General features: G+C 42.4%; 5 protein-coding genes across 6 annotated transcripts; 4 read left to right on the top strand and 1 right to left on the bottom strand.

Annotated features, from left to right (window-relative positions):
- Window positions 1–48,677: 48,677 nt before the first annotated feature.
- On the top strand, window positions 48,678–54,777 carry LOC135882741 (leukocyte cell-derived chemotaxin-2-like). Its single transcript, XM_065409754.1, has 4 exons — window positions 48,678–48,726; window positions 52,344–52,449; window positions 53,831–53,982; window positions 54,611–54,777. The coding sequence occupies exons 1-4, from the start codon at window positions 48,678–48,680 to the stop codon at window positions 54,775–54,777; spliced, it is 474 nt and encodes a 157-aa protein (XP_065265826.1).
- A 12,370-nt stretch (window positions 54,778–67,147) lies between these two features.
- On the top strand, window positions 67,148–72,336 carry LOC135882740 (leukocyte cell-derived chemotaxin-2-like). Its single transcript, XM_065409753.1, has 4 exons — window positions 67,148–67,193; window positions 70,043–70,139; window positions 71,375–71,523; window positions 72,170–72,336. Exons 1-4 carry the CDS (start codon window positions 67,148–67,150, stop codon window positions 72,334–72,336), a joined length of 459 nt encoding a protein of 152 aa, XP_065265825.1.
- A 2,709-nt stretch (window positions 72,337–75,045) lies between these two features.
- LOC135882802 (leukocyte cell-derived chemotaxin-2-like) lies at window positions 75,046–78,906 on the top strand. The gene is made up of 4 exons (XM_065409827.1): window positions 75,046–75,091; window positions 77,319–77,415; window positions 77,954–78,099; window positions 78,740–78,906. Exons 1-4 carry the CDS (start codon window positions 75,046–75,048, stop codon window positions 78,904–78,906), a joined length of 456 nt encoding a protein of 151 aa, XP_065265899.1.
- A 9,009-nt stretch (window positions 78,907–87,915) lies between these two features.
- Window positions 87,916–91,518, top strand: LOC135882971 (myeloid protein 1-like). The gene is made up of 4 exons (XM_065409993.1): window positions 87,916–87,961; window positions 89,329–89,425; window positions 90,623–90,774; window positions 91,352–91,518. The coding sequence occupies exons 1-4, from the start codon at window positions 87,916–87,918 to the stop codon at window positions 91,516–91,518; spliced, it is 462 nt and encodes a 153-aa protein (XP_065266065.1).
- A 5,963-nt stretch (window positions 91,519–97,481) lies between these two features.
- On the bottom strand, window positions 97,482–122,020 carry LOC135882201 (F-box/LRR-repeat protein 21-like). 2 transcript variants are annotated; one of them, XM_065409016.1, is made up of 6 exons: window positions 121,879–122,020; window positions 115,745–115,844; window positions 111,302–111,760; window positions 108,582–108,704; window positions 103,036–103,207; window positions 97,482–100,011 (listed from the first exon to the last, which is right to left on the bottom strand). In XM_065409016.1, the coding sequence occupies exons 3-6, from the start codon at window positions 111,671–111,673 to the stop codon at window positions 99,368–99,370; spliced, it is 1,311 nt and encodes a 436-aa protein (XP_065265088.1). In that variant the 5' UTR covers window positions 111,674–111,760; window positions 115,745–115,844; window positions 121,879–122,020; the 3' UTR covers window positions 97,482–99,367. The 2 variants fall into 2 exon arrangements, with proteins under 2 accessions (XP_065265088.1, XP_065265089.1); XM_065409017.1 differs by having other exon boundaries at window positions 115,745–115,840.
- Between the last annotated feature and the right edge of the window lie 22,159 nt (window positions 122,021–144,179).

Genomic DNA, 144,179 nt, shown 5'->3' with positions numbered 1-144,179 from the left:
TCTAAACCCAAATAAATCCGTTTTACCCTGCATAAAGTTTATGCAGGGCAAACTCATAAATTGTTCGCCCTCTATAACACTGATAGAGAGATATGCACAGTTGTTTGCTCCCCCAGGTATTAATACATACTCTGGGTAAATTACTAAATAAAAAGTGATTTTATTAAATACAGACAGTAGGATTTAAGTGGTTCAAAGTAGTAACAGACAGAATAAAGTAAGTCACCAAGCAAAATAAAATAAAATGCGCAAATCTATGTCTAATCAAACTAAATACAGATAATTTCCTCACCAGTTCCAGAGCACTCCCTTTTACAGGCTAATCTCCTTTTAGCCTGGGTCCAGCAATCACTCACACCCCCTGTAGTTTCAGTCTCCTTCAAGTATCCTGGGAGGGGTGGAGAGGCTCCTTCTTTAGCCAGCTGAAGACAAAATGGAGGGGTCTCCCACGGGTTTAAATAGACTCTCTCTTGTGGGTGGAGACCCCCCCTCCTCCCTCCTATGCAAAGTCCAGCTCCAAGATGGAGTTCTGGAGTCACGTGGGCAAGTCACATGTCCCTGCATGACTCAGTCTTTACAGGCCGAAGCCATTGTCCACATGGTATCTTGCATGTCTCCAGGAAGACTTCTTATGTGGATTGGAGCATTCCAAGATGCATTGTTCCCCAAGTGTTTCCTGATCAGGTACTTAACCTGGCGAATTCCTTCCTAAAGAAGCTGACCAAATGCCTCACAGAGCTTACTTAGAAACCAAGCCAGCATACAGCCCATATTCTTAACCTCAAGTAGAAAATGATATATATATGTACAAATAGGATGAATAGATATAGTAGACCATAACTTTTACGGAGATATGTTACATGGCACAGGCAGCACAAAACATATTCCAGTTATGTCATACATACATTTATAAGCACCCCCTCCCCATGAAGCCTTATGGGGTACACTGTCACAACCACATCCCAGGTGGAAGTCAAACACAGACAGCTTATTGAGACCAAATAAGGGGGGCCTAGATAATCTCCACCCAAGAATATTAAAGGAACTGGCACATGGAATTGCAAGCCCAATAGCCAGGATTTTTTATGAATCTGTAAACTTGGGGATCGTACCGTGACTGGATAATTGCCAATACAGTACCAATTTTTAAGAAACGGAAAAAAGTGATCTGGAAAAATACAGGCCTGTTAGTTTGATCTCAATTGTATGCAAGGTTTTAGAACAATTTTTTTTAAAAGAGCATAGAGTTAAGGACATTGAATTAAATGTTTAATGTTCCCAGTTTACTTATTAGACAAAGATACAATATTAAAACAAGTATTGATACCAAAAAAGGTTGCAATTGGATGGGCCGGTAATTCTGGTATAGTTTATTGCTGAGCTTGAGATTACAATGTCGTCATGTTCAGATAAGCACTGGTAATGAGACACATGGCAACTGTGGCTGATATACACATTTTTATTTTGTTGTAGGTGTAAAACATCTTTTCCTTTCCCATGGATTACATTTTTTGTGCAGCGTCTCTGGGGAGGAGGAAAGAAACTTGTTTTTGTTTGCTCAGTTGATTTTATATGAAATTTTGTACATTTTCATTTCATGTAACTTTGCGTTTATAAGTTACCAGTAAGATCTGTTCTGTTACAGTTCTCAATATGAACATGAGATGTTATACCAGGATATACTCTTTGCATTGGCAGCATTACTCCAATTTCATTGCCCTTTGGGATCTGGCCTCCGTATTTAACAGGCTTCATATAAAGCATTTTTACGCAGAAACCTTGATGGGAGGAACAAATAAACAAAAAACAAAAAAAAAGAGAGAGATTGAGAGAGAGATTAGGAAGGATAAAGGAAGCATCAAAGTTTGGTTATCTGATCTCCTTGGATGTTTCTACTCTGGCCAGAGTCAAAATATTTTCCACTCTTGAACTATCATTGGTGTTAAGAGTGCTTTCAGCACAGGTGCAGTCCAGCCTACAGTATTCATGAAATTGATGTTTTCAGGGCTGTTTTCCTTGGAGGGAACGCAGGGGAGAAGAATTTTCTCTTAAAGAATTGAACTATAGTATATTTCAAGATCCATGTTCTAATACTTTGTTTTTCCTCTTTGTTTTCTTCACTTTAAGTCATTATTTTAGGCCATTGTCTAAGTGGGTGGAGAGGATTGTGTTGCTGGTCCTGTTTATGGAGAATTTGGCCTGTCATGTTTTGAAGAGTGAATAAGTTGGGCTTGGATTCAAATACAGGAACAGACAGTTCTGACGGAAATACAGGCTTTGACCTATTCTGTACAGTTATGCTTTGTTTACCATCCAAATGTGTTTAGGTTGTGCTGCTTCCGCAACTCTCCAATTGGTCAAGAAGTAGGTACAATTATTTCATGAGAAATATTTAACATTTATCAAAGATCAATACGATGGTAGCTCAGTTTATCAAAGATCAATACTATGGTAGCTCAGTTACCTGATCCATGGAGTTGGAGTCCATTATTAATGGCATTACTGATTTTATAGGGGATAACTTGTCTCTCAATAGTACCACTAAAAGGAGCATACATTGTCGATCCATCGTTGCATACAACATCCACCCCTAGATGTCATCTTGTGGTGCCATCTCTGAAAATGTATACATGTGTAAGTAATGAGACATTGCTGATTTACATTTTCTATAGCCATAATGTCTGATATCATATACCATGTAGATTATTTAAAACAACACAGGGGCTATGGCTCAGATGCGCTATTTCAGATTTTGGTGGCGGGGGGGGGGGGGGGGAGGAAGAGGGCACCTTTAACCGTAATTCCAAGGACTACTTAGGCACCTGAACATTTCAGGGTTTTTTTGCAGATAATAAATTAGAAATTAGCTGATAGGGCACTGTATCTAATTCCTATATAAAAAAAGAGGATTTAATAAATATTAGACCCACTCAGCTCTAATACTAACATGCTCTCACATCTTGTGCCAAGTCAATTAAAGCAATTTTTTGTAGTTCATCAAGCATGGAATAGATCATTTAACTTTGGCAACATCCTACTAGGGCAACACCCCATGAGTTTATACTGCACCTGCCTGGGGCTCTCAAGGTGTTACCTCACTACAAATAATAGACTAGAAACTACCCTTAACCAGGAACGAAACTGACACTTTCAAGTCACTTTCACAGTACTGCTAATCCCAAATGTTCAAAAATCATGATTCAGGCTCACCAAAAATCATGAGATTGGTTTTAAAATCATGAGATTATGTAAAAATAACAGATTTGGGGTTCTTTTTATTAGCCTTCTGCTTTTTGAGCCTTTAGGGTGCACTGGAGTCACATTTTGAAGCTTTCACCACAGCCATGAGACTTCATTTTTCTTTAAGAATGAAGACTGAAATAATCACATATCCACTTGACTCCAGGAGCTGGGGCTTTAAGGAAAACAATTATCATGAGACTCATGACAAAAATCATGAGAGTTGGCAACACTGCTTTTACTTCTGTTTAAAGGCTAGTTACTTTCCAGAAGGCTCTTTAACACAACACTACAGTGATTGAGTTGCAGTTCTCTCAGAAGAATATTTAAAACCAAACACCAAGAAAATTCTATATTTTAAAGTTGAGAAAAAAACCAGACTTTTGAGGTATATCAGGGCCACTTCTGGCAGGAAAGGAAAATAAGGGAAGCTCTTCCTCTTGAAAGAAAGTTGGAAGGTCAAATCTTCTAGTTCGTAATCAAGTAAAACTTCTATTGCCCTCAGCACCTCCACTCATAGATATAAACGTCTCAGTGAACATGTGATAACATGTGTGGTCAATAACTATACACTTCATACTCAAATATCTGAGCCATCTTATCCAAAGTTACACATCTTGCATGGATTCCTCCTGACGGTCGAAATGACAGACTGGATTTCTACACAGAGTGCTTCCGCAGACGTGCACAGGCTGAAATTGTGAACAAACTGCATCACTTGCCCCATAACCTCAGCTGTACAGAATGCAACACCATCCACAGCCTCAGAAACAACTCTGACATTCTAATCAAAAGGGCTGACAAAGGAGGTGGGGTAGTCATCATGAACAGGTTGGATTATGAACAGGAGGCTGCCAGACAACTCTCCAACACCACATTCTACAGGCCACTATCCTCCGATCCCCCTGAGGAGAACCAAAAGAAACTACACCATCTGCTCAAGAAACTCTCTGCTACAACACGGGAACAAATCTACACAGACACACCCCTAGAGCCCCGACCAGGGGTATTCTACCTGCTACGCAAGATCCATAAACCTGGAAATCCTGGACGCCCCATCATCTCAGGCATTGGCACTCTTACAGCAGGATTATCCGGCTATTTGGACTCTCTCCTCAGACCCTACACTACCAGCACTCCTAGCTATCTTCGAGACACCACCGATTTCCTGAGGAAACTACAATGCACTGAAAACACCATCCTGGCCACCATGGATGTAGAAGCTCTTTACACCAATATTCCACACGAGGATGGACTACAAGCTTACAGGAACAGTATCCCTGATGTAGCCACAGCACACCTGGTGGCTGAGCTTTGTGACTTTGTTCTCACCCACAACCATTTCAGATTTGGGGACAACCTATTCCTTCAAGTCAGCGGCACTGCTATGGGTACCCGCATGGCCTCACAGTATGCCAACATTTTTATGGCTGACTTAGAACAATGCTTCCTCAGCTCTTGTCCCCTAGCGCTCCTCCTCTACTTATGCTACATTGATGACATCTTCATCATATGGACCCACGGGAAGGAGGCCCTTGAAGAATTCCACCTGGATTTCAACAATTTCCACCCCACCATCAACCTCAGCCTGGATCAGTCCACTCAAGAGATCCACTTACTGGACACTACAGTGCAAATAAGTGATGGTCACAAACACTAGTCTATACTGGAAACCTACTGACCGCTATACTTACCTACATGCCTCCAGCTTCCATCCAGGACACATCACACGATCCATTGTCTACAGCCAAGCCTTAAGATACAACCGCATTTGCTCCAATCCCTCAGACAGAAACAAACACCTACAAGATCTCTATCAAGCATTCTTAAAATTACAATATCCACCCGGGGAAGTGAGGAAACAGAATGACAGAGTGAAATGGGTACCCAGAAATCACCTACTACAGGACAGGCCCAACGAGGAAAATAACAGAACACCACTGGCCATCACATACAGCCCCCAGCTAAAACCTCTCCAGTGCATCATCAACGATCTACAACCTATCCTGGAAAACGATCCACCACTCTCACAAGCCTTGGGAGACAGGCCAATCCTCGCTTACAGACAGCCCCCCAACCTGAAGCAAATGCTCACCAGCAACTGCTAACACTAACCCAGGAACCAATCCCTGTAACAAACCTTGTTGCCTTCTCTATCCCCATGTCTACTCTAGCGACACCATCATAGGACCCAACCACACCAGCCACACCATCAGAGGCTCATTCATTGCACATCTACTAATGTGATATATGCCATCATGTGCCTGCAATGCCCCTCTGCTATGTACGTTGGCCAAACCGGACAGTCTCTACGTAAAAAGATAAATGGACACAAATCAGACATCAGGAATAGTAACATACAAAAGCCAGTAGGAGAACACTTCAAGCTCCCTGGACATTCAATAACAGATTTAAAAGTAGCCATACTTCAACAAAAAAACTTCAAAAGCAGACTTCAAAGAGAAACTGCTGAGCTATAATTCATTTGCAAACTTAACAACATCAATTTGGGCTTGAATAGGGACTGGGAGTGGCTGGCTCACTACAAAAGCAATTTTCCCTCACTTGGTATTGACACCCCCTCATCAATTATGGAGAGTGGACTACATCCACCCTAACTAAATTGGCCTTCAACATTAGTTCTCCACTTGTTAGGTAACTCCCTTCTCTTCACGTGCCAATAAATATTTATGCCTCTATCTGTTATTTTCACTCCATGCATCTGAAGAAGGGTTTTTTTTTACCCACGAAAGCTTATGCCCAAATAAATCTGTTAGTCTTTAAGGTGCCACCGACTCCTCGACATCTTACATACATTGGCTCAGGGACTGGATTTTCTGACATATTCTGAACAGTGCTGAGCACACAGCTGGTGCCCAGTGAATAATGCAAATCATGACAATAATCATCGACTTTCTGGACTCTGTGGATGCAGTTTCTGTTCTTTGTTCTGGAATTGGCCTGAATACAGCTGAAACCCTAAGAATTTGAGGCATAAACACATCTGACACTTTCTCATTCCTTCCTTTTCTCCAACTCAGAACAAAAAATGACTGAACAAAATGGTTTTCAGTTAAAATGTAAAATTGCACAGCAGCCATTGCTCTACAACCCAGCATCAGGCAGAACCTGCCACCCCTTGGGAGTTAAGTGAGCTCCTCTCATCTGACTCTCATTCTCCATTCTTCCTAACCTCTGCGCTGCTTTTCATACTGTCAACCATGACATCCTTCCTGGAACCCTTTGCTGGAGTCTCAGAGAACTGGCCGCCTTGGTTTTGCTCCCATCTATCAGAGTCCTCTTTTTTTGAAGTATGCAACAGAAAGAGAGGCTGGTCTGCTGGATAGGGAGCTAGCCCTGAGAGACCTGGGTTCTACTCCCACCATGGACTTCCTGTCTGGCCCCGGGCCAGTGCTTTAAGGACAGAATTTCAAGGGTTTTTAGGCACCCAAAGATGCAGCTAGATATCTAGTGGGGTTTACAAAGCACCAAACCCTCTAAGTGCATTTGAAAATCTCACTAGGTGTCTAAATATCTTTGAAAATCTGGCCTTTAGTCTGTGTGTGCCTCAGTGCCCCATCTGTACAATGGGGATAACAGCATTGCTCTACCTCCCCGAGGGGCTGGGAGAAGAAATAGGTTAGAAATTATGAGGCACAGTCTCAGATACTAGGGTGATGAGGCCACATAAGTACCACAGGTAGAGTGGGAACTTCTCTATACACTGCTAGCCCTTCCCTGGGATTGACCCTCTCTTTTCACCTACACCCCCCAATCTCCCCCTTTTCTAAATGTAACCTAGGCTCAGTGCTTTGCTGTATTTTTGTGAATCCCCTTTGTTCTCTCAAAAACAACCCCTCCTCCCTCTCCCCCTTCTCCTCTCCCTCCATCTCCATAGAGGGGTTCCTCTTTTACTGGCTAAACTTCCAGATCCTTAATTTAATCACCAGCCCTTTCTTATCTTAATTACCCTGCCTCTATCTGTAAACAAAATACTGGCTCCCTGCCCCAGGCCTCTCCTCTGCAGAATTTACATGTCACACTAATGCTGTCCTGTAATTAAGAGCTCCACCTGGGAGCATGCACACCTCCCAATATTTGAGAGTTCAATCCAGCTTCAGTAATTGAAAAACTCTCAAAAGTTAATCAGATCTGATATATATATATATATGTTTCAATTTCCACGAAAAATATTTTAAAAATCAAAATGTTCGCTTTTAAATTTTTTAAGAAGTGGAATATAACCCATGTCTAGGGGATTTTGTTTTTAAACGGAAACCCAGAAAAAATGTATAAACAATATGCAATTTTTTTCACAGGGACATGGCAGGAAAAATCATTTGTCATTAAAAAAAAATTGATGGAAATGTTTTGACCAGCTCTACTATTAATATTCCCAGTTAGCCTCATGTTGCTAGCAGACTGCTTATGTATGAGGCAAAAAAGAAGACTTGACCTTCCACTGGTGTAAATCAGTGTAACTCCAGTTCACTTCATTGCAGCTATGCTGATTTACATCAGAATGGTGTTTTTCTACTTGCCCAAAAAATTTGGTCCTTGACAAAAAATAAATGATTATACTTGGTTTAAAGTAATGCCACGAGAATTTTAAAATTAAGGTGGCTTTAAATTAGTCTTAACAGATCTGAAAACTAGAGTACATACAACCACGCATGTTATATGATTTCTAGAGGAATTTACCTTTTAATGTGTCTTTGTAACACAATATTGAACAACGAACCCGGGAGAATCCAGAGCCATAGAAGGTTTTTTTGTAGCACTCAACCACTTTTTCTCAGGATTATGTTGCCAATTAAAGAAAATTCATCCTCTAACTAGATAAAACATATATTTCAAGCTCTACAATGCTTTGCTGTCTAGATCCTAGATCCTGTTTGCACTGGATGAAGATTTATATGCTAAATATAGTACTCTGGGGAATGTGTCTGTTACAGTATTAGTGCTTCCAAGTGACACTCCACCATCTTCTGAATTATGCATTCTTGGTTTCCCATCTCAAAACAGAGAGCTGATGAAGGGCTGAACAACAGCCAGTGTGATGGAAACAATGCTATTTATGTTAATATCCGCTTATGAATATATGTCTTTTCTTGATTTAAAAAAAAAAAAAGATATTTTCTTCTTAGATGTCTGTCAAATTCCCACCAGTCTTTAGTAACTTTACCTTTATCAACATACACAAGCAAGTGAAGCAGGCAATAGGTTCACTCAGTACAACCAAGTACAACCAAGTAATTTACTTCTCTTTTCAGCCTGGACAAGAATCATAAAATCATAGAAGATTAGGGTTGGAAGAGACCTCAGGAAGTCATCTAGTCCAACCCCCTCCAACACCAACTAAATCATCCCAGCCAGGGCTTTGTCAAGCGAGACCTTAAAAACATTTAAGGATGGAGATTACACCACTCTCCTAGTGAAATAGTTTTTTTCTAATATCCAACCTTGACCTCCCCCACTGCAATTTGAGACCATTGCTCCTTGTTCTGTCATCTGCCACCACTGAGAACAGCCTAGCTCCATCCTCTTTGGAACCCCCCATTCAGGTAGTTGAAGGCTGCTATCAAATCCCCCCCTCACTTTTCTCTTCTGCAGACTAAATAAGCCCAGTTCCCATCATCCAGATCATTAAGGAAGATGTTGAACAAAACTGGCCCCAGGACCAACCTGTGGGGCACTCCGCTTGATACCGGCGGCCAACTAGACATTGAACCATTGATCACTACCCGTTGAGCCCAACGATCTAGCCAGCTTTCTATCCACCTTATAGTCCATTCATCCAAGCCATACTTCTTTAACTTGCTGGCAAGAATACTGTGGGAGACTGTATCAAAAGCTTTGCTAAAGTCAAGGTATATTACATCCACCGCTTTCCCCATATCCACAAAGCCAGTTATCTCATCATAGAAGGCAATCAGGTTGGTCAGACATAACTTGCCCTTGGTGAATCCATGTTGACTGTTCCTGATCATCTTGCTCTCCTCCAAGTGCTTCAAAATGGATTCCTTGAGGACCTGCTCCATGATTTTTCTGGGGACTGGGGTGAGGCTGACTGGTTTGTAGTTCCCCGAATTCTCCTTCTTCCCTTTTTTAAAGATGGGCATTATAATTACTTTTTTCCAATCATCTGGGACCTCCCCTGATTGCCACGAGTTTTCAAAGATAATGGCCAATGGCTCTGCAATCACATCAGCCCTCATCCTCGGATGCATTGCATCTGGTCCCATAGACTTGTGCATGTCCAGCTTTTCTAAATAGTCCTTAACCTGTTCTTTCACCACTGAGGGCAGGGCCGGCTCCAGGCACCAGCTTGCCAAGCAGGTGCTTGGGGCGGCCACTCTGGAGAGGGGCGGCACGTCCAGCTATTCGGCGGCAATTCGGCGGACGGTCCCTCACTCCTGCTCGGAGCAAAGGACCTCCCGCCGAATTGCCGCCGCAGATTGCGATCACGATCGCGGCTTTTTTTTTTGCTTTTTTTTGCCGCTTGGGGCGGCAAAAACCCTGGAGCTGGCCCTGACTGAGGGTTGCTCACCTCCTCCCCATACTGTGCTGCCCAGTGCAGCAGTCTGGGAGCTGACCTTGTCCGAGAAGACCAAGGCAAAAAAAGCAATGAGTACTTCAGCTTTTTCCACATCACCTGTCACTAGGTTGCCTCCCCCATTCAGTAAGGGTCCCACACTTTCCATGACCTTCTTCCTGTTGCTAACATACCTGTAGAAACCCTTCTTGTTACCCTTCGCATCCCTAGCTAGCTGAAACTCCAATTGTGCTTTGGCCTTTCTGATTACACCCCTGCATGCTCAAGCAATATTTTTATACTCCTTCCTAGTCATCTGTCCATGTTTCCACTGCTTGTAAGCTTCCTTTTTGTGTTTAAGCTCACCGAAGATTTCATTGTTAAGCCAAGCTGGTCGCCTGCCATATTTGCTATTCTTTCTGCACATGGGGATGGTTTCTTCCTCGCCCTCAACAAGGCTTCTTTAAAATACAGTCAGCTCTCCTGGACTCCTTTCCCCCTCATATTAGCCTCCCAGGGGATCCGGCCCATCAGTTCCCTGAGGGAGTCAAAGTCTATTTTTCTGAAGTCAAGGGTCCGTAACCTGATCTGGAGTGCACTGAAGTCCAAGAACAGGCTTCAGGGGCTTTAGATGAGGGCTGTATAGAAGTAGGGGCTTGGAGCTGCTCGCTTCTTTCCTAGCAATAATGGAACACTTGCAAACTGCAAATCCCCAGTTATTCATTATTTATATTACAGTAGCACCTAGGAGTCCCAGTCATGGGCCAGGGCCCCATTGTGCTGTGGGCTGTACAAACAACAGACAGAGATTCCCTGCTCCAAAGATTTTACAATCTAAGTCAAGTATGGGAACTTTCAAAGTTCTGCAAGACAAACTTGTTGGTTGGATCAATTATTCCTATATCAGATAATATCAAAATCTTCTCTTCTAAAGTAAGTATTCTACTTAAAAGTAAAAGGAGAAGGGGCATGAAAGGAAGAGGGCTGAGAGCACATCCACCATGTGTAAAAGTCCCATAATAAAATTATATGTAATATATTTTTTCATTTGTTTTTAAACTAAGCAGCCTGGGAAATAACCTAAAAACATACACCTGGCAGAGAAAGAGCCAAAAATATAAACTTAACTCTCAGTCCCCAGCTATCAACAATAGGTCATATTCCCTCTCTTCCCCCAAAATAACTAAAGTTTGCTTTATTCATGCTTCAGCATTCTCCATTTGAATTTCCTTTAATTTGGTTTAATCACATTATTTGAGGGTTTTCTGTTTTTACATTCAGCCATGGTCCAGACTGTACCCTGTGGCTTTTCCTGATGTTAATTCTGAAGGTGTATCATAGCTAGGATGTATAATAAAATAGACTTACGCAACTGAGTAGGAGGTGTCCCATTTTCTGGTGAGACAAGGAAGAACATTTTCTGGAACACTCTAATAAGGTTCTATTTGCCCACAACTTTTCCAAAATAAGGTTGATTACTCAGTGGTCACCTTGTGAAGTACAGAATTGTCCAACTAGCTGATTTCCTTCCCAAAAGTGAGGTGTGTATGTCTCTGCGGGCCTGCCCAAGTAGCTTTACAGATTGCTTGGGACTCTCTTCCCACCTTCCATCCAATTATCTTTCTGAAATCAGGAATTTAGCTACAGACTAGTGAGGAGTGCAGAGAAAAATATCTGCAATTTGTCCTTGAATTCTCCCCTTTTTTATTTTTAAACCCCTTGTTCAGTTGTTAAAAACATCCCGCACAAGTTAATTGCATTGCATTCTCCTAACCCACATAATTACTTTTGCCATAGGGTTTGGCATTTCCACACTGTTTATTATCTGCCCCTCTGGGACATCCCCGAGAGAGGGCTCTGTTCCGGTTGGTATTTGGTTTTAAAATTAAGTTCTCAACCAAGGTAACTGACTCCTCTTAAATTTCCCTGATAATGTCTGATTGGCTGGGAACTTAGACACAACCTCTTTTGGAATGCATAAATAGAAAGCAAAGTATTTTGGATCCTTCACCTGAAACCACAACTCTGGTGATGCAGGCGAAGATGCTCACAGTCAAAGCAATCATTGTTGCTACCTTGATTTCATCTGGTAAGTCAAAATTATTTTCTAATGTTGCTGATTTTAAACTGACATTTTTTGCTGGAAAAACACTCTTAAGGAAGTAGGGGCAGGTCTGGGCTTAACTGCCACTTGTGCTTTCGATAATCAAAATCTTAATTTTGTATAAATACTTTAACAGCAAAATCCATAAAAGTTACTGATAAAGATTACAGTAAAATAAAGTATTAATCTATGTCTATTGCATAAGAGAGATTATAGAGAGGTAACAGTATATTAACTCCATCAGCAATTTGGGGTTTCTCCCAAAAGCCTCTAAATGGTTTTAAATAATGACAAAGATCAAAAGGTTTAGACCATTTAGACTGTTTCTCTGTCTGCGATGCTGTAATAAAAGAACCAGAACCATGGAAGAGGAAACGTTCTCGGTTTTTAAGTGAATTGCTGTCATTCAATGTAAGTCTGTTGGATGTTATTACATTTATGCATTTTTCAGATACTACTGTATAAAGGGCCTTTCCTCCAAGTGATCAAGTCCTATAGAAGGAAACAGGTTTGAGTGAAATACACACTTTTTACCCCAACATTTACTCTATAGTCATTGTGAACGCCTTTAGGGAACCACTAGTAGCTCCGACATATTTCTCACATCCCTTCTTCACTAGTGATTCAGTGCGTGTATCCACTTCTGTATAGCCGTTGGATATACAGTAATTGCTTATGCAGGATACCACCACAACACCCATTTAACCATAAATTCCTTTGATAAATCTAAAGGCCAAATTGTTTTTGTGCAATTGCTCCAAATATGTCTAAAAGCTTAAGCAATAAGCAGTTACATCCGTAAAATAATACACATTCATAAGCATTTGATCAGCATACTCATGAGAGGATCAGTCTTGGGATAACCCCTTGCATCCTGGCTTGCTTCAGCGTGATTGGATAGGATCTGATAAATACCCTTAGCAAGTCTGATTCTTTTGTACTGTGCATCAAACAAGTGATGTCATATTGACTCTCACTATCCTAGCTAATAACCAGGTGTTGGCCTGTTTGGAGTCTTTACTGGTTCATTACATTTATTGTTAGAACCATCTGGGATAATTGAGGCCTTTTCCAAGGACTTTTCCAGCTATGTTACCTTTTAGGTCCAATTTTTCCAATTAAGTCACATTCCAAGCCCAGTATTTCCAACCAGGCACACCATTTTTCCAAGCCTTCCCTCGACTGCTAACTGAAAGGCATATATTTTCTTTAACCAAGCAAATTTAATCACTTATATACCTATATAATCCCACAACAGTTATATCTACAGTATCTCGCTATACAATCACTGTATCAGGAAATAAAAAATGCTCTCGGGAGTTCAACTGGAATTTTCAAATAAGTGTGGAGGATTTAAAAATACTACTGCAGTGTGAAACCATAGAACTATATTCTCCTGTCTGTAGATAAAGGCATGTTATTCTTTTCCACACATGAACTATATGATTACTAGGTGAACTCATCTTGGACATGGCATAAGTAAATAATGTCTGAAAAAAATTGGAGAAAGGTGTTTTGGGTCGGGGAGCTGGATGAAAAGGCTGCTCTAGCTGTTTCCTGCTATTCGACTTGTTCTGTGTTCAGAGATACAGGACTTTCTACATTTGTAAAGAAACAAAACTGCATCAGAGAAAATAAGAGAGCCTATCAATTTCTACTTCCAGCTGGGACATCCCAAGGGCCACAAAACTGATTGGCCACTTGCGTCAAAATGGGTAACATTGATGCTAGGAGTGGGATCCATCTTCCAAGGAGAGAGATTGTGAATTGGTATTCTTGTTGAACCAAGATGGAACAAATAATGGAGGCACCAACAGAATTGTATTGACCTTCTTTATGTAAGCGGGGAACTTTCCTGGCTTCTGCACTACCCCGGTGAAGTGGGCTAGCGAAAGGATCCGAGTCCTCGCTCCCACTTCCTTTACCCAGAGGCCTCCCTGCCCTTGAGGACTCCCCTTCCACTCTCCTGTCTGGCAGAGTCCTCGTAAACCCCGACAAGGCTGGGCCCAGGATTCCTGGGGGGCTTGACCCCCAACCCTGCTGTGGTCACCTAGGACAGGGGCTAGGGTGTCCCCACTCCGGGGTACTCTCTCTGCACTGGGCACCTCCCTGACCCACTGATCATTTCATACAATTTAAAGCAAATACAAGTTGTTTAATTAACAATTACTTTTAAAAAAGAATAAGGAAAAATGGGAAAGGTTAAAGGAAAACCCATCACCCTGCTCTGTGGCAGGGAACATCACAAGCAGTGTCTCTGGAACGTCAGGGCAGTTCACAGTCTGTTCCTTGTAGGTCCCAGGCCTCCTTCTCAGGCCCTGGCTGTGCTGCAGAGACGCTGCGGGTCGGACACTTGCTCTGGCGGTGGCCACACGCTCTCAGGCTCTAGGTGGCAGGACCCTTCTTCCCAGCGTCGCCCCCGCCCTGTCAGGGTTACGATCCCCCTCCAAGTCTGGCCTGCAGAGCCTCTTGGCTGAGGCGTCTCCCTGCGCTGGGCCCACTGCCAGGGTCCCCCTCACTCTCCCCAGCTGCTCACCGCACCCAGCTCCGGACTGCTCCAGCCCCTGCTCCAGCCCCAGCTCCACTCTGCCTCAGCGCTGCTGCTGCTACTGCTCTGCCTCCAGCTCCCTGGGCTGCTTCTCTGGCCCCTCTGGCTCTGGTTGCTACAGCTCTGCCCCCAGGACAGGTCTGCTCTGCAGGCTGCTTCTGTAACTCTGCTCCCAGCTCTGACCTGCTTCCTGGCTGCTTGTCTGGCCCCTCTGGCTCTGGTTGCTGCAGCTCTCCTCCCAGGGCAGGTCTGCTCTGCAGGCTGCTTCTGTGACTCTGCTCCCAGCTCTGACCTGCTTCCTGGCTGCTTGTCGGGCCCCTCTGGCTCTGGTTGCTGCAGCTCTCCTCTCAAGGCAGCTCTGCTCTCTCTGGGCTGTGCTCTGGCTTTGGGGCTGCAGCTCTGCTTCCAGCAACTTAGCTCAGGCCCCTGCTCTCTCCTTAGCTCGGCCCCACTCTGTCTGACCCAGGCAATTCCAGTTCACACGGAGGACGGGACCCCCTGGCCTCCTGATTCTCTGATTAGCCTGCCCGCCCTGTCAATCAGGCTGATCTGGAGCATTGGCCTCTCCCCATTCTTCCTGGGGACTGTCAGTCTCAGGCTCCTGATTTGCCATGGACCCTTCCCCTTTCAGTGCTGGGAGCTAGCCAACCAAAACACCCCCACTGAATGTTAGTAAGGGGGCAACAGTCCCCTTACATTTAGCACAGGCGCCGGCTTCTAATTTTCCCCCTAGTCCCTCCCCCACTCCACCCCCCCCTTCCCTCCCCACCCTGCCTCTCCCCGCTCCCACTCCATCCCTGCCCCACTTCTTCCCCACCTCTTTCCGCCCCCTCCCCCAAGCGTGCCCCGTTCCCGCTCCCTCCTCTCCTTCCCAGTGCCTCCTGAACGCCACGGAACAGCTGATCTGCTTGGTTGCAGGTGGGTGCTAAGCACCTGCTAATTTTTTTCTGTGGGTGGTCCAGGGCTGGAGCACCCATGGAGTTGGTGCCTATGTTCTTTGGTGTGGTCAGTAGGTGCCTTTCCCAACCTTCACAAACACTATATATAGAATCCAAACTGAGCTCCTTCCTGAGGTCTGACTTTCTTTTAAAAAAAAAAAAAAGAAAGAAAATAGTAAGGATCAGCTCAAACCTTCTCTGATTCCTGCCTCAGGACTGCTTTCCCTAGACAGAGCTACACCCACATCTCTTCTGTCTGGGTGAGATAACAAGTCATTGCCCTCAGGGAGTCAGCAGAACCCACTTAACCCTTTCCCAGCAAGATAATAGGATGTTTTTTTTCAGGCCAATGACAGCCTTTTATAAGAATCTTCAAGGATTAAGCCATATTGCAAGTAATGTGGTCACAGAGTTACTTAGCGACAAACTCCAGCCTTGGATATGCCCAGCAGTTACTTCAGTGGGAGCTGCACATGATTCTAAAGGCAGAATTTTTTCCTAATACAGCAAAGAGACTCCATAATGATATTTATTTCTACACATTCACCCACTTCTTCATTTCACCCATTCTGTTCTTTTGTCTGAACACCATTCCCATGATGCACAAATAGTATACAGTGGCAGCTACCCTGAAGCAGCCTGCTAAGAAGTCTGGACAGTCTGACCATGGTTCAGCAACTAAGAAGGCAATTCAGCTAGACTGGCATACATGACTGTTGGCATCTCCCTGGTCATTGACAAAAGCCTTTGCAAGACTCGTAACCTAAGTATTTCCATTTGTATGGCCTGAGCGATCAGGTTATCAACAGAAATCCTCTCCAAGTCGATGGCAGGGAATATGCTAGCAACAAAGGTTATAATGATTGATTATGGATATTCTTGAAAGAGAGAGAATCAATTAAGCTCCTTGTTCTTGTGTTCAGGGCAATAAATAATCTGGACTCTCTCTAACTCATAGACTCATAGACTTTAAGGTCAGAAGGGACCATTATGATCATCTAGTCTGACCTCCCGCATGATGCAGGCCACAAAAGCTGACCCACCCACTCCTGGAATAATTCTCTCCCTTGACTCAGCTGTTGAAGTCCCTAAATCATGATTTAAAGACTTCAAGTCACAGAGAATCCTCCAGCAAGCGACCCCTGCCCCATGCTGCGGAGGAAGGCGAAAAACCTCCAGGGCCTTTGCCAATCTACCCTGGAGGAAAATTCCTTCCCGACCCCAAATATGGCGATATTGGTATGCACATAGTTTTGGTACTGGTATAACTATGCCAGTTAGGAGTATGTGTTTTTTACACTGAAATAGTCACAACCTCTAGTGTGAATGCAGTTATATCAGTATAAAGGTGCCCTAAACAAGTATAGCTTATTCCCCTTCCTCTACAGGAATGCCTATAAGCACCTTTATAGTCCAATAGAATTACATCCGTACTAGAGGGATTATACTAATTTAATTACACTGATTACATTTTGTGAGTTGGTACGCCCTGACACTTTGCTTTTTTGTCTTTCCACATGCCACGCACCCCCTTCAAACAAACCCAAACACTTTCTTAACAGAGACCAATGTTCCCTTCACCCTGTAGCTAGTTTAATCTACTGAATACGAGTATATAGAAACACCTTCTCCACACGTTCTGTACAAACAACATGGAAGTACGAAGCGTGGGCTCCATTGCACAGCTTTTCAGTGCTTCCTTTCCCGCCACTTGGTTTGTTTGTATGTTGTCTGTTAAATGGCAAGCTCACAGGGATAGGGACCCTGCCTTCTTACCTAACTGTAAAGTACTTAGCCTGCAGCTAATGCAACACAAATAGTAGGCTAGATGCTTCACCCTTTGCACTGCTCTGGAGGCACAAAGGACACCGAAATCTGGTTTAATCAGCCAGTTAGGAAAACCCCTTGGATAGGAATAGCTGGGGGGCACAGCCAGCTCCATGCCACCCCTTCCTGCCCACCACTCCTCCAAGCATAAAAGAGATACTGGAGGGTTGAAACAGCCTCTGTTGAGAGAAGGGGGCACAAAAAGTCAGTTTCACACTCCCCACCTCCTCAGCTACGCCAAGCAGAGCTCAGTCCCACAAAGTGTGATCCTAATGAACTAAAGAACCCCCAAAGGGAGCAGTTGAAATCAATATTTGCATCAGAATAGGGCCGGGCCTTCTGATTATACTCCCCGGAGAAATGGAGGTTACAATAAAGTCAAATACTTTGCAGTTCCAGAGTAGATAATGTTTTCACTATTATAGCTTCCTATGACTTGTGACCAAACGTATTGGCTGGTAAACTGAACAACTAACGCAGCCTGCTGGTTCCTAATGAAAACTACAATAGAAGTATTTGGTGAGGCAATTATGCAAGGTTTTTGGACACTGCTTATTTAGTCCTCTATTAGTATTACAGTTCATCTCTGCTCACCTCTGTCCTAACATTATTGGAAGTCTTGCAAGCTGCAAATCCCCAGCTCTGAGGGTCCGCTGCCTTGAGAGTTAGGGCTAGGAAAGCTGGTAAAGCAGAAAAAATATTTACGTGTGATCTCATGCAGCCGTCAGGCAGCTTCTGAACTTGCAGCTACAGAGGAATATACTTTTGTTTTCTGACTCTCTCCGTGAGCTAAGCTGATATCTGAATAGATCGCCTGATGGAAAGCCAACATCCATAACCTCCTATGACCTCATATGTGGCTCTTCTACTTCAGAGTGAAATAATGCCTTCAAATCCTTGACTGTCATCAATTAATTTGAATTGAAGGTGTAGGGTTGTCAAGGCTGTATCCCCACTTTGAACTTTAGGGTACAAATGTAGGGGCCTGCATGAGGACTTCTAAGCTTAACTACCAGCTTAGTTCTGGTCCGCTGCCACCATTCCCTACCCTGGGAAGCTTTTAGAAACTTTTCACCAATTCCCTGGTGAATACAGATCCAAACTCCTTGGATCTTAAACAAGGAGAAATTGACCCTTCCCCCCTCCTTCCTTTCACCAACTCCTGGTGAATACAGATCCAAACCCCCTTGGATCTTAAAACAAGGAGAAATTGACCCTTCCCCCCTCCTTCCTTTCACCAACTCCTGGTGAAAACAGATCCAAACCCCCTTGGATCTTAAAACAAGGAGAAATCAATCAGGTTCTTAAAAAGAAGGCTTTTAATTAAAGAAAAAGGTAAAAATCATCTCTGTAAAATCAGTATGGAAAATAACTTTACAGGGTAATCAAACTTAAAGAGCTCAAAGGACCCCCCTCTGTCTTAGGTTCAAAGTATAGCAAACAAAGATAAACACTCTAGTAAAAGGTACATTTACAAGTTGAGAAAACAAAGTAAATCTAAGACGCCTTGCCTGGCTTTTACTTACAATTTTGAAAATAAGAGAGACTTGTTTAGAAAGATGGGGAGAACCTGGATTGATGTCTGGTCCCTCTCAGTCCCAAGAGCGAACAACCCCTTAAAACAAAGAGCACACACAAAAGCCTTCCCCCCCCCCAAGATTTGAAAGTATCTTGTCCCCTTATTGGCCCTTTGGGTCAGGTGTCAGCCAGGTTACCCGAGCTTCTTAACCCTTTACAGGTAAAAGGATTTTGGAGTCTCTGGCCAGGAGGGATTTTAGTACTGTACACAGGAGAGCTGTTACCCTTCCCTTTATAGTTATGACAAGGGTAGTCTCTGATCCTTAGCCTCAGTTGCTAGACACTATTTGTATTGCAGTAGCAGCTGGGTTCCCTAGTCATTGAGCAGGACCCCACTGTGCCAGGTGCTGTACAAACATAAGCTAGAGAGAGTCCCTGCTCCAAACAGTTTATGATCTAATTGAAGCACGGGAATCCTTTTAGAGATCTGTAAGGAAAACTTTTTTTGTAGGATCATTTACTCTTTTGACAAAAAATATCAAAATCTTGTCTTCTGAACAGCGTATTCTACTGAAAAGAAAAAAACCCCCACCATTCTGCTTACATTAAAGCAAAGATGTGCAGAGCCATTAATTTGTGGGGCGCACACAAGCAACATGTATTGAAAGTGACACATTATAACACAGATCACTAATGAAATTCTAGCATCCTCCTCTAAACTCCATTAGTTGCACAGCAAGCATTTTGTATATAACATTTCTGTCCTGTTTAAGACTAGAAAATTTGCTTCACTTTTGTATATTCCATTTCTTTTCAAGTTGCTGCAGGACCATGGGGACAGATATGTGCTGGGAATCCTAGGAACAAAGTAAGGGGCTGTGACACATTTGGCTGTGGATATTATGGAGCTCCAAGGTAGTATATTGAGAGCACTTTTTCTGTGTGTGGAACGGGTGTTTTGTTTGTTCATTATTGTTGCTAAAATAATGAAATGTTCACTAAGAACAAAAACTTCTGAATTTAGCCATCATTTATAGCACTCATGGCTTCTGAAGTCTGTCAGAAGGACACCACTGCTCAGCAATTCGCTGTACATTAACCATGGCAATGTCCTTCCAATGTGCATTAATCTCTCATATGATAGAATTACACTGAGAATGGGGGGAAGGTGGGGTACTGAGAATGGGAGAGCTCTGATTAAGAACGGAGAGAGATTTGCAATTATTACAACTGGACTGGGAACCTCAAACTCTTCTATCGCCATTGCAGAAAATATACAACTAAGCTAACAATGGTAGCCGTAGCCCCTGTGTTGCTTTAAAAATCTACATCAGAGGTTCTCAAACTGTGGTCTGTGGACCACCAGTGGTCCGCAAGCTGCATTCAGATGGTCCGCGGATAGTTCCGGCTAAGGTGCGCCCCTGGGTTCCCGCTAAGGTGCACCGCACACAAGAGAATGAAGGGCCACCCTCCTAATTAGTGGCGCCGCGCAGGCGTGGTTCCACTAATTAGGTGCCTGAACCCTGGAGAAGACACATATGTAAGGTGAGGTGGTGGCCTTGCGGGGGAATAGGGGGTAGGTGGGAGGGAGCAATGGGGTGAGAAGTGTTGGTGGGGGGAATTTGGGACATGCAGGGCTGTGGCGGCCAGAGAAAGAGGCGACTTTCTCCAGCTCCAGGGCTGTGGCTGCCAGGGAGAGATGACCCTGCTTCCCAGCCTCAGCTCTGTGGCTGCTGCAGTGGGGGAGAGAGGAAGAGACACCCCCCCTCCTTCCCAACCCCAGCTCAGGGGCTGCCGCGGCAGGGGAGAGAGGGCACATCCATCGCATTAGAAAGGTAAGACTACTGATATTAAAATATGAGTTGTGTGCTTTTATTTGTAGAACCAAAAAAACGTTAATTATTATAAAGGGTTTTTTAAAAATATAGCGCTTTTATCCAAAGCGCTTTACAATAGTTAGCTCACGGTACAAACAACATTTGGAAAGATCATTAAGGGGTCCGCCGAGACCCTCAGCAATTTTCACATGGTCCGCGGGGGGAAAAAAATTGAGAACCGCTGATCTACATGGTGTATCTAGTATCAGGCTTTAAGGCTAATGAATATGTAAATCAGCATTGTCTCATTACTTGCACATTTACACATTTTCAGACTTGGAGGAAGAAAGCACCGGGGAGTGGACGTAATATGCAGAGACGGATCAACAGTGTATGCACCTTTTAGTGGCACAATTGGGGGACGAGTTAACCCCTATACAAAGAATAATGCCATTAATAATGGCCTCCTCCTCCGTGGATCAGGTAACTGAAGCTATCACATATAAATCTTTGATCAACTTTAAATATTAGTCATTAAATACATTCACCTTCCATACTTAACCAACTGGAGAACTATGGAAGAAGCACAACCTAAACAAATTTAAGCAAAACAACTGTATTGAGTAGGCCAAGGCTTGTGTTTCACTTAGAAGAGTCTGGTCCTGTATTTAAATCCAAGTACAATTCATTCACTCTTAAAAACATAACGGCCAAGTTCTCCATCAACAGGACCAGCAAACTACTCCTTTTCCCCCTATAGCTCTGCACCCACTTAGAAAATGGGAGAACAACGAGGATCTAAAGTGAGGAAAACAAAGAGGAAAAAGGGTGCAGGGGAAGGGGGAGCATGAAAACACGAAGCTTGAAATATACTGTAGTTTGGGTCCATATGAAAAAAAGTCTTCACCTTTTTCCTCCCTCCACAAATTGCCCCGATAATCCCAATTTCATGAATGCTGTTGGCCGGACTGCACTAGTGCTGCCAGCACTGCTAGCACCAATGGCAGTATGAGACTGGAAGACAATCTTCAAATTTCCATAGTTCAACCAGCCAAGGAGATCAGATGATGATCAACTTTGATGTTTCTTTTCTCCCCCCTAATTTTTTTTTTCTCCTCTACCCTCAAGGTTTCTGCATACATATGTTCTATATCAGGCCAGTTAGATACAGTGGTCGGATCAACAAGGGACAAAAAATTGGAGTAATGCTGCCAATGCAAAGAGTATATCGTGGTATAACATCCCATGTTCACGTCCAGAACTGTAACCTCTCAAATCCCACTCGCAATTTATAAACGGAAATGTACATTCAATGGAAATGTACAAAATCCCAAATAAAATCATCTGAGCAAACAAAAGCAAATTTCTTCTCCTCCTCCACAGACTGTATGTAGTCCATGGGAAAGGAAAAGACATTTTACACATGCAGCAAAATAAAAATGCATACGTCAGCCACAGTAGCTAGCCACGTGTCTCACTATCAGTTTAGCATGCTGGTGCTTATTTGCCAATGACATTGTAATCTCAGGCTCAGCAATAAACTATGCCAAACCAACCTTTCCATCCTCTAGCTTTTTTAATATCGATATTCGTTTTAATATTGTATCTTTGTCTAATACGTAAACTAGGATCTCTTCATTACATGCAGGGACTCATGATGTGAACTCTTTAAGAAGAGAAGTGCTCTCTCTTTTTGCATTTCTAAATGAGTCCAAGTAATAAGAGAAGCAGGACAACCTCTTTATTCAGTTCAAAGGCAGAGAGAGTAGTAGAGTCTAAGGGCAGGTCTACACTAACCCCCCAATTCGAACTAAGGTACGCAACTTCAGCTACGTGAATAACGTAGCTGAAGTTCGAAGTACCTTAGTTCGAACTTACCTCCGTCCAGACGCAGCAGGCAGGCTCCCCCGTCGACTTTGCGTACTCCTCTCGCCGAGCAGGAGTACCGGAGTCGACGGCGAGCACTTCCGGGTTCGACTTATCGTGTCCAGACAAGACGCGATAAGTCGAACCCAGAAGTTCGATTGCTTGCCGCCGAACTACCGGGTAAGTATAGTCCTACCCTAAGAGAATTGCTTATGGGAAGAGAGGGGTAATATTTCTATTATATTTTCATTGTAACTGAAGTTTATAGAATAGCCCATAAAAATCTCTAACACTCCATATGTGGCAGAGAGAATTCATATCCTGTGTGTTCTAGCGTATTTCCCCTGTGCTTTAAAAGGATGCATTTTACTTCATCTGCACCTAATTGGATCTGAATGTTACACTAGGGGGGAAAAACTGACAGACTCTTGAGAACGTTGTCCCACAAGAAAGCAGATCCTATAGCGGCCCACACCATGACCAAGTATGCAGTGGTTGTAAGCAGGCACAGGGCTGGTATCTCTCCCTCCAAAGAAGCGAGTACTGAAGGACGGGTTGGTAGTGGGGAGCAGGGAGCTGCCAAGGTATTTCTCAGACTATGTCAAACCTCAACATTCATCAGTCCAACAATGGCCTGCTTTTAAAGGAACAGCCGAACTATTGGTAGTGCCAGAAGTGCACTAACTTGTGTTTCAAGGTTTACCTTTGGTTTCTAACATTTAAAACTCCACATTAACAGTTTAGGGAAATTTTCCTAGGCCCATTTTTATTAATAATAAGCTTTACAAGTTGAAATGTTTCTTTTGGGCCAGAGATCACCTTGCAAATTATACACAAAGAAAACAAACTAGTTTTGGAGATTTCAGTGTATAAAGGAGCAAGGATGTGAGAAGGGAGAGGTACTTATATGCTTTTCATTAGAAAAAAACCCTTTTCAAAGAACAGCTACTAAATCCAAAATATTTAAAACATTGTACAAAAGCAAGTATATTTAAGAGCCTTTTCTCCAAACCAGCCCCAAAACTGTAATGACTGACGATACTTGCGGGGAGGAGGAAAAGATACAAGAGATCTGGAGTTCAGTTCAAATAAGCATCCAATAGCTCTAATGCTTGTCCAGATTCTCAGAACTTGTGGGCATCTATCATATCCCTTGCCTTCCTACAACATCCATTATTCATAGATTCATAGATTCTAGGACTGGAAGGGACCTCGAGAGGTCATCGAGTCCAGTCCCCTGCCCTCATGGCAGGACCAAATATTGTCTAGACCAGGGGTCGGCAACGTTCGGCACGCGGCTCGCCAGGGTAAGCACCCTGGTGGGCCGGGCCAGTTTATTTACCTGCTGACGTGGCAGGTTCGGCCGATCGCGGCCCCCACTCGCCGCGGTTCGTCGTCCCGGGCCAGAAGAGGAAGGGGAATAAGTTATACTTGTTTAGGGCACCTTTATACTGGTATAACTGCATCCACACTAGAGGTTGTACTGGTGTAACTATTTCAGTAAAAAAAAAAAAAAAATCATACTCCTAACTGACATAGTTATACTGGTACAAAAATTGTGTGCATTCCAGGTGTTAGAGGCCAGTTTATTTATTGCCTTTAACTGCAAGAACAAGGAGCTGAAATTTGATCCACGCTTACTCTCATTCTCTCTTTCTGAAGATAATATCCATAATCAGTCATAACTTTTGTTGCTATCATACTCCCGGACATTGACTTGTAGAGGATTTCTATTGATTGCTCAGGCCATCCAAATGAAAATATTTAGGCTCTGAGTCTTGCAAGGGCCTTTGTCAATGACCAGGGAGATGCCAGCAGTCAGGTATGCCAATCTAGCTGCATTGCCTTCTTACCTGCTGAACTATGGTCAGGCTGTCCACACCTCTTAGCAGGCTTCTTCAGGGTAGCTGCCACTGTATACTATTTGTGCATCATGTGGATGGTGTTGTCCTGTTTTTTTTATTGCAAATTCTGATGGAGATTTGAGTGCGTGGGGTTAACCCTAATTAACTTCAAAACATTGACCTAGAAATCAGGTATGCAAATTTTGAGGGTGTCTCACTAGCTTAACTAGCAGTTAGGGTTGTACTGAAAATTGGCCTCAAGCACAGGAGGTGTGCCCCAACATTTTGAAAGGGTTACATACAAGAAGAACTTGATCTTCTCTAGTAAGCCTCTAGGGAAGGAGGTGTGGAGCTCCAGGTTGCACAAATCTTGTTATGAAACATGTATGGGAATGTGCTGATTAAAGCTGTGAGAACTTTTTTTTTTTTTTTTTGGTTTCCTGGCCATTAAATTTTTTTTTTGAACTTTTTAATTTTTTTATTTTCAAATAAAATTGAAGTAAATTTCCAAAGAAAATAATTTTGACTCACAAATTTAGTTCTGAAAATGTCAAATTGGAACTTGTTTTGGTAAAAAAAAAAAAAAAAAAAAACAACTCTGTGAATTCAGCATATGTTCCTGAAATGTTTCAGTCAACCCAAGTCTGCATTGGGGGGGAGGAGGGGGGGGGAGTTGTGTCCACAAAGTTTGTTTTTTCCCAGGTCTAGTACTCATTTGTAGTTCAGATAAAAGAACGAAATGGGTGAAATGAAGAGGTGAGGAAATGTGTAGAATAAGAACTAATAATATGAAGAAATAAATATCATTATGGAGTCTCTTTCCTGTATAAGGAATAAATTCTGCCTTTAGATACATGTGCGGCACCCACTGAAGTAACTGCTGGGCATATCCAAGGCTGGAGTTTGGTCAGTAAGTAACTATGTCGTCACAGTACTTGCAACATGGCTTAGTCCTTGGAGATCCTTGTAAAAGGCTATCAATGGCCTGAAACATATCATCCCATTACCCTGCTGGGAAAGGGTTAAGTGGGTCTGCTGACTCCCTTAGGGCAATGACTTGTTATCCCACCAAGAGAGAAGAGATGTGGGCGTAGCTCTGTCTAGGGAAAGCAGTCCTGAGGGAGGAATCGGAGAAAGACGGTTTGAGCTGATCCTTATTGTTCTCTTTTTTTGAGAAAGGCAGACTCCAGCAAGGAGCTGAGTTTGGAATCTATATATAGTGTTTGTGCAGGTTGGGAAAGGCACCTACTGACTACACCAAAGAAGGTCAATACAATTCTGCTGGTGCCTCCGTTATTCGTTCCGTCTTGGTTCAATAAGAATACCAGTTCACAACCTCTCTCCTTAGAAGCTAGATCCTGCTCCTAGCATCAATGTTATCCCTTTTGACCCAAGTGACTAGTCCAAGTTTCGGGGCTTGGGGGATGTTCCAGTTGGAAGTAGAAATTGATAGGATCTGGTATTTTCTCTGATGCGGTTTTGTTTCTTTACAAATAATGTATAAAGTCCTGTGTCTCTGAACACAGAAGGAATTGAATAGCAGGAAAGAGCAGGAGCACCCTTTTCAGCCAGCTCCCTGACCCAAGAAACCTTTCTCCATTTTTTTACGAGGGTCAGCCACTGCACTTTCAGATACTCCTTTACATAAGAACATTAGAATAGTCGTACTGGGTCAGACCAAAGGTCCATCTAGCCCAGTATCCTGTCTTCCAACAGTGGCCAATGCCAGGTGCCCCAGAGGGAATGAACAAAACAGGCAATCATCAAGTGATCCATCCCCTGTCACTCAGTCCCAGCTGCTGGCAAACAGAGGCTAGGGACACCATCCCTGCCCATCCTTGCTAATAGCCATTGATGGACCTATCCTCCATGAATGTACCTAGTTCTTTTTTGAACCCTGTTATAGTCTTGGCCTTCACAACATCCGCTGGCAAGGAGTTCCATTGTTTGTTTTAAACCTGCTGCCTATTAATTTCATTTGGTGACCCCTAGTTCTTTAGGCACACGCTCTCTCTTTCATATTCCCAGTTTTGCCCCATACTGCACACCAGTCCAAAACAGTACTCAGGCAAAAGCTCCCTAGCGGTTTCTCACAGTCCTTTTGTCCTAGGTGGCAGTTTTATGTTTAACAAGGTTCCATCCAGCTCATAACAATACTTTATTCAGATATACTCCATTTATTTTTATGGACTCTTCGTGGAATAATATAATTTTTCAATGTGAGTATAGGTAGCAGAATCTGTCCCTTCGCAATTTAATATAGAAACAAACCTATAGAAATATTCTTGTGCTGAATGGAATGATGCTTTTTCAGCCATGTTATTACTATTTGCAGAAGAGGAAAAAAGTTACAATATTTGATACTCACAACAAATTAATCATATATGCCATGTCCATGATGAGTACACCTAGAAATCATATAACTGATGTATGGAAAAGAATAACATGCCTTTATCTACCCCCAGGAGAGTATAGTTCTCTGGAATCCAATTGAACTCCCAAGAGCATTTATTATTTCCTGCTAAAGTGATTATATAGAGAGATACTGTAGGCATAGGTACTATCTCACCAGAAAATGGGACACCTCCTGCTCAGTTACATAAGTCTATCTTATGATACATCCAGCTATGATACACCATCAGAGTTAACATCAGGAAAAGCCACAGGGTACAGTCTGGAGCATGGCTGAATGTAAAAATAAGAAATCTTATAATAATGTGGTTAAACCACATTACAGGAAATTCAAGAAATGGAGAATGCTGAAGCATGAATAAGGCAAACTGTAGTTATTTTGGGAAGGGAGGGAATGTGACCTATTGGTGATAGCCGGGGACTGAGAGCTAAGTTTGTATTCTTGGCTCTTCCTCTGCCAGGTGTATGCCTTTAGGGAGTCATTATTTCCCAGGCTGCTTAGCTGTAAAAAAATGAAAAATTAGGTTACATATAATTTTATGGGACTTTCAGACATGGAGGATGTGCTCTCAGCCCTCTTTCTTTCACTGTGACGGGTTGGACAACAGAAACCCCCTTGGGAGCTGCCACCCAATGTACCAAGACTACCCCTGCTTCTGTTTTCCCTGCCAGCTCAGGGCTCCAGCACCCTGTCTTGCTGAATTAGACACTCCAGTCCACTTCAGCACAGACCCAGGGTCTGAATCACTTGTCCCAAAGCTGCAAGTTTACCTGAAAACAGCTCACAGGAGTGTGCTTGTCTTTAGCACTCAGATGCCCAACTCCCAATGGGGTCTAAACCCAGATAAATCCATTTTACCCTGCATAAAGCTTATGCAGGGCAAACTCATAAATTGTTCGCCCTCTATAACACTGATAGAGAGATATGCACAGCTGTTTGCTCCCCCAGGTATTAATGCATACTCTGAGTAAATTACTAAATAAAAAGTGATTTTATTAAATACAGACAGTAGGATTTAAGTGGTTCAAAGTAGTAACAGACAGAACAAAGTAAGTCACCAAGCAAAGTAAAATAAAATGCGCAAATCTATGTCTAATCAAACTAAATACAGATGATTTCCTCACCAGTTCCAGAGCACTCCCTTTTACAGGCTAATCTCCTTTTAGCCTGGGTCCAGCAATCACTCACACCCCCTGTAGTTACTGTCTTTTGTTTTAGTCTCCTTCAAGTATCCTCGGGGGGGTGGAGAGGTTCCTTCTTTAGCCAGCTGAAGACCAGATGGAGGGGTCTCCCCCAGGTTTAAATAGACTCTCTCTTGTGGGAGGAGACCCCCCTCCTCCCTCCTATGCAAAGACCAGCTCCAAGATGGAGTTCTGGAGTCACCTGGGCAAGTCACATGTCCCTGCATGACTCAGTCTTTACAGGCTGAAGCCATTGTCCACATGGTATCTTGCATGTCTCCAGGAAGACTTCTTATGTGGATTGGAGCATTCCAAGATGCATTGTTCCCCAAGTGTTTCCTGATCAGGTACTTAACCTGGCGAATTCCTTCCTGAAGAAGCTGACCAAATGCCTCCCAAAGCTTACTTAGAAACCAAGCAAGCATACAGCCCATATTCTTAACCTCAAGTAGAAAATGATATATATGTACAAATAGGATGAATAGATATAGTAGACCATAACCTTTACGGAGATATGTTACCTGGCACAGGCAGCACAAAACATATTCCAGTTATGTCATACATACATTTATAAGCACCCCCTCCCCATAAAGCCTTATGGGGTACACTGTCACAACATATAATTTTATGGGACTTTCAGACATGGAGGATGTGCTCTCAGCCCTCTTTCTTTCATGCCCCCTCTTCTTTTACTTTTAAGTAGAATACATACTTTAGAAGAGACGATTTTGATATTATCTGATATAGGAATAATTGATCCAACCAACAAGTTTGTCTTCCAGAACTCTAAAAGAATTCCCATGCTTGATTCAGACCATTTTTCAAGTTTGTCCAGATCATATTGAATTTTAATCCTATCCTCAGTGGCGTAGCCAGGTGGAGGGAACAGGGGGAGCATAAAAAAAAAGGCACCACCCGCTGCAGCGCTTTTACTGACGGGGCGGCGCTTTTACTCACCTGGTGGCACTCTGGGTCTTCGGCGACACCTTGGTGGCGGGACCTTCACTCGCTCCACGGGTCTTCGGTGGCATTTCCTTCAGTGCTGCTGAAGACACCCGGAGCGAGTGAGGGCCTGCCGTCGAAGTGCTGCCGAAGACCCGGAGCGCCGCCAGGTAATAATAATTAAAAAGGCACTAAGATGCTCAGTGGGGGAGTGGCCGCTGCCCTGCTCCCCCCCAGCTAGGCTACTGCCTATCCTCCAAAGCACTCACCACACCCCCCAGCTTGGTATCATCCACAAACTTTATAAGTGTACTCTTTGTGCCATTATCTAAATCACTGATGAAGATGCCGAACAAAACTGGACCCAGAACTGATTCCTGTGGGACCCCACTTGATATGCCCTTCCAGCATGACTGTGAACCACTGAGAACTACTCTCCGGGAACAGTTTTCCAGCCAGTTATGCACCCACCTTATAGTAGCTCCATCTAGGTTGTATTTCCTTAGTTTATTTATGAGAAGGTCATGTGAGACAGGATCAAAAGCCTTACTAAAGTCAAGATATAACACATCTACTCTTTCCCTCCTGTCCATAAGGCTTGTTACCCTGTCAAATAAAGTTATTAGGCTGTTTTGAAAGGATTTGTTACTTATTTGTTACTTATCACCATATTATCTTCTAGGTGGCTACAAATGGATTGCTTAATTGTTTGCTCCATTATCTTTCTGGGTACTGAATGGGGATAGTGAAACTGCAAAGAAGGCTTGAGTGCTTTGTGATCAATGAATGACAAGTATAAAAGCAAGCCTTAGGGAACTTTCTCTAACTTTCCCCTAGGCTAGTCAATGCAAGAGGTGGTTGTTGCTTCTCTGCAGCAGAACAAATGAAAGAAACACATGTCAGTTTCTCTGAAGCAGCTTGTTGTTTGAGAAGGAAATAAGAGAATAGGGCCGGGCCTTCTGATTATACTCCCCGGAGAAATGGAGTTACAATCAGGGGTGAAAGTAACTGAGGACACTTACCGGTACGGGGTGGGGCCTCGGGCGGAAAGGGTGGGGCTGGGGGGTCAGTATCCCCCAGCCAGCCCTTCCAGGCCGCCTGTCCCGCACTGCCCGGGGCTCCCGTGTTGATTTAAAAGGTCTGGGGCTCTGCAGCGGCGTCCGGAGACCTGGGCCCTTTTAAATCGCTGGCCCCAGGGTAGCTGCTCCCTTTGCCCCCCCTCCCGCCCATCGGCAGCCGGGGTGGGGGGAGGAAGGGGCAGGGGTTAAAGCGCTGCAGGGTCCTTTGCCACGGCAGCGCTTTAACGTTGCTACCCCTTCCTCCCGCTCATCGGCGGTCCTGCTGGTACAGACCCTACAAACAGGGCTGCCGACAGGGGAGGCAAAAGGGGCAGAGACACTAAAGCGCTTTAATGTGGGCTGGGTGTGGGCCGGTGCGGGTTCTTACCGGTATGGAGTACTGGCCCATACCGGCTCACTTTCACCCCTGGTTATAATAAAGTCAAATACTTTGCAGTTCCAAAATATATTATAGCTTCCTATGACTTATCACCAAATGTATTGGCTGGTAAACTGAACAACTAACGCAGCCTGCTGGTTCCTAATGAAAACTACAATAGAAGTAATTAGTGGTGCAATTATGCAAGTTTTTTGGACACCGTTTATTTAGTCCTCTATTGGTATTACAGTTCATCTCTGCTCACCTCTGTCCTAGCATTATTGGAAGTCTTGCAAGCTGCAAATCCCCAGCTCTGTGGGTCCGCTGCCTTGAGAGTCAGGGCTAGGAAAGCTGGAAAAGCAGAAAAAATATTTACATGTGATCTCATGCAGCCGTCAGGCAGCTTCTCAACTTGCAGCTACAGAGGAATATACTTTTGTTTTCTGACTCTCTCCGTGAGCTAAGCTGATATCTGAATAGATCGCCTGATGGAAACCAACATCCATAACCTCCTATGACCTCATATGTGGCTCTTCTACTTCAGAGTGAAATAATGCCTTCAAATCCTTGACTGTCATCAATTAATTTGAATTGAAGGTGTAGGGTAGTCTCTGATCCTTAGCCTCAGTTGCTAGACACTATTTGTATTGCAGTAGCAGCTGGGTTCCCTAGTCATTGAGCAGGACCCCACTGTGCCAGGTGCTGTACAAACATAAGCTAGAGAGAGTCCCTGCTCCAAACAGTTTCTGATCTAATTGAAGCACAGGAATCCTTTTAGAGATCTGTAAGGGAAACTTTTTTGTAGGATCATTTACTCTTATGACAAAAAATATCGAAATCTTGTCTTCTGAACAGTGTATTCTACTGAAAGGGAAAAAAAACCCCACCATTCTGTTTACATTAAAGCAAAGAGGTGCAGAGCTATTAGTTTGTGGGGCGCACACAAGCAACATGTATTGGAAAGTGACACATTATAACACAGATTACTAATGAAATTCTAGCATCCTCCTATAAACTCCATTAGTTGCACAGCAAACATTTTCTATAACATTTCTGTCCTCTTTAAGACTAGAAAATTTGTTTCAGTTTCCTATATTCCATTTGTTTTTCAGTTGCTGCAGGACCATGGGGACAGATATGTGCAGGGAATCCTAGGAACCAAATATGGGGCTGTGACATATATGGCTGTGGATATTATGGAGCTCTAAGGTAGTATACAAAGGGCACTATTTGTGTGTGGAACAGGTGTTTTGTTTGTTCATTGTTATTGTTAAAATAATGAAATGTTCACTAAGAAGAAAAAAATCTGAGTTTAGCCATCATTTATAGCACTCAGGGCTTCTGAAATGTGTTAGAAGGACACCACTGCTAAGCAATTCGCTAAACAAAGAACCGTGGCAATGTCCTTCCAATGTGCACTAATCTCTCATATAATAGAATCACACTGAGAATGGGAGAGTCGTCTCCTTGACCCATTCAGACCTTGGCTCCTTATTGTTGAGGCTGCCAAGGAGGGGCCTTAAGTATCTTAGTGGCACTTCCAAGGATTTTTGTGAAGGGGGCAGGACATTTGCCGACTAGGAACTGGACTCAGACCACCAAATGATTGTATATGCAGTTCTTTGTTGCTCTAGACATGGACAGGACAGAACTAGTTAAGAAATAACATTTAAATAGTCTCACTTCCACACACTTGAGTGACCCCAGTCCCCAGCTCCTAGGTCATATGCTCAGCTGGTGTACGTCAGCCTAGCTGCAATGAAGTCACTGGAGTTATGTTGCTTTACACCAATGGTCCAGTGTTCTTTTGAGCCTTGTAAGTGAATTGACAGCCTGCAGCACCAGGAAACTAGTGAGAGATTTTAAGAGTAGAGCTGGTCAAAACATTTCTATCAATTTTAGTTATTCATTTGCAATTAAAAAAAAAAAAGGCTTTTTCCTCCCAGGTCGTCTTGTGGAAATTTCTCTTTTGTTCAAGGAATTTCTTTGGGTTTTCACTGAAAAAATCGAAAATCTCACATTCTTTTTTATTTTTCATTTCTGACAAAGGAAAACATTTCCACTTCTGAGGTGGTGGTTGTGCGTGGGCAATATTTTCTTTTTCTTTGTTTGAAATCCTGGTATATGCGAAGAAAATTTAAAAAGGTTTAAAAGTAAAGATTTTTTTTTTCCAAATAATTTTCTTGACAAATTAAATGGAATTTTTGACCAGCTCTGATTAAGAATTGAGAGGGAATATGCCATTATTACAACTAGAATGAAACCTCAAACCCTTCTACCTCCACTGTAGAAATACAAATCTGAAACCCAACTAAGCTAACAATAGTAGCCATAGCCTCTGTGTTGCTTTAAATAATCTACATGGTGTATCTAATATCAGGCTTTAAGACTAATGAATATGTAAATCAGCATTGTCTCATTACTTGCACGTTTACACATTTTCAGACCTAAAAGAAACCACCTGGGGGTGGACGTAATATGCAGAGACAGATCAACAGTGTATGCACCTTTTAGTGGCATGATTGATGGACGAGCTAACCCCCATGTGAAGAATAATGCTGTTGGGGTCCACTAGGCATAGCTACCAGGTAACTCGGGAGAGCGGAAGACCAAAGTGTCGATGAAACTCTCTTGCTCTGGGTCTATCTGAACCCCCAAACTCCATCTTGTGAACTCTCACCTACTTCTGTGTTTACTGCTTTACCTGCTCTGTAGCAGGCCAAAGCAGAAATGTATTGGTCAGCGTTTCTAGCAGATGGCTGCAGTTTCACTCACACTAGCAGAAATAATATAGATAAGGAGGAGGGAACCGAGGGGTAGTTAGTTTGCAGATGTCTAATTCAAGGTCGCAGAGACTGGGAAAGTTTTCTCACAAACTTATTGTAACAGTTGTCTGGAAGGGAGGGGTGAGGGGAACAGCCAGACAAAGAGATGTATGCAAACAGTTTGGGGTATAAAAGGTAAAAGTTATTTGTATTTGTCGCACTGGATTTGAGACATGCTGGTCTCCTAGTGCCATTTCAGAGCTCTGAAATAAACTTGGCTTGCTTTCTCCCCTCGGTGTCTTTATTGGTGCCAAGCACACCGGGCGACGGACCTTTGATGTCCCCTCGAGCCCCTCGAGCGGCCAACAGTTTTGGCGTCCCTGGGTGGGCTCGAGGCTGAAATTCAGCCTTGCCCGGATCCCTCCTGGTGGCCGACGGATTACGACGACGACCGACGCCCAGAGCTCACCGGTGACTTCATCGGGGGCCTCGGCAGAGACGTGGTTTGCTCGACCCCGGAGGGCACAACGGTGCAACGCACACAGACAGTGGAGAAGCAGCTGCGGGCGACGGTGAGGAACCGGTCCCGTGGATAGGGCGACGGTGCAGAACCGGACCCTTGGATAAGGTAGGAACAGTCCAGTGGGGACTTTATCTGTCTTGACCTGGGGACGCCCAGAGGTCTACCTGTTGTGACTTGGGGACGCCCAGAGTCTCCCTCAGTATGGGGCAGGGACAGAGTACAGCCGGCAGGGTACAGTGTACACCCTTAGAATGCATTCTGGTGAACTGGAAGGTGTTTGGATCTGATCAGTTGATTAAAAGTAAATTGAAAAGGTTCTGTACAGTTGATTGGCCTCAGTACCAGCTGGAGTGCCAAGAAAGGTGGCCACCGGAAGGATCACTTAATTACAACACGATCCTTCAGTTGCTTTTGTTTTGTCAGAGAACAGGTAAATGGAATGAACATCTCTATGCGTATACGTTTATGGTGTTAAGAAATAGGACTGATATTTTGCTCAAGTGCCATTTGACTCCGACAGGCTCGGTAGTATTGGCTGCTAAACCCCAGAACCCTCCCACTGTTGTAATGCCAGAATCGGTGTCCCCTTCGGCTCCTCCACCCCCACAGGCTTTAGAGAGTACCACCCCCCCCCCCCCCCGTGGGATTGTATCCGTTGATTACTGAGAGTGTGGTAGCCCGTCCAGGAACACAAGAACGGCCAGCACAGATAGTATCTGTATACTCGCATGTACCTTTTAACCCTGTACATTTGGCTGCTTTTAAGGCAGAGGCCGGAGAATTCTCAACGAATCCAAGCAAGTTCATTTCTATTTTTGAAGGTTGTCTAGCTAGCCATAAGCCTGACTGGGATGATTGTAATATACTTATGAGAACCCTGTTGTCTGAAGTGGAGCGGAATCAGGTTATAGCCAAGGCTAAGAAGGAAGACAGAGAAGGCATTTAAGGTTTAAAAGGGAAAGCTATTGGACTCCAGAGGTTGTACAGAGTGGAATCCTCAGAAGTGAGTGTGCTCATCCTGGTTTGTTGCTTCAAAGCTCTGTACAGCAGTTATGTTACTGGAAAGGTGTATAATGGCAATGTGTATGTGTTAATGGTTGGAGGAAAGGTGTATAAGTGAAGAGTGGAAGGTTCCTTTGGAAGTTAGAAGAAGCTGAGAAAGGGAGAAGAGGAAAAAGCACAGAATGAGTTAACTGAGAGGAAAATACAGCTAGCAGGCTTATCCAAGGACAGTGTACACAGCTAAGACTTGGCTGACAACCAAGAGAAAGGGGGGCCTGAATGTGCCCAAGCAACTGAGATCAGCAAAATACTGCAAGGCATAATGAGGACAACAGAAGGGTTAAAAAGCAGCTTTGTTGGACTGTATTGGCTCAAGGATTTAAAAATTCCCCCACTCTGTTTGGCCAGAGACTTGGAGGAGTGGGATAATTCAGACAGAGCCCTCCTGCTGCAATATGTAGATGACTTGTTAATTGCTGCTGTGGGTCTAATCCCTTGTTTCAGAGCTACTGTGAGTCTCCTAAACTTTATTGGATTGCGAGGATACAGGGTATCTCAAAACAAAGCCCAAATTGCTCTTACAGAGGTTCAATATCTGGGATTTCACATCAGGCAGGGAGAGAGACAGCTCTCAAACGAAAGAAAGGAGGCTATCTGCCAAGTTCCCATCCCCAGCAACCGTAAACGGCTTAGAGCATTTCTGGGCATGGCAGGCTTTTGCAGAATATGGATTCCAGAGTTTGGACTGTGGGCTAAACCTCTGTATGAATGTGTTAAGGGAGCGGATCAAGACCCCTTTCACTGGTCCCCAGAAGCGGACAGGGCATTTAAGATCTTGAAAAGGAAGCTAATGGAAGCTCCAGCCCTCGGCTTGCCCGATATATCTAAGCCGTTCCAACTGTATGTGCATGAACGAAAAGGGGTAGCTTTGGGAATGCTTACCCAGCTATTAGGTGCCTGGAAGCATCCTGTAGCATACTTTTCTAAACAACTGGATCAAGTTTCAAAGGGATGGCCAGCCTGTTTGAGGGCGGTCGCAGCTACTGCTCTAGTGCTTGGGGAAGCTGAGAAACTGACACTGGGAGGAAGCGTGCAAGTGTATGTTCCCCATATGGTCCGAGCCTTGCTGGACACTAAGGGTGGTCTTTGGCTCACACAGGCTCGGGTTGCTCGGTACCAGGCGAAGCTGTTAGAGAATCCTGAAGTCACCCTACAGATCTGTCCCTCCCTTAATCCAGCTACACTGCTACCAGACACAGAAAAGCAGGAACATGACTGTTTAGAAATCATAGATGTTCAGTATTCTAGCCGCCCAGATCTAAAAGATCAGCCACTCCCAAATGCTGACTTGGAATGGTATACAGATGAAAGTAGTACTGTTGTGGATGGGCAAAGGAGGGCTGGTTATGCTATTGTGTCTCTTCATGATACCGTGGAAGCTGAGAGTTTACCGGCAGGAACGTCTGCCCAGCTTGCTGAACTAGTGGCCCTGACCCGTGCCCTCGAGCTGGCAAAAGACAAACGGGTTAATATCTTTACTGATTCAAAGTATGCTTTTGGGGTATTGCATGCTCACGCTGGTTTGTGGAAGCAAAGGGGAATGCTAACAGCTCAAGGTTCTCCGGTCAAGCATGGGTCTCAAATTCTCCGGCTTTTAGAAGCAGTACAACTCCCCTCAGCAGTAGCAGTGGTGCATTGCAAAGCCCATCAAAGGGAAGATCAAGATGTAACCAGGGGCAATGCCAGAGCAGACAGGGAAGCTAAGCGAGCTGCTACCCTGAAATCACCAACTGAGGAAAATGCCCAAATGCATGCCCTCATCCCATCAGTGGGTGAACTTGCAGCCCCTCAGTACTCCCAAGAGGACAGAAACCTGGCTGACAGTCTCAGTCTCCAGGAAAAAGAGGGATGGTTTTATTCCACAGAGGGAAAAATCCTCCTGCCCAAGGGCTTGATTCGACCGGTGTTGCAGAAACTGCATCAAACCACACACGCAGGCAGAGAGGCTCTTACCCAGCTCATGAATAAATATTTTCTAACCGCTGGACTTAAACCCCTAGCATCACAGGTACAAGCTGAATGTTTAATCTGCCAAAAGAATAACCCACGACCAGGAGTAGCAGTGCCACCAGCCACCCTGGAACCTACCCCAGGCCCAGGATTGGTGTGGCAAATAGACTTTACTGAGTTTCCCAGGACTCAAGGGTACAGGTACCTTCTTGTCTTAGTGGATCGATTCAGCGGATGGCCTGAAGCCTTCCCATGTCGCAACAACACTGCCAAAACAGTGGCTCTTAAGTTTGTCAAGGAAATCATTCCTCGCTTCGGCCTCCCCCAGTGGATGGAATCTGATAATGGAACACACTTCACATCTCAAATTGTTCAAAAGATATCAAGTGCTCTGCAAATCCCCTGGAAACTCCACACACCCTGGCGACCACAAGCCAGTGGAGTAGTGGAACGCACAAATCAGACGCTCAAGAGACACCTCTCAAAGGTCTGTCAGGAGGCCTCTCTTAAGTGGCCTGATGCCTTGCCCCTTGTGTTACTTCGCATTCGTGCTCTCCCTAAGGGTAGGATAGGGCTTAGTCCCTTCGAGATTATGTTTGGAAGGGCATGGCCTATGAATGGTACCCCAGTTCTGGCAGGGGAATGGGAAGTGGGGTGTGGTTTCTTGTCTCAGTACATGTGCCCTCTGTCTGCTGTTCTTTCTTTTCTTCACAGGTACACCAAAGATTCACAGCCTCTTTTGCTGGATACTCCGGTCCACTCCCTGCAGCCTGGTGACTCCGTTCTCGTGCGGACCTGGAAGGACGAGCCTCTCCAAGAGAAGTGGAAGGGACCTCACACCGTCCTGCTTGTCACCTATACAGCGGCAAAGATCGAAGGACACAAGAACTGGATTCATCACTCCCGACTGAAAGCAGTACCCGCTCCTAAACAGTGGACTGTCCAGCCTGCGGAGAAGACTGCTAACGACGATTTGGGACTTAAGCTGCTATTCAAAAAACAGTAAGGGTCGCTGGGAATGCGTTGTGATCTTTCTGAACAGTCACAGCATTCTCCGCGAAAACCCTGAGCATTGGTTTTATTTTCTCACAGAAGGCTGACCTGGCCTATGTATTTGGTCTTGTTATTTTTTGACTTGTTTAGTGTCAATAATTCTTCTTGTCTTTTGGGTATTTGGGTTTGTGGTACTAGTGCCTACAAATGGCTTCCTAATGGTTGGCATGGTAGCTGTTACAAAGGCTATCTTGCTCCTCCCCTCTGCATTCTACCCAAGGCTCCCTCAGGTCGTCCCAGGTACTATCGGTCCTTGAGAGCTACCTTAGAACCCATCAGTGAAGGAGACAGGTTTGGGATGATAGCCCTCCCTTCCTATGGGGTGGGACGACTAGCCCAACTTTACAGAAGACTGTCTAAATTTCTCACCCAGTTTGCCAATGATACCCTAGCCATAGAGAAAAGCATAAGTTCTGAGCTGTACCAGCTTCGACTGCTGGCTTTGCAGAACCGACAGGCCCTAGATTATGTGTTAGCCTCACGAGGCGGGGTCTGTGCCCTTATTGGAGAAGAGTGTTGTACCTATGTCCCAGAGTTTTCACAGGACATTAACAAGCACATCTTGTCAGCAGAACGGGCCTTTAACCAGTGGAAGGCCCAGGAAGGGGAACCCACTATTTTGGATTCCCTTTGGGGTTGGATACCTGGTTTAGGGGAACTAGGGGATATAGGGGGAAGCATTGTTCGCATTTTGCTCACAGGTGTGGTGATATGTTTTGTTCTTGTTCTTTTGCTCATTTGCTGTAAAGTGCTCATATGTAAGATTTGTACCTCCCCCTCCCCAGAGGTTCCTATATACCCTCTTATTGATAATCCTGATTGTATGGAGCTTAATCGCATTTTGTCTTTAGAGTATGAGAAAACTCTGACAAAGGTTTGCTGAGTGTTCTCAAAGGAGGGATTGTTGGGGTCCACTAGGCATAGCTACCAGGTAACTCGGGAGAGCGGAAGACCAAAGTGTCGATGAAACTCTCTTGCTCTGGGTCTATCTGAACCCCCAAACTCCATCTTGTGAACTCTCACCTACTTCTGTGTTTACTGCTTTACCTGCTCTGTAGCAGGCCAAAGCAGAAATGTATTGGTCAGCGTTTCTAGCAGATGGCTGCAGTTTCACTCACACTAGCAGAAATAATATAGATAAGGAGGAGGGAACCGAGGGGTAGTTAGTTTGCAGATGTCTAATTCAAGGTCGCAGAGACTGGGAAAGTTTTCTCACAAACTTATTGTAACAGTTGTCTGGAAGGGAGGGGTGAGGGGAACAGCCAGACAAAGAGATGTATGCAAACAGTTTGGGGTATAAAAGGTAAAAGTTATTTGTATTTGTCGCACTGGATTTGAGACATGCTGGTCTCCTAGTGCCATTTCAGAGCTCTGAAATAAACTTGGCTTGCTTTCTCCCCTCGGTGTCTTCATTGGTGCCAAGCACACCGGGCGACGGACCTTTGATGTCCCCTCGAGCCCCTCGAGCGGCCAACAATGCTATTAATAATGTCAAGTATCAGGGGGTAGCCGTGTTAGTCTGTACCTACAAAAACAACAAGGAGTCTGGTGGCACCTTAAAGACTAACGGATTTATTTGGGCATAAGCTTTCGTGGGTAAAAACCTGCATCTGAAGAAGTGAGGTTTTTACCCACGAAAGCTTATGCCCAAATAAATCCGTTAGTCTTTAAGGTGCCACCAGACTCCTTGTTGCTATTAATAATGGCATCCAACTTCGTGGATCAGATAACTGAGCACCAATATATAAATCTTTGATCAACTTTAAATATTAGTCATTGAATAAGTTCACCTTCCATTCTTAACCAACTGGAGAGCTATGGAAAAAGCACAACCTAAATGAAGTTGAGCAAAACACAACTGTATAGAGTAGGCCAAGGTCCATGTTTCACTCAGAAGGGTCTGGTCCTGTATTCAAATCCAAGTACAACTCATTCACTCTTAAATACATAACAGGCCAAATTCTCCATCAACAGGACCAGCAAACCACTCCATGTCCCCTACAGCTCTGCACCCACATAGAGAATGGGAGAAAAATAAGGGTCTAAAGTGAAGAAAAAAAGAGCAAGGGGGGGGGGGGAGTATTTCAAGAGGGAGCTTGAAATATACTGTAGTTCAGGTCTTTAAGAAAACATTTCTTCACCTCTTCTTCCCCCCCTCCATCCCCCATGAAAAACCTCAGAAATGCCAATTTCATGAATGAGTCCTGTTGGCTGGACTGCACTAGTGCTGGCAGCAGTGCTAGCACCAATGGTAGTACACGACTGGAAGACAATCTGAAAATTGCCATAGTACAACCAGCCAAGGAGATCAGATGATGATCAAAATTTGATGTTTCCTTTATCCCTCCTGTGACCGGGGTCCTAGTGGGGAGCCAGCTGTGGTCACTCAATTAGGGTGAACTGCAAATAATGGGGCAGACAAACCCCAAAAAGCTGGTGAATATTCTAATACTTAGATTTACCAAGCCAGCATAAAACAGCTTCTTTATTACCTTACTGGTTACTCAGAAGTCCAAACAACACAGTTCCCTTAAAGTGATCCAGCCTCAGGCCTCCATCCAGGTACCTACGACAAATATGATGAAAATTTCTGTAAATCCTATTTCATCATATAAAAGAAAAGGTTCTACCAATCCCAAAGGATCGGACACATCGGACACCAAGTTATTGAATATTCCAGATCTTACCCAAATACACGCTACAGCCAATTCTTATTAACTAAACTAACATTTATTAAAAAACAAAAGAGAGAGTATGGTTAAAAGTTTAATATACATAGAGACATGGGTTCAATTCATTGAGATGCAGATTCATAGCAGAGATGGTGAGCTTTATAGTTGCAAAGAGTTCTTTCAGAAATAGTTCATAGGTTATAGTCCAATGTCCAAATCTCATATTCAAGGCGTACCAGCATAACTGGGCCCTCAGTCTTGTGACTGAAACTTCCCCTGATGAAGCCTAAGCAGATCTGAGAAGACAGAACTAGGACCCAAGGATCTTTTATACAATTTCATGTCCTCTTTGACAAGTTGGGAGTTCAAAAGGTAATTAGCATGACTTTGATCCATCACGGGTACTTAGCTATACGAATTAATATAAGGCCATTTGCTTGTTCCTCCACCATTCACAGTACATTTCAAAGAGAGATGAATACCGAGATATCCCGTGTTTACAATTCATTTAAATGCTGGGATGTTCTTTTGACCTCTGAATTATCAGAGTACAGCATATACAGGGACTGTTGATTACATTGTCGACCCTACTCAGACATATGTAAATACACAAAAACACAAACATTCCCTCTCCACAGGTCTTTTGAGGGTTATTTATTTTGCAGGACGTTTAACCCTTTCTAACCATGCATCACACCCCCTAAATCTTTTTTTCCCCTCCCCTCTCCCCAAGGTTTCTGCGTAAAAATATTCTACATCGAGCCGGTTACATACAGAGGTCAGGTCGGAATGGGACAAAAAATTGGAGTAATGCTGCCAGTGCAAAGCGTATTTCCCAGTATAATATCTCATGTTCAGGTCCAGAACTGTGACCGCTCAGATCCCACTCAATTTATAAGTGGAAATGAATATTCAATGGAAATGTACAAAATCCCAAATAAAATCATCTGAGCAAATAAGAGCAAGTTTCTTCCCCGACACCACAGACAGGCTAGATTAGAAAATATAATCTATGGGAAAGGTAAAGACATTTTACACATACAGCAACATAGAAACGTATATGTCAGCCACAGTTGTCTCACTATCAACTTAGCATGCCAACTTGAGATACTGTCATCTCAAGCTCATCAATAAACTATGCCAGAAGTACAACCTGTCCCACTGCAACCTTTTTGGGTATCAATACTTGTTTTAATATTGTATCTTTGTCTAATACATAAGCTAGGAACTTTTCATTACATTTATGGATTTTTGGTGTGTACTTTTAAAGAAGAAAGTGCTCTCTCTTTTTGCATTTCCAAATCAGTTCAGGTAATAACGGAGGCAGGATAAACCTTCATTCAGTTGAAAGGCAGAGAGAGTAGTAGAGAAAAGTTTATCCATAATGAGAACAGAAAGGTAATATTTCTTTTATCTTCTTTCTGTAACTGAAGTTTATAGAATCGCCCATAAAATCAATTACATCCCATACCAGACAGACAGGATTTATATGCTGTTCTAGTGGTTCTCCCTTTTGCTTTAAAAGGATGCATTTTCCTTCAACTATATCGAATTCGATCTGAATGGTACCCAGGGGGGAAAACACTGACAGACTTTTGAGAACATTCTCTTGTAAGCAGGCAGATGCTAAAGCAACCCCCACTATGACCAAGTATGCAGTGGTTGTACGCAGGCACAGGACTGGTATCTCTCCCTCCAAAGAAGTGAGTACTGACGGACTGGTGAGGTAGGGGAGGGGAGGAAGCAGCTGTCAAGGTGTTTCTCATATGATGTCACACCTCCATATTCATCAGTCCCCTAATGGCCTGCTATTAAAGGAACAGCAGAACTATTGCTGATGCCATAACATACCAACTTGTGTTTCAAAGTTTGCTTTTGCTTTCTAACATTTAAAACTTCACATTAACAGTTTAGTGAAATTTTCCTAGGCCCATGCCCTCCTACAACATCCTTTAGAACAGGCTCCGTCTGGTAGTTTCAATACCCTGCACAGTACAATCTTCAGGACTGGGCCAACTAGCACATGGGAGTTTCTCTCACCAGTGACAGCATGATGTTTTGGGAGCAGTTTGTACATATGCTCAATAAAACAGGAACAGGAGCCAAGGCAGCTGCAGGGGGAGTAAAATGGGATCCAGCTAGAACCATCCCTCCCGCAAGGATCCCTTGAACCCAGAACGAACTGTGCAGGAAAGACACCTACCCTCCCACCCCACACACACACATAGGGGACATTAGGACCCAAGCGGTGCCTCCCCTCCCCACCACCACCTTGTCTTCTTGGAGAACTGCAAAGAGCAGCCAGCCAGAGACGCCAGCCACAGACTCCAGCTGTTACCAACAAGAACAGCCAAAGCAGGGACCTTTGGACATTTCAGGCAAAACTGCTGCAATTTCTCTACCTTTCTCTGCCCTGTAACTGTTAGCTCCAGCCCTCCACTGACCCACAGGGTATGTCGACACAGTAGTCAGGAAGTGTGATTATAGCACATGGAGACATGCCCAAGCTCTGATCTAGCATGGTAGCTGCCTGGGCTAGACCCTGCTGCCCAGGACATTGGGTAAAAATTCCACTGGCTGCTGAACACGCTGCTTTCCCTTCAGTGCTGTTGTTACTCAGGCTACCTTTGATCTAATAAGAGCAAGGCTAAGTCAGGTATGTCTACACATGCTGCAATTACACCTCCCAGTTGCAGTACACACACATCCACAGTCTCCTCACCTTACCTTCACTCCACATCTGGTCATCCCACCTCTCCTCTCCTGCCCTCTCCCACCCAGCCCCCTTCCTTTCCCTTTAGCTGAGCCCTTCTTATGTAACCTCCCCAAACACACACACACAAATCATGGAACTAAGGTGACATTTGCCATCATCCCATTGCTCACGCTGTGTGGTATTCCCTTTGCCCTAGCCTGTCTGTCTCTTCTCTACTTAGACAATATTCTCTCATGGTCTCTTTGTCAGTCTGTTGTCTCATCTTATACTTGGATTGGAAGTTCTTTGAGGTAGGGACTGTGACAGTGTACCCCATAAGGCTTTATGGGGGTGTGTGCTTATAAATGTATGTATGACATAACTGGAATATGTTTTGTGCTGCCTGTGCCATGTAACATATCTCCATAAAGGTTATGGTCTACTATATCTATTCATCCTATTTGTACACATATATCATTTTCTACTTGAGGTTAAGAATATGGACTGTATACTTGCTTGGTTTCTAAGTAAGCTTTGTGAGGCATTTGGTCAGTTTCTTTAGGAAGGAATTTGCAAGGTTAAGTACCTAATCAGGAAGCACTTGGGGAACAATCATCAGAGGGGTAGCCGTGTTAGTCTGAATCTGTAAAAAGCAACAGAGGGTCCTGTGGCACTTTCTGGTCTTAAAGGTGCCACAGGACCCTCTGTTGCTTTTTGGGGAACAATGCATCTTGGAATGCTCCAATCCACATAAGAAGTCTTCCTGGAGACATACAAGATACCATGTGGGCAATGGCTTCGGCCTGTAAAGCCTGAGGCTTTGTCTTCACTACCCGCCGATCCGGCGGGTAGCAATCGGTTTATCGGGGATCGACTTACCGCGTCTACTGAAGACGCGGTAAAATCGATCCCTGATCGCTCTGCCGTCGACTCCGGAAATCCACCTCGGCAGGAGGCGGCAGCGGAGTCGGCGGCAGCGCGGCAGCGGTCGACTTTCCCGCGTCCTCACCGCTAGGTAAGCCGACCTAAAATACGCAACTTCAGCTACGGTATTCACGTAGCTGAAGTTGCGTATCTTAGGTCGGACCCCCGCTGCAGTGTAGACCTAGCCTGAGTCATGCAGGGACATGTGACTTGCCCAGGTGACTCCAGAACTCCATCTTGGAGCTGGACTTTGCATAGGAGTGAGGAGGGGGATCTCCACCCACAAGAGAAAGTCTATTTAAACCCGTGGGAGACCCCTCCATTTTGTCTTCAGCTGGCTAAAGAAGGAGCCTCTCCACCCCCCAGAATACTGGAAGGAAACTGGAACAAAGGACAGTAACTACAGGGGGTGTGAGGGATTGCTGGACCCAGGCTAAAAGGAGATTAGCCTGTAAAAGGGAGCATTCTGGAACTGGTGAGGATCTTATCTGTATTCAGTGTTTGATTAGACATAGATTTGCGCATTTTATTTTATTTTGCTTGGTGACTTACTTTGTTCTGTCTGTTATTACTTGGAACCACTTAAATCCTATTTTCTGTATTTAATAAAATCACTTTTTTCCTTATTAATTAACTCAGAGTATGTATTAATACCTGGGGGAGCAAACAACTGTGCATATCTCTCTATCAATGTTATAGAGGGCGAACAATTTATGAGCTTTATAAAGGGTAAAACGGATGTATTTGGGTTTAGACCCCATTGGGAGTTGGGCATCGGAGTGCTAAAGAGAAGCACACTTCTGTGAGCTGTTTTCAGGTAAACCTGCAGCCTTGGGGCAAGTAATTCAGACCCTGAGCCAGACTGGTTTCCAGCTGTGCATTTGTCAGTGCTAAGTGAGGCCTCAGGGCCTTGTCATGAGCTGGCACCTGGTCTAGCAGGGTCACATGGGCTCCTTCTCCAAACCACTAGCAGATGGCTGCCACCATGGAACAACGTAGAATAGCTTGAGCCCTGCTCTTCAAACAACCACATATAGGTGATCCCTATGCTCCAAGCACTGCATTGGGAAAGAGGAAACGTAATTAATTACTTGATATAACCATGCAGCCACCACCAGTTTCTCCACACCATTTACATGCCATGCCCCTGCACCATTGGAAAGGATGAGCAGCTGGCTGGCCAGAATAATGGCATTTTCCATCTAAAAGTTGCAGAACATCCACAGAATTTTTAAGTGCAGGTTTATACAAACCCAACCAGCATTAACTTTGCCTGCTATAATTTCTGTGACCCCATTGAAAGGGTTATAATGAACACACACATCAAGGGAAGGCAGCAGTGGTTATAGGAGCAACAAGTAAAAGAGACATATTGGCTGTGCATGAAAGACCTAGGACATTTCACTGCATTTGCCTCATCTCTTCCACTCGCGTGGATCCTCAAGGCCTAGGCAACATATTTTTAGTACCCTTCCCCACCCCCCCGCCCCCAACCTTCTCTGCAGCTCTCTTGGTCCCAGCTTTTGCAGCTGGAGGAAGATGTGGTGTAACTGTACCTCCTCAAGAGCTGTGCTAATTTTGAGGCTGTTGTTCCATTTCCGTTTGTTTTTATGTTGCAAGGGGCTAATTATTCCATTTCACAACTGGACACATCCACGCTGATATTTTTTCTTAACATCAGAGTTGCGTAATCTGAAAATTCTGCCTTCTATAGTTCTAAGCTCTGATTTGCTAGGCAAACAGACTCAGCCTTTCTACAACATATAAATAGGAAAGAGACATTGTATGTTATAACTTTAATTTAGGCAGAGAACTCCGGTGAAACGTCTGCAAAATGATCCCACTCAAATTGATTGTTTTTGTTGCCTTGGTTTCCATTGGTAAGTTAAGATTACTATTTCATTCATTTCCTTGAGTCTTTTTTTCAAACAGACTTTTTAGCAGATGGTGGAATATCAGCTTAATATTCTTGCAGCAAAATCCATCCTTTATAGATTAGCTAATTGACAAAATATAAAATTATTCATGTGCATCTATTTTAGCAGCAATTTGTAGTGACTACTATGACACACTACATGGTTTAAAGCAGGGGTAGTCAATAGGCGGACCGCCAGCCAAATCTGGACCACCAGACGCTTTTGAACAGACCGCAAAGTCTTATAGACTCATAGACTTTAAGGTCAGAAGGGACCAATATGGTCATCTAGTCTGACCTCCCGCATGATGCAGGCCACAAAAGCTGACCCACCCACAACAGAATCCTCCAGCCTGCGACCCCTGCCCTATGCTGCGGAGGAAGGCGAAAAACCTCCAGGGCCTCTGCCAATCTACCCTGGAGGAAAATTCCTTCCCGACCCCAAATATGGCGATCAGCAGAACCCCGAGCATACAGGCAAGATTCTACAGCCGGACCCTCATTTTACCCGCGTTGGCACGTTAATGCTTAATTGACTAAAATCACGCTATCCCATCAAACCATTCCCTCCATAAACTTATCAAGCCTAATCTTGAAGCCAGAGAGGTCTTTCGCCCCCACCGTTTCCCTCGGAAGGCTGTTCCAAAATTTCACCCCTCTGACGGTTAGAAACCTTCGTCTAATTTCAAGCCTAAACTTCCCCACGGCCAGTTTATATCCATTCGTTCTCGTGTCCACATTAGTACTGAGCTGAAATAATTCCTCTCCCTCCTTGGTATTAATCCCTTTGATATATTTAAAGAGAGCAATCATATCCCCCCTCAGCCTTCTTTTGGTTAGGCTAAACAAACCGAGCTCCTCGAGTCTCCTTTCATACGACAGGTTTTCCATTCCTCGGATCATCCTAGTGGCCCTTCTCTGTACCCGTTCCAGTTTGAGTTCATCCTTTTTAAACATAGGAGACCAGAACTGCACACAGTACTCCAAATGAGGTCTCACCAGCGCCTTGTATAACGGAAGCAGCACCTCCCTGTCCCTACTAGAAATACCTCGCCTAACGCATCCCAAGATCGCATTAGCTTTTTTCACAGCCACGTCACATTGCCGACTCATAGTCATCCTGCTATCAACCAGGACTCCGAGGTCCTTCTCCTCCTCCGTCACTTCCAACCTATGCGGCCCTAACTTATAACTAAAATTCTTGTTAGTCATCCCTAAATGCATCACCTTACACTTCTCACTATTAAATCTCATCCTATTATTGTTACTCCAATTTACAAGGTCATCCAAGTCTCCCTGCAGAATATCCCGATCCTTCTCCGAATTGGCAATACCTCCCAACTTTGTGTCATCCGCAAACTTTATCAGCCCACTCCTACATTCGGTTCCGAGGTCAGTAATGAATAGATTAAATAAAATCGGACCCAAAACCGAACCTTGAGGAACCCCACTGGTGACCTCCCTCCAACCCGACAGTTCACCTTTCAGTACTACCCGCTGCAGTCTCCCCTTTAACCAGTTCTTTATCCACCTCTGGATTTTCATATCGATCCCCATCTTTTCTAATTTAACCAATAATTCCTCGTGCGGCACAGTATCAAACGCTTTACTAAAATCGAGGTAAATTAGATCCACCGCATTTCCTTTATCTAGAAGGTCTGTTACTTTCTCAAAGAAGGAGATCAGGTTGGTTTGGCACGATCTGCCTTTCGTAAACCCATGTTGTAATTTGTCCCAATTGCCATTCACCTCAAGGTCCTTAACCACTTTCTCCTTCAAAATTTTTTCCAAGACCTTGCATACTACAGAAGTTAAACTAACAGGCCTGTAGTTACCCGGGTCACTTTTTTTCCCCTTCTTGAAAATAGGAACCACATTAGCTATTTTCCAGTCCAACGGTACCACCCCCGAGTTTACAGATTCATTAAAAATTATCGCTAAGGGTCTTGCAATTTCTTGCGCCAGCTCCTTCAATATTCTAGGATGAAGATCATCCGGTCCGCCCGATTTAGTCCCATTTAGCTGGTCAAGTTTGGCTTCCACCTCTGATACTGTAATGTCAATCGCCCCTCCTTTATTCCCCTCTGTCCTGCTCCCTCTATTCCTAAGCCCTTCATTAGCCTTATTAAAGACCGACGCAAAATATTCATTTAGATATTGTGCCATGCCTAGATTATCCTTAATCTCCACTCCATCTACATGCTTCAGCGGTCCCACTTCCTCTTTCTTTGTTTTCTTCCTATTTATGTGGCTATAAAACCTCTTACTATTGGATTTAATTCCCCTCGCGAGGTCCAACTCTACACGGCTTTTGGCCTTCCTCACCGCATCCCTACATGCTCTGACCTCAATAAGGTAGGTTTCCTTGCCGATCTCTCCCCTCTTCCATTCTTTGTACGCTTTCTGTTTTTTCTTAATCGCCCCTTTGAGACGCCCGCTCATCCAGCTAGGTCTAATTCTCCTGCCTACTAACCGTTTCCCCTTTCTCGGGATACAGGCCTCGGACAGCTCGTGTAACTTCAGCTTGAAATAATCCCAGGCCTCATCTACCTTTAGCTGTCTAAGTATGTTAGCCCAATCCACTTCCCTAAGTAGTTGCCTTAATTTATTAAAGTTGGCCTTTTTGAAATCGTAAACCTTAGTCAGAGTTTTATTTGTGTTAATCCTTCCATTTAGTTTAAACCGAATTAGCTCATGGTCACTCGAGCCAAGGTTGTCCCCTACAACCATTTCCTCAACGAGGTCCTCACTGCTCACCAGCACCAAATCTAAAATGGCATCCCCCCTCGTCGGTTCAGCTACTACTTGATGAAGGAATTCATCTGCTAGCACGTCTAGGAACATCTGAGCCCTATTATTGTTACTAGCATTTGTTCCCCAATCTATGTCTGGGAAGTTAAAGTCCCCCATGATTACACAGCTCTTATTAGTTTTTACTTCCTTAAAGACATTAAATAGTTCTCTGTCTGCATCCAGGCTAGATCCTGGCGGTCTATAGCACACCCCAAGCAGTATCTCAGGGGAGGCTCTAGTAGTTCTTTTGCGCAGTGTAATTATTGCCCATACAGACTCCGTCTTATCCATTCCATCACTTATTATTTCTTTACATTTTAGCTCATTATTGACATACAATGCCACACCCCCACCTTTACCTTTTTTCCGGTCATTCCTAAACAGCACATACCCTTCCATACCTGTACTCCAGTCATGACTACCGTTCCACCACGTTTCGGTTATTCCTACGATATCAGGTTTCATTTCTTGGACCAGGAGCTCCAATTCCTCCATTTTGTTACCTAGGCTTCTCGCATTGGTGTATAAACATCTTACCGTATGCTGTCTATCCTTTCTCCCATTATTTATGCAATTTGGTACGGACCCCGTACTGTCCATCCGCCCCCTCCTTCTTATGTCCAATTCCCTACCCCTACCTATATCTGTGCTTATCTCTTCGCCCTCTTTTTCAGTGTTGGAATCTGGCGTGGAGATTAACTGGACATCTCCCAACTGTCTCCCCCAAGTTCCTAGTTTAAAGCCCTTTTGATGAGATGAGCCAGCCTCCCTCCCAGAAGTCTATTTCCTTCCCTACTCAGGTGAAGTCCATCCCGTGAGAACAGCTGTCTGTCCCCGAAAGCCTCCCAGTGGCCATACATCCCAAAGCCCTCCTTATAGCACCACTCCCTTAGCCAGCTATTTATCCTCACAATTCTGTCTGCCCTTTGCTGTCCTTCTCTAGGAACAGGCAGAATCCCACTGAAGATAATCTGAGCCTCTACTTCCTTAAGCGTCTTCCCCAGCCTGGCATAATCTCCCTTGATTCTCTCTAGCGAGAACCTAGCCATGTCATTCGTTCCTACGTGAAGGACGATCAAGGGGTTCTTACCTGCTCCTTTTAGGATCCTTTTCAACCGCAGGTCCACATCCCGTATCTTAGCGCCCGGCAGACAGCACACCCTTCTGTTTTCTGGGTCCGCCCTGGTCACAGGCCTGTCTAACCTCCTCAGTAAGGAGTCCCCAATCACATAAACCTGCCTTTGCCTGGGGGCAGCGCAATCTACTAATCTATCCCCTGTTCCCTGCGGCCGTAACTCCTGTCTGTCTCTATTTTCCCTTATAGTCCCCCTATTGCCATCCTGTATCCTCCTGGGGCCGAGTATTGATGCTGTCTCCATCAACTCCTCCCCTCTCTCTATTGGATTAGCTGCCCTTCTTTTCTTCCTCTGCCTCCCACCATCAGTTACCACCTGCGGCGTCCCCTCCTCGTTAGCCAAACACCCAAACCTGTTCCTGAGTTCTATTTCCCCCTCACTAACCCTCCTTTTCCTAGGCCTGCTTCTCACGGTCACATGCTTCCACTGCTCTTGTTCTCCCCCCGACATTCCCCCCTCACAGACCATAGCCCCCGCTTCCATCTGCACCCCCGAGCATTCCCCTTCAGCCACCCCTTGCCTTTGCTCCATTAGCTGCTCGAACCCCCTTCTAAACTCTACCAGGGTCTCTACCTGCATCTCCAACCCTCGGACCTTTTCCTCTAACAGGGCAATTAGGCGGCATTTCATACAGACATACCTCTGATCAGGTGCCCCAGCTAGGGCTATATACATACCGCAGCTGCTACATGCTTTCATCTGCATTGTGTCCCCTGCTGCTTGGCTCATGGCTGCTATGGTCTCTGCCTGCAGCCTCTGGGGACACAGAGCACACCGACCGCAGCCCCCTCCTGGCTCCCCTTCCACCTCCCCCTGTAAACTCCCACTTAAACTCCCCTGTTAGCAGCCCTGTTGGCCGGCTCCTGGGGGCCGCTGCTCGCTGCTTATTTACTATCATCATTGTTATTTTTGTATTATTTTCTCTGGAGTCTAGACTTTGATTATAGCTTGACCAAGAAATTTGGACTTTGACAAAAAAATAAATGATTATCCCTGGCTTAAAGTAACAACACAAGAATTTCAAAATTAAGGTGGTTTTAAATTAGTCTTAATAGGTCTGAAAACTAGAGTATATGCAAGCACTCAAGTTATTAGCTCTACATTATTTCTAGAGGAATTTATCTTTTACTTTGTCTTTGGAACACAATATTAGAGAAAGTCATATTGAGCAACTAACCTTCAAAGTCTGAAGAGATGTGACCCAATTCTGATCTCATTTACACTGGTGTAATTTCATTGATTTTTTTAAACAGAATGAGATCAGAATAGTCCCAGAGTCTCTGGTCTTGTCTGCACTAGGCTTTTTCTTCTTAAGACTTCCTAGAGTTAATTCCATTGGGGCAGCTAAATGAGTGGCAAAGTGATAAACTAGCCCAGTGTGAATTTAGATGACAGGGTGGTTAAAATGCCAAGTGACACTCTACCATCTTCTGAATTACGGATTCTGGGTTTTCCATCTCGAAATAGAGAGCTGAGTAAGGGCTGACCAACAGCCAAGATGATGGAAACAATGTTATTTATGTTAATATCTGCTTATGAATATGTATCTTTTCTAGATAAAAAAGAAGATCTTTTCTTTTTAGATGTCTGCCAAATTCCCAATAGTCTTCGGTAACTTTATCATTATCAACATACACAAGCAAGTGAAGGAGGAAATAGGTTCATTTTAACTCAGTACACCCAAGTAATTTACTTCTCTTTTCAGCCTTGCCAAGAACCTGATCTGGAGTGCACTGAAGTCCAAGAACAGGCTTCAGGAGGCTTTAGCTGAGGGCTATATAGAAGTTGGGGCTTGGAGCTACTTGCTTCTTTCCTAGCAATAATGGAACACTTGCAAACTGCAAATCCCCAGCTCTGCAGATTAACTGTTATGAGAGGCAGGGTTAGGCAAGCTGGAAAGACCAAAAGATTATTTATATGTGGTGTCCTGCTGCCTGGAGGCAGCTCCTCAACTTGCAGCTATAAAGGAGAATTCTTTCATTTTTTGACTCAGTGTGCTAAGCTTTCCTGTGAATAGGTCAGCCTGATGGAGAGCCAACATCCATAGCCTCCTATGACCCCACATGTGTACTCTTCTACTTCAGAGTTAAATAATGCCCTCAAATGCTTTATTACCATCATTAAATTTCCCCAATCAAGGAGGAGGATAGAATCTGACCCTTAGCCTCAGTTGTTATTCATTATTTATATTACAGTAGCACCTAGGAGTCCCAGTCATGGGCCAGGACCCCATTGTGCTGTGGGCTGTACAAACAACAGACAGAGATTCCCTGCTCCAAAGATTTTACAATCTAAGTCAAGGCTGAGAATTCTTTTCGGGTTCTGTAAAAAAATATATATATATTTGTTGGTTAGATCAGTTATTCCTATATCAAATCTCAAAATCTTCTCTTCTAAAGTATGTATTCTACTTAAAAGTAAAAAACACCACTCTGCTTACATTCAAGTAAAGAATGACAGAGCCACTAGTTTCTGGGACTCACACAAGCAATCTGTATTGGAAAGTGTCACTGTACAAAGCTGATTACTAATTAATTCCAATGTCCTCCAATTTTATTCCATTAGTTGCATAGCAAATACTTAGTATGCAACTTTCTATCGTAGAAAAATAGAAAATATGCTTAAATTTTCTATATTTTTTTAAGTTGCTGCAGGACCATGGGGACAAATATGTGCTGGGAATCCTTCAAACGAAATAAGGGGCTGTGATAACAAAGGATGTGGAAACTACGGCGCTCGAAGGAAATCAAAGTAGTATATTTATTAACACTTTTTTTTGGCAATGCATTTTTTCTTTGTTCGTTGTTGTTGCTAAAATAATGAAACGTGCACGTAGAACAAAAAAAATCTGAGTTTAGCAGCCATCATTTAAAGCACTTAAGGCTTGTGAAGTGTGTCAGAATGACACCACTGCAGACCAACTGATGAAAAAAGAATGTGGCAATGTCCTTCTACTGTGCAGTAACCCTTATGTGATACACTCACACTGAGCATAGGAGATAGCGGACTCCATGACCCATTCAGTCCTTGACCTTCATATTGTTGGGGCTTTCAAGAAGGGTCCTTACATACATTAGTGCTACTTCTAAGTATTTTTGTGATGAGAACAGGACATTTGCCCACTAGGAATTGGACTCAGATCACCAGATGATTTACACGCAGCTCTAGACATGGGCAAGACAGAACTAGTTAAGAAATAACATTGAAATGGTCTCACTTCCAAGCGCTTGAGTGATCTGAGTCTCCAGCTCATAGATCATATGCGGGGGCGGCTCTAGGTATTTTGCCACCCCAAGCACGGCAGTGAGGCAGGCTTCGGCGGCATGCCTGCGGGAGGTCCGCTGGTAACTCGGATTCAGCGTACCCACTGCCGAATTGCCGCCGAAGCCACGGGACCGGCGGACCTCCCGCAGGCATGCTGCCAAAGGCAGCATGACTGCCGCCCTCATGGCGACCGGCAGGCCGCGCCCCGCGGCTTGCCGCCCCAGGCACGCGCTTGCTGCGCTGGTGCTTGGAGCCACCCCTGGCCATATGCTCAGCAGGTATAAGTCAGGAACTCCTATGAAGTCAACTGGAGTTCCGCTGATTTATACCAGTGTAAGGTGAAGTGTTCTTTTTAGCCTCATAAGTGATCAGTCCGCTAGCAACACGAGGTTAACAAGGGATATTAACAGTAGAGCTGGTCAAAATTTTTTTTTTTTTTAAATGACAAAAGATTTTTCCTCCCATGTCCCTATGAGAAAATTTGCACATTGTTTATACATTTTTTCTGGGTTTTCATTTAAAAACAAAATCCCCTAGGCATGGGTTGTATTCCCCCTTTTAAAAAATTTAAAAGCAAACATTTTGATTTTTAAAATATTTTGCATGGAAATTGAAACCTATGCATTTTTTTTTAACCAGAACTGATTAACTTTTGAGAGTTTTTCAGTTATTGAAGCTGCATTGAAGCCTCAAATATTTCTTCTAGCATTACAAAGCTACAAAATTAAAATACAACTAAGTTAATAATAAGTAGCCATAGCCCCTGTGTTGCTTTAAATAATCTACATGGTATATGATATCAGACATTATGGCTATACAATATGTAAATCAGCAATGTCTCATTACTTACACATGTATGCCTTTTCAGAGATGGCACCATAAGACGACATCTAGGGGTAGATGTTGTATGCAATGATGGATCAACAGTGTATGCTCCTTTTAGTGGTACTATTGAGAGACAAGTTATCCCCTATAAAATCAATAATGCCATTAATAATGGACTCCAACTCCATGGATCAGGTAACTCAGCTACCATAGTATTGATCTTTAATAAACGTTAAATATGTCTCATGAAATAATTTTACCTAATTCTTGACCAATTGGAGAGTTGTGGAAGAAGCACAACCTAAACACATTTGGGTGGTAAACAAAGCATAACTGTACAGAATAGGTCAAAGCCTGTATTTCAGTCAGAACTGTCTGTTCCTGTATTTGAATCCAAGCACAACTTATTCACTCTTCAAAACATGACAGGCCAAATTCTCCATAAACAGGACCAGCAACACAATCCTCTCCACCCACTTAGACAATGGGACAAAATGATGACCTAAAGTGAAGAAAACAAAGAGGAAAAACAAAGTATTAGAACATGGATCTTGAAATATACTATAGTTCAATTCTTTAAGAGAAAATTCTCCACCACTTTCCCTCAAAGGACAACAGCCCTGAAAACCTCAATTTCATGAATACTGTAGACTGGACTGCACTTGTGCTGAAAGCACTTTTAGCACTAATGAATAGTACAAGAGTGGAAGATATTTTGACTCTGGCCAGAGTAGAAACAGCCAAGGAGATCAGATGACCAAACATTGATATTTCCTTTACCCATCCTTAATCTTTCTCTTTTTTTTTTGTTCCTCCCATCAAGGTTTCTGTGTAAAAATGCTCTATATCAAGCCTGTTAAATACCGAGGCCAGATCACAAAGGGCAACAAAATTGGAGTAATGCTGCCAATGCAAAAAGTATATCCTGATATAACATCTCATGTTCATATTGAGAACTGTAACAAAGCAGATCCTACTGGTAACTTATAAATGCAAAGATACATGAAATGAAAACGTACAAAATTTCAAACAAAATCAAGTTTCTTTCCTCCTTCCTAGAGACGCTGCCTAAAAAAATGTAATCCATGGGAAAGGAAAAGATGTATTACGCATACAGCAAAATAAAAATGTGTATGTCAGCCACAGTAGCCATGTGTCTCGCTACCAGTTTAACAAGCTAGTGCTTATCTGAACATGATGACATTGTAATCTCAAGCTCAGCAATAAACTATACCAGAATTACCGGCCCGTCCAATTGCAACCTTTTTTGGTATCAATACTTGTTTTAATATCGTATCTTTGTCTAATATGTAAACTGGGAACTCTTCATTAGATGCATGGACTCTTGATGTGAAATATTAGAGAAGAAAAGTTCTCTCTCTCTATTTCTAAATGAGTCCAGGTAATAAAACAGGCAGAACAACCTCTTTATTCAGTTGACAGGCAGAGAGAGTAGTGGATGTGTTTTACTCCATCGTCACCTAAGTGGATCTGAATTGTAGCCCGGGGGAAAAAACACTGACAGACTTTTGAGAACACTCTCTTTCAAGAAGGCAGATCCCATAATGGCCCTTTTCTATTACTCCAGTTTTCAACGTCCTCCAGATCTTCTTGTATGATATTCTGGTCGTCCTCCATATTGGCAATACCTCCCAATTTTGTGTCACCTGCAAATTTTATTAGCACACTCCCACTTTTTGTGCCAAAGTTATGAATTGGTCCCAAGACCAATCCCTTAGGAACTTCACGAGTTACCTCCTTCCAGCCTGACAGTTCACCTTTCAGTATGACCCATTGTAGTCTCCCCTTCAACCAGTACCTTATCCACCTTTCAATTCTCATATTAATCTCCATCTTCTCCAATTTCACTAAAATTTCCCATGTGGAACTGTATAAAATGCCTTACTAAAACCCAGGTAGATTAGATCTACTGCATTTCTTTCCTCTAAAAAATCAGTTACCTTTTCAAAGAAAGATCAGGTTGTTCTGGCATGATCTAGCTTTTGTAAAACCATGTTGTATTTTATCCCATTACTTTTTACTTCAATGAATTTAGCTACGCTCTTTTTCAAAAATTGTTCTAAAACCTTGCATACAATTGAGGTCAAACTAACAGGCCTGTAGTTTTCCTGCTCACTTTTTTCCATTTCTTAAAAATAGGTACTATATTGGCAACTATCCAGTCACAGGGTACGACCCCCGAGTTTACGGATTCATTAAAAATCCCTGCTACGGGGCTTGCAATTTCACGTGCCAGTTTCTTTAATATTCTTAGGTGGAGATTATCTAGGCCCCCCTTATTTGGTTTTATTAAGCTGTCTGAGTTTCACTTCCACCAGGGATGTGGTAATTTTACTTCCATATCCTCATTTGTCCCTGCCATTACCCCATAGCTCCTCATTATGCTTATTAAAAGCTGAGGCGAAGTATTCATTTAGCTGTTGGACCATGCCTAGATTATCTTTAATCTCCAGCCCATCCTCAATGCTTAATAGTCCCACTTCTTCTTTCCTTGTTTTCTTTTTGTTTCTATGGTTATAGAACAGTGGTCCCCAAACTTCACTTGTCGCCCCCCCAGCCCCTGTCCAAACCCTCCCCTCCCCCGGGGCACAGACAGGGGTAAGCAGGCCGGGGCTGGGGCTGGAGCCGTGGCCAGGCCAGGAACCAGGAGCCGAGGCCAGGGCCACAGCTGGGGGTGGGGCTGGGGCTGAGACCGAGGCCAGGGGCAGGGCCTGGGACATGGTCAGGGCTGGGAGCAGAGCCATGGCCGGGGCAGGGCTGGCAGCTGGGACCATGACAGCAGCTGGGAGGTGGTGCCACCGCTGGGGGCAGGGCCGCAGCAGAGCTGGGTGGTGCTCCCTCCCCGCCCTCCCTGGGGGCTGCCCAAGGCCCCACTGCACCCCCTCAAATGTCCCTCTGCGCACCCATAGAGGGTCATGCCTCACAGTTTGGGGACCACTGGTATAGAACCTTTTACTATTGATTTCAATTTCCTTTACAAGGTCCATCATTGCCTGGCCTTCGAAGCTTTCTCCTAATAACCTGTTTCAGATGCTTGCTCATCCAGTTTGGCCAGCAACCCTTCCCTATGATTTTTTCCCCCTTGCTTGGGATGCAGGCTTCAGATAGCTTCTGACTTAAAATAATTCCAAGCCTCCTCCACATTCAGATCCTTGAGTTCTTCAGTCCAGTCCACTTCCCTAACTAATTCTCTTAATTTTTTAAAGTTTGCCCTTTTAAATAAAGGACCCTAGTTGCAGACTTATTTAGTTTAAAATGTATTAGCTCATGATCACTTGAACCAAGGCTTTCCTTTACAACCAGTTTTCTATGAGGTCCTTGCTACTTACCAATACTAAATCTAAAAGAGCATCACCTCTTGCTGGTTTGGTAACTATTCAGTGAAGAAATCTGTCAGCTATCACATCCAGGAGTAGCTGGGCCATACCATTATTAGTAGCACTTGTCCTCCAACCTGTATCTGGGAAATTAAAGTTTCCCATAATCACACAATTTCCAGTAGTATTTATTTAATTAAAAATATTAAAGCAGTTTCTTTCCATATTCAAATCAGATTCTGGGGATCTGCAGCAAACCCTACGCACTATCCCAGTGGAACCTCTGTTAGTTTTCTTCCCCAAAGTGATTTTGAACCAAACAGATTCTGTTTTATCCATTCCATCACTTCTAATTTCTTTACAGTCTACCTCATCATTAATATACAATGCTACTCTATCACCTTTACCTTTATTTCGGTCTTTCCTGAACAACTAGTAGTAGTGTTGACCATTCAATACCTGTACACCACTCATGACTACTATTCCACCATGTTTCTCTAATCCCTATAATATCTGGTTTCACTTCCTGCACCAGTAGTTTTAGTTCCTCCATGCTGTTACCCAGAATCCTTGCATTGGTATACAGACAACTCCTCAGTTGTTTCTGCTTGACTTCACCCGATTAGGTACAGTTATTCCATTGCCAATATCGCCTACCTGACTGTCACTGGCATTAGCATTATCTTTCCTTTGGACATCCATTCTCCTCCCCTCTGTTGTTCCTTTCTCCATTGCTGTATCCTCTCTTACTTGATACCCTCTCCCCCACACACACACTCAATGTTAGAATCAGGCATGGAGATTTTTGAGCATCTCCCAACCATCTCTCCTGAATTCTTAGTTTAGAGCTTTTTTAATTAGTTGTGCCGACCTCCATTCCAGAAGTCTATTTCCCTCCCAATCAGGTGGAGTCCATCTCAGGGCTTGGCTACACTTGCGAGTTAGAGCACATTAAAGCAGCCCCGGGCGCCCTAACTCACTACCCGTCCACACTGGCAAGGCACGTAGAGTGCTCTGACTCCACGGCCAGAGCGCTCCTGGTACTCCACCTCGGCGAGTGGAATAACGTTTGCTGCGCCTTGGCTACAACGCCCGGGCATCAGTGTGAACGAGGTGTTGCATTACTGTGCTCTGATTGGCCTCCAAAAACATCCCATAATCCCCTTAAGTCAAGTGGCCACTCTTGTCATTGTTTTTGAATCGCTGCAGGAATGCCCTTTCAAAGCTCCGTTTCTGACAGCCGGCATTCTTATCAGCTCTGAGACAAAGCAACCATTACTGTGGAATGCTGTGTGTGAGAGAGAGAGGTGAACTTACAAGACAGCATGCTGACATGCTCTCAGTCCCCCCAAAACCCACTCTCTCTCCCCTCTCATACACACAACACACTCCCTCTCACACTCCACCCCACCCCCCCATTTGAAAAGCACGTTGCAGTCACTTGCATGCTGGGATAGCTGCCCATAATACACCGCTCCCAATGCTGCTGCAAGTGCCACAAATGTGGCCACGCCAGTGTGCTTGAAGCGGTCACTGTGGACAGACTGCAGCGCTTTCCCTACTGTGCTCTCCGAAGGCTGGTTTAACTCAAAGCGCTCTACATCTGCAAGTGTAGCCATGCCCTCAGGCTAGTCCTGTCACCACAGAAGCATGCTGCTTCCTGATGTTGCAGTACAGCATGGACTTCAAAACAACAACAACAACAAAAAACACAGGACTATCATTTCATAGAACTGCTGGCAAAGTTGAAATAAAAATACATTGTAGGTACATAAGTAAGTTAAAATTACTATTTCATTCATTTTCTTGAGTCTTTTTCAAACAGACTTTTTAGCAGAAGGTGGAATATATATTGTAGGTACATAAAATAGCTCCCCTGTGGAGGCAAAGGAGAAAACTGCTCATCCAGTTTTGTTAACATTCAGTTAAAAATGTGGTATGAGCTGACCAACTCTGACAGGCTGAGGCCAGAGTGATTACAAATGTTGCCATGTCACAATCCCTTGAAATCAGACTTCATAAGAGCAATAATTCCAAACCTTTTTTAGAACAGCCTAGAGCTGAAACAGGGTCTCCTGTTTAGTTTTAGGGAACAGCAAAGTCTTGAGATAATTTGTCCCTTTTGGGTGCTCTTTATGAAAATACTTAAAAATATTCAAAAAAAGTCTAAATCAGAAGTAAATATTAATGCCTGTATTTATCGTGAGTTACCACATGCAGCATGAAATACTCCTTTGTTAGTAACATGTTGTAAGTAGGAGGAATTTTAGAGGTAAAAGTTTGAGCAAGTTCCATTTTAACACATTTTTTCAGTTTCAGGGTTTGAGGCACTCCCAGCTGCTGCATTGTGGGCAAAGAAGGGTGGAAGCAGTGTGTGACTAAAATCCTACAGTATGAGAGGGTCCGCTCTTTCCAGTCTCCCCCCACAAACAACTTGGACATTTGAGATAAAATAGAAGGTGTGGAGTTTAAGGATGGGATTGTATCCAGGTTAATTTTCCAACCATCCATCCAGTTGCCATTACCTCAGAAGTCTAAGGAACTCAGCCTTCCCCGATAATTTCACTGCAGCCCCAACAACAAACTGAATTCCTTCCCTTTGGTTTGTGCATGAATGTACTGGGGTGGGGGAGGAAAGGAAGGGAGACTGACAATAAATGTGGGAAAGCCAGCAATTAATTAAGCAAGAATATCAATTACGTAAGACTGCCATCACTCCAGGTGTCTTGGCAACAGTCCTCTCCTGGCTGTGCACGGCTAATGGGGCAATGCATGTGACCATCATCCACTGCCCTGCTCCCTACTCACAGTTTGTTGTCCAAGAAAGTTGGGCAGGTCCATCTCCAGCCTCTGAGGGAAGAGCTGCGGGGACAGCTCTGGGGGCTCTACCACCTCTCCCAGCTGGAACCATTGCATTATTGATTGCTAGGGAAGGAGCCTGCAAAGAGTCCCTCAGCGAGCCTGCTGCTGCTGTCCAAGCCACCTCAGTGATGCCTCTGTGTCACCTGCTACCTCGAAACTGCTGCAGCCCAGCTCCATATGCCCACTCAAAGCTGCCTCAGTCAGCCCAGCCCTGTCTACTACCTCGGCTCAGCATGGCCCACTGCCTCAAAGCCACCTCAGCTCACCCCACAGCTTTAGCTCTGTGCTGTTTCTTCAGAGATCGAGAAACCCTTTCCCCTTGCTCACCCACAGATGGCAGCAGAGAGCTTCTACCCTTCTGGAGCCTCTGTCTAGCTGGAGTTCTAAAGCACCTCTGGGCTGTTCTTTGCCCTAGTCACACACAGGTGTCGACAGCCAGCTCCCTCCCTCTAGGGCTTCAGGCCTCAGAGTATAAACAGGGCTTCTGATTTTCAGTTTTAATCAACATACAGAGATTTAAAAAGGGAAATTGGAATTTAGCAACGTAGGGCTGGAAGGGACCTTGAGAGATCATCAAGTTGAGCCCCCTGCACTGACACAGGAACACACAAACCTCGACCATCACTGACACGTGTTTGTCCAACTTGTTCTTAAAAACTTGCAATGATGGGAGTTCACTATAATCCCCTGATCCTTTTCAGCAGTCAGGGCCGGCTCTGGCTTTTTTGCCGCCCCAGGCAAAAAAGCCTCCGGCCGCCCCCCCCCCCCCCCCCGCGTCGGGGGGGGGGGGGGGCGGAGCCCGGGGGGGGCGGCGAGCCCCGGCGGGGGCTCCGCTCTCCCGCCGGGGGGAGGGCGGCCGGAGCCCCGGGGCGAGGGTGGCGAGCCCCGGCGGGGGCTCCGCTCTCCCCCTGGCGGCCGGGGGCAGGGCGCCGGGGGGGGGGAGGGCGGCCGGAGCCCTGGGAGGAGGGCGGCGAGCCCCGGCGGGGGCTCGGCTCTCCCCCCGGCGGCCAGAGCGCCGGGGGCAGGGCGGCGAGAGGGCTGCGAGCCCTGGCTGGGGCTCGGCTCTCCCCCCGGCGGCCAGAGCGCAGGGCGGCGAGCCCCAGCAGGGGCTCGCCGCTCTCCCCCCGGCAGCCGGGGGGAGGGCGCGGGGGGGAGGGCGGCCAGAGCGCCGGGGGGAGGGCGGCGAGCCCGGCTGTGGCCCTGCTCTCCCCGGCGGCCCGAGCGCCGCGCCGCCCCCCTCCAGGTGCCGCCCCAAGCACCAGCTTGGTTGCCTGGTGCCTGGAGCCGGCCCTGTCAGCAGTACTACAAGTAGCCACTTATTCCCCCTTTTGTAGTTGGGCATTTGATTTTTCCTTTGCAAGTGTAGCACTTTGCTCATCTTGACTGCACTTCATTTTGTTAATTTGAGACCTATTCTCTAATTTGTCAAGGTTGTTTTCATTTCTAAATCCTGTCCTCCAAAATGTTTGCAACCCCTCCGAGCTTGATGTCATCCACACATTTTATAAGCACATTCCCTTATCCAAGTTATTAATGAAATATTGAATTGTACCAGATCCAGGACTGACTCTGGCAAGTTCCCACTATAGACTCAGTTTGACAGTGAGCCACTGATAACTATTCTTTGAGTACAGCCTTTCAACCAGTTTTGATCCACCTCATAGTAATTTCATGCAGGCCACATTTCCCTAGTTTGAGTATGAGAATGTCCCATGGGACTGTGTCAAAATCCTTACTAAAAGCAAGATACATTATATTGACTGTTTCTCCCCCATCCACTAGGTAACCTTTGGAAGAAGGACATGAAGTTGATTTGGCATGATTTGCTCTTGATAAATCTGTGCTGGCTATTCCTTAAAACCCTATTATCCTGTAGGTGCTTACAAATTGATTATTTAATAATTTGTTCCAGTACCTTTTGTATTAGCAAAGTTACACTGTTCCTTGGATCCTCTGTTCCCCTTTTAAAGAGAGTTCTCCTTTTTTCAGTCCTCTGGGACCTCACTATCCTCTGTGAGTTCTCAAAGATAATTGCTAATGGTTCCAAGATTGCTTCAGTTGGTTCCTTAAGTAGCCTAGGATGGATTTCATCAGACCCTGCTTATCAAAATATTCTTTAACCTGTTCTTTCCCTAGGTTGGCTTGTGTTCCTTGCACCTTGTTGTTAATGTTACTTTGTTGAGTATCTGGTCACCATTAACTTTTTAGTGAAGACTAAAGCACTACAGGTATTGAACCCCTCAGTCGTCTTGATGTCAGTTATTAGCTCTCATTCCTCGCTAAGTAGAGGCCTATAGTTTCTTTCATGTTTCTCTTACTCCTAATGTATTTAAAGAACCTTTCCTTACTGCTTTTATATCCCTTGCTAGCATTGATTCCACTTTTTCTAGGATTCCTTTTTGATCTTCAGGCCATTAAAGAGCTCCTGATGAAGCCATATTGGCCTCTTCTTATTCCTTCTATCTTTCCTTTCCATCGGGGTACTTTGCAATTATTCCTTTAATATTATCTCCTGGAGAAACTGCCTGCTTTCTTCAACTCATTTGTCCCTTCAGATTGTCTTCCCGTGGGACCTTACTGTCCAGATTTCCGAGTTTGCTAAGGCCCGCCTTTTTTATTATTATTATTTTTTAAAGGCGACTGTCCTTATTCTGCTGTTTTCACTCCTTCTCTTCCTTAGAATCATGACATCTATCATTTCATTATCACTTTCATCCAAACTGCCTTCCACCTTCAGATTCGCAACCAATTCCTCCCTGTTGGTCAAGAATCAAGGCTAAAATGGCTGTCTCCTTGGTTACTTCCTCCACTTTCTAAAACAGAAAGTTATCTTCAATACATTCCAAGAAATTATTGGAAATTTTGTTTTGCTGTATTATTTTTCCAACAGATTCCTCAGTAATTAAAATTCCCCATTAGAACCAGGTATTTTGTTTTCAATATTTTAATTATCTGCTTTAGAAATGCCTCCTCCACCTCCTCTTTCTGATTTGTGTAGACCCTTACCATAACATCACCCCTAACATCCCCCTTTTATCTTTACCCAGAGACTTTCAACTGGTCTGCCTCTCACCTCCTTCTGGACCTCAAAACAAGTGTACATATTCTTGATGTATAACACAACACCTCCTCCCTTTATTCCCTGCCTGCCTTTCCTAAAAAAAGCTATCTTGCTTTATTCCAATATTCCAGTCACAAGATTTATCCCACCAAGTCTCTGTGAAGCTAATTAAGTCATAATTTAGCTTCAGTAATAATACTTCTAGTTGTTCCTGTTTATTACCCATACTCCTTACATTAGTCCAGGGGTCGGCAACGTTTGGCACGCAACTCGCCAGGGTAAGCATCCTAGCGGGCCGGGCCAGTTTATTTACCTGCTAACGCGGCAGGTTCGGCCGATCGCGGCCGCGGTTTGCCGTCCCGGGCCAATGGGGGCGGCGGGAAGCGGCGCAGGTGAGGGATGTGCTGACCGCGTCTTCCCGCCGCCCCTATTGGCCCGGGACGGCAAACCGCAGCCAGTGGGGTCCGCGATCGGCCGAACCTGCCGCGTCAGCAGGTAAATAAACTGGCCTGGCCCGGCCCGCTAGGGTGCTTACCCTGGTGAGCCGCTTGCCAAACGTTGCCGACCCCTGCATTAGTCTATAGATATCTAAGATACTGAGCAGATTCCCCCACTGATTTCCCTCTTGTTGCTCTTATGTCCCTATTGTAATTTTCCATGCCCCCACCCCCCAACACCTAGCCCTCTGTTAAGGTTGCCTTTTTAATGCTTACTTGTGGGCTTTTGTCACCTGCCCCCTTTGAACCTAGTTTAAAGCTCTCCTCACTAGATTGGAGAGTCAGGGCGCAAAGATGCTCTTCCCCTTCTTGGTCAGGTGGACCCCATCTTTTCTCAGCAGTGTTCCTTCCCAGAACAGCATCCAATGGTTGAGGAAGCCAAAACCCTTCTGTCAACACCATCTGTGAAGCCGTGCGTTCATCTCCAGGATGCAAGTATCCCTGCCTGGGCCTTTATCCTCAACAGAAAGGATGGGCGGGAGTTCCACCTGTGCCTGACTCCTTCACCCTCACTCCCAGAGCCCCGTAGTCACTGATGATCTGATATGGGTCATACCTGACAGTATCAATTAGCACTTACATGGATGACAAGCACAGGGCAGTGGTCAGAGGGACAGTTGAGCCTCAGCAACCTTCCCATAACATCTCCGTTGTGGGCTCCAGGAAGGCGACATACCTCCCTGAGACATCATGTCAGGTCGGCAGATTAATGACTGTCCCACTCACAAGGAAGTCCCCAACCAACAGAACCTTAAGCCTCCTCCTCTTGGGTGTGGTGGCAGTGAGCCTCCCACAGCCTTGGGGGCAGATGACACTTCCTTCAGACCTCAGCCATTGGGATCTGCTCCTCACCTCCTGTTGCCGGTGCAGCATACTGTGATGGATGGGGGACCCGGGTGGGGGGTGGAGCACTGTCTACTGCCTGAAGTGACCAAGAGCCACCTCCTCCCCATACAGCAACAAGTTCTCCTTCCTCCTCTGGTGCCGCTGTAGCCATTGATAGTTGGCTAGCATCCTGCGCCCCAGATATTTCCAGGTGTGTCCTGTGAATGGAGTCCTCGTGCTCCCAAACTCTGCAGATGAGCCAACTCCTCCTAGAGCTTTCTTGCCTGCTTCCTGAGGGATTCCACCAACACACACCTCTCATACCGGGTGGTCTCCAGCATGGCTTTCGTCAGCAGGGACATACAGGCTGCAAACACCAGAAAAGGTTACTTGATCCAAGAGCTTGTCTCCATAAAGCAATGTAACGTGGATTATGGGGTGTGATTTCTAAAGCACATTAACATGTTGTACATTAATTGGTCCATGTAGACCCTGCTGGTGCACACTAAAGGTTCCCTTCTGTGCTTTAACTTAGTACTCTTTGAAACAGTACTAAATTAAGATGCATTAGGGAACATTACAAAGAGACTACTCACTACAGAATGCAATGTACATACACACACACACACACTATTCATTATTGTCTATACAAAGAGAAAGTTCTGAAAAACCCTGATATTGGGGCAGCTACTGAAAACTCAAAACCAGCTCAACATAAATCCCCAAAAATGAAATTAATAAATGCCTCAAAACTATGAAGGGTTGTTTCTGGAGGTTGCAATGAGGTCAATAGTTCTCAGCTTTACAACAGTTAATAGTTGATGACACCCCTAATTGCTGTCAAACAAATCTCTTCATGACAAAATGTAGTGCAAAATATAAAATGAAATTCTACTTTGGAAAGTGGCTAAGTAAATATGCAACCTTCTTACTTCACAATTCTGCTCCCTTGGCTTCTTCAGAACTGCTTATTTCAGTGATTATTTCCCACCAGGGCTTTTTACTCCTGTTAGCCCTAGACTGACAGCTACCTGTAAGAGACTGAACTGAATTCTAGCCTACTTGTGTACCAACAGAACTGTTTACTAAGTTTCATTCACTCATACTTATAAAAAGCCACTAACAGGACTGAATAAGGACAGGACAAGTATTACTGAGGCATAATCTGGTGACCATGAGTTGTATCTTTCCAACTCAGGGCAGAATCTGGCCTACAGATTTTTAACTGGTGATGATATACAAGACTGCAGTTTAAATTTCATGTTTGCAAATTTCACCTGTGATCTGGGGTTAAGAAACAACTTTCACAGTTGAACAAATTTAGTATTTGAGCCCCACCAACTTTTGTTTTTAAGTGACTTTGATCATGTGTTTTTAGATTCAGGACATACAGAGTCTGTTACTGTTAGAGTCAGACACTTACCCATGGTCAAAGAACAGTCACATTTACCATAGCCACCTTAACATTCAGCTACAAGACATGTGTGTTTAACATTTTCATTCAGCTGCACAGTTTTGCAGTGCTCCCTTTCCCACACTAATTATGTTGTCTGTTAAACTACAATCTCTCAGGGTCAGGGACCTTGTCCTGTTACCTACATTTACAGCATCTAGTAAAGAGATAATGCAATTAATAAGGCTGGTCTAGATCCTTGGCCATTTTGCACAGTCCTGGAAGCACAAAGGATATAGAAACTTGTCTTAAAGAGCCGGGTAGGAAATACTCTTGCATAGAGACAGAGACAACACTGTAAATGAATACAGATCATGTCTTTCTCAATCTCATAATTACACAAACTTCAAGGATAAACTATTTTATTGCCCTAATAATAAGAACGTAAATGAAAAAAAAAAAAACCTCAAATTCTTTGGTTCTATCAGAGAAGCTAACAATAATGTGACAGATTGTGAAAAAAAATTCTTTAGGGCTACTTTTCAAAACCACCAGCTAATAGCTGCTGCCAAGGAATAAGGTAGAACAATAGCTTGAGCCCTGCTCTTCAAACAACCACATTTGGTGGTCCCTATGCTTCAAGAACTGCATTGGGAAAGGAGAAAGGTAATTAATTACTTCATATCACCATGCAGCCACCATCAGCTGCTCCACACACTATACTTGTCAGTGCCACTGCACCACTGGAAAGGAAGAACACCTGGCAGGCCGGGATAACGGCATTTTCCCTCTGAAAGCCTCAGAATATCTATGGCATTTTTAAGTGCAAGTTTATACTAATCCACCCAGCATTTAACTTTGCCTGTTACATTCTCTGTGATCCCATTGGAAGGGTTATAATGAGCACATCAAGGGAAGGAAATAGTGGGTATAGGAGCTGCAAAGTAAGAGACACATATTGGTTATGCATAAAAGACCCAATGTTTGGTTCATCTGCTCTACTTTGGATCCACAGGGCCTAGGCAATGTATTCTTGGTACCCTTCCCTTTTCTGCAGTTCTCTTCGTCTCATCAAATGTAGCAGGGAAGACATGTCACAACTGTGGCTGCCCAAGAGCTATGCAATTTCTCAGGCTGTTGTTCCATTTCCGTCAGTTTTTATGTGGCAAGGGGATAATTACTACATTTCACAACTGGACATATCAGTGGTTATGTTTTTTCTTAACATCCAGGTTGCCTAATCTGTGAATACTGCCCTCCATAGTTCTAAACTCCGATATGCCAGGCACACAGACTAAGCCATTCCAGAACACATAAATAACACACAGACACTGTACATCATAACTTCAACTCGAGCAGAGAACTCTGGCGAAACGGCTGTAACATGTTCCCACTCAAAGTGATTGTTTTTATTGCCTTGGTTTCCATTGGTAAGTTAAGATTACTATTTCATGTATTTTCGTGAGGGTTTAACAGACTTTTTAGCAGAAGCTTGAATATCAGCTAAATATTCTTGCATCAAAATCCATCCTGATTTATTTAGTTTTTGAAGAGTTAATGTAACATATCATATTTTAATGAACTATTGATTAATAATATAAAAAGCACCCATGTGCATCTATTTTATCAACTATTTGGTGTGATTACTATAACTCACTATGTGATTTAAAGAAATGCCATGAAAATTGCAAAGTTAAGGTGGTTTTAAATTACTCTTAATAGGTCTGAAAACGAGAGTACATACAAACAACCAAATTACTAACTTTGCTTGGTTTCTAGGTGCCTTTGTAATGCAATTGCTACTGTACAGCAACAAGTCACATTGAGCATTGAATCTTCAAGGTTTGGAGATATATGACCTAATTCTGACCTCCCTTACACCCGTGTAATTTCACGTATTACAACCAGAACGAGATCAGAATCAGGCCCAGAGTCTCTACCTTGTCTGCACTAGGCTTTTTCTTCTTAAGACTTCATAGAGTTGATTCTATTGTGGCAGCTGCATCAGTGGTATAGAATCATAGAATATCAGGGTTGGAAGGGACCTCAGGAGGTCATCTAGTCCAACCCCCTGCTCAAAGCAGGACCAATTCCCAACTAAATCATCCCAGCCAGGGCTTTGTCAAGCCGGGCCTTAAAAACCTCCAAGGAAGGAGATTCCACCACCTCCCTAGGTAACCCATTCCAGTGCTTCACCACCCTCCTAGTGAAAAAGTTTTTTCCTAATATCCAACCTAGACCTCCCCCACTGCAACTTGAGACCATTACTCCTTGTTCTGTAGACTCAGCGGTGGGGAATGAGAGTTTAAACCAGACAACTGTTGCTATAGCCTTTGTAACCATCCTGTCATCTGGATCCACCCTGGATGAATTAGATAATAGAATGGAAAAAGCCCAGTGACTGGTCTACACCATCTGGTCTGCTGTTCCTACCACTAGTGGAAATAACCATGGGAAATATAAAGAGAAATCTAACATAGATGGAGCCTCTTCTTTTGAAAACTGGGGCTGGGAGAAACCAGAGCTAAAGAAGGTTTGGTGAAGCAGTCAAAGGTTTATTCTAAGGACCATATTTCCAATGTACGAAAATTCTTATCCTAGCTAGAAAAAAAAAACCATATTTCAAGTTCTATATTATTTTGATATCCAGATGCTATGAAAGTCTAAAAACTCCTCTGTTTATACTGCATGTAGATTTATATGCTAAATTCAGACAGCAGCATGTTGAGTAGCCCTTCCTTCCCAAAAGTTAACATAATACACATGGAAAAGAAACCTTTGCTGGAGTTCAACATAGTACCGGGACTCACTTTTACAAGTTTAGCATGTATTGATTCCAGTCTGTCAACCAGGCATCCTACCTCCCACTGAAGTTGAACTTCTGAGGCTACTGTTACTGTTTAGAGCTGCACCAGTTCTCTGAATGCCCAGCTTTGGAACATGGTGCTGGCTGCAGCTGACACCAGCTAGCACTTACAGGAGCATGAGACTATGTCTCCTGTAAAGATAATCCTACTGAAGAAACCAACCAGGGAAAGGGAGAGCAAAGTACTCTGAGGAATGCATCTGTTACTCTCCATAATCTTCTGAGTTATGGATTCTGGGTTTTCCATCTCTAAATAGACAGCCTGTGTAATAGCAAGGCCTGTGTAATAGCAACGGAAACACCACTACTGATATAAGTATCTACCAATGAATATAGAGCTTTTCTACATAAAGAGATTTTGTAGGAACAGAGGGTTCTGCTCCTACATGTCTGTCAAATTCACACCACTCTTTGATAATTTTACCTCTGTCAACACACATAAACAAGTGAAGGAGACAATAGGTTCACTTTTCCTCAATAAACTCAAGTAACTTGCTTTTCTTTTTGGCCTGGCACAGAACCTGATCTAGAGTCCATTGAAGTCCATGAATGGGCTCAAGGGAAGTTTAGATGAAAGCTGTATAGAAGCAGGGACTTGCAGCTGCTCACTTCTCACCTAGCATTAATGGAACTCTTGCAAGCTGCAAATCCCCAGCTCCGCGGGTCAACTGTGTTGAGCGTCAGGGCTAGGAAAGCAGGAAAAGCAGAAAAGTTATTTATGTGAACTCTCATGCTGCACTTGGCAGATTCTCAACTTGCAGCTACGGAGGACTATTCTTTTGTTTTCTGAATCCATCAGTGATCTAAACTGACATCTGAATAGATTGGCATAATAGAAAGCCAACATCCATGGCATCCTACAACCCCATATGCGTACACTCTTCTACTTCAGAGTGAAATAATGCCCTCAAATTCTTGATTGTCATCAATAAATTTGCACTGAAGGTGGAGGGTAGTGTTTGATCCTTAGGCTCACTTACAGTACACTATTTGTGTTGCAGTAGCACCTAGGTGCCCTAGTTATGGGCCAGGAACCCCACTGTGCCAGGTGCTGTACAAACACAATAAACCCTTTTAGAGTTCTGTCAGGAAAACTTGTTGATAGGATCAGTTATTCCTATCACACACACACACACAAAAATCATTTTCTTCTGAACAGTGTATTCGACTTAAAAGAAAAAAACAACCATTTTGCTTACATTAAAGCAAAGAAATGCATAGCCATTAGTTTGTGAGTCACACAAGCAATGTGTATTGGAAAGTGACACATTATAACACAGATTTCTAATGAAATTCTAGCATCCACCTTTATTAACTCCATTAGTTGCACAGCAAACATTTTATATAAACATTTCTGTCCTGTTTAAGGCTAGAAAATTTGCTTCACTTTTGTATATTCCATTTCTTTTCAAGTTGCTGCAGGACCATGGGGACCGATATGTGCTGGGAATCCTAGGAACAAAGTAAGGGGCTGTGACAAATTTGGCTGTGGACATTTTGGAGCGCCAAGGTAGTATATTGAGAGCACTTTTTCTGTGTGTGGAACAGGTGTTTTGTTTGTTCATTATTGTTGCTAAAATAATGAAATGTTCACTAAGAACAAAAACTTCTGAATTTAGCCATCATTTATAGCACTCATGGCTTCTGAAGTCTGTCAGAAGGACACCACTGCTCAGCAATTCGCTGAACATGAACCGTGGCAATGTCCTTCCAATGTGCATTAATCTCTTATATGATAGAATTACACTGAGAATGGGGGGAAGGTGGGGTACTGAGAATGGGAGAGCTCTGATTAAGAACGGAGAGAGATTTGCAATTATTACAACTGGACTGGGAACCTCAAACTCTTCTATCGCCATTGCAGAAAATACACAACTAAGCTAACAATGGTAGCCGTAGCCCCTGTGTTGCTTTAAAAATCTACATCAGAGGTTCTCAAACTGTGGTCCATGGACCACCAGTGGTCCGCGAGCTGCATTCAGGTGGTCCGCGGATAGTTCCGGCTAAGGTGCGCCCCTGGGTTCCCGCTAAGGTGCGCCGCACATAAGAGAATGAAGGGCCACCCTCCTAATTAGTGGTGCCGCGCAGGCGTGGTTCCACTAATTAGGTGCCTGGACCCTGGAGAAGACGCATATATAAGGTGAGGTGGTGGCCTTGCGGGGGCATAGGGGGTAGGTGGGAGGGAGCAATGGGGTGAGAAGAGTTGGTGGGGGGAATTTGGGACGTGCAGGGCTGTGGCGGCCAGAGAAAAAGGCGACTTTCTCCAGCTCCAGGGCTGTGGCTGCCAGGGAGAGATGACCCTGCTTCCCAGCCTCAGCTCTGTGGCTGCTGCAGTGGGGGAGAGAGGAAGAGACACCCCCCCTCCTTCCCAGCCCCAGCTCAGGGGCTGCCGCGGCAGGGGAGAGAGGGCACATCCATCGCATTAGAAAGGTAAGACTACCGATATTAAAATATGAGTTGTGTGCTTTTATTTGTAGAACAAAAAAAACGTTAATTATTATAAAGGGTTTTTTAAAAATATAGCGCTTTTATCCAAAGCGCTTTACAATAGTTAGCTCACGGTAGAAACAACATTTGGAAAGATCATTAAGGGGTCCGCCGAGACCCTCAGCAATTTTCACATGGTCCGCGGGGGGAAAAAATTGAGAACCGCTGATCTACATGGTGTATCTAGTATCAGGCTTTAAGGCTAATGAATATGTAAATCAGCATTGTCTCATTACTTGCACATTTACACATTTTCAGGATTGTAGGAGGAAAGCACCGGGGAGTGGACGTAATATGCAGAGACGGATCAACAGTGTATGCACCTTTTAGTGGCACAATTGGGGGACGAGTTAACCCCTATAGAAAGAATAATGCCATTAATAATGGCCTCCTCCTCCGTGGATCAGGTAACTGAAGCTATCACATATAAATCTTTGATCAACTTTAAATATTAGTCATTAAATACATTCACCTTCCATACTTAACCAACTGGAGAGCTATGGAAGAAGCATAACCTAAACAAATTTAAGCAAAACAACTGTATTGAGTAGGCCAAGGCTTGTGTTTCACTTAGAAGAGTCTGGTCCTGTATTTAAATCCAAGTACAATTCATTCACTCTTAAAAACATAACGGGCCAAGTTCTCCATCAACAGGACCAGCAAACTACTCCTTTTCCCCCTATAGCTCTGCACCCACTTAGAAAATGGGAGAACAACGAGGATCTAAAGTGAGGAAAACAAAGAGGAAAAAGGGTGCAGGGGAAGGGGGAGCATGAAAACACGAAGCTTGAAATATACTGTAGTTTGGGTCCATAAGAAAAAAAGTCTTCACCTTTTTCCTCCCTCCACAAATTGCCCCGATAATCCCAATTTCATGAATGCTGTTGGCCGGACTGCACTAGTGCTGCCGGCACTGCTAGCACCAATGGCAGTATGAGACTGGAAGACAATCTTCAAATTTCCATAGTTCAACCAGCCAAGGAGATCAGATGATGATCAACTTTGATGTTTCTTTTCTCCCCCCTAATTTTTTTTTTCTCCTCTACCCTCAAGGTTTCTGCATACATATGTTCTACATCAGGCCAGTTAGATACAGTGGTCGGATCAACAAGGGACAAAAAATTGGAGTAATGCTGCCAATGCAAAGAGTATATCGTGGTATGACATCCCATGTTCACGTCCAGAACTGTAACCTCTCAAATCCCACTCACAATTTATAAACGGAAATGTACATTCAATGGAAATGTACAAAATCCCAAATAAAATCATCTGAGCAAACAAAAGCAAATTTCTTCTTCTCCTCCACAGACTGTATGTAGTCCATGGGAAAGGAAAAGATATTTTACACATGCAGCAAAATAAAAAGACACGTCAGCCACAGTAGCTAGCCACGTGTCTCACTAGCAGTTTAGCATGCCGGTGCTTATTTGCCAATGACATTGTAATCTCAGGCTCAGCAATAAACTATGCCAAACCAACCTGTCCATCCGCAACCTTTTTTATATCGATATTCGTTTTAATATTGTATCTTTGTCGAATACGTAAACTAGGATCTCTTCATTACATGCAGGGACTCTTGATGTGAACTCTTGAAGAAGAGAAGTGCTCTCTCTTTTTGCATTTCTAAATGAGTCCAAGTAATAAGAGAAGCAGGACAACCTCTTTATTCAGTTCAAAGGCAGAGAGAGTAGTAGAGTCTAAGAGAATTGCTTATGGGAAGAGAGGGGTAATATTTCTATTCTCTTTTCATTGTAACTGAAGTTTATAGAATAGCCCATAAAAATCTTTAACACTCCATATGTGGCAGAGAGAATTCATATCCTGTGTGTTCTAGCATATCTCCCCTGTGCTTTAAAAGGATGCATTTTACTTCATCTGCACCTAATTGGATCTGAACGTTACACTGGGGGGGGGGGAACTGACAGACTTTTGAGAACGTTGTCTCACAAGAAAGCAGATCTTAGAGCGGCCCACACCATGCCCAAGTATGCAGTGGTTGTAAGCAGGCACAGGGCTGGTATCTCTCCCTCCAAAGAAGCGAGTACTGAAGGATGGGTTGGTAGTGGGGAGCAGGGAGCTGCCAAGGTATTTCTCAGACTATGTCAAACCTCAACATTCATCAGTCCAACAATGGCCTGCTTTTAAAGGAACAGCCGAACTATTGGAGTGCCAGAAGTGCACTAACTTGTGTTTCAAGGTTTACCTTTGCTTTCTAACATTTAAAACTCCAGATTTAGTGAAATTTTACTAACCCCATTTTTATTAAACTTTACAAGTTCAAATGTTTCTTTTGGGCCAGAGATCACCTGGCAAATTATACACGAAGAAAACAAAGTAGTTTGGAGCATGGGTGTGAGAAGGGAGGGGTATTTATATTTTTAATTAGAAAACGCCTTTTTCAAAGAACACCTACTAAAACCAAAATATTTAAAACATTGAACAAAAGCAAGCATGAAAATATTTAAGAGCCTATACAGAAGTTAAATTTCATCTTTGACTTTGATGAGCTATGCTAATCTATACCAGCTGAGTGTCTAGCCTATGACTAATAAAACTGTGCCAGTCAGTGTGCACCCCTTATATGCTCCTCTTCTATTTTTTATTCATGATGTGCAAATGTCTTTCCTTTCATTACACCATCTCACTACCCAAATGCCCTCTTTGGTGGTCTCTAAAATAAAACCGAGCAGACCATATTTTGCACTTCATTGCCAGTGAAGCCAAGCTAGACCATTTAGTGGAACTACATTATCATCCTGCCAGTTTTGTTTCATGCAGGCAGGATTTTTTAATAGCCTTTCTTTAAAAAAAAAAATGTTGTGGCTTCAAGTATATGTAATTTTCCCTCAGCTGCTAATTACAATTGGTCTCTGACAAGAAAACAGAGAAAGAGTGAACACTGCAAATCAATACAGCACATTTCTTTCTTAATCCCATAACTACACAAAGCACAAGAACAATCTATTTGATTGCCCTAGATCCTAGTAACAAGAATGTAAATGGGGAAAAAAATGAATTAGACTTTGACAGAAGTTAAAAGTAAAGTGACAGACTCGGTGAAATAAAATTTATTTACAGCTACTTTCTGAAAACCATTAGCTGATAACTGCTGCCAGGAACCACGATAGAAAATCGCTTCAGCCTGCTCTTCAAACTATCACATACAGGCGATCCCAATACTTCAAGCACTACACTGGGAAAAGAGAAAGCTAATTAATTACCTGATATCACCATGCAACTACTACCAGCTGCTCCACACAATTCACATGCCAGTGCATTACTGGAAAGGATGAACGGCTGACAGGCTGGGATTATGGCATTTTCCCTCTGAAAGCTGCAGAATATCTAGGGACTTCTTAAGTGCTAGTTTATACTAATCCACCCAGCATTTAACTTTGCCTGTTATATTCTCTGTGATCCCATTGGTAGGGTCATAAAGAGCACACACATCAAGGGAAGGCAATAGTGGGTATAGGAGCAGCAAAGTAGGAGACACATTCTGGCTGTGCATAAAAGACCCAGAATATTTTATTGAGTTAGGCTCATCTGCTCTACTTCTTGTGGATCCACTGGGTCTAAGGCATGTGTTCTTGGTACCTTTCCCTTTTCTGCACCTCTCTTGGTCTCATCCAATGTAGCTGGGAGGACATGTCATAACTCTAGCTGCTCAAGAGCTGTGCAAGTTTTCAGGCTGTTGTTCCTTGTGGCAAGGGGCTAGTTATTACATTTGCCTTTCACAACTGGACATATCAACGGTTATATTTTTTCTTAACATCACAGTTGCCTAATCTGGGAATACTGCCCTCCATAGTTCTAAACTCTGATTTGCCAGGCACACAGACTAAGCTATTCTAGAACACAAACAACACACAGACACTGTACATTATAACTTCGACTGGAGCAGAGAACTCTGGTGCGACAGCTGCAACATGTTCCCACTCAAACTGATTGTTTTTGCTGCCTTGGTTTCCATTGGTAAGTTAAGATTACTATTTCATGCCTTGTCTTGAGAGGCTTTTTTCAAACAGACTTTTTAGCAAAAGATTCAATATCAACTACATATTCTTGCATCAAAATCCATCCTGATGTATTTAGTTTCTGAAGAGTTAATGTACCATACGATGTTTTAAAAGAACTATTAACTGACAATATATAAAAAGCATCCATGTGCATCTATTTTATCAACTATTGGGCATGACTAATATAACTCTTTATGTGGTTTAAAGAAATGCCATGAGAATTGCAAAGTTAAGGTGGTTTTAAATTACTCTTAATAGATCTGAGAACTAGAGTATATACAGCCAACCACGTTATTAGCTTTGCTTGGTATTTAGAGGAACTTACCATTTGCTGTGCCTTTGTAATACAATTGCTATTGTACTGGAAAAAGTCACATAGAGCATTTAACCTTCAAGATTTGGAGAGATATGACCTAATTCTGTCCTCTCTTACACCAGTGTAACTTTGCGTATAACAACCAGAATGAGATCAGAATCAGGCTCAGAGTCTCTGGCCTTGTCTGTAGTAGGCTTTTTCTTAAGACTTCCTAGTGTTGATTCTACTGGGGCAGCTCTATCAGTGGTGGACTCAGGGGAAGGAGAGTTTGAACCAGACAACAGCTGCTATTGGAATTTTAACCATCCTGTCATCTGGATCCACCAGGAACGAGTTAGATAACAGGCTAGAAGAAGCACCAGCAACTGGTCTACACTATCTGGTTTACTGTTCCTGCCACTAGTGGAAAGAACCATGGGAAATATAAAGAGAAATCTAGCACAGATGATACCTCTTTGTGAAAAATAGAGCTGGGAGAAACCAGAGCCAAAGGAGGTTTTGTGAAGCACTCAAGGGCTTGTTTTAAGGATTTTATTTCCCGTGAAAGAAAATTCTGCCTCTAGCTAGAAATGAACATATTTCAAATTCTACAATGGTTTGACATTCAGGTGCCATGAAAGTCTTAAAACCACCCTGTTTCCATTTAGATTTATATGCTAAATTGAAAGTGAAACAGGTAGAGTAGCCCTTTCTTCCTAAAAATTAACATAATACACGTGGAAAAGAAACCTTTGCTGGACTCGCTCTTACAAGTTTAGCATGAATTGATTTCAGTCTTTCAACTGGTCATCCTATGTCCCACTGAAGTTGAAATTCTGAAGCTGCTGTTACCTTTTAGAGCTGCACCAGTTTTCAGAATTTCCCACTTTGGAACATCATGATGACTGAACCTGACACCACCTAGCACACAGGCTCTTCAAGCACTGTCTTGTATGTAAATAATTCTTTCACACACAGAAAGGGAGTGCAAAGTACTCTAGGGAATGCATCTTCTACAGTATTACAGTTTCCAAGTGACACTCCCTAATCTTCTGAATTATGGGTTCCGGGTTTTCAGTCTCTAAATAAAGAGCTGAGTAAGGCCTATATAATAGCAATGCAAACAATACAATTGATGTAAGTATCTACTGATGAATATAGATCTTTCCTAGATTAAGAGATTTTAGGAGCAGGCCCTTTGTTCCTACATGTCTGTCAAATTTCCACCACTCTTTGGTAATTTTCATTTATCAACACACAAAAACAAGTAAAGGAGGCAACAGGTTCACTTTTCCTCAATACACCCAAGTAATTTACTTTTCTTTTTAGCCTGGCATAGAACCTGATCAAGAGTCTATTGAAGTCCATGAATGGGCTCCAGGGAAGTTTAGATGAAGGCTGTATAGAAATAGAGACTTGGAGCTGCTCACTTCTGACCTATCATTAAGGGAACTCTTGCAAGCTACAAATCCCCAGCTCCGCGGTTCAACTGTGTTGAGAGTTAGGGCTAGGAAAGCTGGAAAAGCAGAAAAGTTATTTATGTGGGCTCTTCTGCTGCCGTCAGACAGCTTCTCAACTTGCAGCAACAGAAGAATATACTTTTGTTTTCTGACTCCCGCATTGAGCTAAGCTGACATCTGAATTGGTCAAAAAACCCACCAATCTGCTTACATTAAAACAATTACATGCAGAACCATTAGTTTTTTGGGACTCACACAAGCACTATGTATCGGAAAGTGACACATTTAACACAGATTATCAATTAAATTTAACGTCCACCTATATTATCCCCATTAGTTGCACAGCAAACATTTTATAGATAATACTTCTGTCCTGTTTAAGGCTAAAAAAAATTCCTTCACTTCTGTATATGCCATTTCTTTTTCAGGTGCTGCAGGACCATGGGGAATGATATGTGCTGGAAATCCTTCAAACAAAATAAGGGGCTGTGACAGATTTGGCTGTGGACATTACGGAACTTCAATGTAGTATGCTGAGAACAATTTTGTGTGCGGAGCGGGTGTTTTGGGTTTTTTCATTGCTGTTGCTAAAATAATGAAATGTTCACTAAAAACAAAAATTCTGAGTTCAGACATCATTTATAGTATCCATTTCCAACACAGGAAAACATTTCCGTTTCTCGGGTTGCTGTTGCTCTGCATGGGAGGTGGAGGGGCAGGGCGAATATTTTCTTTTTGTATATTTGAAATGCTGGTATATTCCAAGAAAACTTAAAAAGTATAGAAGATTTGAATTTTTTTTCAGTAATTTTCTTGAAAAATGAAATGAATTTTTAAACCAGCTTGGTTTAAGAATTGAGAGATTTACAATTACTACAACTGGAATGAAACCTCAATGATTTCTACCTCCATTGCAGAAATACAAATCAGAAACACAACAAAGCTAACAATGGTAGCCATAGCTCCTTTGTTGCGCTAATAATCTACATGGTGTATCTAGTATCAGGCTTTAATTCTGATGAATATGTAAATCAGCATTGTCTCATTACTTGCACATTTTTAGAACTGGCAGAAGGCACCGAGGGGTGGACGTAATATGCAAAGACGGATCAACAGTGTATGCTCCTTTTAGTGGCACTATTGAGAGACGAGTAAACCCCTATAGAAGGAATAATGCCATTAATAATGGCATCCAACTTCGTGGATCAGGTAACTGAACATCGATAAATCTCTGATAAACTTTAAATATTAGTCATTAAATAAGTTCACCTTCCATTCTTAACCAACTGGAGAGCTATGGAAGATGCACAACCTAAACAAAGTTAAGCAAAGCATAACTGTATAGAGTAGGCCAAGGCCCGTGTTTCTCTCAGAACGGTCTGTTCCTGTATTTGAATCCAAGTACAATTCATTCACTCTTTGAAACCTAACAGGCCAAGGTCTCCATCAACAGACCAGCAGCACACTCCTTTGCCCTATACCTCTCCACCCACTTAGATAATGGGAGAAAAATGAGGACCTGGAGTGAGGAAAAGAAAGAGGAAAAATTGGAGGAGGGAGTATTAAAAGAGGGAGCTTGAAATATACTATAGCTTGGAACTAGAAAAAAAAATCTTCACTTCTTCTCCCCCACCATGCCCAAAAAGCCCTGGTAATCCCAATTTCATGAATGCTGCTGGCTGGACTGCACAAGTGCTGCCAGCACTGCTAGCACCAATGGCAGTACGAGATTGGAAGATAATCCAAAAATTGCCATAGTACAACCAGTCAAGGAGATCAGATGATGATCAACTTTGATGTTTTCTTTACCCTCCCTAAATCTTTTTGTTTTTCCTCTCCTCTCCTCAAGGTTTCTGCATACATATGTTCTTCATCAGGCCAGTTACATACAGAGGTCGGATCAAGAAGGGGCAAAAAATTGGAGTAATGCTGCCAATGCAAAGCATATATCCTGGTATAACATCTCATGTTCACGTCCAGAACTGTGACCGCTCAAATCCCACTCGCAATTTATAATCGGAAATGTACATTAAATGGAAATGTACAAAGTCCCAAGTAAAATTACTTTCCCACCTCCCCAGACAGGCAACATTACAAAAGTATAGTGCATGGGAAACAAAAAGATGTTTTAGACATACAGCAAAAGAGAAATGTATATGTCAGTCACAGTAGCCATGTGTCTATCAACTTGGCATGCTGGTGCTTATGATACTATAATCTCATGCTCTGCAATAAACTATGCCAGAAATACCAACCTGTCCATTGCAACCTTTTTTGATACGAATACTCGTTTTAATGTTGTATCTTTGTCTAATACCTAAACTACGATTTCTTCATTACATGCAGGGACTCTTGGTGTGAACTCTTTAAGAAGAGAAGTGCTCTCTCTTTTTGCATTTCTAAATGAGTCCAGGTAATAAGAGAAGCAGGACAACCTCTTTATTCAGCTGAAAGGCAGAGAGATTTGTAGAGTCTAAGAGGACTGCTTATCCATAATGGGAACAGAGGGGTAATATTTCTATTATCTTTTCATTGTAACTGAAGTTTATAGAGTAGCCCATAAAAATCACTTACACCCCAAGCCAGGCAGACAGGATTTATATCCTGTGTGTTCTAGTGGTTCTCCCCTATGCTTTAAAAGGATGCATTTTCCATCACCTAATTAGATCAAGGCTAGGTTAGATATGTCTACATGTGCTGCAATTACACTCACACTCTCCTCACCTTACCTTCACTCCACACCTGGTCATCCCACCTCTCCTCTCCTGCCCTGTCCCACTCAGCCCCCTCCCTTTCCCTTTAGCTGTCCCCTTCCTAAGTAACCTCCCGCCAACACACACCAATACCACATCAACAACAGGTTCTCTGACTTCTTTCCCAGGCTACAAGCAGCTTCTGTCAAACTACCATGTGTTTCTTTCATTTCTTCTGCTCTAGAGAAGCAACAACCACCTCTTGCATTGACTAGCTCAGGGAAGGTTAGAGAACGTGCTCTCACACGTGCTTTTCTACTTGTCATTCATCGATCTCAAAGCACCTGAGCCTTCTTTGTGCTTTCATTATCTCCATTTCACAGACAGGGAACATGCAGCCTAGAATGGGGAAGTGATTTTCCCAAGCTAACAGTTGGAGCAGTTTACAATCAATATTTGCATCAGAATAGGCCTTTGCCTTCTGATTATACTTCCCTGAGAACAATGATAAAGCCAAATACTTACAATTCCAAAACAAATTATAGCTTCAAAGTGACTTGTGACCAAATCTAGAGGCTGGAAAACTGATCAACTAGGGAAGCCTACTGGTTCTTAGTGAAAACCACAATACAAGCAATTGGTGTAACTATCCAAGCTTTTTGGATACAGCTTATTTAGTCCTATATTGGAGTTAAATTTCATTTATCAGAGGGGTAGCCGTGTTTGTTGCTTTTTACAGATCCAGACTAAGAGTCCTGTGGCACCTTAAAGACTAACAGACGTATTGGAGCATAAGCTTTCGTGGGTGAATGCCCACTTCGTCAGACCAGTGGGCATTCACCCACGAAAGCTTATGCTCCAATACATCTGTTAGTCTTTAAGGTGCCACAGGACTCTTTGTTGCACATTTCATTTAGTTTTGTTTTATTTTTGTTGGGTTTTGAGTTTTATTTTTTCTTTTTGTTTCTCCTTCTGTATTTTATCATTCTAATAAATCCTAATATATGAAAAAGAATTCACTAAATCTTGTTCTAGTAGTCATACACATGGTTAGAAATTGAGCCCTAATTTTTTTTTTTTTTTTAAATGAAACCAATTCACTTTTAAGGTACAGAACTGAAAATTTACACTGTGCTATCTGTGTGGGGGTGCACTTAATCCTTTTATAAAATCTGTTGCTAGAGATAATAAGGATCCTACTGTGTAATTACTAAAGACAGAAGCCTTCACAACATCCCTTTTCATGGGAATCAGCTTTTTAAATTCTTAAACCAGGTTAGGAAAGCATTGAATACAGCTCAGAAGAAAAGTAGTGCTCAGAATCAGTTTCTGTGCCACACTAAACACATTTGACTTACTATCATGAGGTAAAAATCAATACACGCTTCAAAATGTTTAAATCTCCACAGAAGATGTAATTTGTTAAATAACCTCACAAACACTAGAGGCTTGTTATTAGGAAATCAAATCAAATACCTTCAGTGAAGTGGATGGTAGGTCTTGGGAAGTTATGTTGCATCTAGTAGAGAATAAGGTAAACTCTTATGAATGGCTGTGAAGAAGGACCTCATTGGCCAGATCCTCAGGTGCTGTAAATTGGTGTTGATCTACTGACTATCCACATATGTAAAGAAGGATCTCAAAAAAAATCCCCTCTGGGCTGAAATCAAACCAGCAGGATGGCATTCTAGTCACATTATGTAGTGTAGATTGGCTGGTGTGACTCTGATGAGCTATGCTAATATAGACCAGCTGAATGTCTAGCCTATAACTAATAAAACTGCCAGTCAGTGTGCACCCCTTACACGCTCCTTGTCTACTCCTTTTATTTATGATTAGCAAAGGCCATTACACCATCTCACTGCCCTCTTTGATGGTCTCTAAGATAAAATAGCACAGACCATATTTTGCACTTCATTGCCAACGAAGTCAAGCTAGACCATTTAGTGAAACTACATTGCTATCCTGCCAGTTTTGTTTCATGCAGATAACCCACACACCTCCTGGGTGTGGTGTTCTGTCCCATCTAGTGGCATCGAGACCACTTAGAGAGAGATTAATGAGTCTGCGCTATAGCCTTAACTAAGAGGCATATGACTTTTAGTGCATGTAGTAGAAGCTCATGCACTAACCTCCAGAGGTCCCAGCTTCAATCCTGCCCTCCGACGACTGGGTCTGTCAGTGTTACACAGGCAGGGTATTTTTTATTAGGTCTTTCTTTAAAAATGTTGTGGCGTCAAGTATATGTAATTTTCCCTCAGCTATTAATTACAATTGGTCTCTGAAAAGAAAACAAAGAGACAACACTGCAAATGAATACAGCACATTTCTTTCTGAATACCACAACTACAAAAGCCCAGTAACGATCTATTTTATTGCCCTAGTAACAAGAATGAAAATGAAAAAGAGAAGCTAACAAAGTGACAGGCTGAAAAAAAATTAGTTGGGGCTACTTTTTGAAAACCACTAGCAGATGGTTGCTGCCATGGAACAAAGTAGAACAATAGCTTGAGCCCTGCTCTTCCAACAAACACATATAGGTGATCCCTAGGCTCCAAGCACTGCATTGGAAAGAGGAAATATAATTAATTACCTGATATCACCATGCAGCCACCACCAGCTGCTCCACACAGTATACTTGTCAGTGCCACTGCAACACTGAAAAAGGAAGAATACCTGGCAGGCCGGGATAATGGAATTTTCCCTCTGAAAGCAGCAGAATATCTGTGGACTTTTTAAGTGCAAGTTTATACTAATCCACCCAGCATTTAACTTTGCCTGCTATATTCACGGTGATCCCATTGGAAGGGTTATAATGAGCACACACATCAAGGGAAGGCAATAGTGGGTATAGGACCAGCAAAGCAAGAGAGACATATTGGTTGTGCATAAAAGACCCAGGATATGTTATTGCGTTTGACTCATCTGATCTACTTCTTGCAGATCCTCAGGCCTTAGGCACTATATTCTTGGTACCCTTCCCTTTTCTGCACCTCTCTTGATCCTATCCATTGTAGCTGGGAGGACATGTCGCAATTGCAGGTGCTCAAGAGCTGTGCAATTTTTCAGGCCGTTGTTCCAGTTCCGTCTGATTTTATGTTGCAAGGGGCTTATTGCATGTTCCTTTCACAACTGGACATATCAACAGTTGTATTTTCTCTTAACATCCCAGTTTCTTAATTTGAGAATTGCTTTACATAGTTTCAAAGCTCTACTCATGTGTGAATGGGTAGGCAGACAGATTTAACCTTTCTAGAACACAAATAGCAAAAGACACACAGTACATTATAATGCTGATTTTATGAGAGAATTCTGGTAAAACAGCTGCAAAATGTTCACACACATACTAACTGTTTTTTGGCTAGGTTCCCATTGGTAAGTTGACTATTTAATGTATTTTCATGAGGGTTTAACAGACTTTTTAGCAGAAGCTTAAATATCAGCTAAATATTCTTGCAGCAAAATCCATCCTGATGTATTTAGTTTATGAAGAGTTAATGTAAAATACAATATTTTAAAAGACCTATTAACTGACAAAATATAAAGCATCCATGTGCATATATTTTATCAACTATTTGGCATGACTAATATAACTCATGTGGTTTAAAGAAATGCCATGAGAATTGCAAAGTTAAGGTTGTTTTAAATTACTCTTAATAGGTCTGAAAACTAGAGTATATATAGCCAACCAAGTCATTAGCTTTGCATCTAGAGGATAACTCGGGGGGGGGGGGGGGTCTGTGTACTGGGAGGGATATTTGGGCTCAGTCCCTGAAAGTATAATCTAAAGAGGTTAAAGTTCCAAATGAAGCCATTTTAAATCAGTATAGGGAAACAGAACAGGACCTTGTCTTCTGCTTATCCATGAGTGATAACAGTGAGGTTACTATAAAACCAAATACTTTGAAGATACATGCTACAGAACTGCCAATAGTGACTTGCAACCAAATCTATCAGGTAGCACAGCCTGCTGGTTTGTAGTGAGACTACAAGAAATTGTTAGTAAAGCTATACACGTTTTTCAGACAAAGCTTATTAAGTTCTGTATTTTAGTTAAATACATCTAGTTTATTCTTAATTTGTTATTATTTCTCTTTCTGTATTTTATCATTCTAGTAAATCCTAATACATAAAACAGAAACCGCGGACTTATTCTAGTGGTCATACACAATTGCACACTGAGCTCTAGTTACTTGTTCTATGGTTAGCCAACACACTTTTCAGGTACAGTCACAGAACTGAAAACTACATTATGCTCTCTGTGCAAAGGGGCTGCATACCCTTCTATACAATGACTCACTAAACAATTTGGTTCCTACTAAGTAAATACTAAAGATAGTAGCTGCCTTCACACTATCCATTTTCATGAGAATCCCAGTAGACGGTCAATGGGATTTTGGCTCCTAACTGCCTAAATCACTTTTGAAAATGAGATTCAGGATCCTAAATCAGTAAGGCAGCTGAGCACAGCATTCAGAGTCTGTATCCATACGCCTTCCACATGCCTCTGTTATGCAAGCTGAGCAACTATATTTGCCTTCATTGCACTATGGGTATGTATTTAGGCACCTAATTCCCACTGAAATCTACGGCAGCTAAGGGCCTAAATACTTGAAGGATCTGCACCCAGCTCACTACCCCATTTCTCTTTGGTTGTCTCTAAGATTAAATATTGAAGATCATATTGTGGACTTCATTGCCAATGAAGTCAAGCTAGTCCATTCAGTGTGACTAGACTGCCATTGTATAAGTTTTGTTTCAGACTGGTGGAGAATTTTTTGAGCTCCTGTATATTATATAAATACAAGACTTTTTAATTTTCCATCAGCTACTAATTACAGTTGGTCTCAAAAGATGACTGCTAAATGGATACAACGCTGCAAGTAAATGCAGTACATTTCTTTCTCTCATAACTATAGAATCATAGAATATCAGGGTTGGAAGGGACCTCAGGAGGTCATCTAGTCCAACCCCCTGCTCAAAGCAGGACCAATTCCCAACTAAATCATCCCAGCCAGGACTTTGTCAAGCCAGGCCTTAAAAACCTCCAAAGAAGGAGACTCCACCACCTCCCTAGGTAACACATTCCAGTGCTTCACCACCCTCCTAGTGAAAAAGTTTTTCCTAATATCCAACCTAGACCTCCCCCACTGCAACTTGAGACCATTGCTCCTTGTTCTGTCATCTGCCACCACTGAAAACAGCCGAGCTCCATCCTCTTTGGAACCCCCCCTCAGGTAGTTGAAAGCAGCTATCAAATCCCCCCTCATTCTTCTCTTCTGGAGACTAAACAATCTCAGTTCCCTCAGCCTCTCCTCATAAGTCATGTGCTCCAGACCCCTAATCATTTTAGCTGCCCTCCGCTGGACTTTTTCCAATTTTTCCACATCTTTCTTGTAGTGTGGGGCCCAAAACTGGACACAGTATTCCAGATGAGGCCTCACCAATGTCGAATAAAGGGGTACGATCACGTTCCTCGATCTGCTGGCAATGCCCCTACTTATACAGCCCAAAATGCCGTTAGCCTTCTTGGCAACAAGAGCACACTGTTGACTCATATCCAGCTTCTCGTCCACTGTGACCCCTAGGTCCTTTTCTGCAGAACTGCTACCCAGCCATTCGGTCCCTAGTCTGTAGCAGTGCATGGGATTCTTCCGTCCTAAGTGCAGGACTCTGCACTTGTCCTTGTTGAACCTCATCAGGTTTTTTTTGGCCCAATCCTCTAATTTGTCTAGGTCCCTCTGTATCCGATCCCTACCCTCTAGTGTATCTACCATGCCTCCCAGTTTAGTGTCATCTGCAAACCTGCTGAGAGTGCAGACCACACCATCCTCCAGATCATTAATAAAGATATTAAACAAAACCAGCCCCAGGACCGACCCTTGGGGCACTCCGCTTGAAACCAGCTGCCAACTAGACATGGAGCCATTGATCACTACCCGTTGAGCCCGACGATCTAGCCAGCTTTCTATCCACCTTACAGTCCATTCATCCAGCCCATACTTCTTTAACTTGGCGGCAAGAATACTGTGGGAGACCGTATCAAAAGCTTTGCTAAAGTCAAGGAATAACACATCCACCGCTTTCCCCTCATCCACAGAGCCAGTTATCTCATCATAGAAGGCAATTAGGTTAGTCAGGCATGACTTCCCCTTGGTGAATCCATGCTGACTGTTCCTGATCACTTTCCTCTCCTCTAAGTGTTTCATAATTGATTCCTTGAGGACCTGCTCCATGATTTTTCCAGGGACTGAGGTGAGGCTGACTGGCCTGTAGTTCCCCGGATCCTCCTTCTTCCCTTTTTTAAAGATGGGCACTACATTAGCCTTTTTCCAGTCATCCGGGACCTCCCCCGATCGCCATGAGTTTTCAAAAATAATGGCTAATGGCTCTGCAATCTCATCCGCCAACTCCTTTAGCACTCTCGGATGCACGTCCAGTTTTTCTAAATAGTCCTGAACCACTTCTTTCTCCACAGAGGGCTGGTCACCTTCTCCCCATACTGTGCTGCTCAGTGCAGTAGTCTGGGAGCTGACCTTGTTCGTGAAGACAGAGGCAAAAAAATCATTGAGTACATTAGCTTTTTCCACATCCTCGGTCACTAGGTTGCCTCCCTCATTCAGTAAGGGGCCCACTTTCCTTGACTTTCTTCTTGTTGCTAACATACCTGAAGAAACCCTTCTTGTTACTCTTAACATCTCTTGCTAGCTGCAACTCCAAGTGTGATTTGGCCTTCCTGATTTCACTCCTGCATGCCTGAGCAATATTTTTATACTCCTCCCTGGTCATTTGTCCAATCTTCCACTTCTTGTAAGCTTCTTTTTTGCATTTAAGATCAGCAAGGATTTCACTGTTTAGCCAAGCTGGTCGCCTGCCATATTTACTATTCTTTCTACACATCGGGATGGTTTGTTCCTGCAAATACAGCCAGCTCTCCTGGACCCCTTTGCCCTTCATGTTATTCTCCCAGGGGATCCTGCCCATCTGTTCCCTGAGGGAGTCAAAGTCTGCTTTTCTGAAGTGCAGGGTCCGTATTCTACTGCTCTCCTTTCTTCCTTGTGTCAGGAACTATACAAAGTTCAAAGCACAATGTATTAATTCTCTTTCACATCATCCTTGGCAGTAGGGAATCAAAGAATGTCAGTTTATCAGAGAAGCTAACTACAAAGTGACAGACTGTAAAATACCATTTTGGGCTACTTCTGAAAGCAACCAGCAGATTACAGCTGCCATAAAATAAGGTAAAACAACAGTTTGAGCCCTGCTCTCCAAAAACCAAATGTTGGTGATCCCTATGCTCCAAGCCCTGCACTGGATCTCTCTAATTTCATGAATGTTAACAGCAAAAGTATGCAGCACAATGAAAGGCTTAAATAACTCAGCCCCAGTATAGCTGAGGGAATACCTATTGACCTACATCCCTACAGACACCAAGAACAGCGGGGTAGGAAATCACCAATATTCCTGAAGTGCAATCCTGACTAATAATGCCTTTTCCATGGAAGGCCTATGACTTCTGGTCCATTGCTTCTTCAGGCACAGATATACTTTCTCACTACAAGACTGATAGCTTGTGTTCATTGTAACTTGCGGACTTGTTGCACATACTGCACGGTACAGAATGCACAATGGCTGGGAACATGGAGGGGAAAGGTAACTATCCCATATCACCATGCAGTCACCACTACCTGCTCTACACAGTTTACATGCTAGAAAACATGAGCAGCTGGCTGAGTGGGATAAGAAGCTGCTGCCACTACAACTGGCATGTCTCCCTCTGAAGCGGCAAAATTTTTATGGAGTTTTTAAGTGCAAGTTGATACTAACTCACCCATCATTAACTTTTTCTTCTATATTATTTGTGACCCGATTCAAAGGATTATAGTGAACACACATTTCAAGCAAAGCCAATAGCAGGTATAGGAGCAGTAAAGACATTGGATATGCATGAAAGACCCAAAGTAATTAATTGGGTTTGGCTCATCTGTTCTATTTCTCATGGACCCTCAGGGCATAGGCACTATTTTCTGAGTTCCACTCCCCTTTCTCCCATCTCTCTTGGCACAATTACAGCACCTCATCAAAAGCTGTGCAATTTCTCAGGCTGTTTCATTTGTCTGATTTTATGTGGCAAGTAGGTAACTATTGCACTTGACTTTCAACAGTTGTATTTTCTGTTAACATCTTAATTGCCTAATCTCTGCCTTACATTGTTTCAATACTCTACTCAAGTCTGATTGGCTGGGAAGGCAAACAGCCTTTCTAGGACACGCAGAGAGACTATACATTATAACTTTGATTTGATAGAGAACTCTGGTGAAACAGGTGCAAAATGCTCACACTCAAACTGATTGTTTTTGCTGGTTTGGTTTCCATTGGTAAGTTAAGATTACTATGTCATATATTTTCTTGATGCTTTTATTTCAAAACAGACTTTTTATAGAAGTGCATCAGGTTTACTATTAACTAAATATTCTTGCAGGAAAATCTATCCTGAAGTATTTATTTTATGAAGAGTTAATGTAAAATACAATGTTTTAAAAATCTATTATCTGAGAAAATAAAAAATGTGTGTCAGTGATATGGAGTTAGTGATTTGACACACTAAGTGGTTTAAAGAATTTAAATTAGTTTTTGAGACATAAGAATACAGGTATATACAACCATCCAAGTTATTAGCTTTGCTTTGTTTCTAGAGGATTTTACCATTATCTTTAATGTATCTTTGTAACACAATAGCTACTCTGTTAGAGAAAATCACACTGAGAAACTCTTGAGATTTAGAGAAATGACCCAGTTCTGATCTCACTCCAGTTTAACTTAATTGATTTATAACCAGAATGAGATCAGAATCAGCCCCAAAATCTCTAGCCTCGTCCACACAAGGTCTTTCTGTAAATTTCTTACAGTTGATTTTACTGGTGAACCCATGAGAAATTCCAGTAGTAGAATCAGGGGGGTGCTACTTGTTGGCTAGACCTGCCCAGGGCAAAGTTAGATAACAGGATGGTTAGAACACCAGTGATCAGTCTACACTAGCTGTTTTGCTGTTTCCACTAGTGGTAGTAACTGTAGAAAATTTTAAGAAAAATCTAGCACAGATAAAGCCTCATTGTAAAAACTAGGGTTGAGAGCAAACAGAGCCATAAAATGTTTTGTGAAGCACTTCTCTGAAGGTCAGCATGATGAAAACCCAACATCTATAGCGTCCCCCATTATATACTCTTGTATTTCAGAGCTAAATCAGGTCCTTATATCCTTGATTAACATCAATACATTTCCACTGAAGGCATCTGACCCTTAGCCTAAGTTAATTATTTGTATTGAGGTAGCAGCTAGTAGCCCTAGTAATGGACCAGGATCCCATTGTACCAGTGCTGTACAAAACAAAAAGTTAGTTAGGGAGGCAACAGCGAAGCATGGTAATCTTTTTAGGAGTCTGTAAAGAAACTTGTTGGTGTCATTAGTTATTCTTCTCCCTAAAAAATCCAAGTCTTGTCTTCTGAACTATGTATTTCACTTAAGACAAAATACATCACTCTGCTTCCACTAAGTTAAAGAAAGAGCCGCTGTTTTGTGCAAGACACACAATGTGTATTGGAAAGTGACACTAACAGATCACTAATGAATTTCAATTTCTTATTTTTAATCAATTATTTGCACAGAAAACATTTAATATGCAACATTCTGTCCTGTACAAAACTAAAAAATGTGCTTACTTTTGTATATTCCATTTCTTCTTAAGTTGCTGCAGGACAATGGGCACAAATCTGTGATGGGAATCCTTTGAACAGCATAAGGGGCTGTGATAAGTATGGCTGTGGATATTATGGAGCCCCAAGGTAGTATAATTTGGACACAGGGTTTTTGGTAATGGCTTTTTTTGGGGTTGTTCGTTGTTGCTTAAATAATAAGAATGCTAATAAAGAACAAAATAGACTAGTGAGCTTAGCCATCTTTTCCAAGCATTTAAGGCTTGCGAAGTGTGTCAGAATAACACTGCAAAGCAATTGACTAAACAAGAACAGTGTGAACGTCCTTCCAATGTGCAGTAGTCCTCATCTGATAGAATGGGAGTAGAAGTTGTCTCCAGGCTCATTCATTCATTGGCTTTCATTAATGAGGCTGTCAAACAATTGTCTCAAAGTACCGTACTTTAGTGCCACTTCAGTTTATTTTTGTGATAGAGACAGGACACTTGCCCAGTAGGATCTGGTCTGGAACGACCAGATGATTTCACTTTTCTGTTGACTGTTGCTGTAGATCTGGGGCGGAACTGAACCAGTTAGTAAAAAATGATATGGTCTGTAATCTCACGTCCAACCAGCTGAGTCACCTCAATCTCCCAGCTCATGGGGGAGATGCTCAGACAGTGTAAATCAGGATAGTTTCAATGAAGTTCCTCATTGGATTTACACCAGTGAGAGGTCTCACTTCAAGTGTTCTTTTTAGCCTCATATGTGAGTGGACAGACAGCTAATATCTCTAATTTCATGGTGCTAACAGCAGAGATGGTCAACTTTCCATAAAATATTTTTGTTTGTTTTAATGAAAGACGTCTTTGCCCCACCCCCAACACTAGCAAAAGAAAATTTCCATTTTGTTCATAGATTTCCCCCCCCCCCCCCCCCTGGATTTTCACTGAGAAACAAAATCTCCAAAGTGTGATTTTTTTGTTTTGTTTTTTTCCAGTTTTGACAGAGGAAAATATTTCAGTTTAGGAGTTTGATTTTTTGTTTAGAAACCTGGGAACATTCCACGCACAAAAATTAAGTGAACATTAAAAAAAAAAAAAAAAACATAATCAAATCCATTTTTGACCAGTTCTGCTTAGCAGTTGAGAGTTTTGCAATAATTAAAACTAGATTGAAACCTCAAACTTTTCTACTTCCATCGCAGAAATACAAATTTTAAGTGCAAATAAGCTAAGGATAGTCCATTTTGCTTTAAAGAATCTACATGGTACATGGTAACAGGCTTTAGGGCTGGAGAACATGTCAATAAGTAGTGTCATTACTTACATATGTCCATATTTTCAGAAATGGCGGAAAGCACCTAGCAGTGGACGTTATATGCCAGGACGGATCAGGAGTGTATGCTCCTTTTAGTGGCCTGATTGTGAGACGCATTAAGCCCTTTGGAAATAATAATGCCATTGATGATGGAATCTTACTCCGTGAAGTAAAATCAGGTAACTGAGCTACCATAGATAAAAGTCTTTAAATACTGGTCATTAAATAATTTTACCTTCCTAGGCAATTGTAGACCTATGGAAGAAGAACAATCTACACAAAAGTTAAAAGTTAAGCAAAGCGTAACTATAGAGTAGGCCAAGGCCCATGTTTCACTCGGAACTATCTGTTCCTGTATTCAAATCCAAGTACAACTCATTCACTCTTAAAACAGTCCAACGTCTCCATCAACAGGACCAGAATACACCCTTTTTCCCCTATAGCTCTCCACACACTTAGATGATGGAACAAAATGAGGACCTAAAGTAAGGACAACCTTGTAGAAAGGGGAAAGAAGTATGAGAACAAGGAGCTTGAAGTATGCCACGGTTAGTTTAAGGAGGAAAAAAAATCTTTTCCCCATCCCTCAAAAATACCAACCCTGAAAATCTTAATTTTATGTATGCTGCTGTCTGGACTACACCAGTGCTAGTGCATTTTCTTGAAAACTGCCAGATTAGTCATAGCCAAGGGGATCTGATGCCTATCAGAACTTTGATATCTTCCTTAATCTCTCTTCTTTATCCTCCCCTAAAGGTTCTTGCATAAAACTGGCCTTTATCAGGCCTTTGAGAAGCAGAGGCTGGATCAGGAAGGGATCTAAAATTGGAGTAATGATGCCAATGCAGAGCGTGTATCCTGATATGATATCTCATGTTCGCATCCAGAACTGTGACTACTCAAATCCTACTGGCAACTTATAAATGGAAACTTACATGAAATGGAAGTGTACAAAACCGCAAATAAAATATGAGCAACCAAAAGTGAGGTTTTTTTTCCCAACCCCCCACCTGAAAATTTAGTCCATGGGAAGGAAAAAAGACATTAGCGCACACAGCAGAGTAAACATGTACATAGCGTGTGTAACATGGCCTGTAGCAACTCAAAGAATGTACCATCCTCAGGGCAGACTTAAGAAACAGGGCACATACCCCAAATTGATTGCGAGTTCTATACTTAGGCTACGTCTACACTACCGCTGGATCAACGCTCCGACAATTGATGCACTGGGGTTTATTCAGAAGGTCTAGTGAAGACCCGCTAAATCGATGGCAGAGCGCTCTCTGGTCGACCCTGATACCTTACTCTTCTAATTCCGGGTGGAGTAAGTCGACGGGAAAGTGTCTCCCATTGACCTAGCGAGGGGTAGACACCACAGTAAGTCGACCTAAGTTATGTGGACTCCAGCTATGTTATTCACGTAGCTGGAGCTGCGTAACTTCGGTCGACTTACCGCGGTAGTGTAGACATCACCTTAGATTTCACCAACCAATTATCAAGTGGAAACACTTCAGGCACTGTAACAGCCTAACCATGGAGTCACAGACAGTCCACTTGTGTACGCCAATCTATCTCACTACCCAGGGGAGCATATTTTTGAGATACATGGCCACTAACACCAAGAATCACAGCAATATTCAGGTTACTCCTAGCTCCAAAGGACCAGTCACTTACCCCAGGTCAATTGCACCTTAGATCTCACATCAAAGACAATGAATATAAAGATTCATTAACTAGGAAAAGGAAATTAGAGTGTTATTTACAAGGTTAAAGCAAGTAAACATATGTACACGAGTTACCATTTAAGTTTCAAAAGGCAATAGAAGCCTCTATATTCAGCAAGCTCTGTATGTCCTTTAGGGCTAACTCAGGGTATGTCTACACTACCCGCCGGATAGTGATCGATCTATCAGGGATCGATTTACCACGTCTAATGTAGACGCGATAAAATTGATCCCCGATCGCTCTGCCGTCGACTCCGGAACTCCACCGCGGCGAGAGGTGGAAGCGGAGTCGACGGGGGGAGCGGCAGCGGTCAACTCGCCGCCGTCCTCACGGCCAGGTAAGTCGACCTAAGATACACTGACTTCAGCTACACTATTCGCGTAGCTGAAGTTGCGTATCTTAGGTCGACCCCCCCGCTAGTGTGGACATAGCCTCAGGCTAAGCAACTGGGGATCTCTTGCTTATGCCTAGAAAATCCCCATCCCTGCTTCCTCCGAGTCCAAGCATAGAGATTAATCAGTTTCTTCATGTTAGGGTTTTTTTAATCTCTCCTGCCACATGCCCTGAGCTGCAAACTCCTGATAGGAGGAATCCACTCATGTGACTCGTCTTCATGGGGGAGGGTAGAACACACATAGTTTGTCCTCTTTAATGCCCCACAATATCTACATCTGGTGTCAATGGACCTTTCCTGGTGGGCAGGACATAACACCGTCCGTTGCAGATCAGTATTTCACTTTAATTAATGTCCATCTCCTATCTGGTGATTTACATACTCTCAGAGACTCACAATATAACCTCTCAAATAAATATAGGTGTGACGTTCTGCACCTCGTGGGAACACCCTGCACCCCCATGTTCATCCTTATAAAATGATTGTGTGGTATCTAATGCAAAGTTTGTCATGTCGGGTGTCTTCGGAAGGCTCATGATGCACTGAGCATTGTTGTTATAGTGATGTTATAGGTTGTAATTTCATGTATATAGTTATGAGGCTGAAAATGTGTCTTCATGGCTTAAAATAAGCTCAGGCAAAAACTCTCCAAGAGCAGAGGGGCAGTTCACACATCATCAGGGCATGTATGAGACAAACCCAGCCCAGCCTCACAGGAACAAAGGACACTGGCCTAGGAAGCAACAAAGGATCTGTTGGACTCTCGAGTGAGTCACCCCCTTTCCCTTAGTCAGACAGGGACTACGCTGAGGTAATGCTCACCTGACTCTGAAAGGGAGGGGGGAGAAGGGCGCAAAGCCAAGAGGGAAGAAAGAACATGATAAAAGGGAGAGAGGTTTGCCATGCTGTTCCTCTCTCTTCCACCTCCATCTACGGACATCACCACCAAGCGACTGAAGCGCTGATCAAACGGAAGAGCCTGGCTGAAGGGCAATCAGCCAGCCTGTGGTGAGAAACATCTAAGTCTATAAGGGCATTGAAAGTGTTAAGATCAGCTTAGAATGCGATCTGCTTTTATTTCATTTGACCAAATCAGACTTATTATGCTTTGACTTATAATCACTTAAAATCTATCGTTGTAGTTAATAAATCTGTGTTTATTCTACATGAAGCAGTGCTTTGGTTTGAAGCGTGTCAGAGACTCCCCTTGGGATAACAAGCCTGGTGCATATCAATGTCTGTTATATTGACAAACTCATATAAGCTTGCAGCGTCCAGCAGGCATAACTGGACACTGCAGGGCGGAGGTTCCTAGGGTTGTGTCTGGGACCAGAGATATTGGCTAGTGTCATTCGGTTGCACAATCCAAGGAGCAGCTTACGTGCTAGAGGCTGTGCGTGAACAGCCCAGGAGTGGGGGGTCTCACAGCAGAGCAGGGTAAGGCTGGCTCCCAGAGTCAAGGATTGGAGTGACCTAGCAGATCACCGATCCGGAAAACACCAGAGGGGAACGTCACAATAGGATACAAAGATTGTGAGATTAATGCAGGCAGCAACTCACAAGCATTCAATAAAGTCTAAACACATTCTTATAATTCTAATGCCTTTGTCAACAATACTAACACACAAGTAAGCCAGCCTGATTCCAGCTATGTATTTGCCAGTGTTCAATTGAGACACGGGGACATTGGCGTGAGCTGGCATGAGCTGGCACCGGCTTACCAGCATCACAATATGCACAGAAGCCGTGTGTCACCCATCAGTTTAGCATACCTAAGACATCGTAATCTCAGGCTTAGCAATGAGCTACATCAGAAGTACTACTTTGCCCAGTTACAACCTTTTTGGTATCAATCCTTGTTTTTATTTGATCTTAGTCTAATACATAAAATAGGAACTGTTCTCTTCACTGCGTGCATAGACTATCTCAATATGAACTTTTAAACAGGAAAAATGTTACCTCTCTGTTTTTGTTGCTAAATGAGTCCCAGTAATAACAGATACAGGAGAATCTCTATTCAATTAAAAGGCATTAAGGGAAAAATGAAATTGCAGGGTGATTAATTTGCTGAAACATACAAAAGTCAAACCAAGATGCTATTTGCAGTGACCATGATTTAACAACCAGTGTCTAAGTAAATTGAGGTAACACCCTAAAGAAACCAGCTGTCTAACCAAGATGATGCATTTTAGTGAAATTAATAGGTAGAGTGACTCAAGAAATGGAAAATGATGATTTTTTGTCTTTAATACTCGAGGGAATTGAGCTTATAGGAGGGGCCAGACTTGAAGTAGATGACAGATGTTTCTACTGAGCCATCTCCGAGAGGCAGAGAGAATAGTTGAGTCTAAGGGAATAGCTCATCAGTAATGGGACAGGAATGATAATATTGCTTTTAAACTGAAGTGTACAGAATAGCCCATAAAGTCTCTCTCATATAATCTAAGTCAGATGGGACAGAAATCCAGTGTGTTCCAGTGGTTCTTCCCTGTGCCTTAAAAAGTACACTTTATTTCACCCAAACCTCATAGGATCTGAATATTATGCTGGGGGAAAAACTGACAAATCATTTCCTTGCAAGAAAACAGATCCCACAGAGGTACATACTGTGACCAAGTAGATGCTGGCTGTGAGCAAGCAAAGGCCTTGTATCACTCCCACCCCCCCCCCCCCCCGCCAAAAAAAAGAAAAAGGCAGCACCGAAGGACCTGTAGGAAGGAGTGGGGCTCACACAGCTGCCAAGAGGTTTTTCATAGTCCACAATCACACCTCAACATTCATCAATCCAACAATATCCTGCTTTTTCAGGAACAGCAGAACTACTGCTGATGCCGTAAATTGACCAACCTGTGTTTCAACATTTACTTTGGATCTACAAAATTTAAAACTTTGCATTAATAGGTTAGCAAAATTTTACCAGCCACATTTTTATTTAATGAACTTTACAAGTTCAATGTTTCTTTTGGATCAGAGAACAACTTTCAAATTATACATGGGAAAAACAGGCTAGTTTTGGATATTTCCAGGTCTAAAAGAATACAGGTATGAAGGGAGGGTAGTGTGCTTTTATTTAAAAGCAGGATTCAAAGTTTTTTTGTGTTCACTTATAATTCTAAGTGAAATTAAGATTTTTTTTAAAAATTATGCAGAGACTTAAATATACCTACTAAAGCCAAAATGTAGAAATACAAAGCATGGAAGTATGTAGGAGCCCTCTCAAAACCAATACTAGCACTGTAAAAACTTATGATTCTTGGCGGAAGAGGGGAAAGATAAAATATCTGAAGTTCAGTGTAGATAAATATTCAAAAGCTCTAATGCTTGTCCAAACTCTGAACTCGGCTACATCTACCATATCCCTAGCTCTCCTATAACATTCCTTAGAACAGGCTGTGTCTGGAAACCCCCAACACCCGACCTGTTGTTTTGCAGTAGCCTATCATCATCTGTTACTTCTAGATGGCATATCCTTTGTCCTCCCATTAGACTCCCTGGGACTTTCCATCTTATTGGTGCCCAACTTTCTCTCCTCCCATAAATCCACCAGGAACTGCACACTCTCTCCTTATGGAAGATATGATTATCTTTAACTAAAAAAAATATAGTATGACTTATTTTATGAAATACAATTTTTTATTTTAATTGTTGAAAGCAAGTATAGCACCATCTTGGCCTAAAATAGGAAACTAATTCATATTTCAGAATCAACATTTTTTAGTTAAAAATAGTCTTCATAAAAAAAATAGGTGTGTGTGTGTGTGTGTGTGTGTGTCTCTAAACTCCAAAAGCAACTCAAATAGTAGAAATCAGGATCAATATCTCCCTTTTGGCTGTGGGGACAGTATCTAAGATAAATACGATTCAGCAGGGTTTTTTCCTTTGGCACTCAAGGAAAGGTCAATCCGGTATTTCAGTTACAAAGATCTAGGATAGATCAACTAACATATGGTAGTTAATCTCACTGTTGAGACAAGGATACTTCAGTGGGCATGTTCAGCTCTTGTAGCAGAGTGCAGAGAGATACGCCCAATATAATGATCAGGATGTCCATGCAACACACTGCACAACCATTTGATAAACTGCATGTATACATGTTTGATCATCGCAACTATCCAACAATCCATTACAAATGTGTTCCCTTACTATTCCAAACTGCAAGTAGTTTCAGTCAAAACTGACCTTTTTTCTCCTTTCTTCCTGCTGGAGAGAAGGTACAACCATCTCTTGAATTTATTAACATTGGGAAGATCAGAGAACGTTTCCTAACACTTGTTTTGATACTTTTCATTCACAGATCTAAAAGCACTTGTTCCTTCTTTGCAGTTGCACTATCCTCATTTCACAAATAGGGAAACTGCAATCCAGGATATGCCTACACAGCTAAGAAAAACCCACAGCTGGCACATACCAGCCAGCCTGGGCTCATGGTGCTGTTTCATTGCTATGTCGACTTCTGAGTGTGGGCTCAGGCCCAGGCTCTAGGACTCTGAGGTGGGAGGGTCCCAGAGCCCAGGCTCCAGCCCAGAAGACCACACAGCAATGAAACAGCCGCACAGCTCGAGCCCAAGTCAGCTGACATGAGCCAGCCGTGGGGCTTTTCTTCCCCTACTATTAACCTCCCCTCCCCCCCAACTAAAAAAAACCAATCTGATTCCCTTCCATTTGTACTCCTATGTATGTTTACCTTCACCTGTCACTTATTCTAAAATGTTGCCCTTTAACTACTTTCATTAAAAACAATATAAAAATTTTCAAAATCAGTGGGCAGGTTAGATCAGTTTATTAAATTTACAGTTTAAACAAAAATTACAAAAATACTCATCAAAATAATATTTTGAACTAATTTAGATTATATAAATTTACCACTTACGAACTGCTTGGTTAACAAGTGATATTACACAGTCTCTTCTACAATATTTGTCTTGTGTAGTTTGTAAAAACTCACTATTGATCAATTCAAATACATTCAGTGTGTTTTACCCAAATTATCTCTTATTTTATGTTGTGTATAACTTTTCAAACCATTTTGTTTGAGGGAATGGAGGAGTTAGCCAACACTTAACCCAAAATTATTTGTACAGCAAAGAAATTAGATTAACGAAAGAAGTGACTCTACTTGGCTTTTACTTTGATGTGACAAACCTAATACAGATCAACCAAATGCACACATCTCTGATTTGCTGCTACAAGCAGGTAGATAGACAAACTATGGTACAATGCACTACAATTTACATTAGTGTATAAAAGTGGATCACAAAAAACAAACACACATGTTCTACTTTGTACTAATGACCTTTACCCCATTTCAAGTAAAAGAAAGATTGCCTTCAGCACAGGATTCTTTAGTGCGGATATGCAACAAGTCAATCCTACAGTCCTTACACAGGCAGGACACTCATTTAGGTTGCAAGTCTTGCTTACTTAATGAAAACAGGATCAGCCCCCGACACGCACTATAGGAGGATTTAGTGGTTAGGGCAGAGTCCTGCGAGGCACAGCTGAGGCTCCCCAATTCCCAGGGTTTAATGGGGCATTAGGAAAGCCTTGGGTTGCTCTAAGCTTTTAATTTTATGTCAGGTGGGGAAATAACTGGATCCAGGTGGTACACCCCAATCACACCCTCTGCCCTACCAGCATACTTCTGTGCTAGTGTTGCTGAGATATCATAGCCATCCCTACACCAGGAAGAGGAATACAACTGTGACCATTTTGGGACATCTTAATAGACCCTTTGTGAAGGGAGCACGGGCCAGAATCCTGACAGTTTAGTGTTTAAGATAAAAAAAAAACTGGTCTTAAAAATAAAAGCATACACCTTCTCAAATGAAAGAGCTACTATTTCCTATATACAGTTACCAAGTGCTTCACTGCTTAGCCAAGAACTGAAACACCATGAATTATTAGGTACATCAATTTTAACAAGGTTTGTTTTTTTCTGTACAGGTAAGTCAGTACATAGGAAGAGAAACAATGAATTATACAACACTATCTTTATGGTATAACTTGCTGATAAAGTGAAAATTGAGTACAGAGTGCAAGTTAAAATCAAAAGCTTTTTCTTTATTGTGGCATAAGTCCTTAATTTGCCACAATATTCAAACACATGTATACAAGCACATTAAAACAGATTTAATTAGCTACACTATTTCAGATTGCTATTGTGATACAAAGTATTTTTTCTACATGTTCAACAAAAAATTATTAGTGAACAAGTGGATAAACACTGCAAGTAATAGTTTACCTGAAAGTTCCATTTAACTCCCTATCAAGCAATCTAGCTTCAGACTCCCTTTAACCACATCAGAAAAACTAACATCATAGAACACCTTAAAAACTTTGTACTAACTGTGTTTAATGGAACAATTTAATTTAACAGAGGCCAAATGAATGTGCTTAATTTAATTGGAGGATGAAACATCTCTAACCCAGACATCCTTTCAATGTATCTATTGTTAAGTATATGAGATTCTACTTTCTAATTTAATCTAACATTGTCACTCAAGCACTTCGCTTTAGCCTATATGCAGTTTATTAAACTTGAGAAATTTAAAATTAAGTTTTGATGCTTTAGTTGATAATTTCTTATTTGCATAGCAAGCAACATCTTGATCTAACCAGTTTTGACCATATAGGAATACTTTCTATAGCTAGGTTTACCAGGTAGGCATCATATCAGGGAACCACATTCTTCCAAGGTGTTTGGAGACTTCTGAATGAATTTGATCCAGGTTGTAATCATTATCTGGAATTAGTACCTCCTCCATAATAGAAAGCTGGGTGAGCCTCCCTCCACACATCTTTACAAACTCAATAAAACCTCTGCAGGTAACCTCACATTCACCAAGGCCCATCGCTGTTAGATTCTTACAGCGTTCAGCAATGCAAATGAGTTCATCATCCAGTGGCTGAAGTCCATTAGCACACACCACCAATTCAACCAACCTGGGGCAGTTCATTCCAATACGCCCTAACATGGCTTTGCTTACTGCACGACCAAAGTAAAGGTGCGTAACAGGAGTTTCTTCTCTAAAAAATGCATCAAATTCCTCTTCATATAAAAAGAAGTACATCACAATATTGACTTTGGGGGAGTGCTTAACAAGTGCATCCCAACTTTGCTTTTTAATAGTATGAAATTCAATTTGTCCAGGATTTTCACTCACAACATCTATGCGAAGATGTTCAAGGTTAACATGTTTCTCACTTGAAAGAGCCAGCAGCAGTTCATCACTTAGTATGTAATAATTCAAAGCCAGTTCCCTAAGGCCATGACACTGGTCAGCAACACAAAGAATTCCTAAGACAAAAAAATTGAAATACATAAATTGCATATATTTCATTTATAAAGTACAATATATATTTGTATACTTAGTTTAAATTAAAACATTTTATTCAAACCACTAAACCATGTGTTACTCTTTTTAGCATACCCATATCCCAGAACAATGTCTAATATTTCCAGAAAAGGATGATAATAGAAAGGGTTGTTTTTGTAGGTTTCGAGGAAGTTTAAAGCTGTCAGCTTTACAATAGTTCATATTTGATGGCACCCCTAAATGCTGTCAAACAAATCTCTTGATTTAAAAAGTTAGTGTAAAATATAAAATGAAGCTCTGTGAAAAATGGCTAGATAAATATGAAATCTTCCTACTCCACAGTTCTGCTTCTTTTGTTCATTCATATCTGGTTATTTTAGTGATTATTTTCCCCCTACTGCTTTTTACTCCTGTTAGTCCTAGAATGTGGCTACATCTGTAAGAGAGTGAACTGAATTTTAGCCTATTTGTATACCAACAGAACTGCTTACTAAATTTCATTCAGTCATACTTGTAAAAAGCCTCTAAATGCAATGAATAGGGACAAGTATTACTGAGGCATAATCTGAAGACAAGGAGTTGTACATCTGTTACTAAGGGAACAATTTGGTCCACAGAAGCTTTAACTAGTAAGGATATTTAAAATTGCAGTTTGATTTTTAGTTGTGCAAACTGCAACTGAGCTGGCATTCAAAAGCCTCAGTACACAACTGAACTCGTTTAATATTTATGTTGAGAAAAACAGAGCCTCACAAACTCTTTCAGTCACTTTAAGATGTTTTTAGACTCAGAATATGCAGAGTTTGTCATTGATAAAGTTATAATGACCACACATAAATGCATAACATTTAGACTTGAAATTAGATGAAGGTTTCTAACTATCAGAGGAGTGAAGTTCTGGAATAGCCTTCCAAGGGGAGCAGTGGAGGCAAAGGACATATCAAGCTTAGTCTTGAAGCCAGATAAGTTTATGGAAGGGATGGTATGATGGGATAGCCTAATTTTGGCAATTAATTGATTCATAGATTCTAGGACTGGAAGGGACCTCGAGAGGTCATCGAGTCCAGTCCCCTGCCCTCATGGCAGGACCAAATACAGTCTAGACCATCCCTGATAGACATTTATCTAACCTACTCTTAAATATCTCCAGAGATGGAGATTCCACAACCTCCCTAGGCAATTTATTCCAGTGTTTAACCACCCTGACAGTTAGGAACTTTTTCCTAATGTCTAACCTAAACCTCCCTTGCTGCAGTTTAAGCCCATTGCTTCTTGTTCTATCCTTAGAGGCTAAGGTGAACATGTTTTCTCCCTCCTCCTTATGACACCCTTTTAGATACCTGAAAACTGCTATTATGTCCCCTCTCAGTCTTCTCTTTTCCAAACTAAACAAACCCAATTCTTTCAGCCTTCCTTCATAGGTCATGTTCTCAAGACCTTTAATCATTCTCGTTGCTCTTCTCTGGACCCTCTCCAATTTCTCCACATCTTTCTTGAAATGTAGTGCCCAGAACTGGACACAATACTCCAGTTGAGGCCTAACCAGAGCAGAGTAGAGAGCAGAAGAATGACTTCTCGTGTCTTGCTCACAACACACCTGTTTATGCATCCCAAAAACATGTTTGCTTTTTTTTGCAACAGCATCACACTGTTGATTCATATTTAGCTTGTGGTCCACTATAACCCCTAGATCCCTTTCTGCCGTATTCCTTCCCAGACAGTCTCTTCCCATTCTGTATGTGTGAAACTGATTTCTCCTTCCTAAGTGGAGCACTTTGCATTTGTCTTTGTTAAACTTCATCCTGTTTACCTCAAACCATTTGATCTTTGACTATTAGCGGTAAATATGCCTAATGGCCTGTGATGGGACACTAGATAGGATGGGATCTCAGTTACTACAGAGAATTCTTTCCTGGGTAAGCTCAGGGTTTAGCTGATCGCCATATTTGGGATCGGGAAGGAATTTTCCTCCAGGGCAGATTGGCAGAGGCCCTGGGGGTTTTTCGCCTTCCTCTGCAGCGTGGGGCACGGGTCACTTGCTGCAGGATTCTCTGCACATTGAAGTCTTTAAACCACAAGTTGAGGACTTCAATAGCTCAGATACAGGTCAGGGGTTTGTTACAGGAGTGGGTGGGTGAGATTCTGTGGCCTGCGTTGTGCAGGAGGTCAGACTAGAAGATCATAATGGTCCCTTCTGACCTTAAAGTATGTGAGTAAATACCTTACATAATTCAGGAAATTCAATGTTATCTAAATTTCCCACCACAAATTTGTATTCAAGCTTCTTTTGCACTGCATTACTTGATTTTGACAACGAAGCCACATAAAGTTATGTTTTTTCAATGAACAGAGGTACAGGTACTGTACATGCTCGTGTTATCTTGAGTATATTATGGAACAGAAGTTGATTAGTTTAGAAAATACTGTGCACGCTATGAGCAGTTCATGAATTTTAATACTTACAACTTCATTATTTCAAGCAAAATTTCTTCACACAGCAAGAGTCATGCCCTTTATACTTATGTTACAGAAAGAGACAGTGCTATATATAAACAAGTACTTGCCTTCGTGTCGGGCTAAGTGCACGGAAGGTTTAAATCTTTTTTTTTTTTTTTTTAAATCTAAAATTTAATTCTTTACAGAAGTAAAACAAAGCATTAGAATGATTGAAACAGCATGGACGAATCCCAAAAACAGGAATAAAACCAGAAAAATTTAAAGTAATATGAAAGGTATATAAATACTATTCTGATGCTTTCCTTTCACTTGGATTACTCCAAAAATGCTTGACATTAAAGACGACATTTTCCCACGCTCTAGACAACTGAGAATAGTCAAGTGGAAGGTTTACATACCACCTTTGAACTGAGAATTTGCATGAAAGATTTTAAGTGGAAGAATAATTTATTCCAAATGTTAAGTACCTGAAAACAGGTTAACAGAAATGCATCCTCAACAGTAACTATTGCATTACTACTTCCTTTTTTAACAGATTTACTACTCACCAGCAGGTGACACATGAGGACAGCTGCTCATTTTTAGCAGTTTTAGAGTATCGCTATTGTTAGCAACAAGAACCTTCAAAGATGGATCATCAACTGGTGTGTCATCAATTTTGATGGATGATAATGACTTGGAGTTTACAAAAACTACTGTCAGTGCTGATGCAAAATGAGCCTGTTCAGAGAAAGTGAGGGGGGGGTGGGGTGGAAGTTATCTTTCAGTGGACATTTAATGTTATTATATCCATAGCATAGTTCAGGGGTAGGCAACCTTTCAGAAGTGGTGTGCCGAGTCTTCATTTATTCACTCTAATTTAAGGTTTTGCATGCCGGTAATGCATTTTAACGTTTTTAGAAGGTCTCTTTCTAGAAGTCTATATTATATAACTAAACTATTGTATGTAAAGTAAACAAGGTTTTCAAAATGTTTAAGAAGCGTCATTTAAAATTAAATTAAAATGCTGATCTTACGCCACAAGCCTGCTCAGCTCGCTGCCAGCCTGGGGTTCTGTTCACCTAGGCCGGCAGCGGGCTGAGTAGGGCCTGCGGCCGGGACCCCAGACCTGGGTGTGGGTGTTTCAGGGGTCAGGGCAGAGGGCTGGGGTGTGTGTGGGGGGGGTTCAGGGATCAGGGCAGAGGGCTGGAGGTGTGTGGGGGTGCAGGGCAGAAGGCTGGGTGTGGGGGGGTTCAAGGGTCAGGTCAGAGGGCTGGGGCTGTGGGGGGTGCAGGGCAGGGGGCTGGGTGTGTGTTGGGGTGTGGGGGGTTCAGGGCAGAGGGCTGGAGAGTGTGGGGGGTGCAGGGCAGAAGGCTGAGTGTGTGTGCGAGGGTCAGGTCAGAGGGCTGGGGTGCTCGGCTCGTGGGGGTGCTCCCAGCCCCCTGCCCTGAGCGGCTCACGGCAGGGGGCTGGAAGGGATATGCCCTGTTCCACCCCCTTCCCCCAGGCTCCGTCCCTACCTCTCTCTGCCTCCTCTACGGAGCTCTGTGCACGCTGCCGCTCTTCCCCCTCCCCCTCGCTAGGGCCATCAGCTGATTGGCGCAGGGAAGGAGAGGAGGAGGGGCAGGAAAGCACCACGCTGGGGGAAGAAGCGGGGGGGGGGGAGGGGGGAAAGCTTGGCTGCCACAGAACCAAGCTTCTGCCTCCTGCCCCCGCAGGGGAGAGCGGTGGGGGGGGGGGGGCCTGAGTGGGGCTGGGACCACGTCAGGGGAGCTGCGTGCCACTCAAAATCGGCTCGTGTGCCGTGTTTGGCATGCGTGCCATAGGTTGCCGACCCCCGGCATAGTTGATTGAACTTTTGCCTCAAGGTAGAACCATTAGTTTTGTTTTACATGGGCCAAAGGGGTAAAATAATTAGCGTAATTATAAATTCTTATTTAATCAATCCCCTAAGTTATGTAATAAAGAATATAGTACTTACTCTCAAACTAGGGGTTATTTTAATGCTTACAGTGAACACAAGCAGTTCTGCCCTCTTCCCCATTTCCCCTCTTTTCAAAGAAAAAAGTGCATATAATGAAGAGCTTGAAGTAGCTACAGAATACCAATAAGTAAAAATACCAAATTAAGAAAAAAAAAAAATCATCAAGAAACTGAACTGAGACCTCTCAGGACTAACATTTGATGGAGCGATAATTGAGCCCGTTGAGAGGAAAAAAGGAAAGGATATACTTACATATGTATGCAAAATTAAGTATTGTAGCACCTCACTTCTGGAGATCTGATTTATACCACTACAATTTTGGAGTCCTGAATAGGGCTGTCAAGCAATTACATAAATGGTATTCTATTGTTTAACAGCATGATTAATCATGATTAATTTTTTTAAATATTTTTTGATGTTTTCTACATTTTTAAATATTTTGATTTCAATTATAACAGAATACAAGGTCGACAGTGTTCACTTATTTATTCTTTATTACAAATATTTTCACTGTAAAAAAAATAGTATTTTTCAATTCACCTAATACAAGTACTGTAGTGCAATCTCTTTCTACATTTGTAATTCAACTTTCATGATAATTATATACAAAAAGACCTGCATTCAAAAATAAAACGTAAAACTTTAGAGCCTACAAGTCCAATTAGTCCTATTCCTTGTTCAGCCAATCACTCAGACAAACAAGTTTATTTACATTTGCAGAAGATAATGCTGCTTCTTGTTTATAATGTCACCTGAAAGTGAGAACAGGTGTTTACATGGCACTGTTGTAGCTGGTGTCACAAGATATTTACATGCCAGATGTGCTAAAGATTCATATGTCCATAGGCGGCGGGTATAATAGGCCATGGGAAGCTCTGCCTCCCCCAGTGCAGCCACAGCCACTGGATCCCCGGCTGCATGGTTTGGTGGTGAAGTTTTTGCTTTATTATGCCCCATGCAGGTTCCAGGGTGGCAGAGGAGGCACATACCACCTCCGCAGCCACCCCGGAATCCGCATGGGGCATTTCAAAAAGTGTCTTCTATAGATGCTTTTCCCCTGGGCCATGGGCGGGTTGGGTCCGGGGAGGGAAGGTGAGGCATGACTGCGGTCACCCCCGAGCTCCTCCAGGTGGGGGGACGCTTGGCTTGGGGCTTCAGCCAGCCCAGCCCAGCCCAGGCTCCTCTGGGGGTGGGGGTGTGTGTGTGAGAGAGAGATAAGGGGGAGCGAGATAAGGGGGAGCTCTGGGCTGCAGCTGACCTGGGGCTCCTCTAGCCAAGGGGGAGGGTACAGGTGGTCTCATGGCTCTGGCAGTGGGTGGAAGGGGCAGAGCTGGGGGCTAGTCTCCCCAGAGTGGGACTCCACCCGCCGCCTATGCATATGCCCCTTGATGCTTCAACCACCATTCCAGAGGACATGCGTCGATGCTGATGACAGGTTCTGCTCGATAACGATCCAAAGCAGTGCGGACTGGGATAAAAGGGAAGGTCCTTTCATGGATTGAGAACTGGTTAAAGGACAGGGAACAAAGGGTAGGAATTAATGGTAAATTCTCAGAATGGAGAGGGGTAACTAGTGGTGTTCCCCAAGGGTCAGTCCTAGGACCTATCCTATTCAATTTATTCATAAATGATCTGGAGAAAGGGGTAAACAGTGAGGTGGCAAAGTTTGCAGATGATACTAAACTACTCAAGATAGTTAAGACCAAAGCAGATTGTGAAGAACTTCAAAAAGATCTCACAAAACTAATTGATTGGGCAACAAAATGGCAAATGAAATTTAATGTGGATAAATGTAAAGTAATGCACATTGGAAAAAATAACCCCAACTATACATACAACATGATGGGGGCTAATTTAGCTACAACGAGTCAGGAAAAAGATCTTGGCGTCATCGTGGATAGTTCTCTAAAGATGTCCATGCAGTGTGCAGAGGCGGTCAAAAAAGCAAACAGGATGTTAGGAATCATTAAAAAGGGGATAGAGAATAAGACTGAGAATATATTATTGCCCTTATATAAATCCATGGTTCGCCCACATCTCGAATACTGTGTACAGATGTGGTCTCCTCACCTCAAAAAAGATATTCTAGCACTAGAAAAGGTTCAGAAAAGAGCAACTAAAATGATTAAGGGTTTAGAGAGGGTCCCATATGAGGAAAGATTAAAGAGGCTAGGACTCTTCAGTTTGGAAAAGAGAAGACTAAGGGGGGACATGATAGAGGTATATAAAATCATGAGTGATGTTGAGAAAGTGGATAAGGAAAAGTTATTTACTTATTCCCATAATACAAGAACTAGGGGTCACCAAAAGAAATTAATAGGCAGCAGGTTTAAAACAAATAAAAGGAAGTTCTTCTTCACGCAGCGCACAGTCAACTTGTGGAACTCCTTACCTGAGGAGGTTGTGAAGGCTAGGACTATAACAATGTTTAAAAGGGGACTGGATAAATTCATGGTGGCTAAGTCCATAAATGGCTATTAGCCAGGATGGGTAAGAATGGTGTCCCTAGCCTCTGTTCGTCAGAGGATGGAGATGGATGGCAGGAGAGAGATCACTTGATCATTGCCTGTTAGGTTCACTCCCTCTGGGGCACCTGGCATTGGCCACTGTCGGTAGACAGATACTGGGCTAGATGGACCTTTGGTCTGACCCAGTACGGCCTTTCTTATGTTCTTATGTTCTTATGTTCATTTTCATCATCTGAGTCAGATGCCACCAGCAGAAGGTTGATTTTCTTTTTTGGTGGTTTGGGTTCTGTAGTTTCTGCCTCAGATTATTGCTCTTTTAAGACTTCTGAAAGCATGCTCCACATCTCACCCCTCTCAGATTTTGGAAGGCACTTTAGATTCTTAAATCCTGGATCAAGTGCTGTAGCTATCTTTAGAAATTTCACATTGGTATCTTCTTTGCATTTTGTCAGATTTCCAGGGAAAGTGTTCTTAAAACGAACAACATGTGCTGGGTCATCATCCGAGACTGCCATAACACAAAATATATGGCAGAATGCAGGTAAAACAGCAGGAGACATACAATTCTCCCCCAAGGAGTTAAGTCAAATTTAATTAACGCTTTTTTTTTATTAACGAGTGTTATCAGCATGGAAGCATGTCCTCTGGAACAATGGCCGAAGTATGAAGAGGCATACGAATCTTTAGCGCATCTGACACGTAAATATCTTGTGACGCCAGCTACAACAGTGCCAAGCGAACGCCTGTTCTCACTTTCAGGTGACATTGTACTTAAGGGGGCAGCATTATCTTCCATAAATGTAAACAAACTTGTTTCTCTTCATGATTGGCTGAACAAGTAGGACTGAGTGGACTTGTAGGCTCTAAAGTTTTACATTGTTTTGTTTCTGAGTAAAGTTATGTAACAAAACAAACAACAAAAACATATGTAAGGAGCACTTTCATGATAAAGAGATTGCCCTACTTGTATGAGGTGAACTGAAAAATACTATTGTTTATCATTTTTACAGTGCAAATATTTGTAATAAAAAATATAAAGTGAGCACTGTACACTTTTTATTCTGTGTTGTAATTGAAATTGATGTATTTGAAAATGTAGAAAAACATACAAACATATTTAATTTAAATTGGTATTCTATTGTTTAACTGTTAATTTTTTTAATCACCATTAATTTTTTTGAGTTAATCGCATGAGTTAAGTGCGATTTATCGACAGCCCTAGTCTTGAGCCATGCATTTGCTTCCCAGATGTTCCAAATCTGGATTAAGCACCCTGCTTCAGCACAGGCTTAAGACTCATTGAAGCCATTAGGACATAAGCAAATGCTTAGATACATTCCCAACTAGGGCCATAATCAAGGTCACATGACCCAGAGTCCTGGATATATAGATACTAGTTTTATAGAAGCCAGTATCAGCTGGGCAAAAAGTTCTAAGAATGGAGTATTGTCAAATGTATGTCATACTTTAAAATACAAACATGAAAATGAGCGTTTAGAGAAATATATGGCAAGAAATAGAACTTTGTGCATTTGTGTACTTTAAAATTAAAGTGTTGGGTTTGTAAAAATTACTTTTCTTTTTAATTCAATAATATCTACATGGTTTAATGATTTGTTACACTATCTAGCAAGGTAAAATTTGAGAATCCATAGGACATTACCTTGGAGACATTCATAAAACTTGGTTTTGCTGTTGAAATCAAACCTAATGTCTTGATAGAACAATTCACCAATTGAGAAAGGATGTCGCAGGCAGCTTCTGCAGACTCAGTACTACTATCAACCTAAAAGACAATTTTAAAACATTGAAGTAATTTTGTATTGTTCCTAGAAACTCAACAGCATGATAAAATATATTTAATATCCAAAATAGAGTAGCACCAGTTTTTTTTAAACTAGTAGATTGCACTATACCAACTTTTATTTGCTCCAAGAAAGGAATGTGAAGTTTATTAAGTGGTTAATAATTTGAAGGCAGCAAAAAGTCATGAAAAGTACTTGCCTACAATACTTATTACACTGTGATTTTCTGACAGTCCTGAGAACACCAGACACCTTAAGGCTATCCATCTGTGTTTGATTTGCCTCATCTCTGCATTTCTTTATCAACATCCCAATTTGCATGCATGACTAGTACTGAATTGCAGGTTAATGTATACCATAATTCCATAGCTGATGCCTCTTCCTTCATAATTATCAACTGTCAGACTTTTGGGGTTTATTCTGGTCTAAAAACAGGATAAATAAAAGTAATGCAGCAAAGTGGTCCACATTACACACCGTGTAGCCTAGTGAGGCCTGGGTTCTATTCATGGCTCTGCCACTGACCTGCTGGAAGATCTTGGGGCAAGCCTCTTTACATCTGTACTTCAGTTTCCACAGCTGTAAAATGGGGGTGATACCTAACTCCTTTGTCAAGAGCTTTTAAGATATGAGCTACATATTGTTATCTGGATCACTATTCAGATGACATATTAAGAGACAAATCAGTTGTACTATGTGAAGTAGCTACATGTACTTAAAGTAACTGATTAAAATATTAACCATGGACTACTACAGAACTGCATCACAAGAACTCTGAAGGCAACTAAAAAAGGAAATTACTAATGACAGTGTTAGGAGAAAGGAACTTGAGTTTAATCCTGACTGACATTAACTCCACCTCTGTGGTGTTCACAAACTTAGGGCTATTTTACACTATAAATTCACCCATGTAAGGGGACCTGGTTACAACATTATAATCCCCAAATGTAATTAAGATGGTCTTCCAGTGTAGATTCTATCTACGTAATTGCTATACTTTGAGTAGTATATCTCCAAGACAAGCTACATTAATGTTATCATCTGAATGGTCCAACACCCGAATAAAGGGAGGACTACATTAAGGTAGTACTCTGAACATGAACTTAACACCTGTGTGTGTAAACATTACCATGCTGTTTCTTGGATATTAACATTTCTCAATCACCTCAATATTCATGTGCAGCATATAAAAAGTTGTGTGATATCCTTTAACATATGTAGTTAGATATACTATTTTGATTACATTTTCTTTGCAATTGGATGGGACCTTTACATCTCTGCTTTAATTTCTATATGTTTAAGAGGTAGAAAACACTACTTCCCTCCTTCCCTCCCAGAAGCTGAGAATTAGTCTGTAGAGCACTTAGTGCAGGGGTGGGTAAACTACAGGCCGCATTAGGAGACGCTCCGCATGGCACCCGGAAGCAGCTGATGTCCCCCCTCCGGCTCCTATGCATAGGGGCAGCCAGGGGGCTCTGCTCCGCATGCTGCCCCCGCAGCTCCCATTGGCCGGGGGAGCGGCCTGGCTGCGCCTCTGCGTAGGAGCCGGAGGGGGGACATGCCGCTGCTTCCGGGAGCTGCTTGAGGTAAGTGCTGGCCGGAGCCTGCACCCCTGAGACACGCCCCTCCCCCCGGTGCCACATCCTCCTGCCACAGCCTTGAGCCACCTCCTGCCCTCCAAACCCCTCGGTCCCAGCCCGGAGCACCCTTCTGCACCCCAAACCCCTCATCCCCACCCCAGAGCCTGCCCCCCCAGCCAGAGCCCTCACCTCCCCTCTGCCCCAACCCCCTGCCCCAGCCCTGACCCGCCTCCTGCCCTCCGAACCCCTCAGTCCCAGCCCAGAGCACCATCCTACACTCCAAACCCCTCATCCCCAGCCCCACCCCAGAGCCTGCACCCCCAACCAGAGCCCTCATTCCCCCCTCCCCCGCACCTCACCCCTGCTGCACCAGCCCAGAGCCCCTCCTGCACCCTGAAATCATTTCTGGCCCCACCCCAGATCCCGCACCCCCAGACAGAGCCCTCACCCCCTCCCGCACCCCAACCCCAATTTCGAGAGCATTCATGGCCCACCATACAATTTCTATACCGAGATGTGGCCCTTGGGCCAAAAAGTTTGCCCACCTCTGACTTAGTACCACTATAACAAAAACTCTAAGATTAGGATTGACATCCTATCCACACAGAATACTTCCAACAACAATACTGGTCTTGTAATTTTTAAACATAAAAGGTAAAATAGCTACTATTTAATGTCAAAATTATGACAATGTTGTGCAAAATTAATTTTTTCAAATACACTAAATTAAATACAACAGGCTATGAAAATCATGTGAAGTAGATACTGTGCATGTATAGGAAGTACATAATTTTAGCAACTGCTTCCTTCTGAAAAAAAATTGCTGCAAACATCTTTGAATATAACTTTTCATGCATTCAATAAAATAGTCATACCAATTTATTCTTAAGAAAAAAAAAGGAAACAAAGGTTTTTGGATGGAGATGCATTACAATTTACAGACATCCAAACACAGCTGTCCTGTAAAGTGACAAAACAAGCCTCCACCCAACCTTTACCTTGAAGCTGACATACTGCAGATCATCAGCATGTCTCTTGATAATTTGCTGAATGAGATCAGGGTGAGTAGACTTTAAATAAGAAGTAGCTGGTTGGTTAAGCTCAAATTCAAACTTCCTCCACAGGTCAGGAATATGAAAAACTTCATTCCACCTTCGGCAAACACAAGATGCCCGTGCTCGATCTACTAAAGGCAGGAACTGAAAAATATGTAAAACTACATGGAGTGGCAGGGTTCCCCAGTCCATCAAGGTTTGCAGGTGAGACTTGCCAAATGCTGATCCATAGAAAAAAGTTTTCTGTTTTTTTGATCTTTGTGGTGCTTGGAGAATTGGATTCTCAGTTTTAACAGTCCGCCTGATTCTCTTCATTTTGAGAGCAAACAATTTCAGTTACTAGAGTGTTGTGACGAAATGAAGGTACAAAGCTTTCTGTATGTTTTCAAGTACAATAGATCTCTAAAAAAAGTACAGAAGATCACAAAAACAAAAACAGACATATTAGCAAAGCCTAAGTATATCTGACTACCATACAAAAGGTCTCTGCACTACATACAATGTACATACAGTAGTAAGAGTCTCATTTCCATATTGTAACGCAATTAATGAAACCAAGTTTCCTAGGTCCAGGTGAGCTACCCAAGGGCAGTTTCCTTTGACAGTATTTCATGCAAGTATACCACCAACTGTCTTCTCCACACACACAAAAAAAAATGTAATCATATGCACAAATTTCCACTGAAAATAAACCTACGGGATTTGCTACTAGGTTTAAGTAAGAAGGCTCAAACTAGCGAGTCCATTAGTAATTTCTATATTTGTGTTATAGTTTAAGGTACACTGTCAATGCCTATTTTTTCCCAAACCGATCTTTTGTTTATTTTACACATTTACGTTTATTTAGGCTACAGACATTTATCCGACACTTGCCCCTACAGTGTAAGGATCCCACTTCAGCATGCTGTAACTTCATAAAGAAGCTAGTTTATTACTGACCAAGTTTGTGGTTTTTTTTTTTGTTTTTTAATTGACCACCTAGATTACTATAACTGAAAGATGAGAAAAGTATTCTGCTCTTTGTATTGTCAGTTTCACTGTACTTAAGTTTCCTGTTGTGTAGGCTTCACACAGCAATAGGGAGAGGAAAACCATGTTAAAAAAAGAAATTGTGACTAAAGTCACAATAAATTGGGAGATATAACAACTGAAGTTTTGTCTTTTTAACTGACTAAATAACACGTTTTTCTGATCTAACAGAAAAGAGTGTTTCAAATCTAATCAAGAATTTGATTTTTACTAATTTAAAGAAGAGCAGCACACTAGCTCATGTTAATATACACTTAATGTGTTGCTTCACTATTCAGACCATTTTGTCAGACAGTCATCTAACTGACCAATTTAACAACTGTCCAGAGAATCACTAAATGTATCTGCAGTATAACGTTAAAGTTAGTATTTTGATATTACAGGCAGAGTTGGTAGCGTCCCATTATAAGATCCTGTTTTTGGTTCCTTGTAACTTTGACAACTTTAAACTGCCTGGGATTAAATTTTCCATGCCAGATGTCTTCCTCCGGCCAAAATAGCTCAGCTATTTCTAATAATAAGGTATAGGGAAAACATGCTTCCCCATGTTAATTTCTGGCATCATCTTCTTTGATAAGCAACCACATGCTTTGCATGAGGGACTTTCATTTGGCAGGAGGAGTCTTTTGTTTCAAGGATGTGTCTTATTTCTGTGAAAATCTGCCCAAGTTTGGGCAAGTTATAAACCTTTGACAAACTGCATCTTACACACACTCAGCAGAGACTTGCTAGAGCTTCACAGCTAAACCCCCTTACGATTCTGATCGCATGCCCCAGCTTGGAGCTGAGCAGGACTTTCCTTGAAATTGTTGCACAAGATTGCTGCAGGTCAGGCTGGACACCAGAACTGATAGCACAGGAGACCAACTCTCAAGGACATCATTGGGCCCAGGCAGGATGGAAGAGGAGATCTCAATTTGAATGCAGAGGGACAACAGCAAAATTTGGTGCGGTAGATTGTGACTGGATGAGCGCCAGTGTGCGGGGAGACCAAAATCCGAAAAAGCTTTGGAGAGACAATGACTGGCTGGGTAAGGAGCCTGGAGAAGGGAGACATGACACATACTAGATGAGGAGTCTTGGGAAAGAGACCATGGGGATAGGAAACATAGGTGGTGGGTGATGAATGGAGGCTGGGGGGACCTGGGACTGGAAGTTCAGGGGGGTGAGACTAGGCCTGGCTGTACAAAGAGACTGGGATAAGAAGCCTCAGGAGTGGAAACTGGGGCTTGCTAGGTAAGGAGAATCGGCTTAGGAACCAGGAGTGGGGAAGAGACAGGGCAGAAGGGGTCATGGTTGGGGGAAAATGGGAAGAAGAGTCTGTGCCCAAGAGACTCCTCTCCAGAGAGTCTCGCCATTCCTCTGCCATCAGCACATATGGAAAAAAATGTTGTGCATATGCATTACAATGATCACATAAGGGGGCCGAATTAAGGCTACCCTGGCAACCTTAATCCTAGCATTTCCAAATTTTGAGTGCTTGCCTTTGCAATATTTATATTTTTTGCATGCAACAGATTATTAACTTCAAAACTTCACAAACTACTACACACTGCTAAAATTTTAATTCTATTCCTATGACTCTACATCATCTAAATGATACAACTATGAAAACTGTGCATGCCCTTTCTCTAAACATAAAGGTTGAGTTGCTCAGAAGCAGACATTTGGCATCCAGTATAGATGAGGAGGTAGTGTGCAGAGCCTTGCTGAAACTGCGGCTGCTGCCACTGGTCCCCAAGGATTGTTTGGGCAGTTGGGAATAATGAGAATGCAAGATTGTGACCACACCCCATATGCTAGGGTGGGGCCAAAGAGTGGAATAAGTAGTACCTTGTAAATGCTAATATATATGGTACATGAAATGCAGACTGCAGGTTGTCAGCAACAACAACAAAATATGGTAATTATTACATTAACTATCATACTATTTTAGTTTAGCTATTTTTGAGTCTCATATAGTTTTGGTATTCTATATACTTCTATAATATTTTAAAACTCTTGCATAGTTGCATCACAATGTTGTGCAGTACCAAATTTAGAACCACAAACTGGAAAGAAAGAAAGAAAGAAAAAAAAAGTTTATTGCTTATAGATCATGGACAATCACCATAAATGTAGATCTCTCTTTTTTTTTAAATTTTTCTTTTATACATAAGTATTCACAGAACCTTCTGTTCCATTCTGGCATTAACTAAAATCTAAAATAAGATGTATGTCACATATACAGCTATTTCTTAAAAATAGTTTACAATATATTTTCTACAACTGAAGTTAACTAGTCTAATTTTCAGGTGATATAATCAAGGTAGCCTTGAATCAGAGGTGCACATGCACACATACCTCCAAAGAATGTGGAAGTTCCTGTCTAACATCAGCACCTTTCAGGTATTTGAACATCCATCCCATTGCTGAGTCATCCTGTATGTATGAAAGGATTCCTTAACCAGAAAGCAGGGAGGGGTCCCAGAAGATGAATTGACCTGTGAAGTCATCGACCAAAGACAAACTGACCTGCAAAGTCTGGGAAACCCATGAGGGACTTTAAGAATTCTTTAAGAATTCTAATAAAGTATTTTAATTAAACCAAGAGCACTACTGAAGAAGCTAGTCTCATCATGTTCGCTCAGCAAAGAGTTTTGTAACAGAGCAGGGAACTCCAAGGTGCATGGCTCTAATCTTGGGCCACTTTATGCCTTCAGAATACACCCAGTTATCATTAGTTGTACAATTATAGGGATTGAAGTTGCACTTGTGGTGTTGGTTTAATAATATGGTATTGATTGTGTACCATTACTCTCATCCAAGCAAGTCTGTAAAGGGATACGTAAGTTTTCCATGCGTGGGCAGGAAAAAAAGGTGTTGCTCACACAAGTAAGAGAATCTAAGAGCTGGGGAGCTGTACTCGTCTGATGTTAAACAGCCAAAACACTGGACGGAATCTGTGGATAGCATCCAGACAATGTTTTTTAACTTCAATGTCTCTCAGTTACAGTAATCTTGTATTACTTGTACATCCCACTGTTACACCATGTTCCTAACAAAAACAAACAACAAAAATCTTTCTTCTAAGTTGACTGTATCCTTTTGATCACTTTTGGTTGTTCTACACATGGACTACCTTTCTGCAAGAATGTTATTAATTATTACAGTATACAAGAAAACTGACACAGTAAATAATTTATAATTAGTAATTACAGAAATATACTATGCATAAGATCACAATTGAAAACAAAGCAACTGTGACATACAACATGCACAGTTATTTTACAACTGTGAAGGTATAGAACCAACATAATTAGATATAAAAGCCCAATTTTATAAGTTGTATAGGACAGTCTGAGGCAATTTTCTTACCTAAAGAAAGCTTCCAAGTTATGGTGGGTAGTGGACGAATGAACTGTGGTAGCCGCGGCCATGGGGCATTCACCAGCATCTGTCCGCTTTCACTTCCTGTCTAGATAAAAATGCCAAAAAAACTTTAAGTTAAGTTTAAGAACTAATGCTGAGATTCCATCCAGTATAAGAATGAGTCAGTTAATAAGGAACTACAGTCACCTCATTAGCCTTTGCCTTCCCTACTGACGTTCATACAGAGAAATTTAGCATCCCTCAGCATAGCAAAAACAAGTTTGGTTGTGTCAGCCCAACGGCACCTGGGTATTTTTCCATATTGCAAATACTACAGATAGAATTGGTAGTCTCTGCTGAAGAGAAGCATGAAATTGAAAGATGAGTTATACACTTACTCTTAACCTGTATCGGCCAAATTATAAGGAGTTGTTTAAACATTTGCTCTACTGATCCAATGCTACCAGTCATTTGTTGCCATGAGCACTGAACTTAAAAAAAAAAAAAAAAAAAAAACCCAAAACCACTACCTGAATTAAGTATTAATGTCATCTACAGTCACAGAAAACACTAAGTATATTAAAGAGCAACCATGTAGGCTTTTCCTTGTTTTTCCTGTGTCAAAGATTTATTTCCTTTATCACATTATGCTACTATATAAGGAGCTTTCTGGATCAATTTCATCTGTTTTAAAACAGCATTAAGAATCTCTTTCCTATAATCAGATCAGTAAGATTATTTTTGTGAGAGCATAGAGTAGATATAAATATGCTAGTTCAGTACTTTTTTGTATTTCTGAAAAATACTAACAAAAGGCTCACTCATCCCATCTGTCCTATTTTCAGCATTTTGGTATTCCTCCCATCACTGTTCAATTTGAGAAACTATAGTCTAAGGCAAGAATGCTATTTGCAGTCACCTTCTACTTCATTATCTCAAATGCCACTCAGTTTTGCATATTAAGAAAGCTTTCCAATATCATCTTTGATGGTTTGCTTATTACAACTTTGACCAATAGCGCACTTATGAATCACAACATGCCAAAAAGCAGGAGATGCTTCTGTGTTTCATTAAGATTTAAGTTGGGGTAACTACAACAGCTAGTTATTTAAGCTCATCATAATTTACAATTCATGGTTAAATAAATTCCTCTTATTTTTCCTATACTGAATATGCATAGAGGTTCCCAATATAGATTTATACAGTAAATCAAACAGATCCTTCTAGGTTTCACAGAGAATTAGATTGGGTAACTATGCAACAGTTAGAGACTTAAACTAACCACAAACTGCAAGTTATAATGAAGTAGATTTCTCTTAGCTTTTCCTTTTATTGAAATATTAGAAATTCACAATGTAGATTTATACAGTAAATCAAGTAATTACATTTAATCTAATAATGGTTTATGTTTGTATATGAGAAAGAGTATGGATTAAAGTTTTAGAAGCCGGACAGAAAATTTAAAGTTACCTAAGGTTTTCAGAAAAGAAGCAGACTCCTGCAGTCTAAAGAAGTTTCCTTAAGGAAAACTAAAACAATAAAAAGTATTGCACATAGTGCAGACAATGCCATCTAGTTTAAAAAGAAATGTGATAATAAATATGACTAATAATTAAAGGTATAACAAGGTGTTTGTTTCTTATTAAAAAGGTAATCCACTTATGCAGAGAAGCCAATGTGAAGTGAAAGTTTAAGGTAAACTTAACCAAATGTTCTAAGAGCTAAATAACCATAAGGTCTGACTGACTGACTATAACTGGCAACTGCACACAAAGCTTAACATAAGAAGTGATCCTACCAACCTTGTCACTAAACTGTAGGGAATAACCAAGTATTTGTATGGAGTATAGACAGGTGTTTTGCCTTATTGTTTAACTTACATCCTATTGGTGTTAGATCAAGCAAATAACTTTATATTGCTGCATGATGAACTACTAAACAAATACAGAAAACAAGGAATGTGAAGAGACTTTACATAAAGATACTCTAGCTTCAAAACAGACATTTCTTTAGGCATCTAGGAGTGGTGACAGAAACCACAAATTGGGAAAGAACAAAGAGCCATGTAAGGTTGGCCAAGGGATACACCACAAGAGAGGCCTCAGGGAAGCGGTCTGGGGAAGTATGTTGCTGACTGGAACTAAAATAACGGGCAGATGTTCAATGATTGCCTTGATAAAATGTCTCTTGCAATCCATTATGTCCCAAGACGTTTTGCAAATCTGGTAAAGTCTCACAGGTCTTACACAAACTTGATGGCATAAGATACCTGCAACTAAAGATGCATAAACTTTCCTTGCAGTTCTTGATCCCAGGACTGAATGGTAAAAAGTCGAGAAACAAAAATGCAAGTTGTCACTTGGGCAAAATTCATGTTCTTTGTCAGGATTTTTTTATTCTGAAGGAGAGAATTGCTGAACAAAACAAGGCTAGTTTTATACAGTTTCTGATCGGTGTTGAGGGCTGGTTCCTCTTCTTGGTGAAGTTATGTGGGCAGGTCAAAAAGTGACAAAGATTTGAAACATACAACCAAAATAGGAGTTGAAAGCAAGACAGAACACCCTGACAAAAAACCATGTATTTTGCTCAACTGACAATTTGGCTATTAAGCTAAATGCTGCTTAGAAAGTACATACTTAAGTTAAAATAACTGTAAATAACTAAATATGTATGATGAGCACTTGTGTTTCACCAACAACTTTGATTTAGCATGTTTTCTAGACAACTAAGATTAATAAGCTATTTAGAGTTTTGAAGCTACAAAAAATTAAAAATGCTGGGCCACGTTAGTGTAATGAGATACTGCTTAACCCTACTAAAAGATAACTGAGAGAAGTCCTGAATGTTTCAGAGATCAATCTAGAAATCAGGAGTTTTGTGATAAAAAGAAGTTGACAATTTTCCAGAGAAAAATGAAAAAGCTTTGACCTGATTTGTAAGTTAAAGATTTTTTCCCCTTATTTGAACATTTGATTGAAGTGACATTTAGAATATATAGTAGTGGTGAAATTCCACAGAAATTAGAATAGTTTTCAAATCATTATGTGTATATTGTATTTGGGTTTTGGAGTGATGTGTGAGAAAAACTGGAAGAGCCTGGCTGCAAGTATCACACTGGCAAGGTAAATGAGTTGACATTCTTAGTAATTAAATAATTGGTTTAAATTTTTAAAATTCTAACGTTAGTATTTGGATGAACTGCCACAGGCAGTCCATAATTTAACTGACACACTGACAAAATTCTGTATTTAAGAATGCATAGTTCAAATGCATAGCTGGTACCAAAATCACCTGTCTAGAACAGTAAAGAATTAAGAAAGTTTGCCTACATAACAAGACTGTGAGAGACCTTGAATTAATGTATTATATTTATCTCCTGACAAGTTTTAACATCCCATATTGTTAACATTGTATGCTGGTGTCATTCTTTTAAACACTGTAAATACTAACTAATCATTCTTATTTGGTTTTCCATAATTCCTATTATGCTTCAGCCCCACCCAGCTCCCACCCCGGTTCAAGCCATGGGGCTCTGGATCTGGCGCTAGGGCTGGTCTTCCAAGGCACTGTGGTCAAGATGCAAGGAGTAGGGTAAGCATAGGGTGCATGGCTGTGGAAGCACTGGGGGGAGGGAACACCAGAGCCCGGGGGGGAGGGGGGGAGCCATGGGGAGCCCAGGGGGATGGTGGGGAGCCAATGGGAGACTACGAGGCCTGGGGGATCCGTGGGGGCTGAGGGAGGCAGCAAGAGCTAGAGACAATGGGGGGCGAGGGGGGAGGTTGGGTGGCAAGTGGAGGCAGCAGAGGTCAGAGGCAACAAAAAATAATGTACAGTTGTATTTTGGTACTGAGTCTGCAAAAAACCAAAAGCCTACATAAATCAATTCCAATGATTTGGAAACATATGTGCATATTCATTTGTTTTTCCTAAAGTATTTTAGGAAAATTTGTCAGAGCAGCCACCAGCAAGAGTTGGCGGCTGCATTGAGGTCACCAAAAATGTTGTTGTGCGAACCCCTGCTCTAGGCTTTTAATGGAGTTTAATGGCTTAGTATCTGCTCCCATTGGCTTCACTGAGAGCAGCATCAGGTCCTAAATAAAGGGAAAGTCAAAGCTTAAAGAAATGAGAGTGAAGTCAGTAATAGGAGACTGATTATACTCAATTACCAGTTAAGATGGGACTATTGCTATTTCAGAGGAAAGACACAGCTTGCCATTTTTGTAAGATAAATACCATCCTGGTCAGGAGACGGATGTTTCATTTTGTGCAACTTTGTCCTACAAGTACTGACAACTGGAATACAGTTGCTTCAGAATACTATTTGAATGTAAAAAGATAAGCTCTCTTCATAACAATAACAATCATTCCTCCCTCCTTTAATGTATGTATGATATCAGAATGTGTGTGATAACACAGTTACTTTAAATATGAAGGTGGGTGCCAGACTTTCAAAAAGGTTCTAATTTGTTAGCCCAAGTAACGTAAAAAAATAAGTTATAGAATTTGTTGGCTACTTTTACCCATGACTTTAATCTTTTGTTTTTCCAAGTAGTAAACTGCAGTTACTCAGAAATCCTGTTAAACTTCTGTTTGAAAAGCAATCCCCTTTTTCAGTTTTATTATAAAGCTGCTTTTTTAAAATCCCCTTATTACATAAATTATTCAGTGCTCCAATGAAACACGTTAAAAGCCTCCCTACAGTATTTTTACCTATCAACTCTACCTATTCTTTATGGAATAATAGAAATCAAGATGCTCCCTACAGTGTTTCCTGCAGCATTTCACCCTAATTTTAAGACGTAGTCTGGTGCACTCCAAATTAGGAAAATCCTACCTTTTTAACCTGACACTCTCCTCTTTTTTTTTTTTTAAATTTGCAAAGACCAACAACTATGAGAAGTCTCCGGAGTGAGCCCCCAGTTTAGCTTCATCTACAAACTGAAAGGTGACATCAACCCAGCCAAGCCTAACAGATTTCAGAGAGATAGCCGTGTTAGTCTGTATCAGCAAAAACAATGAGGAGTACTTGTGGCACCTTAGAGACTAACAAACTTATATGAGCATAAGCTTTTGTGAGCTAAAACCCACTTCATCAGATGCAGAGTATCTCTGAAACACTTGCTCCTTTCAGTTAATGATGATATTACCTCTCGCCCATTAGATCTGCCAAGTCTCTCACCTGAGAAGAGATGTTTAACTATTACACACTAAGGCTAGGTCTACACTACCCGCCTGAATCGGCGGGTAGAAATCGACCTCTCGGGGATCGAATTATCGCGTCTCGTCGGGACGCGACAATTGATCCCCGAATCGACGCTCTTACTCCACCAGCAGAGGTGGGAGTAAGCGCCGTCGACGGGAAGCCGCGGAGGTCGATTTTGCTGCCATCCTTACAGCGGGGTAAGTCGGCTGCGATACGTCGAATTCAGCTACGCTATTCGCGTAGCTGAATTTGCGTATCTTAAATCGACCCCCCCCTGTAGCGAAGACCTGCCCTGAGTTTAGTGTCTGATGGAAGATTTTGCTTAATAGCCCTAGAGAGGTCAGGAATATTTCATTTTGATCTCCTCTCACTCGGAGGGCACAAAGACCGAACGGGGGAGGAGACTATAACCCCAGCAGCTGGGCCGCTGTTTATAAACAACCACCGGGGACATGCACACGCCAGGACAGACGTCAGGAGCAGAAGCAGCTTTGGGGCTCAGAGTGAATTAAGGTCTCAGAGGCCAATGACCATTTACTGCGGCAGCTCCTGACTGTACAGGTTAGGGCTTTATCACCCCGCCCCCCCTTCCCCGTACACAGCCTGCATCACCCTCTCCCCGCCCCCCAACTCTCAGCCCCTCAGCCCCGCCCCCAACTCTCAGCCCCGCCCCTCCCCCTTCACTCCCAACCCCGCCCTACCCTCATTCACATTCACGCCTCCTCCTCGGCCCAAACACCGCCCCGCCTCTCCCCAGTGCGCCCCCCGTCCGCTGCCCCCAAGCAGCGCCCTGCTCCAGCCCGAAGCACGGCGACAGCGCCTATCCCCCGTTCCCAGGGCTGCTCCGCCCCCTTCTCCTCAGCCCGCTCTCAGGGCCATATTGCGCAGGAGCTAATTCCCCCAAGCGCGCGCCGGCAACCCCCCTCCTCGCACTCACCGCTGCGGCCGCGATGCCCCCCGCCGGCTGACTGGGTTGAGGGGTTCGGGGGGGGGTCAGAACCTTCTAGGCCAACAGGGAGCCAGCAGAGCTACCGCCGTGCCTCAGGGGGGCGGAGCTCCTTTACAGACTCCCCCGCCAAGCGCATGCGCTGGCCGCTCCCGGGCATCTGTGACCTGACGCATGCGTCGTCTGCGCGCTTCTGTTCGTCCACCGCTAGGTGGCGGGAAAGTCCGTTTTAGAGTCACCTGCCGCTCCTGCGCCACAACGAGGCGGGCGCTTGCGGAGCACGTCAAGTTCTGCTGCGGGGTCTCCCTCTTCTCCCTGCCGGGCCCTGCACAGCAACCCCGGGCCCACCCCACCTCCCTCCGCCTAAGGCTGAGACCCACTTTCTCCTCAGCGCCATCCCCAGCAGCCCAGCCTACTACTTGAGGGGAGCATCCATTCAGTGGCAGGCAGGCATAGCGGTGCTGCCCCCCATGCCCTGTGTTGAGGACCCTCCTTCCCAGGGCCAGCCCACCACTGGATGCTGTAGTCACATAAACAAGGGGAAGAAGAAATTGTCTCTGTTTCCCCCCCTTGATGCAAGAACAGAGGCAGAGTGGTATAAAGGTGGCGTTAAGCTACCTTATGCCCCCTCCACCTAGGACCAGCAATGGACCAGGCTGGTTTCTGGTGTAAGTTAGAGCAGCCTCAGGACTACTCCAATTCACACCCCGATGCCTGTGGACCCCAAGAGGCAGTTTTAACATCCAAGAATGGCCTCTCATTACATCCTTTTTGGAGAGGGCTGTGAGAGGGTAGTATCATAGAGGTACTATGTAGGAATATAGGTATTTCAGCCTCTAGTTGCCAAAGAAGTAGTCCCTTTAATTAAACACTATATAAAATAATACCACACATTTTCCCTTCCTTCTCTCGTTGCCTCTCCTTTGGAAGCAAGATTTCTATAACTTGCAGCTGGTATCTACAGGGCCTAGACATGTTGCTGGATCTTTCTAAATAGACCTGTTGTTGCATGCAAAAGAACATCAAGAGAATACTGAGGAAAAGTACATTTTCAATCCTAATTGAAATGACCTTATCCTTTTATTATCTACTAGATATCAATTTTTTAGGACTGAATCCTAATACTTATTTTATTTGAGAGTTTAAATGAGACAAAGTTTAATCAGCCTGACGTTTACAAATTACACAGGAGAGAGATTTAGCTCTACTTACCTGATCACTTTTAAAATAGACTACTTTTGAGAGTAACATATAGGAAGGTTTTTACACCAATCTTGATGGTCTAGATGGATTCTGTTATTACTACACAAATAACAATGCAAATACAGGAGTGTGTTAGTGCCCACACTGCAGTCTTGTTCACTAAGAAAATACTTGATTGACATCCTGCATAGATTTCAGCAGTTAACAGCTGGTCTGTTCTTGCATGAGAAAAACAAGTGTTTCTCTATGTTCATGAATAAATATAAACAATCTGAATTCATTACCCACTGCAACCATACACTTCTTCTAATGCCCATGGATTTCCTGGCATTTGCATATGACAGTAATTAGCTGACCATAACATTTTACTGTATCTTAATATAGTTGTAGACATATACAAAATCTTTAACTTGGGATAATTAGCTTTATGTACATTTATTATATGTTGCAGGATTTCTTTTTTTGCATGTAGTTGTTGGCTTTTACTTTTGTTTTGACCTGGAAAGGTATTGTCAGCATTGGTGTAAGTGTAAGAATGGGTTATGTTGCATGATTTTCCTACAGGAAATCCTCAATTGATTAGAATCCAACTTCTTGAAGTACAGCTGTGAACTAAGGAAACACAGTAAAGAGCTAACAAGAAAAATTTGAAGTAAATATGCATTATACTATTTTCATTTAATCTTCAAGTTATTATATAACATAAAATAACAATAAGAAATCAGTTTATTACAGAAAATCACAAATATATTCTTACCTGTAAAGTACTTGACTGCATTATAATCAACACTTCAAGAAAGAAAGAGAGAGAGAACAAAACCATGGTTAGGTTCTTTGTTGTACCAAAAAATTAATTGCATGCACAATTTCTCTTTAAATAAACTGTTATTAAAAATACCAAAAACTTTTGGCATTACAGTTACTCTCTGCAGACAAGAATACAGGGTAGATAGTAAACAGAGATGAATGGAGATTTATAACTGTTGGCATCCAAATCTGCCAGTTATATGCTTATCCTTGGTGCACTGCCATTAACCATTGGAATACTATAAGGAATAGGTCTGATTGCACTTAACTGATATTCAAATTGCCCTGTCTTTTGTTACGCTTTCTCTGTAGAAAAGCAAGTACATGGTTTTCTCTATTGAGGTTGCAACAACTTACAAAAGAACTTTGTGCTTAACTTTACACACTGAGAGAAATCCTATTGTCTTTAAAGTTAGGCAAATTTCCGTTTGCAGGATCAGAATATGTGTTTTGTAAAATGCTGTATATTAAGAATAATAGAAGTCAGATATGAGGGTGGGGGAAGGGACAGGACTTTTTCAAACTAGCCACAATTCAAGTTCCACCAACTCTTGATGCTAATATGAAATGTCATTCAAAATAGATCATGTAGGTGTTCATAGTATGATCATCCTCCTTTATGTGCTTTGATCAGCTTTGACATTCACACCATTATCATTAGGCTGCAGAGTAACTATCACCCCCCCCCCACTCAGAGATTAACGGAAACAGTTCACGCCTTTCATAGCTATTGCTTCATGATGACTGCACTGCAGACTCTGGCAGGTTACCAATGCATTCATTTTCATTTGGTTCAAATTGTGAAGATTATTTTTATTTTTGCAATTGTAAAAGCTACAGATGAACACATTTTTAATGTGTTCACTAATTTTGGGTTCCTCTATTTTTGGGGGGCCAACTTGAGACATCTTTTGCTTGACTTTCAGAGGCACTGTAGACCAGCAGTTTAGTTACCTGAAAGTTAGGTAAGAGAATAGAAAGATGAAAGGAGAGAGGGAGGAATGTAAGAAGAGATGGAAAAAAAGAATAGAAAGGAGGAAAATTGAGGTATAGATTTCTGGTGAGAGTATTGGTATAGATTCATATTGATGCATTTTCATCCAGAGAAAATGGAAGAATTTAATTACAGTATAGAACTTTTCCTATGGAGTCTAAGCTCAGCTGCCAGATCTGCACCCAGACCTAAAGGAATCATTCTAAAAGAGAAGAAACGTGATTTGACAATATCATCTTCTGAAGCATCGGTTGCTTAAAAAAAAAAAGTTTTTAAAGAGAGCTTAGAAACTTTGTCACAATACATATTGATACAAAATGAAAAAAAACCTAAGCAGATTCTTATGATATTCCAAAATATGGCAAGCACTTTTAGTGGCAACTACGATATTACAAGAGAGTTTCTTTGATATCAAACACTTTGCTTATGAAGACAACAGCTGTAATTGGCACCCATTGAACCAGGTTGACATGATATCTTGCCCTGGGATGGCAGGATTTTGCTTTCAATAAAAGTTTCTGGTATCCTCTCTGGGTAGGTGCTGCTGTCTTCATTGCACTGATTTTGTGGCATATTTTCATGATCTTCATGGTCCTCAGTACTTCTTTCACAAATGTTTAGCATTCAGTTTAATGTTATCAGAAGAAGCACAGTTCTGCATTCCTGCTATAATATTTGCAACCACTCTAGTTTTCAGAAGATATTCACTGACTAGCAAAATTTATTGTAAAACTAACTTTTACTGAAATTATGCTTTCTCTCAAAAAATTCCTGTAAACAAACCATTAACAAGTAGGGCAGCAAATAATACAGCAGTCCACTGGTGGTTCTTTCCTTGCCTCAATTTGTTTCTGATCATACTCTATTTCTTCTCTCCCTTGTGTTTTTATAATCCACTTTAGCAGAATTTTGAAATTGTTTAAATTAGAATTTAGAAATGCAATTACAGCAGTTTCGCTTCAAAAGGTCTTCCCTTATTGGCCCTGAACACATGTAAAAGAGCAGCTAACCTATGGATTCTGCTGGGTGGCCTTGATGTTTTTTGATTCAAGAGAGAGTGGTGACGGCAGGGTCAAGAATATGCACCTCCCTGTCAAGTGATTTCACAATCTCCTCAGTCATTTTTATGCATTCTGAAAGTATTGACCTAACCAAGCGTAATTAATTTGTGATTTATAATTCCATGCGATTTATTGTGCTTTGTTCAGGTAATTCATCAAAGCCTAAAAGATGGTGTAGCCTCTTCCTACATTCCTCCCCTCACCAGCCTTGCATGCTGTGTCCCAGGGCATTCACTTGAGGGAGGACAGCTAGGAGGAGTAGCACGTCCAGTCTTTCCTTGGGATATCTTTTGTCTGCAAACAACTTTAAGCTGAGATTTTCAAAGTCACCTATGAGATTTAAATGCACAATTCCCATTAATTGCAATGGGAATTGCATATCTAAATCATCTAGGTGTCTGAAAATTTCAGCCCAGTCTCCACTGGGGAATCCATAGGAACCCTGTTGATAGAGACTGCAGGGAAGGAGTGCTGAACGAATGTATCCCTGCTACTTGGCAACTTTTGTTACAGGAAAGGTTATAGGTGCCTAGCATGAGAGCTGTCCCCTGGTGCACACTCTTCCACCGAAGTCTTCAGTAAGGTCTGCACCAACAGAAGCTGATCCAGACCCTGAGTGAATTTGGCTTTCGGCCTGTGTACACTATTTTCATAAAAATTTAAGTCTGAAGCACACCAACATGCAGTCTTAACAATGTCCTGCTAAATTCTAATACCAATAAGGTTTCACACTGCATCAATAAATGTAGCTATTAATTATCAACATCATTAAATGTTTATATTATGTCAGTGACCAGAGGCTCCAGTCAGGATTAGGGCCCCATTGTGCTGACCAAAGATATATTAAGTCCCTGTCATGAAGAGCTATATTGGAAGTATTTCACAAATACTACTGTAAATGCAATGACCAATTTTCTGTTGTCATTCTTTTCTTTACCGCAAAATACTGAAGCTATTGTATGATTAAACAGTGCAGCTCTAATGGCTTGGAATTACCAAGGAGACTGAAGTAGCAAATGACAATAATACGCTGGAAGTAGGTTAGCATGTCATGTTTGGGGGAGGCTTGCTAGCAACTCCACGAGGCAACAGCTGTTTTCAAGGGCATGTGACAAGAAGAAACCTGCTTTAGTAAACATGCACTTTTCCTGATTTGTTTTTGTTTTGTTTTTTTGAAAAAAACCCACAACATACTTACTAATTTTCAAATATTTTTTTTAAAAAATTAAAATGACAGTTTACAGCTATTTTTAAAAAAGGTCTTCCTTAATAATAGTTAAGAAAGAGCAGGGAGGAGGTTTGTTATGTTTGGATATTTTTAAATGCTATAGTCAGGTTTGTAAAAATGTATTAACATCTTCTAAAATTACCGACTCCATAAATAAACAGTAAGCATGATTTACTAAGCAAGTCATCCGAACTGTGGTACAACCATACATTCTTTTCCCCGTATTTGGTCTGAGTTTAATAGGTGGTATATTTCAAAATCATTTACTCATTATGTAGGACACTGATAACATGCCTTCCAGATAAATCTGATGTGGGAGAAAATAGGCGCAGGTCAATAGCGTTCACTGAATTGCAAAACAAAAGACAAAGGACTAGTCACTCAGTGAAATATTAACATTTGCTGCAGCTTTCTCTGTAAACAAGCAGCTAGAAGAAACATTTTATCAGCTTTTAGTTTTTCTGAAAACATACATATCTGATTTTTCCAAAGTAACCCCCTTGTTTCCTTCTCTATTAAATAATACTAAAATATTCCTCTGGCAAGTCATGGTACTTTAGTGGCAACACTGGTGGGAACCCTAGTGTACATAAGGCTCCTGAAACAGAAAGTTTATTTTTCTATATTGCACCATCAGACTCTCAATGCTTAACAAATGATGAGCAGTAAAAGTGCCAAAACACTAACAAATGGTGACACAAGGTTAAACGTAGGCTAAAAGTTGATGAGATTACTTGAATATAAAAGATTATGACTGTCATTTTGCAAGAATACTTGTCTCTAAATTCAAAAGTGAAACAAATATTAAGAAAATCAGATGTGGAATGTAGTTGAGATTTTCTGTTTCTCTGTTATCCTGTATGCTGGATATTAAATCTCTTAAGAGCAGTGTATTTTAGTCTCTAAAAAGAAAGCAGGAGCCATCCTTCTTAATAATTCTGATTAATCACTCTGCACATTAATTTTTAATTACCAGGTTCTGACAAGTTACTCTGCCCACTAATTATCCACAAGGTATGGGCTACTTGCTATTAAGACTAAATATGTTCTAATGATCATAGATATCAAAGTTGCCAGCAAGCTTAAAAAGTTTTCTGCTGTGAAAAAAATTGTTGTCAAATATATAGTTGTCAGTTTTGAAAAACAATTATATTCTCCAACTCAGAATATTTATCACACACACGTCATGGATGACTTAGAAGTGACAAGTTACACGCAGATGGCTCATACATACTTGAATTCTTATTAATACCTTTAAATAGGGGGAACACATAATATATATTTAGCTCCTGTGTCATCCCTAATATATTTACAACTATAATTAGCACCTTTAACTAATGGATGTCACTGCCACAGCCAAGAAAACACAAAACATCAGGACATTCATGGCAAAATCCTCCCTTGCGGATTAATCCTGTGTAGAGAAGAAACTCATGAGGCCAGATCTTGGCCTCTATTCCATATACACAAAGCTGATTTAAAGATGGCCTAGGTGGCCAGCTGAGGATTGTATTCGAATAGGAACAACTCCCTGTGAGTTACTGCAGCCTGGAGTAATGTAGGTTATCTAATTCATGCTGGGGATTGAACGCTGGCCCTCAGCAGCTCCAGAGATTTAGTGGGTAATAAAGATGGCCCACAGCTTGTCCAGATCGAAATATCAGTCCCTCAAAAGAAGACTTTGAAAGAGTGCTTTCATTAGTTTCCTGCTTTACTAACATCAGCTAAACATTATCGGACTTATCCTCCCTTTAACTGGATTATGAAGAATCTTCTCAGAAATGTGTGTTACATTTCACCTAGTCCATGGGGAGAAACTACAGACCTGCCTCAAACTCTATTTTGATGAATCCTTGACCAAAGCCATTTGTCTAGCACAGTAACTCCATTTTGGACATCTGTAAAGTCATAGAATGAACAAAATTGAGAAGCCATAATCTTAGAAAATTTGAGAAATGGGAGACGTTCTGCTAGATTTTACAATTTATCAGCAAGTCACCATAATGTTGTGCCATCAGTTTATTACCATGAATCTAACTCTTTTCTAGTCAAGCACCACAAGCCTAGGCTAGAGGTTTTCCAATTTGGGAAAGACTAGTTTTTTGTTGGGATCTATTCTTCAAATCTTGCAGGAAGAGCAACCCCTCAGGAAGAGCACCATATGTTAGGAAGGATCACCTTTCTAGGAGCAGATAGTTTACACTGATGTTTGCAAACCAAACTTTATCTCCTAATTTTGCAGAGGAACCTGAATGCAGAAAAATTTCTGCAGTGTTCTGAACGGTCTTCAGCCTTGTTTTTTTAATACTACCTGTTCTCATTTGTCTCTTTTTTTTATACTAAATCTGCCCATTTATTTCTTTATTCTCAGGATCTGAGCAACTTGTTACTCAGGTGGATCCAATACCAATGCCTCTTCCTTGCTATCTTGTTGCATAAATTTCTGATGTCCTTTCTTGGTGGGTACACACATTAAACCTGCTACACTGGTAGGTTAATAGATAAATGACCCAAAGCATTTGGTTCTGTTGTATATTTTCAGATGCAAACGTTTTTGAGCGGCTCTGAATTTTTCACAATACATCTTCCTATTCTTATTTTCTTAATGGGGAGAGAGAGGAAGGGAAAGCAAAACACAGTGGAGGGCAGTTTCATTCCTTGTGCAAATCCATTGACAGCAGAAAGATTGTGTAATATGCGTGTTATCTTGTGTAACATTGCAGCAGGAAAGAAGCAATGGAAAGTTGTATATTATATAAATATCACTCATACAGGTTTGCTGGAGTACACACTTGCATGGCAGGTGTAAAGGAGCACACAAGGTGCAAGGCCATAAGGACAATCAGGCCCTTGCAGTTGTAGAGTACTTGTTGCAATTTAAAATATATCTGAGTTCTAGCACTGTATACATTCAGAGCAATATCAATAGCCTTTCAGTTGATATAAGCAATGTGGAGAAATATTTATTTATTTATTCAGTATAAGTGGCATCACACCTTTATATACTATATGACAATGTCCTTGTATTGATTTTGATAGAATTTGGCTGTTTCATAAGATTGCAAAGATCTTTATAAAAGTAATGTTTTATAATAATAAATAATTTTATAATAATAATATTTCCCAGATTATATGTACTGTTATTACAAACAATAGAAGCTCCCTTTCTATCACAGAAGGGAGAGTAGGAAAGAAGGCAAAGTACAGTGACCAGTTGTCTCTGAAAAAAACAGGGGTGTTTCTGTTGTTAGGGCTTGTCCTTGTGTCCCCGTCAGTTTCACCAAGGACAGTTTTGCCCTGGTTTTTGTAACCTCTGCATACAGACTGCCTGCTAGCTGGGTCAGTGACATTGACAACAGGCCATCTGAGAATATATGCATCTCAGGGACCTCCCCAGCAGACCTGTTATATGTTGATACCTTGCCTTTTAGGGTAGAAGGGGGTTTGCTTGGCTGACAAGCAGGCATCATGTTCTCATTCACCCCCCAGAACTACAACTCAGAACTAACTGACTTTCTACTATTTGAGATATGGTTTCTTTGCGCAGTGCTCCAAAGAATGGATTATTGCCACATGAATCCTCTCAGTTTGGTGTTACTTTAACAAGATGCAATAGCACCACTTGGTCACAAGAGGGAGCTCACATTACTCTAGTGACATCTCAAATAGTAGGAAGTCAGTTCCGTAAAAGCGTCAGGTACTGGCTACTGCCAGAGGCAGGATATTGGACCAACGGCATAAGATTTGTAATTATCCTATCAGATAAGATTTGTAATTACCATTTTTAAAGAATAAATGTATCTGATAGGATAATTACAAATCTTATGCCGTTGGTCCAATATCCTGCCTCTGGCAGTAGCCAATACCTGATGCTTTCATGGAAAAACTCCACCACCACTTACCAAATTTAATGTGTCAATTCAGTGGTACAATACTGGGTGTTTCAATTTCTAACCTAGGAACTTAAATGCTACAAGCAGCGTTAACTCCCTTCCATTGCCTCCCCCACTACTGGAGAGGGTAGGTAGATCAGAGCCACAAGGGACAGTAACCCTAGAAAACAGAGCAGAAGACAGGGCCCAAGACCCATAATATTAGTTTTGTTTTTCCTATGGATCTGCAGGTTGATCCTCTTCCCACACTTCTTGTCTGCACCTCTACCCCATTAGAGGTAAATATATGAGGGTGCAGAGTCAGCGTAACAGCAATCCAACAATCTCTGTCCAGCAGAGGAGTACCTAGAGGACTGCTCTAGCCAGCATAATTTAGAGCAGCCCTTAGGTTCAGCCCCTAGTTAAACCAAGGCTCATGTTTCACTCCCACCATGGATCCTCTGCTAAATTCAGCTTAGCTATGCCCTGAATATTGCCCAGAATTCTTAATATTCTATTTTATCTCTAATTCTCTTTTATCACTATTAATTATATGCATTAAAAGAGGAGAATAAAACATAAATGAAGGCCACCCTTCTCCCAACTGCTAATGGCAGCTATACTGGCTGGGTTTACTCTGTTTAGGGGACTTTTTTCTAAAATAAATAAAAATATGGCTCAAGCCCACACCCAGAGCCCTACTCCTACTTCCATCTCTGAGAAACTGAAATACAGCTTCCCTGGTCCCCTTTCTAAGTGATTCTTTCCCACTTGTAAGAACTCAGAGTCCTTGGGGACATAGAATCAGAAGTATCTTTTATTTTATTTTATTGGGGAAATGGGGAAAAACAGTAAAAAGACATATGAGAACTCTCTCTCATATTCAGGAAGCTGAACAACCCAAATCAGTGCATCAGAAGTTAGGTCAACCCCAGATCCAAATAATAATCCTCTGATTTACAGATGTTCAGAACTTAGTCCCATCACAAAACCCACTCATGGGCCCAGTTAGACTCAGTAGCAGTTAAGGGGTAGTTGGCCTCTGCCAGACTGCTCCAGTTCAGAAAGAACCACTCTGCCAGGTCTCCTTTCTATATTAAGCTTGAGTTTTGTTGTTACCAAACCAAAGTCCACTACCTGGAAAGTCATGTTAACCCATTCACTTCGGAACACAAATTCCTATGCCCTTTCATCAGAATAGTATTAATAATAGTTATTTATACAATCAAAACAAACAAAATCCAAGCAAAGAAACAAAACTCAGTAGGTGGAATTACTGGTAAGCAATGTTATAACTGCTGTAAATGAAGGTAGCCCCAGCTGGTTTCTTCCTTTTTTTCCCCCTATAGAGGGAACAGAAAGTTCCCTCCCTGTCTTCTGGCTCTTTTCTTACTCCTGTAAGCCCCAGAAAGTTACACAAAACCAATCTAATTAACAACTGAATATTCTTGTACCACACCTGCAGACCAATGTTTTCTTTAACTCCCTGTTGATAAATTTATGTGACAAGATTGTGCAAACAAACTTGTGTCAATCTATTTTACAAGCTTCTTTATAATCCTGAAAGTCTGGGCTTCTTCCAGGAACACTCAATATAATGAAGTTGGTCCCCAAGCCAGGTGTGCAGTTGTAAACATGTCTCATGCTGTTAGGACTCATCAGCATGGTACAGTAACCTGGAAATGTGAACAGACACACAATCAGAAAAGGCCTGGAGATTAAAATCCTGTCTATCCTATAACTTTTAACTGAGTTTGAAACCATTCTAAGGCATGGTCAACTCAAAATTTGGTTTGTGTCCTCAAACAAACATGCCTAATGCTTGTTTTGCCCTTGCTGGTGGCCTAGGCTAGCATGCAGGTGTCTTCCTGTAAGAAGCTCAGCCCACTGATTTTTTGCAGTGTAGATAGGACCCCATATCTTAGTGGCCTGGTTGGTACATTTTGGATAGGTGGAGGACACTCCAGAGTACATTGTTCCACAAGCTGCTGATGTTATTTCATGTGCCTCTCCTCCAGGGACTTTACTCTCTGATGAGGCAATATGAGATAGCTGCCCAGATTTTTGCAGTATATATTAATATAAGCATGATTCGTAAGCTTGCTAGGTGTGAATTCACAGTTATCATATGATCATGTTGTTTTGAAAACTAAAGTAAGAGAATTGCATTCATATAACTCAACTGTATTTCCAAGACAGATTCTGATGAAAACAAAAAAAGGTTTTGGTTTTACTGAAATTCTTCCAAAATTTTCAGATTTACACTAAAAAAAACCTGAAAATTGAAACTAGAGAAAATTTTCGGCTCCTGAAAACCAAAACACTTTTAGTTTGCGGTTTTTTGATGAAAACATGAAAATTTCGTCAAAATTGACATTTCCTACAGAAACAAACATTCTGATGAAAAAAAACATTTTTGTCAAAAATGAGTTTGGAATGAAGTAATTCAATTAGCTCTAGGCACAACTGGTTGTAAAACCCTAACACTGCAAGTACAACTGTATCTAAAGAGATACTTCCAGGTCAGATTGCTCTACATTAGTAATGAACCTTAACAGCTGTTTCAGTAAACACTGTTCCAATGTGAAAAGACACTTTACATGACAACACTGGATATAGGGAATTATTAACAAAAATCTTGACATTCATTTAGATGTCAGTACTCAATATTCTCTCATGGATGTATCGTACAATGCTATCTAATGTAACAAAAATTTTAAGTTCAGCTTGACTTCTTTAGTCATTTCAGTACTTAGCAGCTGCATTTTTCATGTGCAAACAGACCCCCCACACATTCCCCCCTCTGTGCTTACTTTGTTCACCTGGTGCCAATTATCACCATGTTAAGCTACACACCTCCAATGGCTTTAGCCTTTGACCATTGTGCTGCAGCTATTAACATCATCTAGACCTACAACAGTATTACACACACAAAAACTACATTAAAAGGACATTAAGGTTGCAAAGTCAAGCACTCCAAAGTTAGGAAATGCCAGAATTAAGGTTGCCTGTGCAACCTTAATGCAGCCCCCTTGTGCATATGTATTATGGTACAGTCTCTGACTACATGATCACATACTGCTTTTTCCTGACAGCAGAGGAATGGTGACACTTGGAAATCTTGGGTTCCATTCCAGGCTCTGAAGAAGTGTGCTCTAGTGGGCCCAGACTCCTCTTCCTCCCAATCTTGACCTCTTCTGCCCAGGCCCCCCAACCTGTCCCCATCCCAGTTCTGTCTTTTCCCTATCTCTGGTTCCTTGTCCAAGTCTTACTCTCTTGACCTATCCAGTCCCAGTCTCCCATTCCAGGCCTGGTGTCTGAGTCCCAGTCCCCACCATTACTGCCAGTTTCTCTCCCTCCCCATGTCGGTTCTTAGTGTCTTGCCCCGCTGGTCCCAGTTCACCCCTCCTGCCCAGCCAGTCCCAATTCTCCCCACCCAGTTTCTCATCCAATCTATCTCTCCCCTCCCACCCCACTGATTCCTTGTCTGTCTCTGTCTCCCCCCATCCCTGGCTACTTGTCCCAGTTTCTTTGCCCAGCCAGTCCCAATTCTGCCCCTGCACCACAACCCCTTCTCAGATCTATCTCCCCTCACCCATATTCCCGCCACACTGGTCTTAGTCCCAGTCTCTTTGTCTAACCAGTTCCAACCCACCTCCTTGCCCCTCCCCTCCCAGCTCCTTATCCAATCTCAGTTTTCGCAACCAGTCCCAGCCTTTCCCCAGCCCTGGCTCCTAGTCTCATTATCCAACCAGTCCCACTCTCCCCCTCCCAGCCACTAGTCCTAGTCTGCTTGTCCAACCAGCCTCAGCATCCACAACCCTTCCGGCTCCAATTTCCAGCCTCTCCCACTCAGCTCCCAGTCCCAACCCCTTTAATTTCCTAATCCAAGTCTTCCCACTAGCTCCCAGCCCCCTTACCCAACTAGTCCCAGTCCCTCTCCTCACTTCAGCTCTAGTGTCACCAGACTCCTTGTCCCAATCTAGTTCTTTCTCTACCCCCGATCCGTCTTTTGTCCTCTCTGCATTCGAATCAGACGGGTTCTTCCTTCACGCTACCTGGGGCGCCAGCAAGTTGGGAGGTGTCACTAAGAACACAGTAGAGACAGGCTCCCTGCTGCCAGTTTCTGGACTTGGCCTGGAGCAGCCACTACAGGGAAAATCCTTCTGAACCCCTGTAACCTCTGAGCTGAAGCATGCTCAGTCACTCTGTGAGGGTGGCACATGCACAGTCCAGTCACATATAGGAGCTATGAGGGGATGAAGCATGCTTAATAAGGACAGAATCTTTGGAGAGTTTAAATGCTAAATGTCAAAGAAGTCTTTACTGGGCATGGGTGTGGGCTACCATTTTTCAAAGGTCTATAACCTGGCCAAGTTTGGGCAGATTTCCATGGAAATAAAGGCACATCCCAGACACAAAGGCATCCCCCTACCACATTTCAAGTCCCTGCTCCAAAGCATGAGGGCACTACATCTGTTCAAGAAAGGTCAAGACTTTTTTTAACATAGGCAACAAAAATGTTTTATTCCCTAGCCTCATTCTTGGATATGGCTGAACCGTTTGGGCTGAAAATTTCCAGTAAATAATCAGCCTGAGGCAGACAACTAGCATGGGAAATTTCAGCCCAAATGCAAGCAACTGAAAACAGGGTCTTATAATGGACCAACCTTAATAATAGGGGTGCTACCAGCCCTGCCTATAATACCTAAACTCTGGTAACAAAGGTTTGGGGTATGCTTGTGTGTGAATAGAATTCTTTTCTATATCATTTTACTTCTTCCTTAAGGGGCCTCTTCATCCTCCTCTTGTTTATTCACACATTATTCCTTGAACTTCTACAGATGCCCCTTTCCATATCTTTTTTTCTCCTTATTCTTCTTTTGTCCAATATCAATGTCCCCCTCTCTCACTTATTAAAACACTCCTGCTGCTGGGCCTGTCTCTTTGTCTGTTCTGTATGGTTGGCCTACCCTGAGCAATTGTTCTTAGCATGAAGCGTGCTCCACTGTCACTCTGGAAGAAAATGTAAGCATTATTTAATCCAGCATGGGCAGGCATCTCCTACCACCCATGCCTGGAGAAATCTTTGAAGTTCCTCCAGCTGGGAAGTCTATCCTCAGATAAGTTCACAGTTGCTTCTGTTTGTTGAAACAGGTTCCGTTTATGTTTTGACTTCAGTAAGCAGCCCTTGAATCTTTAAAAGAGTTTCAAAAAAATTTCCTGTTCGGGTTCTAATGTTCCAGCTGGCTTTCCATTCTGGGGGGTAAGTATTTTTATTGTCAGAGTGTTCTCTCTGCTTGTAACTGCACCTTGTATACATTAGGTTATACATACCCAAGTAGAGATTAACAGCATTCCCTGGTGACTCCTTACTTTCCTCATTCCCTCCCAATTGCTGCTGCTTGCTCATGCCAAATGCATGTAAAGTGGGTGTAAAATGCCACAAAATAAAAATTCCCCACTCGGTTACACTGGTGGTAGTTTTTACCTTCAGTTTGCATGCATGGGGCTATTCTGGTAGCTGGGGATTGCTGGAGTGCATATCCTTTGCCCCCCCCCCCCCCCCGCTCCCGCTCCCAACCCTGATGTAAACCCCACACTGCTCTACACCACTGGAAGTTTCCCCTGTGCAGTTTTCCACTTAGGGCAATTTAAAGACGTTTTGCACAGAAAAAGTTGGTGTGGACAGGTTGTCCCTATGGCCTGGTATTTCCAGTTGCTGGAACAGTCTCTGGGGACAATTAGTTTATAGTAGTGTTGAGGCTTTTCTAATTTGTATTGAGGGACTGGCCTAGAAGCTGCACCAGCCAAAGATTGTGTGGGGGGTGGAGGCACAAACAGCACCTTTGGGCCCTATGGTAACGGACTGTAAATAGGTAATAAAAATTAAAGGACCATCTGCACTTATCTTTCCCTTAGCAACTAACAAAGTTGACTCCTAATTGTATTGCTATTCTGACAAATGTCCTATGGTTTCCAGGCATGTTGCAATCTTCACAGTCTGGTAGGATACTTTTTTCCCCTGTTGCATTCTCCTTCTTTATTAATACGTGATTAAGCCTTCGGAAGCTAGCAAAGCAAAATCAGTTTGGTGGGAAATGCTTCTTCTGACACCATGGAACATCTATATAGCCAGATGACTGATTTATATCCTGCCTGAAGTCAAATAAAACAGAACTTATCTACTCTCCCACAGGGTGCTTATAAAGTCAGAAGTAGACTGATTATTATCTGTTCCTCACAAGTCATGATTTCCCTTAATATTTCACTCTATTATAATTCCATTGTATTGGGGAGGCAGGGGAAACTCCCTTTACTCCTGGGTTTTTTGTTGACATAATATCTGGAAATGAATATTTGATACGAAAGCTTACAGATGAAAAAACAACAACAATTATTGACTCAATCAACAAATCTAGCAAAGCTATTTTCCTGTACAATCTGTTTCTGCTGGTACTCCTCCGCTTGCCTTTGAATTTGTGACAGTAAGATACTTTGCATTGTAAAACTACCAAAAGTTTAGCATTTTGTTTACTCCGTGTGATGTTACCACTTTTTCTAGATTACATCCTGATAGGAGCTTAGTATTATTTTCTTTCTTGATACAGTACCAAATTTAAGACACCAAAAATGATACTAGTACTGAGAATATTTGTGTGTGTGTTCAGTTTTTAATGCTGTGTATATTTCAGAAAAAAAAATTAACTCCAATGACAAGGATCAAGTGGGAAAGTGGTAGTATGAAGTGTTTAGCAAGATTTGCAACCTTTAAGGCTGATAGGGACCGCCTAATGAAGGCAAGTAGGGTGCAGACCTGTCCACTCTTCAATCAACAGCACAGACACTTCGCTGCTCCTCTGCTGACTATGCCTGTGCAAGGTGGGCATGATCCCCTCTTGCAAAGAAGCTAGCCACTGTACTTACCACCACCTGCTGCTATATTATGGGATACCTTAAGCCTACTCACATCAACAGCCTCTGCATCCTTGCAGGTATTGCTCCTCCTGATATACGCTAGGAAGTTGCTAGTAGAGTAAAGCACACAAGGCAGTGCACAGATCCAAGACATCTGCTATATGATATAATCAACGCTGAGTCGACTCTAATCACAACAAAGTTTTCTTGCTATCATTAAACCCCTAACATTGTCACCCAAACAGACAAGGGTTTAGTTATGGCAAACAAGAGTAGAAAACAACCTCGTTACCACTGGTGCAGATCAGCACTGGACTACATGCTGTTGCCTTAATCGACTCTGCACTGGAGTTGGCTGGTCTAGAGAGGCAACATCATTGGCCTCGATTCTTGTGACTGCAGAAGAGAGCCTGATTGAGCGCAAATGCACTTCCAGTGACCTGGTGAAGTGCAACTTTCTTATATTTGTGCTCCCTGATTGAAATGAATATGGGGAGGGAATGTTTAAAAGTGTTACTGGTTACTAGTTATCCATTGTGGAGTCTGTTGCAGGACATTGTTTGTCTATACAGACAAACAATCTTGTATGACAAGCATTTAGCCTACTTTACCCCCTTCCACTTCCTTTCAAGCAGAGAATGTAACATGACAGATGGTTTTAGTGAGATTACTAGATAAAGATATTGGAGATAACAGAAAAGGTAACTTTGTTACAGTAACAAATGGAGACTGTATATGCAAGTCTTGTTTTCTTTTGGCAGCTATGAAAGTTGTGGGAGTGGGGGCAAATTTGAGAGAGAGAAGTACCACAGAGAAAGTAGCAGTTTCTCAGATCTGCACAAGAGGGGCAGGTAGGAAGAACCATAGCTGTGAAGTAGAAGGGGAATACACTTCTGTACATGGAGGCTTAGAGCAGAGCCAGCCTTCCCAACAGGGTTGTCTCCAGGCTTGCAAAGTATCCCACTGACAGAGTGTTAAGATCTGCTGGGAAGGCGCAATTCTGCCCCTGGGGAAGAAGCAATGTGAGGACACGGGATTAGATTTTGTGCTGCATCCCTCAGGAGAGGCAACACAGAAAACACAGCCCAGGAAGAGCAGAGGCAAAGGGGTCTTGACATCACGTTTGTGCTGCATGGAATCTGGATTGCTGTGGGAGCCAAAACTGCCCCAGCATAATTTACAGCAGGCTCCTCATAGTACCTCTGGAATCCTGGTGGCACTCAGCACTACACAGCTGCACCCTGGATCTTCTCCTGTCACTTCTGGCCCTACCCTTGGAATTCCCCCTGTGCCAGAGCCTGGAGCTACTTACCTCAGTCCTATACTGCTCCTGTACTGTGAAAAATCTTTTGGGCTCCTTCAGGGCACCTGAACACGGAGTGGTGTATAGGGGCCAGAGCAGGGACCAGAATCCACTCCAGAGTATGTAGTTTGAAGTACTGCATTTGAAGAGCCTGACATTTGAGTTTACCTATTTCAGTGCGGAGGAATTTCTCATCTTTCATGAGCTCCATTTGAAGGAGAAATAGCCTGAGTATCCAGCAAGTGTTAGCTTATTGCACGTGTAAGTGATAATACCACCTTGTCTAAAATTGCTTCTATCACAGTGGTGTCTTGAGCCCAAATAAGATCACAGGTAAAATTTTCAGAAGTGCTTAAATGACTTAGGAGCCTAAGTCCCATTTTCCAAAGTGACTTAGGTGCTTGAGACTATCTCTTTGAAAATCACTTAAGTGTTTTTGAAAATTTTACCCTCAGCTCCATTATACAAAAACACAAAGTAAGAGACAGTCCCTGCCCAGATGAGTTTACAATCAAATAACTCAAAAAAAGAGGATGGAGAAAAGGAAGCATTATCCCCATTTAATAGATGGGGAAGTCATGTGCAGAGTGATCAAGTGACTTGCCCAATGTCACACAAGATTCAAGAAGTCTGTGCCAGAGTTAGGAATTTAACCTCAGTCTAATTTTTCTTCATCAAATGCTTTAAGCACAAAATCATCCTTCCTTTCATAATCATGGTGTATGACTAAAATATTGCAAGCCAAGATGAAGTAGTAGAAATCTTGCAAACAGACACATTTTGCAGATTGCTAAGTATTTTTCCTCCCTTTTTCTCTCTCTCATTCAAGGGAGTTTCTCATTATGATGTTACAAAGGTAACTTTTCTCTGGATGCAGACTACATTCATCCATTGCAGACATCTGACGGTCAAAACTAAACTTACCAGCTGTAGCTTGTGATAGCTACAGTTATTGTGAAATCATATGTCTTAGTTCTAATCAAAAGAGTTGTGGGACCAGAAGTGTCAAAGTTTAGATTCCCACTCCCTTTATTAAAGTAAACAAGTTTTAATAGTGTATCTGCAATCTTATGATCCCGGAGATCTTCCAGTCATCTATAAAAGTGCATCATTGTTTTGATTTTAGATTTGGTTTTATAGAACATGTAAAACATGTAAAAACGTGTACAAAGTGCCACAATAACAGGGTGATGGAAATATTGAAGCAATTTAGATGTGCAACTGGAGATACATCCCAGGAATCTATGTATTAGCAGCTAGATGAGCAATACTCAGAGTTCTGCTCAGGGTCTGACACTAGATTGGAGGCCTGATTCAGCAAGCTATCTGACAGCAGTGGAACTACTTATGTATTTAAAGTCAGATGCATGTATAAGTATCTTGCTGACTCAGGGCTTGATGGGGGAATCTGAAAGTGGTTAATTTGGACTATTATAGAAGAACACCAAGATTTTATTACTTCCTGATTCCAGCTGTAGTGGGAATACCACAAGAAAAGAAAAAAGTCTCTCATGGTATTTTGCTACTCCTCATCTTGCCTGAAACCCAAAGGCAAAGAAACCCAAAACACACACAAAAATACATTGTATCAAGAAGTGTACTTGGTCTAAAGCGTATCCCATAAAATGCAGTATAAATTTAACTAATACTATACAGTTGTATCAAGTGCATTTTTCTATCTATAATTCCAGGCCTGTTTAGTCATGATTGGTATTTATTCCTGTACCAATGAAAAACTTAATGATATCATTCCTGCCACTATGCTGCATGTCTCTGGGAACCCACTGCCCAACTTCACTACCAGGAGGCTTTATTTTGAAAGAAAAAAAAAGGTGGGTGGGGGGGGAAAAACTACATCTGTGTCTGGGACTCTAGGGCTGGTAAAGCCTCTGTCAGGCTCCAGCTGAGATGGTGAAGAACTGACTTCCAGGAGACTTTTCCAAGCTTCTTGAAACTCTGGAGGCCCTGGATCAGATTTGTGGCCCCACTCCACCCCTTTTGCTCCACTTTGAATACACAGTGGGTCAGATTTCATCCCTCTCTCTCCTGTTTGGGATTCCCCAGTGGCTAGCAGTATGGTGGCATAGCTGGTTCCTATATGACCTTCCCTCCTGCCCCTCATGAAAGGGTATGTTGGGGCTGGTGAGGTCTGCTGAGTGGAAGCTTGGTGCAGCAGAGAATTGGGCCCCAGTTCTCCCTCAACCCATAACTCCCATGAAAGTCAATGGGAGTTATATCCTGAGAAGGACGAGCAGAAAAGGCCACCTCAAACAGGGGCAGTTCTTCTAACCTGTGCACTAGGATCTGGTTCAAAGTCCAATGAACTCAAAGGGAGTCCTTCCATTGACTTCAGTGGGGCATTGGATCAGAATGTAAGTTGTGTTAATTGCTACTTTGTCCCTTAATGATAACAACCTCTTTTTTTAAAATAAAACATAACACGCTATTAGCATAAGGAGCTCACTGCCAAAATAGATTATTGATGTCACGGGCCAGATTGTTAAAGGTATTTAAACACCTAAAGATGCAGATAGGTGCTTTTGAAAATTCCACTGCATCTTTAGGCACCCATATACTTTTTAATATCTGACCTTAAGAGCTCATGATTTAGAAAGGAGTGGACATGTAAAAAAGGGAGTCAACAGCTTTAGAGGATGTGGAGGAATTGGACCTTCCTTCGTATATAGTGGGAATGCCCTATGATAATAGTATTTGAGGAAAACAGACTGAGTTTAAGATGACTAAAAAGCTAAGCTACCAACAGACCCAATGGTGGTTCTGTCAAGTTACAGTCCAAAGGAGGTTATTGACTTGAGGAAGGTGTCGTGGGATAGGTACACCTCATTGGGGGTGTCAGATTGTGGGGGTTGTCAAAATGGCTATTTAGTGGCCCAAGTAGCCTGGATCTAGATGGTGGCCCTGCAGCTCAGGGAAGTATGGCCCAATGGCCAGAGTCAGTAAGGCTGTCCTTTGGTCAGGGCAGTACAGCCTTGCGGCCCAAGTCTCTGCAGCAGACCTGCAGCTCAGGACAGTATGGCCTAATAGCCAGAGTCGGTGGGACTGTCCTATGGTTCAGGGCAGCACAGCCTAATGGCCTAAGTCCATGTAAGGGACAAGTTGGCCCCTCCAGGCATCAGCTGCCCTGGTATTGGGACAGCCAGGGTAGGAGGATCACAGCCCAGGGAACTAGCACTTCTATAATTAGCCTCACTCAGTCATCCAACACTACAGTTCCATTCCCTTGGCCACTTCCTACCCATTCTTCCAGTACTGGTAGTATCACAGCCTCCACTGTTTTTCCTTTGTCGGCCTCAGCAGTCAGCTGGAGGTCTTCTGGAGTCTCAGCCCAGATGGCTTCTGTGTCCTGGAGCTCTGGCAGTCTCCTGACAGGAGTCTGCAGCACACATCTGCTGTCATCAGTGGCCAGCCCAGACTGAGCTGAGCTACTCCCTTTTATATTCTGGTGGTCCCTGTTGGAGCATGCCCATCAAGGGCAAGGGGGTGTGGTTTTCTCAGCCCACAGGGTATGGTTAACACCTGCTGAACTGGTGTGGGGTAGGTACACCCTGTCACAGAAGAACTCATTGGATATGTCTATGCTGCAATTAAAAACCCACGGCTGGCCAGTGTCTGACTTGGGGTCACAGGGCTCAGACTAAGGGTCTGTTTAATTGCACTGGAGATTTCTGGGCTCAGGCTTCAGCCCAAGCCTGAATGACTACACTTCAATTAAACAGCCCCTTAGCCTAAACCCCAGGCGAACGAGTTATTTGCCACAGGCAAGCCAAGGATGTCTAATTGCAGCATAAACATACCCACTGATTACACACTTACGACTAGCAGCCTATGTGCTATAGCTCGTTTTTGGAAATGTACAGATTCCCCCAACATAGTATCATGGAGGAACAAAGTATATGAAGTCTTTTCAACCACCACCACCAGACATTATACCAGTATCACATCAATTTAATAATGTCTGGTTACTTTTTGGGAACAGAATAAGAGGTTGACCAGACACAAATGGATCTTTTAAAAAAGGTAACAAATATGAGTTACGAATAAGATTTGTTTATACTTGTATTGAAAGTTCATGTATGTTAACAATGAACAAATAAAGATAAAACAAAATACAGATAACTGAAGTGGCATTCATTTTCTGCAGAGTTACTGAAACTAAACTGGATGTCACAAATGTCAACCAAATAAAGTTACAGGAAATGTGCCATCTTTGAGCTCCTGGGGAGCTTATATTCATAACTTCATAACAGCAAGTATGTAGTATTATCCCCATGTTACAGACAGTAAAAATCATGGACTCAGTAAAGACACTGGATTTATGGCTCACTACAAACAGTCTATAATCCATTAACACTCCTTTGTCGTACAACAGCAGAGATATTAACTGCCCATTTCACCTTCAATGGTCCCTTAGAATGTGTTAACTAATTTAGCTGTGACACGGAGTACCTTTCTCAGACTTGAAGAAGAGCTCTGTGTAAGCTCAAAAGCTTGTCTCTTTCACCAACAGAAGTTGATCCAGTATGAGATATTACCTCACCCAACTTGTCTTTTTTTTTTTTTTTTCCCCCGGGGAGTCAACCATGCTTGACTGTCCTGGGGAAAATCTGCAGAGTCCTGCTACCATGGAGCCAGGAGGAGGAGATCCTGGGCAGTGTCCCACAGATGCATTGAATCCCTTGGAACCACTTGCATGCAGGGCCGGCTCCAGAAACCAGCAGAGCAAGCACGTGCCTGGGGCGGCACATGCTAAGGGGCGGCATTCTATCCATTCTTGGGGCGGCACAGTCCAAACCACTTTTTTTTTTTTGCTTGGGGCGGCAAAAATGGTAGAGCCGGCTCTGCTTGCATGCAGAGAGATCTTATTAAAAAGATCTTAACGTGCATA

Source organism: Emys orbicularis, chromosome 8 (assembly GCF_028017835.1).
Source record: "Emys orbicularis isolate rEmyOrb1 chromosome 8, rEmyOrb1.hap1, whole genome shotgun sequence".
In the NCBI taxonomy this organism is placed as follows: Eukaryota; Metazoa; Chordata; order Testudines; family Emydidae; genus Emys; species Emys orbicularis.
Note: the sequence above shows the minus strand (reverse complement) of the source record. Positions and strands in the feature narration are given on the sequence as shown.

Coding starts and splice junctions, on each gene's coding strand:
- LOC135882741 (XM_065409754.1), top strand. CDS start 48,678: ATGATTACACAGCTCTTATTAGTTTTTACTTCCTTAAAGACATTAAAT. Junction 48,727..52,343: donor TTCCTTAAAGACATTAAATA/GTTCTCTGTCTG, acceptor TATTTTTTTAAG/TTGCTGCAGGACCATGGGGA. Junction 52,450..53,830: donor GGCGCTCGAAGGAAATCAAA/GTAGTATATTTA, acceptor ATGCCTTTTCAG/AGATGGCACCATAAGACGAC.
- LOC135882740 (XM_065409753.1), top strand. CDS start 67,148: ATGTTCCCACTCAAAGTGATTGTTTTTATTGCCTTGGTTTCCATTG. Junction 70,140..71,374: donor GGACATTTTGGAGCGCCAAG/GTAGTATATTGA, acceptor ACACATTTTCAG/GATTGTAGGAGGAAAGCACC. Junction 71,524..72,169: donor CCTCCTCCTCCGTGGATCAG/GTAACTGAAGCT, acceptor TCTACCCTCAAG/GTTTCTGCATACATATGTTC.
- LOC135882802 (XM_065409827.1), top strand. CDS start 75,046: ATGTTCCCACTCAAACTGATTGTTTTTGCTGCCTTGGTTTCCATTG. Junction 75,092..77,318: donor TGCTGCCTTGGTTTCCATTG/GTAAGTTAAGAT, acceptor TTTCTTTTTCAG/GTGCTGCAGGACCATGGGGA. Junction 78,100..78,739: donor CATCCAACTTCGTGGATCAG/GTAACTGAACAT, acceptor CCTCTCCTCAAG/GTTTCTGCATACATATGTTC.
- LOC135882971 (XM_065409993.1), top strand. CDS start 87,916: ATGCTCACACTCAAACTGATTGTTTTTGCTGGTTTGGTTTCCATTG. Junction 89,426..90,622: donor GGATATTATGGAGCCCCAAG/GTAGTATAATTT, acceptor CCATATTTTCAG/AAATGGCGGAAAGCACCTAG. Junction 90,775..91,351: donor ACTCCGTGAAGTAAAATCAG/GTAACTGAGCTA, acceptor CCTCCCCTAAAG/GTTCTTGCATAAAACTGGCC.
- LOC135882201 (XM_065409016.1), bottom strand. CDS start 111,673: ATGAAGAGAATCAGGCGGACTGTTAAAACTGAGAATCCAATTCTCCAA. Junction 108,705..111,301: donor TGCAGTATGTCAGCTTCAAG/GTAAAGGTTGGG, acceptor ATTGTCTTTTAG/GTTGATAGTAGTACTGAGTC. Junction 100,012..103,035: donor TCCTCATGTGTCACCTGCTG/GTGAGTAGTAAA, acceptor TTTTTGTCTTAG/GAATTCTTTGTGTTGCTGAC.